The sequence below is a fragment of the Hippoglossus stenolepis genome, chromosome 20 (assembly GCF_022539355.2).
Source record: "Hippoglossus stenolepis isolate QCI-W04-F060 chromosome 20, HSTE1.2, whole genome shotgun sequence".
Taxonomy (NCBI): domain Eukaryota; kingdom Metazoa; phylum Chordata; class Actinopteri; order Pleuronectiformes; family Pleuronectidae; genus Hippoglossus; species Hippoglossus stenolepis.
In genome coordinates this window covers 329,082-473,260 of record NC_061502.1, presented here as the reverse complement: position 1 = coordinate 473,260, position 144,179 = coordinate 329,082, and the positions used below count along the sequence as shown (strand labels likewise).

At 40.3% G+C, this 144,179-nt stretch overlaps 4 protein-coding genes and 1 pseudogene across 7 annotated transcripts; 1 reads left to right on the top strand and 4 right to left on the bottom strand.

Annotated features, from left to right (window-relative positions):
• Positions 1–39,415: 39,415 nt before the first annotated feature.
• Positions 39,416–45,106, bottom strand: gja1b (gap junction protein alpha 1b). The gene is made up of 2 exons (XM_035144309.1): positions 44,948–45,106; positions 39,416–42,661 (listed from the first exon to the last, which is right to left on the bottom strand). The coding sequence occupies exon 2, from the start codon at positions 42,643–42,645 to the stop codon at positions 41,479–41,481; it is 1,167 nt and encodes a 388-aa protein (XP_035000200.1). The 5' UTR covers positions 42,646–42,661; positions 44,948–45,106; the 3' UTR covers positions 39,416–41,478.
• Positions 45,107–50,509: 5,403 nt separating this feature from the next.
• LOC118099819 lies at positions 50,510–51,507 on the bottom strand (annotated as a pseudogene).
• A 6,457-nt stretch (positions 51,508–57,964) lies between these two features.
• Positions 57,965–89,963, bottom strand: mcm9 (minichromosome maintenance 9 homologous recombination repair factor). The gene is made up of 15 exons (XM_035144198.2): positions 89,874–89,963; positions 75,215–75,398; positions 73,925–74,090; positions 71,805–71,911; positions 70,988–71,194; positions 70,751–70,832; positions 70,326–70,526; positions 70,103–70,228; positions 67,414–67,533; positions 65,983–66,157; positions 62,623–62,825; positions 62,105–62,308; positions 61,119–61,201; positions 59,532–59,677; positions 57,965–59,214 (listed from the first exon to the last, which is right to left on the bottom strand). Exons 2-15 carry the CDS (start codon positions 75,377–75,379, stop codon positions 58,122–58,124), a joined length of 3,078 nt encoding a protein of 1,025 aa, XP_035000089.2. The 5' UTR covers positions 75,380–75,398; positions 89,874–89,963; the 3' UTR covers positions 57,965–58,121.
• Positions 89,964–96,047: 6,084 nt separating this feature from the next.
• Positions 96,048–113,429, top strand: rmdn3 (regulator of microtubule dynamics 3). The gene is made up of 12 exons (XM_035143816.2): positions 96,048–96,652; positions 97,111–97,300; positions 98,463–98,606; positions 101,067–101,412; positions 104,014–104,116; positions 104,262–104,322; positions 104,429–104,504; positions 105,621–105,698; positions 105,827–105,925; positions 107,077–107,130; positions 110,013–110,093; positions 112,505–113,429. The coding sequence occupies exons 1-12, from the start codon at positions 96,454–96,456 to the stop codon at positions 112,562–112,564; spliced, it is 1,491 nt and encodes a 496-aa protein (XP_034999707.1). The 5' UTR covers positions 96,048–96,453; the 3' UTR covers positions 112,565–113,429.
• rad51b (RAD51 paralog B) lies at positions 100,772–139,471 on the bottom strand. 4 transcript variants are annotated; one of them, XM_035143818.2, is made up of 11 exons: positions 139,346–139,471; positions 138,928–139,033; positions 137,211–137,348; positions 122,744–122,861; positions 122,509–122,600; positions 122,136–122,230; positions 121,851–121,964; positions 117,144–117,273; positions 114,872–114,993; positions 114,245–114,399; positions 100,772–101,391 (listed from the first exon to the last, which is right to left on the bottom strand). In XM_035143818.2, exons 2-10 carry the CDS (start codon positions 139,009–139,011, stop codon positions 114,276–114,278), a joined length of 1,017 nt encoding a protein of 338 aa, XP_034999709.1. In that variant the 5' UTR covers positions 139,012–139,033; positions 139,346–139,471; the 3' UTR covers positions 100,772–101,391; positions 114,245–114,275. The 4 variants fall into 4 exon arrangements, 3 of the variants coding, with proteins under 3 accessions (XP_034999709.1, XP_034999708.1, XP_034999710.1); XM_035143817.2 differs by lacking the exon at positions 139,346–139,471 and adding an exon at positions 139,145–139,304; XR_004694265.1 differs by lacking the exons at positions 100,772–101,391; positions 114,245–114,399; positions 114,872–114,993; positions 139,346–139,471 and adding exons at positions 119,526–119,762; positions 121,319–121,414; positions 139,145–139,307 and having other exon boundaries at positions 117,145–117,273.
• Positions 139,472–144,179: the final 4,708 nt, after the last annotated feature.

Genomic DNA, 144,179 nt, shown 5'->3' with positions numbered 1-144,179 from the left:
CCAGCAACAAAGGTAAAGAAAGGTAGTCTGTCCTCCCTGGACTCCAGGGGAGAACTCCTAACTGCTGTTTAGACAACGCCCCTGCAGTCATCATGTGGTGAGGTGGCTGACATGAAGGCCTGCAGTAACTCTATTGAAAACTATAATCATCAAAAACTGTAATCACAGGCTGAGGTTTGGAGCGAGGTATCTCCTGTCCTCTGTCAGCCTCAAAACATTTTCACATGGGTGATAAACAGGAGAGGGAAACAACCTGGTGATTAGGATTTTCTTCCATTTTAACCCTCCTATTATCCTTGGGGTGAATTTGACCCCATCAGAGAAAGTCTCCAAATAATTGCTTAACATATTTGCTTTTGCTTCAGATTTGATGACTTTTCCTAAGTTAATGGAGACAAGTGGGTAAACATCAAGTTAACATGATCATTTATTTGTTATGTCCTGTAGGCATAGTGCACGCATCAGTGTTCTTTGGGGTCGATTTGATGATATTGAGGTCACCAAAACATGTAATCTTTAAAAATCTCCCTTCTGCTTTTTGGCCCTAATCTACATCATACCTGTTGTAGTGCGAGAACCTCTGATGGTTCACCCGACATGGAGAGGCATGTACAGCAGCACTCTAAACCATTTCTCTTGGTGCTCATGTATGCCTACTCTTCAAGCTCACTCTCAATTGAAAATAATATCTAAGAAAAGGTTTTCTGCCACAGTCAAAGTGATATAGAGGAGAATATGTCTGAGACGGAAGGGAATGTTGAGAAAGACCCTGATTATGAGGTATCCTCCTCTGATGAGAATATGAACTTTAGAGCTGATCTTCCTGTTGTCTATCAACCACCTTCCAAAAAAGTTTCATGGCCCAGTTCTCCACTTGAACAACAGGCTAGACTTAGGGCTGTTAATGTCATCGAAACAGTTCCAGACCCCACCAGATATGCTGTCAGCCATGTCCAAGACAGCATTTGAGCTTTTCAGTAAACCATCAATTGAGAAGGATGACAAATTTAGAGAAGAGGCACATGTATGGATACAGTGAGAAAGACTTTTTGCAGGAGTGTACAAATCAAGAGGTGACACAAAAACAAGTTGCTGGAACACTGACCAGACCTAAAAGGGCAATGTTTCCAGCTGCTAGGAAGCCATTCCAGGTTTTCTGTCCTGTCATACACTTTGTTGACATAGCAACAATGCAGGGCTGATATTAAACTGATAATTCTGTATATCCTATACAGAATATAAAGGATATACAGAGGAAGTTATAGGAAGTAGATTCAGCAATTACCTTATCAATGCTGAAATTTACCTTTTTATAGGTGTTTTGAATGTCATGCGGTCCTTACAGGGGTTCTGATGATCATGATATTGCGATATTACATTAAAAATAAATGTTTGAAATTGTGGGGTCAAATTGACTAGGGGGGTCATATTTGACATAACTTGCTATTTAAAGGTCCAGTGTGTAAGATTTAGGTGAAAGGGATCTATTGACAGAAATTTAATATAAAATAATCCTAGTGATGTTTTCACGAGTGTGTTTCATCTAAATTATACAAATTGTTGTTTTATTTACCCTAGAATGGGCCCTTTATATTGAAATACTTTATATTTACATCAGGGGGGTCCTGTCTATGGAGGCCGCCATGTTTCTTGTAGTTGCCCAGATTGGACAAACTAAACACCCTTGGAGTTTTTATGAAAACTGAAGGCTTCCACAGGTTCTCTTTCAGGTTTGGAAGGGGAGGGTGAGGTGAGGGGTATTCAGCTGCAACATGCAACTTCACCACTTTATGTCACTAAATTCTACACACTGCAACTTTAAGTAGTACTTGAAACATTACCTTGGATAAAAACTTTGATTATATTCATTTTCTGAAGGTTTAATTTGCTGGGGTCAAAATAAGCTCAAGGATAAACAATGTTAGTAAACTTGAGGATAACAGATAAAAGACTAATATCTGATAAATGTCTTTATCATATTTAATACCATCATCGCACAATCTAAATTTGCAACGATGATCTGCTCCTTTGGACTCTTAAAGCGTGATCATAGGGAAAAGGAGTTTATTTAAAAATAAATTGTACTTTATAGTGTCCTTTAGCTAGTTTTTTTTTTTATTTAATTAAAATTTCAACTCAATTTGATTTGTATAGCACCAAATCATACTATGCATTATCTCAAGGCACTTTACATAGAAGGTCATGACCTTAAACATTTTAGAGAAACCCAAACGTTCCCACAATGAGCAAGCACTTTTGCGACTGTGGAGAGAAAAAACTCCCTCATTAACTGGAAAAAAGCTCTAGCAAAACCGACCGGTTGGGGTGAGCAAGGAAAAATGGGGAGGAGAGAATAGATGGGTGTAAAAGAGGGAAGGGAAGAGAGAGAGATAGAGGGAGAGAGGGGAGAGAGAGACAAGACTAGTTGTTTTAATGATCACAAAAATAGTTATAATTATGGATGTAAAGTTATTATTATTGATAGCAGCAACAATTCATATAATAATAATAATTCTTATTATTGTATTATAATAATAGTTATTGTCTGAATCCTGCAGCTCTGGAGTCTGAGATACCTGCAGAGAGAGAGAGAGAGAGAGAAAAAAAGAGGCAGAGAGAGAAGGAGAGAGAGACTTTGGGAGTGAAAAACTCTTTTAGTGACATGTATTAAAATAAATAATTGTGGGGACAAAGTTCTCAGTGGATGATGGGAGTTCTCCCAGCAGTCTAGACCTATAGCAGCATAACTAAGGGATGGTTCAGGACTCACCTGATCCAGCCCTAACTATAGGCTTTATCAAAAAGAAATGTTTTAAGTCTTTATATGTAGAGATGGTGTCTGCCTCCAGAACCCAGAGTGGGAGCTGGTTCCACAGGAGAGGAGCCTGGTAGCTGAAGGCTCTACCTCCCACTCTACTCTTACATATTCTAGGAACCACAAAAGAGCCTGTGCTTTGGGAGAAAAGTGATTTATTTGGATAATATGGTGTTATGAACTCTTTGCTATACGATTGTTAAGGGCTTTGTATGTGAGGAGCAGGATCTTGAATATTATTCTGAATTTGACAGGGAGCCATTGCAGAGAAGCTAAGACAGGAGTAATATGAACTCTCCTTCTTGTTCCTGTCAGCACTCGTGCTGCAGCATTTTGTACCAGCTGGAGGCTTTTCACAGACTTACTGTGACATCTTGATAATAAAGAATTACAATAATCCAGTCTAGAGGTAACAAATGCATGGACATATTTCTCAGCATCCTTCTGAGACAGAATGTTCATAATTTTCACAATATTGCGCAGGTGGAAGAAAGCTGTCCTAGAGACTTGTTTTATATGTGCGTCAAATGACATGTCCTGGTCAAACAAAACTCCAAGTTTTCTCACAATGGAGCTAGGGGCCAAACTAACACCATCCAAGGTGACTATCGGGTCACACATTGTTTCTCTGAGATGTTTTGGGCCAATTACAAAGACCTCAGTTTTGTCTGAATTTAGAAGTAAAACGTACTGTGTCATCCAGGCCTTGAAGTTCTGGAACTAAGTGATTAGACTCATCAGGCTTCAAAGATATGTACAGCTGGGTGTCATCTGCATAACAATGGAAGTGTATATGGGGCTTTCTTATGATGTAATTCATATCCCATCACTATATGTTACTGACTTGACTTCTTCCCCAGAGTCCCTTTGCCTTATCGTTCGCAGATCCAGGGCCGCGGCTGTGGCCACATCATGGATTAGGATCTGTGGATCACGTATCAGAGATCGTAATGGTGGAGCCAGTATGACGGATTCTGTATCGTGCTGGCTGATCGTGATAATAAAGGCAGATCCTTTATCGTGTTGGCATCAGATAATGGTGGTGGACCATGACCGAGGTGGCAGCTGATGATGGATCCTAGTGGCGGCAGTGGACAATGACTGTGGACTATAGTGGCATCCGATCTTGATGGTGGATCATGATCTTGCTGGCTGCTGATCATAGACTATGATTGCAGCAGGACTGCTCGATACATAGTATTTCTCCTCAGACACTTGACCATTAATGACATTAATCCACCAATTCACTGACCTTCAGTTATGCTTCAAAATGTTTAACCATTATCAATGCTGCTAAAACCTTTATCTTGATGTTCTCCTTTACACTTGACATCTATTGCACTTCTGTGCGTCCTGGGAGAGGGATCCCTCACATGTGGCTCTCTCTGAGGTTTCTACCTTCTTTTTACCCTGTTAAAAGGGTTTTTTAGTAGTTTCTCCTTACTCTTGTTGAGGGTTAAGGGCAGAGGATGTCACACCATGTTAAAGCCCTATGAGACAAATTGTGATTTGTGAATATGGGCTATATAAATAAAATTTGATTGATTGAGGATATATAAAGTGAAGATTATCAGTCCAAGGACAGAACCTTGTGGAGCACTATGAATAACTTGTGTGTGCAAGGAGGAGTCATTGTTAATGTTAACTAATTGAAATCTATTGGATAAATACGATTTAAACCAGTTTAATGCTGTACCTTTAATCCCTACAAAATACAGCCAGATTAAAATTTAAATGAGCCAATTACCTGCTTAGTGACTGCAAATTGAACTCCATAATTTTTAGCCATATAAATTGTAATTGACTTTAGATTATCCTTTGTATTTGTGACAAAACTCAAAGGTTCACTCTTGAGTTTCCATGAACTTTAAACCATAAGAAATGTAATTAAAACAAAAGAGCAACTTATAAGTATAACGACATCTCATCTCATCATCGTTTAATATGAAAATAACGTAAAAGAGTGGACTAACAGGTTCTACACAAGGGTGAACAAAACACTCATGGAGCTGTTATTGACAATGCTGTAACTATCAGGAAAAGTAAATTAGATGCCCAAGCAGTGTGTAGTTTGCAGGGACGCAGTTACTGTGATGAAAAATTGTCACTACAGCTGGAAACCTGCAGCTTAATTGGAAGTTCAGTGACACAATATAACGCAAGTTATACGGTAAGGCAAGTTGCTGAAACCTAATTAAGGATGAGAATTTGTGAAGGAGCATCATTGCGCTCTGGAGCTCCTTGAAGCAATATAAAATTGTTCCATAATGTGACTTTGTCTTAAAGAACCACCACTGAGGGGCGATGTATAGCTTTCCTAGTAGAGCTCCCACCCCGGCAAGTATTTTACATGCTGAATCGATTAATTTGTTCTATTGGGACTTTGATTGTTATCACAAGACCAGAAGATGCCAGTCTTCAGACCATAGTGTCCTGGCATTAAGTTGAGTACATAATCTGACTTGTACTCTACTCTAGAAGCCACTAATTTATGTTAAAAGACTGAACCACCAAATATTTCTACATTGTACCCTGGAAGGCAAACCTGAGATATTTTCTGTGAGGATTAATAGGGATGTGAAAATGTTTGCCCTTTGGATCTATGAAGATTTAAGCCGTACAACCCCGTCCCTCTTCGGGACAAGAAAATATCTTGAATTAAAACTGCTCTGGCTTTGCTGTCGTGGTTCCATACGAACAGTTCCCTTGTCTTGCAGAGCAGTGATTTCTTCCCACGGTGGGCACAGACAGGGTAGCTTTTCTAAAGCATTAAACACTTTGGTGAAAACTGTAGTGGTGAAGGGTTCATGTTCCTCTGGGGAAATAGTAAATTCTGTCTTGTAAGTTTAATTGAAGAAAATAATTGATGTGACACATGGAGGCATTTACATCGCACTGTGCATCTGCACACCTGGGTTCATAGTAAGGATAACACTTTACCAATGGCAAGGCTTAAAGTTCTAAATTGAAAAAATATCAGCTCTGCCTGACCTGGACAAATGCCCAAGCATTTCCTTCAAACTGACAATGGGCAGCTTCTGCCAGAGTCTGCGGCGATTCAAAGTTATTCAAGTTACCTTGTATGAGGAGCTTATCAAGGAGGAGTTCCAGGAAAGACCAGAGATGGTTTCCTTTTGCAAGAGTCTGACCAGAGGTACTGTGGAGGCCAATGCAGAGTGAATAAATGGTGGGCTAAATGCTCCCGAAGGGAGTCCTGCAGAGATGCTCTCCATTTGATATGTTGTACTCTCTGGCCACTAAACCCCTCATGCACAAACTGAGACTGCGTCTTTCAGGCATCACCCCTGGCGGCTCCGGCCTCGTTTATGGGTCAGGTTGGTCAAGATTTTGCTCCACCTGCTCAACAACTGGAGGTGTGAATTAACACAGAATGAACTGTCATTCTTGGAAGCTTATTGTAATGAATCCTGTAGAGCGAGAGATGTGGACCCTTTCCCTGGACTAGTAATTGTCCATGATTTTGAAGACTTTGCTGGACATCTGTTTGAGCCCAGCAAGGCTCACAGTCTGGTTGTAATGAGGGAGAAAAAAATAGAACAAAAGAAACTGAATGGTTGCACTGACACACCTTGGCAAGCTCATCTGGGGCTCAACAAGGAAGTCAAGCCTGAGTGGAGAGCACTTTATAAGCCCCTGCTTACTGAAAAGGTTGGAGATCTGCAGTGGAGGATTTTTACAAGGCATTATCGCTGTTGGAGCTGTCAGTGTTAAATACAAACAGTAAGTCAGAACTGTCCTATCTGTGGACACAGAGAGACAGCATATCATTCTTTAGTAGACTGCAGCAGACTGAGTTCGCTGTTCCAGCTGCTGTGCACAATGTTCAGGATGTTTGGAGAGGCATTTTCCTCGCATCTCTTCATACTTGGCTTTAGGTACAGCCAAAAGAAGGAGGGACAAAAGTCAGCTACTCAACCCACTCTTAGGTCAGGCTAAAATGTTGATTTACTTTCAATAGAGGCTTTGCAAAAAATGCCCCTGAGACAGTCTGCCACATAACAGCAGGGTGTAAGAAACAAGTAGGTACATGGACTGCCAACACCAAATGGCTGGCATAGTTTACAGAAACATCTGCGCTGAGTGTGGGCTTGAATTCTGCGGTCTAAATGGAAGACACCTCCTAATGTGGTTGAGAATGACTGAACTGAGATCCTGTGGGACTTCTAGATCAAGATGTAAAAAATAGTGATTGTCTAACCAACTGGACATCACAGTTGTCAACAAACACCAGTAAGTAAGTAAGTGCAGTTTATTTAATAAAAAATGTTTTAGCTGAAATGAGAAACTGAAATGATTTAAGAAGCGAGAGCAAAGTACATTTTTACTGGGAATATAATTTAAATTAAAAGACAAGTTGTAATAGATGTACAAATCCCAAGTGACAGCAACATCAAAAAGAAGGAACACAAGAAGCTGAAAAAATACCAAGGGCTGAAAGTGTGAGGATGCAGGGAGCAGGTGGACCCAAATGCAGGCGACTCAGGTTTAAGTGATTAACTTAAGGTTCTTTAATTACGGCAAAGTTACTTCAGCAGACAGGGTTTAAGAAGCAAAGTCCAAACATTCCACAAACTGAAAAGCACTGGAAACCAGAAAAGACTGCAAAGAAAAGCTCAACTAAATAGGAACACGATGAACACTGTGAACTGGGAACATGGTGACAGGAGGACAAGAAAATATATACATCATAAAAAGTGTCCAACTAAGGTGACAGCACATCTATATATATCAAAGAGAGAAAGAGAGGTTCATGCGCTTACGCAGCTCTGCATGAATGTAGTAGACCTTAGGATTTTGGTAAAATACTTTACCTACTTTAATCTTTTAATAGTTAAATATTAGAAAATCACTACGTGTTGATATTGTTGCTTGCCACCAGAAATGAATCAATATTACAGATCTCCCAGATAAACACGAATGTGCAGGTGGCATAACATTCATAATTGTTTTGTTTAATTGGAATAAAAACTAATATTGAGTGAAACTCATATGGGGAAATGAGCTGTCCCAAACTGTTCAGATCATTAACATAGTGTATATTTTACACAAAGGGTTGGTGTAAAGATTAATATCACTCAAGAGCCCCACTCACTGACGGTGATTCCAGCGGAGTATCTCCTGTGGACGTTCTGCAGACTTTATACTCATGGGCCAGCCGAATAAAGTCAGCAGAGAGTCCAGAGGCTCTTACTCTGACATTTGTGATATACACATACAGCCTCTCTGGAGAAAGTCAGAAAGGATCTCCGTAGTTCATTCAGACCCATTAACAATACATAATTGGCTACTGTTAATTGGACAGTAACCAATTAAGCTAACCTCATATTAATGTCACAATGCTGACCATGTTTCTTACTTTAAACTACAGCTAGCTCTATTTAGTGATGAGGTGATATGATGTGGATAGCAGCAGCCTGTGATGTGTGGTACAGACTGAGTAGGAATGGAGGAAGCCAGGCACTACTGGTGGTGTTGTTTGATCTGCAAAATAATCTGAAACTGTCTGGAAGCAGCTTCAGAGCACTAGGTTAAACTTGAAGCATGTTACTATTTGCTTGAGTGGTTTAGATAAGATACTTTAACTTCTGAAACTATGGACTTTGTTGGAACTTGGGTAAAGGCTCCAACTGCAATGGGGGAGAAAGAGAGAGGAAAGGGGAGGCGCAGAATGCGTGCACGCATGTGTGTTTATGCGTGCATACTTCAGGAGGGAGGAGGGACACAGTCAACGGCCAAAAACACTTAGCTATAAAAGGGATAATTTCTTTGTTTCTGCTTCATGCTGACTGCACTGCCTGGAAACCCAAACTATTTCACAAGGCATTTAAGACCCAAGAACATGATAACTTGAAAACCAAATAAATTGCCTCAGTTCCAAACAATCACTGTTTCAATACTTTTAGACTGTTTCTAACAACGTTACCTCTCAACCTTTTCAGAGCACAGACATTTTCTGTTGTGAATTAGATTTGTATGATAATCCTGCACCAATGGTTGACTGTAACTAAATATGAATATTAAAGTGGAAAGAGCTGTCAATATTTAAAGATTCCAGTTTCCGAAGGACTACAACCGTCATAGAAACAGGAGTAGAGTAGTTGAATGTTTATCTTGATTTTAATGAAGTTACCACTCGTGATCTCACAGTTGATCATCTACATTGTGATGTACAGTGTGGTAACTCAGCCGATGTTTAGTCATTACTGCCCCATGAGAGAGTGTAGTGCTCTCATTAATTTCAATGGGTCCACAGTTTTAGGGCATGCCAATGCAAAGCATTATCTGGCAAAAAAAAATTCATTTGGTTCAGTTAAATGGTAAATGGTCTGTATTTAATATTGCTCTATCCTTTGTCTTGATGTCCACTTGAAACAGTTTACACTACAGTTTTTGCCATCCACCCATTCACACACACACACACACACACACACATTCATACAGTGCATCTATCTGCAGGACTTTTTCTATTCCACTCATACACTGATGGCACAGCCATCAGGAGCAATTTGGGGTTCAGTTACTTTCCCAAGGACACTTTGGCACGCACAATGGAGGAGCCAAGAATCAAACCACCTTCTGCTGCTTGTTGCTGGAGTTGCCTTGCTAGTAAAAGCAAAAATTCATATGTGTTTCAGATCTCAGTAAATATTAAGGGTTACTAAAACCATTTCTTCTGCATGATTGCAAGAGGAGATATTTCTACTTAGCTCTTTTTGTTTGTTTCATTCTTTTTCACAATTGTTTGATAAGGTTCAGCAGTAGTTTTATACCATATTTTCAGTGATGCTATACGGACATATTTATTTTTTGTAATTTTAATAATTGTTGGTAATTATTTTCATCCTTTTGTGTCAGAATGGACCTATCCGCTTTTATATATGTTGAAAGACACCTTTTTGCTAACCTAAATAGACTATTTAAGATGTTCTCTTTTTATTTGCCTATGTTCATTTTGTCAGAGTTAATATATGACATAAAGTCCAAGTGTTCATGTAAGTTAATTGCAACATGAGAAAACCTGCCTGCTGCGTTAAAAATGTATTGTTTATTTAATAATTACTTAAATTAATAATTACCTACGACGGTTTTAAGTTGGTAGAGAAGGTAGATAGCTGCATTAATGGAATTGTATATGTGGAAATGTCATATTTATGATTAAGTGGTCCTGCAGTGTCCTGCACCCAATGCAGGTGTCTTTTGGGAGGTGTACATTTTAAATATATGTTAGTTGTCTGCTGCTCCCTTGATGTTCTAAGCAATGTGTTGCTTATAGATTTTACCCTAAAAAACAACCAAAAGTAAAAATGAATAAAGTGACCATGTGTATAGGACAACCAACAGAAAACAGTCCAGCAGTGCAGACTGGTAAATGTATGTCATGTACCATCTGCTGATCACTGCTCTGTGTCTGAGCCTTTGTATAAGACGTGTCTGGCAGTAACTGTGTCTTTTTTAAACCCATTTATATTTTGCATTCATTCTCAGCAAGCATGCATGGTGGTGGCAAGCAGTTAATATGTTTAGTTTAACAGCACAGTGGTACGCAGGTGACAGATGTGTTTACAGTGTTTGTATTCTCTGAAGGACATCATAGCACAAGTTTAAAAAAAGATGTCATCCAAGTGGCAACCCACTTTAATCCCACACTTTGGTTTTAGCTGTCTCACTGCATTTTGATGCCCTCTGTTTCATAGCTGTGAGATGTCCTGGTCTGTCTCTCTGCTCTCAGATTTCCTGGTCTGTCTCTCTTCAGTTTGATGTCCTGGTCTGTCTCCCTAGTGTCAGATGTCCTTGTTTTTCTCACTGTAGTCAGATGTCCTGGTCCAACCATCTGTAGTCTGATGTGCTCTTCTGTCTCACTGCAGTCAGATGCCCTTGTCTGTCTCTCTGCTTTCAGATGTCCTGGTCTGTCTCTCTTCAGTTTGATGTGCTGGTCTGTCTCCCTAGTGTCAGATGTCCTTGTTTTTCTCACTGTAGTCAGATGTCCTGGTCCAACCATCTGTAGTCTGATGTGCTCTTCTGTCTCACTGCAGTCAGATGCCCTTGTCTGTCTCTCTGCTTTCAGATGTCCTGGTCTGTCTCTCTTCAGTTTGATGTGCTGGTCTGTCTCCCTAGTGTCAGATGTCCTTGTTTGTCTCACTGTAGTCAGATGTCCTGGTCTGTCCATCTGTAATCGGATGTCCTCTTCTGTCTCATTGCTGTCAGATGTCCTGGTCTGTCTCACTGCAGTCACATGCCCTTGTCTGTTGCTCTGCTTTCATATGTCCTGGTCTGTCTCACTGCTGTAAGACGCCCTGGTCTGTTAGACACCCTGGTCTTTCTCAGATGTCCTTGTCGGTCTCACTGCAGTCAGATGTCCTGGTCTGTCTCACTGCAGTCAGATGTCTTGGTCTGTCTCACTGCTTTCATATGTCCTGGTATGTCTCTCTTCAGTCAGATGTCCTGGTCTGTCTCACTGCTATCAGATGCCCTGGTCTGTCTCACAGCTGTCAGATGCCCTGGTCTGTCTCACAGCTGTCAGATGTCCTGGTCTGTCTCACAGCTGTCAGATGTCCTGGTCTGTCTCTCTTCAGTCAGATGTCCTGGTCTGTCTCACTGCTTTCAGATGTTTTGGTCTGTCTCACTGCTTTCAGATGTTTTGGTCTGTCTCGCTGCTGCCAGGTGCCATGGCTAGCAGAATAGTTATATTACACCCTTGTCCACTATCAACAACTGCTTTCAAGCTATGCTTGCCTAAGTCTAGAAGTCAAAGCACACTACTGAGTTCCATATAAATATGAATAAACAAATAAACAGATACAGATGCTGCTATCAAGGATAGGGTTCTTTCATTTCTTAATATACAATATCTTAATTTCTGAATGTATATACAATTCCTATTAAATGGAAAGCACAAACTGTTACAGTTTACTTGAAAAGCCTGACAAGATTGCATCTTTCACTTCAAATTCATTTTTTCAACTTCAGTGATGTTACTGCTGGAATACATAAGAGAAACATTAAACGTTCCATTAACGTTTGCTTAAATAGGATTTCATCAACATTCAGTTTGTGTTTCAGGACATAAATGGTGTCATTTACTCAAGAGCACTTATGGCAGGCTAGAAAAGTGTTTCTCCATAAGTTTTTTTTTCTCTCATGTAAAGTGTTCAGCTGGCAGGAGCACCTCTCGTGATCATTTCCACTGCAGACAGAGTTCAGGCTACACTTACTGCAGCTCAGGCCATTTACAGTGCAAACACAGTGGAGCACAAAACTGTTCTGTCAGCTGATAGAGCCCAGCACTGAGGCTTTGGATAGCTGACATGCACATCAGAGCTCAGGGCTGATGGTCAATAGTGTATCTGGTTGTATGTGAACAGATCACCATTCAGTTATTTTCCACCTGCCATCTGCAGGGCACTGAATACTGAGGGACAACAATGACAGCATAGTGGATCTCTATCCACTAACTGGAATCACCTTCCCCATCATAAATACAACGTATAGCTCTATGTCAATATCTCGACATTTTTTTGTTAGACTGCCTTTAAGAGGAGGTGTAAACATCTGGGACTGTTGCATGAAGTTTCTGTCTTGTGTTCTTGAGTGACAGAGGTCAAGGTGAAATTACACAGTGCTGACACTGATATAGTATGTAAATCTATCACATGAAGGATTATCTCACTAATAAGTATATAAAATATAATATGAGTTCAACAAGAGTTTGGCCTGCAAGGGATGTTATAAAAATGAAACCCCTGATCTATTCTGATGGCCCTGTGCTCAGCACCAAGTAACTTCACATGCAAAAACACAAGCAGTTTCAATTCAGTTAAATTCATTTAAATTTCATAGCAACAAAGTCATGAAATTCATTATCTCAAAGCACTTTACATAGTAAGGTCAAACATCAAGGAACAAGGAAAACATCTTTGTTAATGTCTGTGTCAATTGCAGCACATTTCTCCATTTGGTTTCTCTGTTGTTTAGTGCCTCTTTTTTCTAATTGGTTCTGTTGTGTGTTTTGCAGCGCATATGTTGGCCAGCTCTCATCAGCTCTGCCACCTAACAACATTTCTTCACTAGAGTCACTAGAGTCCTGCACTGTGTCGGGTACAAGTATGGGTATGGTTAATTCTAACTAAACATGGGCAGGTAGGGGGTGAGAATTCATTTTTTCTAGAGAAATCAGAAATTAAAAAGATTAGTAATAGTAGTATTTTTAACATCTAAATCAGCTTATACAGTATGAAGCCGAATCAGCTGTAAGGATTTGTCTTACCACACACACACACATTCATACAGTTTAAATTCAATTCATTTAATTTATTTGTATAGCGCCAAATCATAATATACATTATTTCAAGGCACTTAACATAGAAGGTCAAGACCTTAAAAATTATAGAGAAACCCAACAGTTCCACAATCAGCAAGCACTTTGGCGACTTTGGAGAGGAAAAACTCCCTCATTAACTCGATGAAACCTCTTGCAGAATCTGACTCAATGTGAGCGGCCATCTGCCTCGACCAGTGTACCTATGTAAAGCCTTTCTCTATGAAAAGGGGCAATTTTGGGGTTTAGTATCTTGCCCAAGGACACTTCGGCATGGGGAAGACTGGGATCGAACGACGATCTTCTTGTAAGAGAACAACCGCTCTACCCCCTGAGTCACAGCTACCACCTTTGACTGCTTCGCTTCTCCTCAAATAACTGTAATTTTCATAATCAACAGGTGCAGGAGTAGGAGTGTCACTACAGTCCCACTTGAGATCATGAATCAGCAGCTGATGTTGCAGAAAACAAATGTAAATACAGATCATTTACCATATGTTCTGATGTCACTGTGGCAACATTTGCGAGGAAACGCTTATAAAAACTTTAAACATGAAACATATGTAAATCACACAAACAGCATGAAGCATTAAATATGATACCTAAATATAATATAATGTGAGGGTTGACAGCTAGAAGTTAGAGCACCGCCCTGGTAGGTGGGATTGGAGGGCTCCCTGCCTTTATAAGGACAGGTGCGGGAAATGACTGCCTCTTTGTCTGATACCTGGTAGATGGTGACTGCTGTCTGTGGGAGACTGGGAGAAAGAGATGTTTTATTTTTCTGCTTAAAATCAAATGAGTTGTCTTATACATTCAGTTGGGTGGCTGTGTCCCCATGTTTGAGAGAAGATTCAGAAGACTCCCCTGTTTGAGCGACAGTACAGAGTCAGCCATCTATTGTCGCTGTACAGTAGGGCCCCATATTGACCAAGGTGATATTTAATAGCAACATAAAAGGGTGATCCACTCTAATGTATTTGGCTGCAATTTGATGACTGACCTTGTCTTCCCCTCTTTGCAGATTAAGTGCCAGACTGCTGCTTTGCCTACATCAGTGTTGTCTGACCACTGGTTTCTGCGTTGGTTTTATACTGTTGGTCCAACATCTCATGCATCACATTCCTGATGGACTGTTCGACCTTTAATTGTGTTGATTGTTTTTTTTAAATCTTTTATTGAGACCCTGAACCAACTGAGTCTTTCAGTATTTTCCTTGTTTTAGGCAGCTGGACGACCTACAGCGAGTAGTCGTGGGATGCACACCACTTTGCATGCAGTGTTGTAGGCCTGAAGGGTGGTGGTCACTTGAACAGTGTGTTGTGGTTCTGTCCTTGCAGTGCGAGTTGCATTGGTAGTGATCACCGTGTGCTCACATGGTGGTGTCTATTGGGGTTTGCGATAGAATCTCCCTGTGTTAAGTACACTGCATACATAATGGTCCCCGCTATTTAGGTCAAAGTGTGTTGTATCTCTCTGGTCTCAGTATTTGTTATTTTAGCTTTTATAAAATTAGGAAATATAAAGGTATTTGTTTTTAACTATAATTGTCTCTTTTTTCCTTTCTCAGGTCCTCCATTCTAGTCCCCCAATTATTAAATAAAGATTTAATTATGAACTGAATGCACGTCTCTGCTCTTCTTGAAATTTGATGCTGTCCATATACACTGAGGTCATTGTGGTCTAGCATGACCCATAGGCTGTTTTAAAGAAAAAATCGGTCATTCTCAACACTGTTTTAGAAATATATAATTGAGAATCGTCTGCGTAGTTATGATTTACAATAATACTTCCGCGAGGCAACATATACAGGCTTAATAGAATTGGGCTAAAATAGACCCCTGCAGGACCCAACATGTCAGGTCTATTTTGACAGAGGTGTTGTCATCCATGGCTACATAGAATTTCTGACCAGTTATGTAAGACTTAAACCATTTAAGAACTGTGCCAAAGAGGCTGACCCAATGGTCAAGTCTGTCCAGCAGAATATTATCATCCACAGTGTCAAATGCCGCACTGAGATCCAGTAGAACAAGTACAGAGAGCTTTTTCTCATCTGTGTTTATGCTGAGGTCATTCATAACTTTGACCAAAGCCACCTCTGTACTGTGCTGGGCTCTGAAACCGTACTGGATTCATTTTAACAGAGAGTTGCCGCAGAGGAAGTCATTCAGCTGTCTAACAACAATTCTTTCTAAAATTTTACTCGGAAAAGGCAGGTTGGAGATTGTTCTGTAGTTCAAGATGACTGAACACTCTGTGTTGTCCTTTTTTAGCAGTGGTTTAATTAAAGCTGTTTGAAAAACTGTAGGAAAACGTGCCAGTAATCAATTTTTGTAAAAATTTCTTTTACAAAACTGTTAAAAATCAAGTGGTGGGAATGGGATCAAGAACACAGGTAGACGATTTTAACTACCTGACAACTTTCTTAATCATTTCCAGGTCTACTGCTGTAAAGAAGTGCATGTGCACATTTAGTAACAACTTGGGTTGTTAGTATTTTTATTTATAAGTTATGAGAAATAGGATCGCCTGGCGTTTCTGATCGCTTCATTGTATTCTGTTCTTTCTCCATCTGCATCTCCATCAATATGATCAATAGCTGATTGCAGTTCTGTATTCAAATTATCAACACGATTATCAACAGCTGAATGAAGATTTTGCAAAAACATATGATGCCATTTTTTGCCATTTTAGATGTGAGATATTGTCTTTTTACAGTGCGTTTCGAATTAGCCTTGACCTATGACCTTCAACCACCAAAATCGAATAAGTTCATCCTTGAGTCCAAGTGAATATTTGTACCAAATTTGAAGAAATTTCCTCAAGGCATTCTTGAGTTATCACGTTCACCATAATGGGACAGACGGTATAATGCCTCCAGCCACAAACTGTCGTTCAATTTCTTTACTTTGATTTTCGGTGTGGATTTGAATCCAGCCGTCAATGGATTGATGATTTTGGTTTCCATTGACAGTTGTTACGTCATTTTGTTCTCAACAAATTATACAATGTATATTACATTTCATTTCATTTAGCTGATGCTTTTATGCAAAGCGACTTACAATAAGTGCATTCAATCATAAGGGTACAAACCCAGAACAACAAGAATCATATATAAGTTAAGATTTTCAACTTGAATAATTCGTTCATCGAGTGTTCCCTTTATTCTTTTGAGCACATATATATATACACTACCGTTCAAAAGTTTGGGGTCACTTAGAAATGTCCTTATTTTTCAAAGAAAAGCACTGTTTTTTTCAATGAAGATAACATTAAATTAATCAGAAATACACTCTATACATTGTTAATGTGGTAAATGACTATTCTAGGTGGAAACGTCTGGTTTTTAATGAAATATCTACATAGGTGTATAGAGGCCCATTTCCAGCAACTATCACTCCAGTGTTCTAATGGTACATTGTGTTTGCTAATCGCCTTAGAAGACTAATGGATGATTAGAAAACCCTTGAAAACCCTTGTGCAATTATGTTAGCACAGCTGAAAACTGTTTTGCTGGTGAGAGAAGCTATAAAACTGGCCTTCCTTTGAGCTAGTTGAGTATCTGGAGCATCCCATTTGTGGGTTCGATTATACTCTCAAAATGGCCAGAAAAAGAGAACTTTCATGTGAAACTCGCCAGTCTATTCTTGTTCTTAGAAATGAAGGCTATTCCATGCGAGAAATTGCGAAGAAACTGAAAATGTCCTACAACGGTGTGTACTACTCCCTTCAGAGAACAGCACAAACGGGCTCTAACCAGAGTAGAAAGAGAAGTGGGAGGCCCCGGTGCACAACTCAGCAAGAAGACAAGTATATTAGAGTCTCTAGTTTGAGAAATAGACGCCTCACAGATCCTCAACTGGCAGCTCCTCTTTAAATGGTACCCGCAAAACGCCAGTGTCAACGTCTACAGTGAAGAGGCGACCCGGGATGCTGGCCTTCTAGGCAGAGTGGCAAAGAAAAGCCATATCTGAGACTGGCCAATAAAAAGAAAAGATTGATATGGCAAAAGAACACAGACATTGGACAGAGGAAGATTGGAAAAAGTGTTATGGACAGACGAATCAAAGTTTGAGGTGTTTGGATCACACAGAAGAACATTTGTGAGACGCAGAACAGGTGAAAAGATGCTGGAAGAGTGCCTGACGCCATCTGTGAAGCATGGTGGAGGTAATGTGATGGTCTGGGGCTGCTTTGGTGCTGGTAAAGTGGGAGATTTGTACAAGGTAAAAGGGATTTTAAATAAGGAAGGCTATCACTCCATTTTGCAATGCCATGCCATACCCTGTGGACAGCGCTTGATTGGAGCCAATTTCCTCCTACAACAGGACAATGACCCAAAGCACACCTCCAAATTATGCAAGAACTATTTAGGGAAGAAGCAGGCAGCTGGTATGCTGTCTGTAATGGAGTGGCCAGCGCAGTCACCAGATCTCAACCCCATTGAGCTGTTGTGGGAGCAGCTTGACCGTATGGTACGCAAGAAGTGCCCATCAAGCCAATCCAACTTGTGGGAGGGGCTTCAGGAAGCGTGGGGTGACATTTCTACAGATTACCTCAACAAATTAACAGCTAGAATGCCAAAGGTCTGCAATGCTGTAATTGCTGCAAATGGAGCATTCTTTGACGAAAGCAAAGTTTGAAGAACAAAATTAATATTTCAAATAAAAATCATTATTTCTAACCTTGTCAATGTCTTGACTATATTTTCTATTCATTTTGCAACTCATGTGATAAATAAAAGTGTGAGTTTTCATGGAAAACACGAAATTGTCTGGGTGACCCCAAACTTTTGAACGGTAGTGTATATATATATATATATATTGTCAGTGGGCAACATATAATGTACAGGCTCATATAATTTGGGTGGAATAGAGGGATATCTTTCGTTAAAAGTATGATTTCCAGTAGAGTAATTTACAATCAAGATAATGTTAGAGTCACAACACCATCTTCATTGAAAAACATTACAAAATATTTGTTTTCTTTTATAAATGAGATCAAAAGTTGTGAACATAGTCTCGTAATAGTTATGTAAGTCATGTAGTCTAACATCTAAACTGGTTTTAACTCAACCCACCTAGTCCTTCAACTTTTCTTAAAATAAATGTTCCTAATGAATGAACAATTATTCGACTTAGGGGCCCGACTGGATAAGTCATGAACAGAGGGCTCCTAACATTCAAATACCAATGGAAAGGGAGACACAAACCTGCATGTGCTGGGTATTTGTCCTATTAAAGTAAAAAGCAGTTTTTCAAAACTGATCAGTAAAAAATGTATTCTTTATGTCTACCTTTTAGTAAAATTGAGAGAAAGTAGGCTAATTGTTGCCATATGGCAAATGATGAAATGGAGAATAAGCAGCATAGCCAATGAATGGATGGATAATGTAAGTGCACAAATTTAGTATTATTCTCATGGATTAGTTTTTACATATGAGGAGCAAACAGGTCTGTTAAATGAAAACATGTCTTGTTCTTTCTTCTGCCAGCACTGCTGCATTAATTGTTTCCAGGGCTGTAGGTTCCACTGAGAACGCTGAGGTCATGTCCTCTGTGTTTCTTTCCTGGGGATTGGAGTTTTTAGCAACTCACAGTGCATGTTACAGTCACTTATGCAGGCCATGTTACACAGTCACACCCATGTTGATTGTACATTTCCAGTTCCATGTATGTGCAGACAGAATGTCACTAGGCTGATAGTTGTTAAATGCTTTTATTACATTTGTATCTAACGTAGTTGCACAAACTGCATAAACAAGCACTTTCCCAGATCAGAGTAAGCATAACTATAAATGTGTTATTACCAATCTGTGTGTTCAGTGTTGCTAAAGCTGCTTTCAGACATACACTGAATTCCAGAGAATCTCCTGATATTATCTGGAATTTCTTCAGCCAGCCCCCTTGTACAAACTCCAGATAATGTCCAAATGAGCCCATGTGAGAACACTATAGCTACGTTGACACAGCAAGCCTCAGTGCTCAAATCAGTTTTTCTTCTCGATCCAATTGTTTTATGGAGCTGTTCACATTATCATTATCACAGTATCAGACTCCAATGCGAACTCGTCATGACCCTGATGTGACCCGCATGCGTGAGTACAACAAGACGTCACACGCAGCACGCTGTGTACTGAAGTAAACAAGGAGAAGAAGTCAGTAATAAACATGGAGGCCACAGATGTGAGCGTTTACGGTTTATTTTTCTTTGATGTGCTTTCAAAGACAGACCGGTTACAAACGACTGTGTCGCCCTACTTACTTATGAGGTCTAAAACCCCACTGTGCCCTCTGTCGAAGCTGTCTTCCATGTTTGTTTTCCTTAGGGGACTCCCGCCTCTTTTCCTGCACAAAATTATGAGGAATGTCAAGCTAGACTGATGTAAAAGTCGCTTTAAATTCCGGCACGGGTCGCATTTAAAAAAATCGGATCTATATCTGTTTTAGAACCACATATGAAAGTGGCCCAAATCTTTTGAACATAGTCCAACAAGATTCTCTGAGGGTTTCAGTGTGAGGGAGTGAGCTTGTTGATGGTGAACTGAAAAAATAACAAATAGTATAAAAATATCTCATGAAAAAGCAGTGCCATACATGTAGAAGACACTGACTCAGATGTCAAGGTAGTTAACACGTGGAGATTACTTGTTGTGAACACGTCTGAGCGGAGAATCTCCTGCTGTGTACTTCATATATGAAATAAAAACTCCGGAGAAAGTTCAGACCTAATTGTGTAGACATGCAGAGTTAATTTCTGAAAATAACATAAGTGACTCAAAGGTCTCTAATTACCTGGAACTAAAGCAGGCACAACCCTAACATAGGATGCATCTTCTGATGAGATGACCTGCTCACTCCAAAGAAAATACAGATTTTATCATCAAGGAAAAACTGTGTGTCAGTGTTCTGTCAAATAATGTTGTCCCGTATCTTTCTGATCCTGGTGAAAGTTGAAGACACCTTCAGTTTAAATGTGTGAGGGATAGCTAACTAGGATATTGTACCTGTTTTGTTATATCCTGGTGCTGTGTTACGATTTTAAAACACTTCAACAACACCTCAATTATATAAAACTGGAAATGAAAAGCATGTATAATTCCTGTTACTGTATTATAGTTACATTACATTACATTACATTTAGTACACATTTATCCAAAGCCACTTACAATAAGTGCATTCAACCATGAGGGTACAAACCCAGAACAACAAGAATCAAGAAAGTACAATTTTCTTCAAGAAAGCCAAACTAAAAAGTCAATCAATCAATCAATCAAATTTTATTTATATAGCCCATATTCACAAATCACAATTTGTCTCATAGGGCTTTAACAAGGTGTGACATCCTCTGCCCTTAACCCTCAACAAAAACTAAAAAAAAAACATTTTAACAGGGTAAAAAGAAGGTAGAAACCTCAGAGAGAGCCAAAGTGCTATAGGTAAGTGCTACTAAATCGCTACTTTATTTTGTTATTTTTTATTCAAGGTATAGTCGGTAGAGATGTAGACTTTCTGCTGTCCTGATGTCATTGGGGAGCTCGCTCCACCATTTAGGAGCCAGGACAGCAAACAGTCGTGATTTTGATGAGTATTTAGCTCGCAGTGAGAGAGCAACAAGCCGATTGGCCGAAGCAGAGCGGAGTGAACGGGCTGGGGTGTAACGTTTGACCATGTCCTGGATGTAGACTGGACCCGATCTGTTCGCAGCACGGTACGCAAGTACTAATGTTTTGAAACGGTTGCGGGCAGCCACTGGTAACCAGTGAAGGGAGCGGAGGAGCGGAGTAGTGTGAGTGAACTTAGGTTAAAGACCAGTCGAGCTGCTGCATTCTGGATGAGCTGCAGAGGTCGGATGGCACTAGCAGGTAGACCTGCCAGGAGGGAGTTACAATAGTCTAGGCGTGAGATGACCAGGGCCTGGACCAGAACCTGCGCCGCCTTCTGAGTGAGAAGGTGACGTATTCTCCTGATGTTGTGCAGCATGAATCTACAGGAATGTGTTGTTGCAGTTATGTTGGCAGTAAGGGAGAGTTGACTGTCGAGTGTCACACCCAGGATCCTAGCAGTCTGAGTGGGGGCTAGCACGGAGTTGTCAAAGGTAATAGTCAGGTCGTGGGTGGGAGAGCCTTTCCCTGGAAGGAAAAGTAGTTCAGTCTTGTCAAGGTTAATTTTCAGGTGGTGTGCGGACATCCACTGAGAGATGACAGTCAGACAGGGAGAGATTCATGCTACTACCTGTGTTTCAGATTTGGGAAAAGAGAGGATTAGTTGAGTGTCATCAGTATAGCTGTGGTAGGAAAAGCCATGTGAGTGAATGACAGAGCCGAGAGAGTTGGTGTACAGAGAGAAGAGGAGGGGACCCAGGACGGAACCTTGAGGGACCCCAGTAGTGAGAGGACAAGGTTCAGACACAGATCCTCTCCAAGTTACCCGGTAAGTGTGGTCATTGAGGTAGGATGAGAGCAGGGAGAGACCAGAGCCTGAGACACCCAGATCCTGAAGGGAGGAAATAAGGATCTGGTGGTTCACTGTGTCAAATGCAGCAGAAAGGTTTAGAAGGATAAGGACAGAGGAGAGAGAGGCTGCTCTAGCAGTGTGAAGTTGCTCAGAGACAGCAAGACAAACAAAATCCTAGCTCATACAATTCAAGGTAAGACAAAACAGTACAAACTAGCAATCTAGTCAACCTAAGACAGCAGATAGAATAGTATTCTAGCAGAGAAGCTTATTTAAAGAATATACTTAGCCTAAATCCAAATAGTCCAGTAGTATGAATCCCCAGAAGTCCAATGCTCACTTCCCTGTGTGTTTCTACCTGGAGCTACCTCCTGATTACTACCTGTGCAGCTGAGCTTCATCTCCTCATCAACTCCACCTCTCCTCAGTCTACAAAGCTCCCCAGCTCATCTCTCCTGTCGTCGCCAGATCATCCGTTCACAAGTGTGGTAACATATCTCAGCTTCGTGATTGAACTTCTACTGAACTTTTTGCTGCATATTTACTCCGTGCTCCCATTTTTGTCACAGAACAAGCTCCACCTTAGCCTAAATCCAAGTAGTCCAGTAGTATGAAACCCCAGTAGTCCCATGCACACTGTTGCATGTGTACCATCTTAAAAGGAAGGACTGTGTACATTTTACACACAGTTGTAGATGACATTGGACCTACTCATTCAAACATACATTTAAGGATTCATGTGATATTGGAAGTCAGTGTCTGCTGCAGTCAACTAAAACAACAAAAACTGGTCTTTGTGCTTGTCTTTGCAATGTGTTAATCTGAGCAGACAAAGTCAAATGTCATACTAAAATTAGACAGTGCTGTCTGATCTGAATAAACACAACCTTGGCAAAATCTCTCTACCTTGGCACAAGTCGGTGTTTATTTGGAGCCAGTGATCAATTGGGTAAAAAAAAATGGACCTCTATATAACAGATCCCAATTTATATATGTGAGCCTCTCCCTCTCTCTTCCTAACATCCACACAGTGTAGTAGGTATTCTCCAGATAATAATGTACATGTAAAAAGAAGAAACTTTATATTATTATATTAACAAAATTAATAATGGCTACCAAGAAACAAAAGTACCAGCCTACATAGCTATAGTTGATCCTGAGGTACGTACATGATTTTGACCCTGACTTATATACTTAAGTATTTTTACTCTGTGTATTTGCCCATGTACAGTATATCACCCTGTTTAACGGTCCAAGTTCACCGGCATGTTACATGCACAGCATGTGCACTCTCACAGGATGCTTCATTATGAGGAACATTAAAATAATTTACTGTAATTTCCGAATTTGTAGGAAACAACAAAGCAAATGGAATACATATGTCTGGGTTCTAAGGGTGTTTGTTTTAGAACCTCCATAAAAGCATAGAGTGTTTGGTATTCAGTTTTAGGAAGACAGATGAAGGACGGAGAAGAAAAAATGATATTGTTATAATGCAACTTTGATATGGAAGCGGACCCTGGACCATGGAAATGGAAAAAAATCTAAACATTTTCACCACAACTCATAGATATCTAGTTTCATCAGTGGACTTCCTGACAAAGCTTGTCACTGAACATTTCTGAGTAAACAGAATACAAAGATAAACTACAATGACACTCAGTTGAGCACATACAGTACCTACGTTAAGGCCTAACAGTCCTCTTAAGGAGATTTTGGTGAAGGAAACATGCTTAAAGTGGAAAGGAAGGAAGGAAAAATTCTCCCCCCCCTCTCATCTCTCCCCTCTCCACTCCAACCAGTCGAGGCAGATGGCCGTCCACATAGAGTCTGGTTCTGGTAAAGGTTTCCTCCAGTTAATGAGGGAGTTTCTTCTCTCGACAGTTGCCAAAATGCTTGCTCATTGTGGGAACTGTTGGGAATCGTGTAATTTTTAAGGGCTTGAAATTAAAAGTTATTGAAATAATGTATGTTATGATATGGTGCTATAAAAATGAAATTGATTTCAATTGAATTTAATTGAATATTGATGCTGTGAGAGATTGTGACTGGCTCAGCCTGTTAAGAAATTATTTAATTAATTATTATGATTATGAACTAATATCCAAACTCCTGTACCCCCATTTTGTATTATATGTTGGTGAGGGTCAAGGTATCTTATTTGCAATAAACAGTTTCATGTGTTGGAGCTGTTTTGGCCCTGACCCTGAAAGCCGAAGTTGAACTTCCACTAACTAAACCTGTGCCCATTTCCATCTGCCTGTTTCCATTCTCTCCTCCTTTACAAATGCTCTTGTGTTTGGACTGAAATGTCATAATTATTTAATTTAGCCTCTTAATGCACTTAAAGCCATTTTCCTACACACATATCAACACGCGTACAAACGTTGGAACTGTTTACTTTGACATGAATATAAATATGCAATGAACAACACAATGTCTGTTGCTGTTGGTGTGTATTGCTGGTTGTGTATTATGCAGCACTGTATCACAAGACATTCAATTTTATTCATTCATTCATATTTTCCAGTGCATGTGATCAGTTAGAGATCAAATAGAAGAGTTATTTTATACTCAACCAATTATTTTTATCCGGTTTCTCAGTCTTAAAGCTTCCTCCTCCCCTTCAGATGTTTTTTCAGATCTCTGCGTTTTGTCCTCAGTTAGTAAGTAACCCTCTTTGGCCAAAGTACTGAAGAAAGTGATTTCAAACGTTGCAGTCTGGTTTTTGACATCATTGCACCTAAACTATACTTTTGAAAGTCCAAAGTGACATAAGGATGAATTCCAATGCTGTACCGTTTTTGTGCTCCTACATCCCTACTACATCTGCTGCATTTGATAAAGTTAATCATAAGATATTAATTGATTGACTTGCAAACTTGGTGGGAATGAAGTACACCCATGAGGCCAGAAATTTGGGCGTAATTATTGATTTTAATCTCAAGTTCCATAAACATTTTAAACTCCTCAGAGGAGATCACAGCTTCCCGACACACCGGACTCTGACACACCGGTTGATAGCACTATCCCTGGAGAAGTGGCTAGGGAGCTCGCCAAGCTCACTGCTGTAGTCCTGGGAAAGTCTGAGGCCCATGACAAGAAGCTCGAGGCTATCTGGACGACGACAACTGCAACAGATTACTCAAGTTACTCCTGGCATCACTCCAGTCGAGAGCCGGGTATGTTTTCTGGAGGAGGCTAACAAAAGGCAGCAGGCTAACCCTGCAGCCACAGCCACAGAACTTAAAGCGCTCCAACAAAAGCTGGACGATATGGAGAACTGGGAGCGAAGGAATAACTTACATTTCATTGGGTTCCTGGAGTGCTGTGAGGTTGGCGACACCACATTGTTTCTGGTGGAAAGTTTTACCAGAGATTCTGAACATTGCCTTTCCACACGGGCTGGAAATTGACAGAGCCCACAGGATCTGGGTTTTACGACAGAAACCAGACCCTGAGGAAACATTGCTAGCAAGACCATATTTAGATTTTTAAGATTCCGGGATCTGAACCGTATCACAAAGGCTGCATGCAAGCTGGGTAAAGTTGCCTGGAAGGACCATGGTATAGAATCATGATATTTGCTGATTACTTCAAGCTGGTTAGCGAGAAGCGCATGAAGTTCAATGAATGCAAGAAGATTCTCCCTGAAAAACTCATGAGTCTTCTTTGACTATCCGGCTGTGCACAGGGTCCCCGCCGATTCGATGACCACAAAAGACTGGCTTACATCCGCTAGCAGCTCAGCTCAGTTGTGGCTGTGTTATAGTGAACACATCTAAGCAGAGAACAATATGAAGAGTGTCTTGCTTTTCCTCATTCGTAGTATTTTTTGTTAAAAAGCAACCAACTGCAGAGTAGACAATTTGCTTCCTGTTTACACTGGCCCGGTGTATATAGCTGGTCACAGGACTTGTGTTTTAGGGGCACATTCAATCTTAAAATGTTTTTGCACCATTTTGCAGCGGTTTCTGGGCTAAAATATTTAAATTTAACTACACTGGACACCGTCAGATACAGGCTATTTACGTGTAGCTAAAGTTTTAAAGTAAAAGTACTCGTTTGACCAATTATCATATTATTTTATATTTTATTATCATTTATATTGAAGCAGCTGTGTAAGCAGCAGGTGAAGCTACAGTAAAATTCATTATAAACAGTTTTATATACAAGGATGTTATATATATTGTGAGAGCTTGTTTCTCTCTTTGATTTGTGGTGAAATACTGGATCATTAAAGCATTTGAGAATTTCAGAGGGAGAAAAGATTTAACAACTCAGACATTTGACTCAGGCACTAAAGCTGTCAAATATATGTAATGTAGTATAAAATACAACAATTTCCCCTGAAATGTAGAAGTTTGAAGTAGCATAAAGTGGAAATACTAATGTACAAGTGCTTACATGTTGTGAAATAAAATATAATATTTGCGACTTATAGTATTTGTGACATTGTGTAGAGTAACCCAAACCCAAATTCTTTGCTCCTCAATAGATTGACATAGAATTAACAACAGACTACACACAGGTGATCCCAGTATTCCCCATCTGCATGCCGAATCGTCCTTGGGCAAGATACTGAACCCAGAATGGCCCTCAAAAGTGAAAAAGTGCTCCCCATAGATGCACTGTATGAATGTGTGTGAATGGGTGCATGGCAAAACTGTACTGTAAAAGTGCTTTGAGTGGTCATCAAGACTAGAAAAGCGCAATAATAATACAGACCATTTACCATTTACTACACGTAAACATATCTATTATGTGTAAATAGAGTTAAACTGTACAAGACAGTTGTGCAACGGGAAACAAGATGCACAAGTGTGGACAAAAAACATTAAGCTACTATGCGGATATGGTGGAATTGTTGCGTACAAGTTACTTAGTATATACATGAGATAGGTGAATCATATGGTGCAGAGTGCAAAGTTGCAGGAACAAGTATAAATGATTAATATACAGGATGCATATATGTGTATATACACAAGGTAGGTGGATTTTATGACAGTAGTGCATTTGTATAATGTACAGTATATAAAGTTTGCTTCTATTGTCAGAAAATATATATGTGTAAACCTGAATTGAGTAATAGTATATAAATAATAAATAATCAAGGTTTGTGGTGGATGATTAATGTACAGGTATATTGTCCTGGGATTGTTCCTGACACTGTATGGCTGTGTTCATCAGAGTGACGGCCTATGGGAAGAAGCTGCTTTTGTGTCTGGTTGTCGTACAGTGCAGTGCTCTGTAGCGCCTACCAGAGGGGAGAAGTTTGAACAGGTTGTGTCAAGGGGGAGATGGGTCTACAGCTAGTTTCCTGCTCGTGTCCTGATTTTGGACGTGTATCCTGGATGGAGGGCAGGTTGGCTCCAATGAGTTGTTGCCTGTTCCTGTCCTTCTTGGTTGCTGAAACCAGAGGTCCTGGGATATTGTGGATCCCAGAAACCCTGAAGCACTCCACAGCAGACACAGTGCTGGTGAGTATGCTGAGGGGGGGCAGTGTTAGGGGGCTCCTCCTGAAGTCCACGGTCCACGGTTTTCAGCTCCAGGTTGTTCTGACCGCACCAGAGGGCCAGCTGTTCAACCTCCCTCCTGTATACAGACTTGTCCCCGCCTGGATAATGCCGATGGCCGTGGTGTCGTCCGTAAATTATGGTGTTGACTGTTCTCTACAGTGTGGGGGGATGGACTTCTGTAGCCAGTGAGGTTCTGCAGGCCCTCCACACTGTCGCAGGGTTGTTGGTTGAAACCCTGTTTACCAGCTTTCACTGTAGCACCTCTTTGATAATTTGATCTGCTTTGTCAGTGTGTTTCTGGCCTGGTTGTACAGTATCCTGTCCCCACTCCTGTAGGCTTCCTCCTTTGCCTGACAAAGCTGCCTGAGTTTTGCTTTGAATCAGGGCTTATTGTGGTTGTATGTGCAGAAGGTTTTTGTCAGCACACACATTTTTGCAAAAGCTAATGTAAGATGTCACAGTGTCAGTGAGATCGTCCAGATCTGTAGCAGCAGCCTCAAAAACACTTCAGTCAGTGCAGTCAAAGCAGGCCTTTAACTCCAGCTTTGCCTCATCAGTCCATCTCTTCACAGTCTTGACCACAGACTTAGCAGATTTTAGTTTCTGCCTGTAAAGTCTGGATGAGATGAACCAGACAGTGATCAGAGTCCCAAGGCTGCAAGGGGAAGAGCGTAAAGTGTCCTTTCTAACAGTGTAGCAGTGGTCCAGTGTGTTTTTCTCCTAGGTGCTGTCTGTATGTAGGGAGTTCATGGCTGAGGTTTGCTCTGTTAACTTCCCCAAGAACAATGAGGAGGGAGTCTATATGTTTGCATTTCTGGTTTATTATCTGGTCACCCAGGTGTTGTAAGGCTTCACTAACACAGGCCTGAGGTGGGATGTAAACACCGACCAGAGGAACAACAAGGAAAACTCCTGTTTGCAGTCAATGAAAATGGTCTCTAGGTGAGGGCTGCATGATGTCTTTAACACTATGACACTCTGTACACCAACCTTTGTTTATATAGAAACAGAGTCCACCTCCCCATGTTTTCCCTGCTAGCTCCCTAATGTGGTCCACACAGAGGAGATGAGCTGAATGAGCTGTCCGGGTATGTGGTCACCCAGCCAGGTCGAAGTGAAACACAGGGCGGTGGATCTTAAAAAGTCTGAGTTTGTTGTGTCGAGAAGCAGCCATTCATCCATCTTGTTGGCCAATGAAAAATTATCCTCTGTTGTACTGTATACTGTATTTAAAAAATGTTATTAAGCTTCTTTAAATTTTATTATAATGCAAATGTTTTTACAGTTTTATTTTGCATACTCTTATCTATATTTTATGGCTGAAGCAACTGTAATGGAATCCGATTTCCAATCCAATAAAGTATTCTTTATTCTGATTGGTGCTCTTTTACAACTTTAAAATAGTACATGTAATGACTATATTGGTTATTTGTTTGTTAGACATGTAACATGCAATTTTCAGTAGGTGAATGTGATAAAGAGTGTAGGCCAACAGTCAGGTAAACAGTCCTCATTCATTCAAGCTACAAGCGTTGGTATTACGAACTGATATGTAGGCACAATGAGCTTATAAGTCTAAAGTTTTCACAGAGATCCCATGTTTGACAGGATTTCACTGTGTAACCTGTGTTTGACCCATTTATATCAGACTTTTGGCACTGGCAAGTTCCTACTCAAGAAAATATAGAGCAGGGGTGCGGAACCATCTTCCTGTCAAAAACTATTTCAATTTTTAATTCAATTTCATCCTTTGCAGGCCATCTTTAATTAATGAACACATATATCACACTAACCTCTGTAATGTAATGGCTAGAATGGCTTTGTTTTGTCAAAAAAGGCTTTCAATGAACAAGAACATATATTTAAAATATTAGAAGTCGTGATAATAATGGTGGATCCTGTATCGTGTTGGCATCAGATAGTGGTGGTGGACCACGATCGAGGTGGCAGCTGATGGTGGATCCTGATGGCGGCAGTGGACAATGTGGACTATAGTGGCATCCGATCTTGATGGTGGATCATGATCTTGCTGGCTGCTGACCAAAATACAACACCAACAGTTGGCGCATTTAAAATAATCCATCCATAGTATTCTCTATTTACTGTATAATTCACATGCTGGTGGTAGTTAGATGTTTGCCATCGCTTGGTTTATACAAATACAAAACAATTATACTGTATTAAAATGTATTCATAATTTGTATTCCTTAGTTATGCAAACATGTTTATTCAGCACAATTTGATGTAATTTGTATTCTTATTCTGCTCAAATTTGAGTCATTAAGATATGATTTTTTAAAAGCATGAGATAGCGTATTTTACTTCTATTTCTTCTCCACATCTCTGTCTATGTATGTAAGTGTGTGGTTTGAGAGTGGGGGGGGGAGGAGAATACAAGGCTTCCTTTCATTTTATATTTGTATTCGTAAGCAGTAAACAGATATGGAAAATAGTTTGATACTTCAATTGTATAATGTAGCACGTTCTCTGCATTCCATAGCAGTAATCACCACTTCAATTGATGTTTTATTATAATGACACTCTGAAAAATAGTTTTAGCACAACTCTGTTACTGTTTCTGAATTAATGTGCACTGTTTATCTCAGATCATTTTTTCAATACATTTTTCAATAAACCTGGGCAAATTTTGAGCAATTATTGGGCTGAAAAGGTTAAACCAATCTAACAGCATTACTAATACCTTATATATCAAAGCTAAGTATTGTTTAAACTGATGAGGTATTGAACATAATACATAACATTTTAAATACAATAATTATAATGTTGAAAAACTGCATTCTGCACATTTATTGCCTTTGAAGTGCACTGTTTGATTTAAAACCATATTCAAATAGTTGAATATCCACAGAATATAAGGACACAAACTTTGTTTATCAGTAACAGCCAGTTACTCTGCAATAATGCCATACTTTTATATTTGCTGTCATTCTATTAGGGACGGACGAGCCTGAAGGACACAGCTGTGCTGACCGTGTTCTGTCTCTTATGGCAAAGAAGAAAAATAAATACTGGGTTTTTATGTAATGTGTATCAAATCTGAAAGTAAAAGATGAAAAGCTGATGTTATGCTTTTGTTCAGACATTTCTTTAAAACAAATGCAAGACAATCACTGAGAAACTAGACATGTGCACTGACTGGTTTTGAAGCCTGCTAAGAGAAAGCATTTATGTGGGATGTAACCTCAGAATGTCTTGTGCATAGTGCATAGGTATCATGACAAAAAGTAAAACACACAATCTGCTAATAGAATACAAAGATATTCTCCAGGAGCATTTGATGGACCTGCTGGACTGTTAATTGTTTTCCCCTATTCCCATTCATTCTTATGTTTTATCTGTATTGTATGAGTTGCCTGTGCATTCAATTGATAATCACTGTAACAGTTGCTCTGTATACCGTGGGTCCCTCATCAATGAAGCCTTTATAACTTGCTTTATTCCCTCCGTCCAAAGGATGTTTTCTCCTTGGACTCTGGAGACAGGGGAATCTGCTGTCAAACTGTGAAACATCGTTCACCTTGCGGTAGTCTACACAGAACCGTATCGACCCATCCTTCTTGGCTACAAGAATGATGGTGCTACACCAGGCACTGTTGGACTCTTCTATTACCCCCATCTCAAGCATAGCTGCCAATTCTTCCTGAACAATTTTCTTTTTGTGTTCAGGAAGTCGATAAAGACGTGAACGCACTGTCACCCCAGGGGAGGTCTCAACATGATGTTGCATGAGTGTTGTGCATCCTGGCAACGGGGAGAACACATCAGCCAAACAATGCTGCAACATGGCGATCTCCCCTCTCTGGGCCAGGAAAAGATGGTCATCACAAAGGAGCGTGGTCGGATTGATGGCATTTGGTACCTCAGGCCCCAACTCATCTCTTTCACTTACCAGCGACACTAAAGAAACGGGCTCAGCCTCTCTCTGTGCTTGCGCAACACTCTTTGCAGAGATGGTGCGCAGCGGCACTGCTTCGGGATATCGCGTTGCATAATCCACAAGGACTAACGATAATCCTCATGCACTCCGGTGAAATGCCCCGATGAGGTCCTTACCAATGCGCTCAAATGGAACCACCATTAATGGTAATAGGTGCAATGGCGCTCTGGGAATGGCTGATTGGTTCACCATTTGATATTCACAGCAGGACGCGCACCAGCGTCGCACACCCCCGCGAATGCCAGGCCAATAAAATCTGGTCATTATCCGGCTTTGTGTTTTATCATACCCCATGTGACCAGCCATTGGGTTGTAATGAGTCGCCTGGAAAACCATTTCCTGATGGCTTTTAGGCACCTGCAACTGGGTGAGTTCTCCTCCTGTCTGAGTGTCACAACTCACTCTTTACAGCCTGTCCCTAATCAATGAAAAATGTGGGGACATTGGCATCGTGTCAGGGCGCACCATGTGACCATCAATTTTTATCACTTGATCAATGGCGAAGCGTAGAGTGCCATACTGAGACAGCTCCAGTGGAAAATCTTAAATGGAGTGTAATTCGGGTACTCGACCTCCAGGGAAGGCACCGCTGGTACCTCCTCCTTATCTGCAGTGTCGGACATCCTCGCGCCACAACTGATTGCAGCGCACACGTCATATGTCCCTGTCTGTCGTGAGTGCAGCCCCGCAGACTGCCCCACTACTGAATTAAACCCAGGCCAATCAATCCACAGGATTAGGGGCAGCGTTGGGTGGGACCTTGGTTCTATTTTTTTTTCCTGCGATGTATAATTTCAACTGTCACTACAGGGTATTTGTGAATATCACCATGCACACATTTAATATTCACCAAACACCAAACGTCGCTGGTGCATTACAGAGCCCAAATGGCATGTACACATCAACGATAATCCACAAAGAAACGCCAGCTGCCTTGTTTCTTCTTCACCAAGACTGCCGGAGCTGCCCATGGGCTGTTGGAAGGCTCGATCACCCCAAGAGCAGCCATCTAACGTATCTTGTCCTCCGCTGCCTGTCGTTAAGCAAGGGCCAGCCGTTTGGGGCGTAGGCAGATGGGCTGGATGGGGCCCGTCTCGATACTGTGCTGGACCAGCCCAGTCTGCCTGCAGTCCTCGTCTCTCACAGTGAAGATGTCCATGTAGTCCTTGAGAAGGTATTTCAACTGGTGGCGCTGTTGGTGGTCATAGGTTGTGAATGGCCTTGGTTGTTTCAGTTGAGGAGGTGATGGCAGGCTCTTTGATTGATTTTAAGGCAGGTTCTGGCTGTGCAGGGCTGATGGTGGACAGTGGGGTACAGGATCTCCGTGCCTGCCGTGCAATGTCTGCTTGAGAATTATAGACCCATGATAAACCTGCCCTTCATTTCCAAAATCCTTGAAAAAGCTGTTTCTAACCAGCTATGTGATTACTTGGATAGTAATGGTTTGTTGGAAGACTTTCATTCAGGAAATAGAATCCATCACAGAACAGAAACAGCACTATGAAAAGTTACTAATGACATTTTCATGGCATCAGATAATGGACTTGTCTCTATACTCATCCTGTTGGATCTTAGTGCAGCATTTGAAACCATAGATTGTAAGATTCTGTTACAGAGACTGGAACAACATGTAGAGATTAAATGAACGGCATTAGGCTGGTTTAAATCCTATTTATCAGATGGATTTCAATTTGTAATATTAACAAAGACTCCACCATGCACACACAGGTTAGTCATGGAGTTCCACAAGGTTCTGTCCTTGGACCGATACTCTTCACCTTATATATGCTCCCTTTAAGCAAAATCATCAGAAAGCACCTCATACACTTCCATTGCTATGCAGACGACACCCAGGTGTACATATCTATGAAGCCTGATGAATCTAATGACTTAGTTCAACTTCAGGATTGTCTCAAGAACATTAATGTCTGGACGACCCAAAACTTTTTACTTCTAAATTCAGACAAAACTGAGATCATTGCAATTGGCCCTAAACATCTCAGAGAAACAATGTCTGACCAGATAGTCACCTTGGATCATATTATTTTGGCCACTAGCTCCACTGTGAGGAACCTTGGAGTTATGTTTGACCAGGACATGTCATTTGACCCACATATAAAACAAGGACAGCTTTCTTCAACCTGCACAATAGTATGAAAATTAGGAACATCCTGTCTCAGAAGGATGCTGAGAAACTAGTCCATGCATTTGTTACCTCTAGACTGGATTACTGTAATTCTTTATTATCAGGATGTCACAGTAAGTCTGTGAAAAGCCTCCAGCTGGTACATGCTGCAGCACGAGTCCTGACAGGAACTAGAAGGAGTGATCAAATTACTCCTGTCTTAGCTCCTCTGCATTGGCTCCCTATAAAATAATAGAATTCAAGATCCTGCTTCTCACACATAAAGCCCTTAACAATCAAGCCCCTTCATATATCAAAGATCTCATAACACCATATTATCCAAATAGATCACTTCACTTCCAAAACAAAGGCTCTCTTGTGGTTCCAAAAATCTGTAAATGTAGAATGGGAGGTAGAGCCTTCAGCTACCAGGCTCCTCTCCTGTGGAACCATCTCCCACTCTGGGTTCTGGAGGCAGACACCATCTCTACATATAAAGACTTAAAACATTCCTTTTTGATAAAGCCTATAGTTAGGGCTGGCTCAGGTGAGTCTGGAGCCATCCCTTAGTTATGCTGCTATAGGTCTAGACTAAATTCCCATCATCCACTGAGCACTTCTCCCCTTCTCTCTGTCTCTCTGCTCCCACATTCAAATCAAATCAGATCAAATGTACTTTATTGTCCCATAGGGAAATTTATCTTGGGCGATAGTGCGACAGCAGCTGCAGAACAGCACAATTTACAAAAAGCAACAACAAAAAACAGTACACAAGGACATATCACGCAAGACCCAGAATAATAATGCAGAATAAAAGTGAGTTGAATATTGCACCTGCCCTAAAACACTTTTACAATTATTTTACTACATGTCAGTAACTATGTGTTTTTTCCCCTCCCATAGTCTCTCTCTCTCTCTTTATCTCTCTCTCTGCAGGTATCTCTGACTCCAGAGCTGTAGGATAACAACAATTATTATTATTTTATTTTATTTTTATTAACAATAATACTTATTATTTATTCATTATTATATTAATTGTTCCTGCTATCATTAATAACATTTAAATCAGGAGAGATTTGATTCACAATTTAACAATGTTTATTTGACAAGTGCACAGAAATTAAGTCAGCTTGACAAACAGAAATTAAGGTCTGCAGGACCGAAAATGTAAAATACTGTGTGCAACACATACGTTGCGAAGCCCATATGAGGTCCGAAGACCATGCAAGGTCACGAAGACCGTTTATGCAATGAGTAAGGAGAGTGACCAGGTGTGAAGTTCTGAAGAAAGTGCATGTTTAAAGATCTAAATGTAGAACTTAATAAATGTCAACAAGGACCAAAATTAAATAAAAGTTAATTTGACTGAACAGAAATTAAGGTCCTTGACCAAATAATATAAAATGCCAACAGAAACTATAAAATTGGTACAGCGACCGCAAAAGAAATTCAGTCAGCTTGACAAACAGAAATTAAGGTCTGCAGGACCGAAAGCTGCAGAATTATCAGCTCCTATCCTGAGTAGTGCTCGGGCAATTGGTTGCTTTTAGTGAGGACTTGTTTAAGATGGTGATGAACCATGTTTTCTGGCAAGTTTCCGGGAAGGAGGAATAGAGGACAATGGGGGCTAGTAGTAGGTCTAATTTGTAGAAAATGTATTATAGACTTTGATGGGAAAAAGGGGAATCAGTGTGAGCCACTATGATTGAACAAGCACCACTACATTTAGAATGTTTTAGTTGGAGTCTGTAGTGAGCAGGGTGAAAAATTTAGGTCGGAGAAAGAAATGTTGACATCGGGATTAAATGTTTGGGAACATGTTCCCAGATCCTTAAAACTCCATAGAAAGCTAATGGGAATACTGCATCAAGGAGAAAATCTATGTACGGGCAAAAATGCAGTTTCTGAGCACTGACAGCATCCTGTGCAGAACAGATGGACTGTCTACGATCTTGAAGGGGAGGAGAAACATTTGAGATTCCACTTAGTAGTGATTTAACAGCAGGATTTGAAAATAAACTGGGGAAAGAAGGGTTGTGACATCTTGCGTTTAACTGTATTCCTGCTACTAGTCCTCGAATGTAAGCTGGCCTCTCAAGTGCCAGACATCCATACGATAACAGATGAATTTACAGACTGTGTTTATGTGAACAGTTTTAGGTACATGAATGGAGGCACAAAACAAAGCAAAAGTGCTCCAGGCAAAATCTTACACTTTTAGGGCAGACATTGCTAGTCCTTTCTTAATGTAGACCCTGGCTGATTCTAAGTATTTAGACAAGGGTTTAATATTTAATAGAGAGCAAGAACATGGAGGGAAGTAACTTGGATCGGATGGGAGCAGGCTTCTGGACAGATGCTTCGAAATGTGTGGAAATTAAAATGGGAGAGAGAATCAGCTAGAGTTTTGTAATGCCTGGGGATGTGACTTGTGTCATAATGAAGTTGTGAGTGATGCTGACCATGTGATGCTTTTAATGAACGGCAAGATGTCCTCACATGAGGAGCGCTCCTTATTAATGATATTGACTACAGCTTGGATGTTGCAAAGAACAGAGAACGTTTGCATTTCCGGTGCTGGCCCCAGACATAGCATGACGGGCAATGTGATGATATCGAACAGAGCTAGCTGCAACTTGGGAAGGAGGGGGCCAGCGGCTTGTGGGCCACTGTCCTTGAAAGATCCCCCAAAAACCCACGGATGGAGCAGCATCCGTGAATAGATGCAGAGAATCAGAGGGATGCACCAGCACTTCGTAGAAGAAAGTGACGTCACTCCAGTGATCGCACAGATGGGACCAGAAACGCAGGTCCGATTGACACTTTTCATCGAGCGATAATAGATGTATATATTTGCACAAGATGCCATGTCCAATAGAGGGGAAATGAAGGAGCGTCATGAGGGATGATGCACATCACAAAGTTAAGGCACTGCGGAGGAGAGCAGCTGCTGCTTTGTGATGTTTTAGGGAGGATTTTGTGATGTTATTTATTTATTTGTTTATTTTCCATCGGACAGAGGGACACCGAGGGATTGAAAGAGTTTAACTTGAAGAGGGACGCACCTGAGCTGAGGGGAAACTATCAGGAGGAATCATCCAAGAGATGAAACCAGCAGAAACTCTGAGGAACACGCGTCTCTGACAGTTGGTTAAAGTACTTGGGCTGCTCTACACCCGAAAATCAGGCGCACTGCAAAATAAACTTTGATTCCCACCGGATGCTGAATGATTTCACCGAAGGATGTATTATGAAAGCGTCGGTTATGTCTGCTTTAGGAACCCAAGCTCCCTGACCTCTGAGCTTATTCATTTATTTGCATTATCAACCCAGGCGTAATTAGAAAGAGTTTTTAGACGAGTGTCAATGTTCTGCATGGTGAGGACAAGGGACTGCAGAGTGGTCGTCAGAATATTATCTAAAGCTGGAGCAGGAGCTCTGGAGAGGCACGATGTGTTACTTTGGGGGACTTTGGAAGAAGCCGCTTTGTTGGTCCTTTGCGACTGCGAACAGACGCAGCAGAGGAGCCGGCTGGTAGAATCGATAGACAGCTTGCTTGAACTGCTGGCTCACGAAGCTGATAAGGAGGCCGGCCTGAAGCTGGCATGATGCCACGATGTTGAAGCTGAGCGATGAGGAAATCAGCCTGATGATGCTGGGTCCGACCCTCATGGCGATAATCATTGTGAGAGTCTGACATCGAGATGAAAAACGATGTGAAATAGCAAGGTGAGCGAAAGATGCCTTATGCGCCTCACTGAATGACGGCTGACTGCGGAAGAGAGGAGAAGGGATTTAAAGTTTGACAGCTGCTGAATGATTGGCTGAAAGAGACCATGGCAGATCTGATTGACCATGTAGGAAACGCCCACAAACAGTCGGCGTTCCTAAATGGAAAGTCTTCCTCCTAAATGGAAAGTCTTCCTCCTAAATGGAAAGTCTTCCTCCTAAATGAAAAGTCTTCCTGACAGAATTTACGCTGAGCTTCATCTTAATACTCTTATGTTTTCATTATAAGTATTCAGATCTGAAACCTGATAGTGCACTAGTGTTCCTGGTAGTGTTCCCCCTTCTCTCTCTCTTCTCTCCCCTCTTTTCCACCCATATCACCTCTCCTACCCATTTTTCCCTGCTCACCAGAAACGGTCAAGGCAGACTCCTCCTCTTTGCTCATATTTGGGTTAGCCAGGAACTAGGAGGAGTCAGACACCAGCAAGATGGCAACGGGTGAAACGCCCACTATGAGCCTTAAATTCCCTCCGTGTCCGTGACAACGAGTGATGTCACAGACACTACGTCCATCTTTATATACAGTCTATGGGTACAACTTCTGAAGCCTCTGTCCACATGAGTGCAGTCTTAGGAACAGCTAAGATACTGCACAGGACCCTCAAATCCGAGGTGACGGACCTTAGCTTGCGGGAGGCATACCACATATATCATATATCATATATATATAAATATATATATATATAATAACTAACAATTCTTCCTCTGGGTGATATGTCTTCCTGAAGCTAGGGTCTCTACCAGAGGATATATATATATATATATACAGTATATCATTATTATTATTACAGGTTTTAGCAGGTTTTAATGTTTCAGTGCAGGCAGAAGTCCAGGACTTCTTGTCGAAGTCTAATATGTTGTATTTTATAAAGATATTTGAACCCACCACACTCTTCTGTCTTTACTTACCAGATAACAATGGATTTAATGGCAACATTTTGTTCTAAAAGAAATAAAGGGATCATTTCACAGCTCTTGCACTGGCCAGCATCAGCTTCCTAAGAAATTCAAATGAATAAGTCACTAATTAAAGTTTGATGCCCCCCCTTCTTTTTCTTACTCTGAGCCACATGTGGTCTTCAAGCTGCAGCTTAGCTCTGCAAACATGTGTTTTAATTTAGTGCCGTGGAAAGATTAAATAGGAAACTTGGAGACCTGAAAAAGAGCTGTGTCCGTTCATATTATGAAATTTAACTGTCTCTCGAAAGCCTTTATCAAAGCTACAGTACACTTTAGGCCTGAATACCTCCGGAGTCCTATCAACCCCCATAATCTGGATCATGACTTTATGTGGTGTTCAGAAGGCCTTGCAAGTATTAGCTGGACAAAGTTTTCCTCTGTTTCAAGCACAATAAGCAATTCACCATAAATGTTATAATAGTTAAGTCAGCAAAAAGTATCAAAGTGCAAAGTAAAGATTCAGCACAGAGGACTATACATGACAGTCTCTATAAATTAGAGTATACGTCAGTATATTCGCCTTAGTAGTTAAATGCACTTCAGTTAATATTTAATATTTAAATAGAAAATACATAGTACACCTAATTTTATAAATTAAAAAAATCCAATAAAGAGACAGTGATTAGGAGGAGCACTGGTGGCTGTGCCAGCAGTGTGTGAATGGTGTGTGTGAAATAAAAAAGTTCTGCATATGAATGTCTATGTGAATCTGCGCTTCGAGCGGTCAATAAGACCAGAAAAGCACGATATCAATTTTTACTGTTTACCATTCACTAATGTGCTGTGATTAGGCAAATGAATTATACAGAATCAAAAGGCTGTTAAAATTTAACTTCTATCTTTAAACTTCAATCAGTATTTTATTGTAAACTAGATCACAGTATAATCTGAAAAGGACCACAAAAATGATGTGTTATAGATATTTTCTTATCTAAGATGTCATAAGATGTCAAAAAGGGTTGTGTCTGTTTTAACTGCAGTGTTAATTCAACCAACAAAATGGATCTGCTGATGACCTTTCCTCTACAATGAAGTTTAGAGCAAAACAAAGAAGTTATCTTTTAAGAGAGCTTAAAATTTTGTTGGATCCTGCTGAATAAGTTAAGCCCTTCAAATGAATAATACTAGAATAATAATAGTACTGTATGCAGAGCAGTAAAGACTGTGAGCAGCTCTATTCAAACAGAGTTAAGAGAGAACAAATGAATTTGTTGCATACATCTCACCATGTATATAAATTATAGAAACATTACCATCTGCTACTAACAGGTCAGCAGTGCCTTCTTTTCGAACTCTAACTCCTGTAACTGTCAATACCGAAACATGGAACATGGAAAAATGATTAAGACAGCCTTAACCTAAATCAAAATTAGGTAAATTAACACTGACTGGAAGTTCACTCAAACCCCAGTGATGATGATGAATGACTTGAAATGAAGCCAAGCAATCAGTAATTAAGAAAGAAAATATTTATTGGTTAAAATTGCTCTTCACAGGTACAAGTAATGGGTTTTAATGGGTTGCTATCATGCACTTACACTGTACAACAGTGGATCCCCATGGATTAGCATTGTCTGAATAACTGCAGCAAATGACTATTGCTCATGTTCTATCAATAGAAGACATCTCTTACAGAACCAGTCAATGAAACCACTGGTGTCAGATGTCTGATATTATGCACTGTAGTGATTTTGTGTTATAAAATAAATTAGTAACATGTGTATCAGAAAACTCTTAACACTTACTGTGTGCATCATATTACATCTCAGTGCAAATGCCATTGTAGCTGAAAATCCATGACATATGTAAGTACCGACAAAGTGATGCACAATTGACAATTTAAAAAATGACACTAAAGAGAAAGGAAGCCCAAATTGAGAATTATCCTACTGTTGTGTAGTTGTGAAGCTACATTGGCATATGTTTTGATATGTGTGACTAAATATTAGTCCAGATCTATCTTCTAAAAACTCACATTTTTATAGTGACACAATTAGCTTGATGTACAGTACTAAATATCTATTTCTCAAGCAGCAAGGGTAACAACAGTCTGAAATCAAAACATTACCTACAGAATGAAGAAATTATTCATTCATAAAATGTAAAGCACAGATAATCATTCTACTGTCTTTCTCCAATACTCATAAATGATGAAAAAAGAGAACACACATGTTGGATTAATGACACTTATAAGGTCTTCTTGATGGAGACCATATACAAGCAGATGAGTTTACTTTCAACAGAAGACTGAACCCTTAGCCCTCCCTCTCTCGCACTCGCAAACGACATATAAAACAAAAAAAATGAAGACATAAGACCACATAAATTCAAAGTTTATCAGGAAACAACAGTCCAAGTTACTAATAAAATAAAAAAAAACATCATTTTTTTTACTGTCAATAAATATACAGTTGTTGGGAAGTTGATGTTGATGTTTTATGTCAGTATGAGAAACTGGATAGTAGTCAATTCTTCCTAGTAGTATGCGTCCTATAGATGGCAAGAAATAAATATTCACTACAACTGATATAAATCATTATCCTCAAAACTCTGACTTACATGCAAAGGTTGAGCCGAATGCTAAACACATTTTTCAACACATGAGTCCTGTCTTTGTTGTGAATTCAGAGACTAACATGTGATTTTAATTGAGAACTGGGTTAAGACAGTTAGGACATACGTTCGAACAAAAATATTAATAATGTTGATTTATATATACACTTCTCTTAATTACAGAAGCAAACTGTAAGAGCTGGCTGAGACCATCAAACAATATCAGTAGAGGCACTTGATCACACAGGTTTAAACAGTATATAAGCAAGGGACTGTCCTTACCTGACCTATGTTTAAATGTTACCCAGGAGAGACCTGCTGTGATGTACGAGAAACTGTCTGTCATCTCTAAGGTGACATCATTCAGCAGAAATTCTACACTGGACACTTTATATCCTATCTTTTATTTATTGGCAAAACTCATCATTTGTTTTCAACCATAAAAGACATCCTTCTAAAAACTCAACTAGGTAGTTTTAGTTACTTAACCACAGGGTGATAAGACAAAAAACCTTTCATATGGGTTATTTTGGAAAGAACTAAAAACAATTCAGTTATATTGTTAGACCAAACTGGTTGCAGCCTGTGGTCAGAATGGACAAATTACATGGTTTGGGTTATAAAGCTGATTTAGGAGTTTCAGATTTATACTGGGTAAACTGGGTATGGGTTGAAGTGATCAGTGGCTGGTTCTATGGAGTGCCTATGTTGGACTGCACCATTCCTGAAGCGGTTCTGATCTCTTACAGCTGGGTTAGCTCCACTAAAATGTTGTGGTAAAAGTTACTGAACAAATATTGACTCTTACAGTGGTAAATAATAAATCTTAATGTGTATTTGATTGACTAAGAATCTCTCTATGCTAATGACAGTGGTTAAGGTTAATTCTACCTCTAGTATGAACCTATGTGATTGAGTGTTTCCTGATTATCTGGCTGGAAGTGGGAGGAGGAAGAACAAGGGCTTACACGTCCAGGTCATCTGGCCTGGCTCGGCTGCTCATCCTGCTGCTGGCCCGGCTACAGGGCCTGGCGTCCATCAAAGCTAACGGCTGCAGCTCATGTCCTGCTGATGACGACAGTTTCTTATGCTCGTGGGTATCATCAGGGAAGTCAAAGGCTTGTGCATGGGAATTTGAAATAGTGCTGCCTCCACCATTTTGGCCAAGCCGGTTCTGCTCTGTGGAGTAATTGGCCCAGTTCTGCTCATTGGCCTGCTTATTATAATTACGACATGAGCCGGTTCCCCTCTCCCCTGTGGCCAACTTGTAGCCTGGGGGGGACATGGGGGAGAGTGGGGCAGTTGGGGAAGAACAGCCGTTATAGTAAGCATACTTGGTGGTGGACAGGTCTTTAGGGGTGGGGCTCATGGTGCCTCCACTTGGGTAGAGAATGGGCGGCTGTTTGCCCTTCACACGATCTTTGATCCTCTTATAAAACACATAAAAAAGCTCAATGATGTTGAGCAGCAGGGACACCATGGATACCACCAGCATGAAAATGATGAAGACAGTCTTCTCTGTGGGTCGGGAAAGGAAACACTCCACCTTCTGTGGGCATGGGGACCTCTCACAGGTGTAGACTGCAGAGAGGGTGAAACCATACATGTACCACTGGATAAGCAGGAAACCCACCTCGAATGAGGATTTGAAGAAAATACTGACTATATAGGTTCTGAGCAGAGCCCCCTTCATCTTCACTTTGCCATGCTCCTCAATGCCATACTTAAGCTTTTTTAACTCAATTTTCTTCAGTGGTATGTCAACATCACCTCCATCATTTTGCACTGCTTTAAGCTCATCCTCCTTCCTATTAAGTTTCTGTTCTTTCCTATTCAGATAGAAGACATGAGCCAGGTAGAGGAGTGTGGGCGTTGACACAAAGATGATCTGTAGGACCCAGAGGCGAACGTGAGAGATGGGGAAGGATTTGTCGTAGCAGACATTGTCACAACCAGGTTGCAGAGTGTTACATCTGAAGGCAGACTGCTCATCTCCCCAGGCTGATTCCACTGCAGTACCAAGGACCAGGATCCTGAAGATAAAGAGGACCGACAACCACACCTTTCCCCCAGCGGTAGAGTAGGCCTGGACCTTGTCCAGCAGACGACCCAGAGCACTCCAGTCACCCATTCTCAATGGTTGTTTGCTGGTGAGAAAAAGAGGACACTATTATACTGTTGAGCAATAATATACACATACTATCAACTATGCTCCTAACATTACTTTGGGCCTTCAGGGAAGATTGACATCTTCAGCAGTCTTAACATTTCATTGTTTTGGTTGCATTATGTGATTAAACAGCATTGTTATTGCAGTAGACAAAAGTAGAAATTTCAAGCTAATCAAATTACTGAGTGCAGGTACAGAGAGGATATTTTTTGCAGTTTATGCAACACTGCCTGTTAGATCAATGTAATGATGTGAAAATATGAACTGAAACTTTGAAACATTGAGGTGATAGAGCAAATACAAACAACCTTTATTCCCATCAAAATCCTCACATCAGCAAAATGATTTATGCAAGGCAGTTTTCCAGTGAAAACTGATGGTAAAAAGTTACATGGAGGAAAAATGTACGATCAAATGATGTTAATTTCTAAATTCAAATCCCTGCAAAATGTAACATCTTAAAATAACCTATAATACCTATAGGCTTCTCAATCTTGAGCAGTCGTCAGTCTGGTCAGTGTTCCTCATAGCAACCCATATCTCTGTCACATGAGATGTTTACAGTCCTTTTCTTCTGCACTGCTAAACCTTTTTCTCAACCATTCAAACTATTTCAAATGAGAATACCTGCAAACCGTTGTCTTGCATAACTTTTAGGCCAATCTTTTTAATATGTGCATCAGTTTGTACATGTTAACAACTTCTATCAGTCTTCAACCCTCTGCTGTTATTCTTACTTTGCAGAGACTTAAGTATCTGCTTCAAATACCAAAGTTTTAAGCTCCTAGCAGACGCAGAGATCATCATCAGACCGACCTGCTGGGCAGGTCTCAGAGAACACCAGAAAATCTAATGAATGCTAATGTCTTAGCCAAGCTTCCCAGAAGAAGTGTTTGTGGCTGAACAGACACTCCGGCTAAATCTATTCAGTAAGGCCAGTGTTGAGCTTCTTTCCTCAGTCCCTACAGAGACATCCTGCAAATACACAGTACATTTCCTGTGGGAAAATCTGCCTATTGACTTAAGTATGGAATCAGCTGAGTTCCCGTTGACCAGTGTGACGCAGTTAAGTCCAAAGCTTCGACAGACTGGCCTGTCAAAGAAACAGTGTCAACACAAGTTTTTAAGCCGCAGATCAAAAAATAATACTGTTCACTTATTAATATGAACTAACAAAACACAATGTACAAAAACCTGTAAAATAAATGGATCAGTTATAATCTGTATCAAAGGAGAGGTCCTTAAAGGTGGAGTCTTTGGGGGCTTTCTGGGTCATCTCTAAGCAGTTACCAGTGGGTCCAGCAGAGCGCAGTTTGAACTGAATGACAAACCACAGATTGGAAAAAAAATTATAACAAAAGATTGAATCTATGTTTCACTCTAACATCACAGCTCAACAGTTCAATTTGAAATCAAGGATCTGATAAGGGTTAGAGATGAAAAAAGCTTTGAAGAGCTCTTACAAAGTTTGAGCAGAACATATGAGGCAAAGAACAAAAGGCTGCAATAGACACACATGAAGACAGTTAGATCAGAGAGCAGGGACATTAATGTGGATAAGTAGGAACCTCCAGTCCGACCCACACGGTGCCAAACTAACTGCATGTGCTCCCACTTATCTTGTGATAAACTATGTACACTGAATCCCGTGACCTGGAAAATATACAGATTATTTGTTTGCCTGCGGTTTATGGATCTGAAGAGTGAAATATGATGAGTAAAAGTTGAAAAATGATTATTAGACTGAGAACATCCCGCCATTTTCTACTTGAGTGTGTCTGTTTGGTGGAACTGAACAAGACAAAGCAGAACAATAGAGCCCAGCACAATGAGCCACTTGAGGGTCACAATATTTCCACATTACTGAACACGGCAGTTTAAACTCTCCCTGGTGTCATGGGGCTGATCAGCAGGTATTTTAAGAGAAACGTGTATTTGAATGTAAACCAGAACCTTTATTAAAAGTCCAGTTACAGCACAAATGCAGCACAACAGCAACCAGCTTTGGATAGAAAAAATACTAAACGTAACATGTTTCAGGATTTCATCCAAAAAAAGAATAAAACCTTATTAAATAAGATCAAATATTTTCTCTATCATTCAGCACACTTTGCTTCTTCTGGATGAGAGCCCCTGTCTCTGAACAATGAGAAGCTGCACTGCATGTATTGTGAAGCGCACCGGAACTTTTCTGACTCTTTTCTCTGGGACACAGGGAGAAGCGTCTTTTCTCACTGTCCAACACAAATACTTAGTAACCTACCCGCAGAGTTGAAGAGAGACAGCAGAGGGCCCACCAGGACTTTTTCCGCCAGTTGTAGGAACCGAAACAGCCTGACGATGTTCAGATCTAGGTATGGGACCAGCAGCTGAGAGACTGAGTCCAACTTGTCAAACTTCCCTTATAAGAGTCAGAGAAGTTCCAGTCACCTGATCTCTACGTCAAGACCCTGTTTGTGTGTGCGTGCGTGCGTGTGTGTGTGTTGTGTGTGCGTGCGTGCGTGTGTGTGTGTGCGCCGCGCGTGCGTGCGTGCGTGTGTGTGTGTGTGTGAGAGAGAGAGAGAGAGAGACGAAAGTATATCTGTTATGAGAAATATATGAACTTCATATGTCTGATCAGTAAAGGAACGAAATTCACTTATGTGGACTTTTCCGGTACCTTACTTTACATAAGTAGGGCTATTTCCATTTTCTGTCATTATACTTGTGAACCATGCACTCCGCGTGTCTTACAGCTAAAGTGCAGGTTTCATTTCAAATATGATGTGTCAGTGGTTCACATCAGCTCCTCTTCCACAGATCATCTTACACTTGAAGCCATCACAGATATCAGCCTATTTCTTCTCTTACACCATGTTTAGTTGATCAATGTGCATTTGCTTCAGTAAAATGTAAAAATTCAGGATTCAATTGATATATATCTTGAATGACATGGAGTTTTGATTAACCAGTAAATGAGTCTGAAAATCGAGTCAAACAAACTTTTGCCTCAGTGGATGTCAGACTTTCATCATGAAGTCTTATTGTTCATGTTACTGCTGTTGTTCTTTCTTCAGCCATTCATTGACCTGAAACGAGCAAAACTGCAACAAACAGTTTGAAGAAGAACAAGTCACATCTCCTCTCGTGGAAGAGAAAATGACTTTGATACATGGCTGAAGCGTTATTGTTATATGTATAACAATACACAGTTTATTTTGAAAGTATAATTTTAATGTGCTTTTTAATGCTTAGTACTTTCATATATTGCATGTGATATTGTGTAGCTCTTATAATGTAATCCTGTAGTTTTGTTATTTTTGTAGCATTTTTCTTTAATATATTAGACTGCGCCTAAGATTGTTTTTCAAAGCCCTGTGAGAGTAGTTTCTTCTGATACTATATATTTTAATATGAATCAATATGATGTCCTTGAAGGCTTATCATCACATCACATTCACAATGCACCACTGCTGAAGTTTTGAATATTCTGCTTGTCTTACTGCAATTGACAAGTACACAGCACCACCTAGAGATGGCATTTATGCAAGGTAGGTTTATGCATGGGAGCTTGCTACATGTATTACCCAGTATAACATGGTACAACATGAGTTAACAGGGGGACCAAGATCTCTCTCTCTCTCTCTCTCACACACACACACACACACACACACACATTCACACACTGTTAGCTCTCTAGTTGAAGCAGGTTGGACTGCACAAAACTCTAGCAATAACAGACAGAGACAGACACAATCCACTGTCTGACTGATTAACAAGTGCTGTTTTGTCTCTGTTCTTTGTGTATTTAACCAATCTTTTAGTTCATATTTATCAAATTAATGACATTTTAATGTGCAAATGTGTGACAGTAGCATGTAGCTTGGGGGCAGGGGCTCGCTTCACAGCCAGTGTTGACTGGGGAAATGAACAAAATTGCTTTTTGTTTTTCTTGCACACTACACAGATGTGCAGATGCCACCCATGAACTAATTTATTAGATTTATATATTACCAAAAAACTATTTCTGTTCATATTTTGTAACTGTTAAAATATCTTTTGGGGAGCTTAATTTTTAGACTTAATTATCTGGGGGGGGAATTTGTTCACACAGCCATTCCAGCCATTTATTTTTCAATTGTGGACAGGAGGTCTGTGTAACTATGCCACTAATATTCAGCAAGGCTAAATGAAGTGCGAGGATGGTTTCTCACACATCCATTGTTTGTTTTCTCTTTTGAAGATATACATGTAGAAGCTAGAACTTGTTAAGTTGCTGTATTGATGTTATGGTCACCGACTTATGTGAGCTACCCATGTGTTATTTTTCTTTGTAAATTTATTTTTTATTTTCATATTCATGAAGTATATTTTCTATACTGTAGTCATGTCCATATTTAAAATGTCATAATAATACATAAAATACGATTTAGGATTATTTATTGTACAGGAAACCATATGTAGTTGTTGTGGAGGTAGACATGCACAGACGACAGTAGGAAATGCTAAGGAGAGGGGTTCGTGTAGGAGGCGGAGCTTGTGAACTTGCTGTAGTCCCTACTGATATTATTGTATTTCACACAAAATAAATCCTAACTAGTTGGCAAAACATTGGTGGCCTTCATTTCATCGTCTGTTTAATACGACACTGCCCCCTGGTGTTTTACTGACACACCCGCATGAGTGTGACTGTCGACCATGCACATACACTTTCACCTCATTCACACACACATGAAGAAGTGAACCTTCTCTAATGAAGACTTAGCTTCTTAAAATCAGTATGATAATAAAAAATCTCTATGACAGTTACTAATAATTAACACTACATGCTCTCTGTGTGGTAACTAAGAAGTCTATGACTTCTAGGCTAGTTCTGTTCAAGTACTTGAACACTGCCCAACAGGATCAGTAACAACCACCAAAGTTGTAGTATGTTCCATTTGCCGGTATACTTATATACTATCCATTATTTGTAAGAAAATTCCAGTAATCTGGGAAAATTTTAGCAATTTTGACTTTTACAGTTTGTTCCGATATCTGCTTTACACATTAGATCAACATATTATATAACTTTCTATAATCCTGAATATGTTTTCTAATTAGGATACCGTACCCAGAGGAGACATGGCACAGCTGTTTGTGTTCTTGATGCCAAAAAAGACAATTCTGCCTGAATTTAATAGTCTTGGACAGGTCACTTGGTAATCTGGGACACTTGTATTAGGCTTTAAAAAAAACAACTAAATCACCTTCTTTCACTTTTTGTATGCCAAGCTCAATATTGCCAATTTTTTTTAAATTTTATGTAAAAAAGCCTAACAAAATGTATATTGTTATTATTATTATTGTCATTAATTCATATTAACATGTAAAAGTCATCCTAAAGAAAATATTCATTTATAAATCATTAAAATTCAGCAAGCAACAATAACAGATTATTAATTCAGTGTCTATTTGGGCTACTCAGGAAACAAACAGTCCTTGCAGTTGAGAGACCCATCATCATCGATCACCTAATTGTCTTCTTCACATGTTACGTGAAACCAATGGTTGCAGACCGCAGAGGACAGCCACTCTTCTGTGTTTCAGATCATCTCTATCCTAGAGAGCTAACTTATTATGTGGTAGTTATCAGTTTAAACAGACGGGGACTGCATTTACCCTTAACTCCTGTCTGACAGATGCAACTCATATGATCCATCTCTTTATTTTATCTTTTTTTACTTCAGGTAGTCCCTAAATGCATATTTCCCCAATTACAGAACTTCAATAATTGTAACCAATGTATCCCACCCATATACCTACAATCATATCATATTTAAATGAATTATAATAGATATCCTTCTGTTTTAATGTCACAATGCCTGAAGAGATGCAAAAAGATGCTTAAATCACGAATTATTCAATTAGAAAATCTTAACTGATGTCAATTTTATAATTTGTTGAGAACAAAAGGACGTCACAATGGTCATGGGAAACCAAAATCATCAACCCCTTAAGGGCTGGATTCAAAACCACACCGAAAATCAAAGTAAAAAATTTCAATCACAGGCTGCGTGATTTCATGACGGCAACACATAAACTAACGCATACAGAGGCGTGCCTGTATGCAGCTGTATGCACTCTCAACAACATCTGGGCATGCTCCTGATGAGTTGGTGGATGGTGTCCCAGACCATCACTGAAGCCCCACCAAAATGGTCATGCTAGATGATGTTACACGCAGGATAACTTTCACCACGGTGTCTCCAGACGACTGTCACATGTGCTCAGTGTGAACCTGCTCTCATCTGTGAAGAGAACAGTCTGCCAGTGGCGGACTTGCCAATTCTGGTGTTCTCTGGTGAGCTGCACGGTGCTGGTCATGCCATCCTCATGGAGTCCGTTTCTGGACAGTTTGGTCAGAAACATGCACACCAGTAGCCTGCTGGAGGTTATTTTGTCGGGCTCTGGCAGTGCTCCTCCTGTTCCTCCTCGCACAGAGGAGCAGATACCAGTCCTGCTGCTGAGTTGATGCCCTTCTACGGCCCCATCTAGCTTTTCTTGTGTAACAGCCGGTCTCCTGGTATCTCCTCTATGCTCTTTAAACTGTGTTGGGAGACACAGCAAACCTTATTGCGACCGCCTGTATGAATCTGCCATCCTGGAGGTGCTGGACTGCCCGTGCAACCTGATTTGGCTGCAGGTTCGACCTCATGCTACCAGTAGTGAGAAGGATACTAGCAGATCACAAAACTAGAGAATAATCAGTCACGAAGGACAAGGAGAGAGCAGCTGTCTGTGGCCACCACATGTAAAACCATTCCCCTTTTGGGGGTTGTCTTGCTTTTGCCTCTCCATTGCACCTGTTGTCACTTTCATTTGCACCAAAGAAGGTGAAATTGATTCACAATCACTTGTGCTTCCTAAATGGACATTTTGATATCCCTGAAGTTTAAATATAAGATTAAATGTTCCCTTAATTTTTTTGAGAAGTGTGTATGTAATGTCCTAATCATATTTCACATTTTTTTGTTCATTTCCTATGCAGCTTTAACATTTTAATAATAATAATATATTTTATTTATAGGCACTCAAGGTCACCTTAAAAGGCAGAGATAAAAACACATCAACAAAAAACAATGTATCAAAAACATAAATAAAATGAACATGTAGTTTTGCAAAATGGAAGACAATCAAATTGAATATGCCTGTTTAAAATGATGAGTTTTTAGATGGGATCTAAAAATGGAGAGAGAGAATCAATGTGACAAACGTCTGGTGGGAGGGAGTTCTAGAGGCGAGAAGCAGAGCTGCTGAAGGCTATAGATCCCATGATTGTCAAACGGGCAGGTGTTACAGTGAGGTGGATGTTAAGAAGAAGACCTGAGGGTGCAGGAGGGTGTGTCAATGTGCAGGAGTTCGGAGAGGTATGGAGGAGCGAGATTATGGATGGCCTTAAAGGTGAGCAGCAGAATCTTAAAAACAATGCAGTATTTGACCAGGAGCCAATGAAGCTGCTGAAGGGACAGGAGTGATGTGATTAAGGGAGGGGTTTCTGGAAAACGAGAATTGCAGCTGGAGAGGCAAACACTGCTGAAGCAGATATACGATAGCCAAAAGGTAGTGTGTAAGTCACAGGGCTTCTAGCAGTTATCAGGAAGTGCACATTGAAATGGGCGTAGCTTTGTCGAGAGGGCCAATGGGAGGGGTGGGATAAATCGTTTGCATTTCTTCAGTGTAGCCTTCTCTTGCTTTTCCAGGATTACCAACCCTAACTTTAATCCAGTGAGAGCCAATGAAGCAATTGGTTATACATTAATAAAAGACAGTAAGGGTAGCTTAAGCAAAAGAAATCTGACATGTGTCATTCATATGTCAGGTGTCCTTTTCTCTCCTCTTTCTTTCCTTTCAGTTTGTCATCATTGCAGACATCTGTCAGACCCTGAGCAGGCAGAGGCGACAGTGGGAAGCCTCTGGACTGGCTGCTTTTGTCCTTTAAACCTGGGTTAAATGGGTACTGCTGTAAACTAAGTGCATGCTCCTGATGTAGAAACTGTTTCCTGGTGTCTCTCCTGTTGTTACAGCGCAGGTAGATGATCTTGATTATGTTTAAAAGATCTGAAATGCCTGAGACTATAAGCATGAAGATGATGAAGACCCTCTTCTCTGTGGGACGAGAAAAATTACACTGGGCACCGGTGAAATGGGCACAAGGTGGAGACATAGTACAGTGGAAGTAAGAGACCATAAACATAGGGCCAAGGATGTAGAACTGGCCCACACTGAATCCCACCTCCAGCTGGGTCTTGTAGGTATAGAGAAAGATGCCTTTAATCTTCACCTTCCCTCTGTTATCTGTTTACTTGGGTTTCTTCAGTGCACCTCTATCAGACCTGCCCTAAAGTTATGCCATCATCCTCTTTTTTTACATTACATTACATTTCATTTAGCTGACGCTTTTATCCACAGCGACTTACTATAAGTGCATTCAACCATGAGGGTACAAACCCAGAACAACAAGAATCAAGAAAGTACATTTTTCTTCAGGAAATATTTTCTTTGTGGATGATGAGGACAGCATGGCCTAGGTAGGTCAGTGTGGGTGTAGACACAAAGGTGATCCTCAGTACTCAATAATGAATATAGGATATTGGGAACATCCAGTTGGAGCAGGCGTGTGTGCATCTGGCTCCAGGGAGTCACAGTAGAACTCTCACACTTAATCTCCCCCAGACTGTCTGCAGCAGCACCTAAAACAAAGGTCCTGAACAGGAAGAGAAAACTCATCCAGATCTTCCCCACTAAAGTGGAGTGAGACTGGACCTTATCTAGCAGTGAGGACAGGTAAGACCAGTCACCCATGGCTGGAGACAAACATCTGAAGTGAGGGAGAAACACACAGAAAACAAACTTACAATTGTGGGTTGTAAAATAAATTTAAGTAGCACAACAATTATTAGGGCCCGAGCACCGACGGTGGGAGGCCCTATTGTATTTCGAAGGATTTGTATTTCCCTTTTGGGGCTTTTTCAGGGCCTAGACATGCTCAAATTGTTACAAAGGTTCCAAAAAAATTCAAAACCCCAAAAAGTAATTGTATTCTGGAGTAATTTGAAATGGGCGTGGAAAAATGGCTCAACAGCGCCATCTAAGGAAAAGCCCCTCAGTTAGCTTTCACCGATCTTCACAAAAATCGTAGCCCAGGTGTATCATGACCAGACAAACAAAAAATGTCTGAGGTGCAATTGGAAAAAAGCAACAGGAAGCCTGCCATTTTGACTTTAGTGGCCATATTGCCCATTTTCCACATTTTTATTTTGACGAACTTGTCCCAGGGCTTTCATCAGATCAACTTCATATGGAGATGTGTGTCATCACAACAAGATGGAGATGAAAACTACCTCAAAGATCGATTTTTCGTCACACGGTGTGACCGTGGCATGGCGTCAAAGTTTGATTACACGCCATCAAAACACGAGGTTCTGTATCTCAGACATATTTGGTCCAATCGAGTCCAAACTAGACATGTAAGACAAGAGTCCCGGCCTGATGACATCTACACAGAAATCATGACTTAAAATCACAGCGCCCCCTTGTGGAAACAGGAAATGTCTTGTTTTTGAAACGTCTTACACGTGGAGGTATTCCTCCTCACCCACTGCACGCAGCCATGTCAAACTGTATCAAACGGGTCTCAAGACATTGATAATGTAGGCATAAGATTACTGTGACTTTTCGTCAAACGCCATATTAGTGGCGTGGCATCAAAGTATAAATTTCAGTGTTCGAGGTTCAACCTCCCTCAAACTACATTTGTGTAGCAACAGCCCCCCCCTGCAGACATTCATAAGGTTTTGAGGAATGGGCGTGGCAAAATAACTGACTAGCGCCCCGTAAAGGGCAGCCCCGGCACTACGATTGTCCGACATGTACAAAAATCGATAGGGACATGTGTCTTTTCATGACAAACAAAAAAGTCTCTTGGATAGATATGCTAGACCAAACAGGAAGCCCGCCATTTTGGCTTTGGTTGCCATTTTGGCCATTTTCTACAATTTTACTCTGACGAACTTGTCCCAGGGCTTTCATCAGATCAACTTCAACTTCTGGGAATGTCATCTCAACAAGATGGAGATATGAACTACCTCAGTATATTTGATTTCATCACACGCTGTGACCGTGGCGTGGCGTAGCATTTTGATGACACGCCATCAAAACATGAGGTTCTGTATCTCTGACATATTTTGTCCAATCGAGTCCAAACTAGACATGTAACACAAGAATCCCGGCCTGATGACATCTACACAGAAATCATGGCTTAAAATCACAGCGCCACCTGCTGGCTACAGGAAGTGACATGTTTTATACTTTGATGCACTGCTCCTGGCTGCTTTACAATATACAGCTCAAATGAGCTGAGACAAGTCATTGGACCATGGTCAGAATTGTGACATTTCCTCAAACCATGTAAACATTGCGGTGCGGCGAAGGATCATCCTTCGCCAAAGGACACGATGTTGTCATAACTCCACTGTGCATTGTCCTATCACCACCAAACTGATGTCTCATGATCAGAGTCCAAGCCTGAACAGCTCTATGTGTCAATATTTCCTCAGTGTCATAGCGCCACCTACTGATTCGCCATGAAACAGGAAGTACTTTGTAAATCCACTCTGCATTATCCAACCGGCTCCGAACTACTGACCTATGATCACAATCCTGACCTGAACACATCCATATATTAATATTAGTTCAGGGTCATAGCGCCACCTACTGATCAGTGTGAAAATTAAGTTGTTGTAACATTGTCCAATTGACACAAAATTGCTCATGCTACATCAGAGCCCCTACTTGAACACATATATTAGTCTGTAAATAATAATAGTAATGGCACCACCTACTGGCAGCAGGAAGTAAGCTGTGTTTTACAACTATCATTCGATTTACATAGAATTGTCAGTGTGATGTGCAATTGATAGCGTGGACCGTAATGAGCAATTAGCAGGCAAGGATCGACATCGCGTGACGGACGCAGGAAGTGAAGCGTTTATCCTTGCCGCAGTGCGCAAAACGCATGCAACGTGGAGACGTGCGCTTGGTCATTGATCGCTCTCTCCACTAACCGCAACAGGCTTCAAAATGCCTGTGCTCGGGCCCGTTAGTGCTACAACGTAGCCCTAGTTAATCTTGTAATGTTGTCTTCCCTCTCAGAGAAAACCACATTAAAGTGACTGACAATCAGATACAAGGATGAACCCTAAATCTGCAATATAGTACACATTTTCTTTGTGATACATTATTTATAAAAGCCCATGTTTGTTTCTAGGTTTCCATTTCAAAAGTTGCCAGAGAAAAAAAAAGCAAAATAGACATAAGGAGGTTGCTCAAGGGTAGACATTTTATTTAGTAGTGAGGGTTATTCATCCCTATTGGAACTGAGGTAGGAACAGTTAAGACTCATCTTGTTCAAATGCAATATACATTTTTAATTAGTAAAAATTTGCAAAGCATGGAGGGTTGAATTATTGTTTTTCAGTATTCAGGAACTGAAGTTTGAAAAATGCAATGTATCTTCTACATATAGTTCCATAAATGTCTTTCTGACAGTATGTGGAAAACATACACTACCGTTCAAAAGTTTGGGGTCACCCAGACAATTTCGTGTTTTCCATGAAAACTCACTTTTATTTATCAAATGAGTTGCAAAATGAATAGAAAATATAGTCAAGACATTGACAAGGTTAGAAATAATGATTTTTATTTGAAATATTAATTTTGTTCTTCAAACTTTGCTTTCGTCAAAGAATGCTCCATTTGCAGCAATTACAGCATTGCAGACCTTTGGCATTCTAGCTGTTAATTTGTTGAGGTAATCTGTAGAAATGTCACCCCACGCTTCCTGAAGCACCTCCCACAAGTTGGATTGGCTTGATGGGCACTTCTTGCGTACCATACGGTCAAGCTGCTCCCACAACAACTCAATGGGGTTGAGATCTGGTGACTGCGCTGGCCACTCCATTACAGACAGCATACCAGCTGCCTGCTTCTTCCCTAAATAGTTCTTGCATAATTTGGAGGTGTGCTTTGGGTCATTGTCCTGTTGTAGGAGGAAATTGGCTCCAATCAAGCGCTGTCCACAGGGTATGGCATGGCGTTGCAAAATGGAGTGATAGCCTTCCTTATTTAAAATCCCTTTTACCTTGTACAAATCTCCCACTTTACCAGCACCAAAGCAGCCCCAGACCATCGCATTACCTCCACCATGCTTCACAGATGGCGTCAGGCACTCTTCCAGCATCTTTCACCTGTTCTGCGTCTCACAAATGTTCTTCTGTGTGATCCAAACACCTCAAACTTTGATTCGTCTGTCCATAACACTTTTTCCAATCTTCCTCTGTCCAATGTCTGTGTTATTTTGCCCATATCAATCTTTTCTTTTTATTGGCCAGTCTCAGATATGGCTTTTTCTTTGCCACTCTGAAGGCCAGCATCCCGGAGTCGCCTCTTCACTGTAGACGTTGACACTGGCGTTTTGCGGATACCATTTAAAGAAGCTGCCAGTTGAGGACCTGTGAGGCGTCTATTTCTCAAACTAGAGACTCTAATATACTTGTCTTCTTGCTGAGTTGTGCACCGGGGCCTCCCACTTCTCTTTCTACTCTGGTTAGAGCCTGTTTGTGCTGTTCTCTGAAGGGAGTAGTACACACCGTTGTAGGAAATTTCAGTTTCTTCGCAATTTCCGCATGGAATAGCCTTCATTTCTAAGAACAAGAATAGACTGGCGAGTTTCACATGAAAGTTCTCTTTTTCTGGCCATTTTGAGAGTATAATCGAACCCACAAATGTGATGCTCCAGATACTCAACTAGCTCAAAGGAAGGCCAGTTTTATAGCTTCTCTCACCAGCAAAACAGTTTTCAGCTGTGCTAACATCATTGCACAAGGGTTTTCAAGGGTTTTCTAATCATCCATTACTCTTCTAAGGCGATTAGCAAACACAATGTACCATTAGAACACCGGAGTGATAGTTGCTGGAAATGGGCCTCTATACACCTATGTAGATATTTCATTAAAAACCAGACGTTTCCACCTAGAATAGTCATTTACCACATTAACAATGTATAGAGTGTATTTCTGATTAATTTAATGTTATCTTCATTGAAAAAAAACAGTGCTTTTCTTTGAAAAATAAGGACATTTCTAAGTGACCCCAAACTTTTGAACGGTAGTGTATGTTTGTTTTGTTAATGCCATACTTTATATGGAGGTGAATTACAAAGCTTTTGTTTTGAAAAGTTGTGAACTTTAGTTAAATAAATAATTCATAATCTTACATAAACCACACAATTGAACAATAATAAAGAAAATTCAGTTTAATTTAATAGAAAATATTGACAATCAAATCTTCATTGCAGATAAACCAGGCAGGATGAAAACAAAGTTTTCTAACTTAACTGCACCATAGACTGTTTATAAAAAGCTCTGCACACAACATCAAGCACACAAACAATGAAAAACAATGGTGTATTATTTAACTGTTTTAGGGAAAAATCTAAAGCATTACCAAAGATTAAATTAACTGCCCATTCCAAACAGGCAGGTTTAGAAAGGGCACTACACTACTGTTAACCTAAATGTTAACATACAACAGGCATTTCCTGGAGGTGTTGTGTGTCCTGACACTGTCTCAGTGTGATTTAATTTCGTGACTAAAATCAGTCTGATTTATTATGTGGAACAAAAACCTGGCATCTACAATCAGTAATATTGCTATCAATGTCAGCCAATAATTAAAATAAAAAATTGTTTAAGAACAAAATAAATAATGTGGCATTATGGGAAAACAATAATGCACGTATGGATTGCATAGGAATATTTATCTTATTCTGTCTATGATACTGTTGTTTACTTTTATCTGTTAAGTCAGGCTCTTTAATAATAATTCCAATGTGTGTCTGAGTGACTTTCACTTGTCCTGATTTGTCTCCATCTATTCAGCAAGTTGGACTTCTGTAACAGGAGTAATTTATCCATGCTCTCAGACTTGTAGCACGAAAAAGTCTTTAAAGTAAATGAAAAAGATTGGCTTTTGGGTAATTGGACATCAATACAAAAGCATGGGCCTCTTTAATTAATGCTTTTCTTACAGCTTTAAATCTCCATGTGGTCTGTCACTGTTTAAGGAGAGAAAAATAACCCTCAAGTTGATATTGGACGTCAGTGTCAAGGAAAGGTGTTAATGGCTTCTAGGCAACATGGATGGATGCAGTGGTGGGTCTAAAGGTCCCAGTTCGGATAAATAATGATCTACCAGCTTGGGTAGTAATTCTGCTGGACCAGGACATCCAACCGCAGTGAAATGATGCTTCTGTAGAAACTTTCAACTGGCAAAATAAATAATTAATGACATATTTCTTAACCATTTTAAGCTTTTACAATAATTTAAAAAAAATACTCTTAACGCAAAAATATTCTTACATCTGATATGGTCCCAGTTATGTTTTCTCCAGCTGTCACGGTGGAGCTGATTTTATGTAGAGCCGCTGTGTGTGCCTGTTGAGTACTATTTGTGCATTTGTTTGAGGACATATTTTGTCATTACACTTTTCAGGTCTATAAGGAAGCGGGTTAATGACTACTGAGCACTCATGGGTCAGAACATCACGAATATTCTTAGAGATTAAATACAACAGCAGGATGAACACCTGAACTTCTGGAACAATTGAAGAAGTTTATTGTCAGGGTAAGGGAGGTAACTAAATCTGAGTAAATTACTATTGTCCCAACCCATTTTGACATGGGCCTATGATTTCAAAGTTTGCCTCGGTTTGAAAACTCTTGGTCCCAGTCAGTGTCAAGAACATCATTGCTAAACTCAACCGAGTCAAACAGGGACAGTCCAGAGAATGGACCCTTAGAATCATGAACAATACTTGGTGGAGGGCCCATCTTAAAACACCTTCTCTTCTTCACATTGACTGTGCTTTCATACTCAAGATCATCATTCATCACTCTCTTTGCAGCATGTACAGTCTCCGTCTGCTTTGCTTTGCAATTTGTTCTAGTTAGTGACTCTGTCCCTTGCTTTCTTTTAAACAAACATTTTCCCACTTCTGTGGGAGGATTTGTTTCCACTTGCATTAGAGCAGTGGTCGTGGGTTTAGTTGTGCAGGTGAAAGAGAATCTTGAGAGTTTAGCAAGAGTTGAAGAGGGTATAGTGGACTTTGTGTGGACTGGATGGAATGGTGTGGAATCATTGATTTGAGTGCTTGCATTTAAATGTGGGCTGCCAGTAAAGTCATCTTCTATAGTCATATCACTATTGTTGTCTCTGGTTCTTTGTTGCTGACACAGTTTTTCTGAATCATTCCTCTTCTTTATTCTACCAACCCTTTTGCCTTGGGCAGATTTTTCCTTTCCCAAAGAAAAAACATTCCTATCCAGCTCGACTGATGTGAAACAAGTACTATCTTCTGACTAACACTCAGCCACCTCACTTTTTCTACTGCACCTACCTTGCACAAGACTTTGGAACTGATTCAGTTTTTTCTTTCTTTCATTCTTCTCTGTGTCTGTAGGTGGTCTGGCTAACTCATCATGCCTAACTAATTTCTGTTTACCTATTCTGCTGCCTGTGTAGTCATGGAGATCTCTGCTGCCCAAGTTATATTCAGTTTGAAACTCTGCACTGACATTTGAGCTGGCAGTGTTGTTGTGATGTAATGTAAAATCTAACAATTCTTTAGTTGTGTCAGCTTCAGATGAAATCTTTTCCCTTTGAGCAGTGAAGATGTTCTTAGTCTCAGTCTGATTTATTTTGTCTTCTTTCTCAAATCTCCTTCGTTTGCCACAGGACTGATTCTTGTGCATTAGGTAATTAGAAGGCAGGTTTTTACCTGATGACATTATGCTGCTTCTGTGGGAATCTGAAGTCGCATTTAAAACATGACTCACATTTTTACCTCTACCGTCTGAGAACACCACACTGTCTCCATGTCCCTGTCCTTCCACTTTGTTACACTGCAGATTATTTGACTCCTGCTCTCCGAGTCTTCTGTCTCTCAGATTCTTGGAGACCCTCTGAAACACACACCCCAATGACTTTGAATGTTGGTCATCTTTCTGTCTTTCAGGCTGATGTACCTCTTGGCAAATGGAGCTTTTTTCTTTGATGTATTCATTTTTCTCCGTTTTTTTGTTTTCTTCTTTGGATGCAGTGGTAACAGTTCCTTCATGGGTCAATGTTGAGCCTATGTTTTTTTGAAAGTCCTCCTCAGTTTGACAGGTTGGTTGTTTAATTGCAGTAGTTGTTTTTACCCCAATTGAGTTTGGTTTTCTGTTCAGGTTTTCTTGAGTTGATGTTAATGTTGGGGTCAGATCATCTGGTGACCCTGATGAAGTGATGGAGTGGAACCAGTCCAAGCCACTCTCCACCGTGGCATCCCCCTTGTAGACACTGGTCATGCCATGGACGTGTGTTTGGTTGTGGGTGTTTGTGTCCCCGGGGTGATGCTGGTAATGAGCAGTATGTGAATCAAACTGGGAGGCATCTGAGGTGTAGCTTTTTAGCCTAATGAATAGAGAAAACACACATGAACTACTGAGGTGTAGGAAGGAACCCTGATACAATTATCTTTTAGGAAACTCAGAGGTCACATAAGACATATTAAACAAGCAAGCCCAGATGCATCATGAAATGTATATCACAGTTTGCTGCGGAAGTAATGAGAAGAGAAAATATGGTCATTTAAATTAATGTTTAATGCTCATCAAATTCAACAAATCAGCAAAAGCAAAAGAGTGGGTGATATTAAAATATTTTTGGTACAAGTAGTTTAAAATTTCACACTCTGACACTACAAATGTAGCAAGCAGTCAGTTACTCACCTGGCCAGTCTATCCATCTCCTTCTGAAGGAGCAGTGGCAGGTTCAGCCCTTCCAGTAGTACCTGAGACTGAGCTTCATACTGCTGACCAGGGTCCTCAGGGAATGAGGTCAGTAGTGCATTTACATTACCTAGCAGAGCACCGCCCTAAGAGAGGAAAGTTGTTACTGACTGCCAATGAGTACTACAAGCAATTCTTCTAGTCCTAACCATGACCTACAAGAACATGATTCAAAGTCAAATTGAATGCCTTTTTAGACCTTTGTAGGACCACAATAAATGAAATTTAAGACCCAAAAACTATTTCTTTGATAGAGTAGAGAATCTATTTAAAACTATTAATAATCAAAATAACAACAACGGGATTGAATCCGAAACCCTGTGCGCAAGTGTAAGACGAAAACCTTACCACTGAGCTATGAATCTGCTCATAGTTTGAATGTGTGTGTGAATACAAAAAACACCATTGTCTTTCATTTGAAAACGCAGGCGCTCCTGGAAACGGCATTCAGCCAAACACACATGCAGTGATACCAACCTTTGCTAACACACACACACACAGCACGGCGCAAACAAGGATAAGTGTCCTAAGTAATTAGTAGCGCTTTTTGACATCTAGAGGATTATTATTATTACAGAGGAAACCGGATATAGTAATCACAGATATAGTGATCAACCGTTTATATGGATCAAAAAGCTTTGTCAGTAATTTACTGCTCCTTTCTGTGTCTCTATCATTCCCGCTGTGCAGTGCCAACCAAATCAAGCCGATTCGAGCTAAACCGAGTGCGCCCCGCCATCTTCTCTGACACATTAGTTGAGTTTACAAATTCTGTTGTTTTGACCCGGATGACACTGTTTGTGTGTGTGAGTGCATGTGTCGATGTAAGGAGTGTCAGCGTGAGAGACGGACTGAATTAATGTATGAATGCACAGCTATGAGTTAAGATTTTACTAATTTAAGAAAAGTATCTATCATTTTGTGGTGATCAGTGTTGATATTGTGGCGACGTTTTAACTGTAGCGGGTCAGAGATGTCAGCTGAGTCGGTGTGTGTCTTTGTGTGTGTGGGTGTTAGAAACTGCTATTACCCTTCCCTCAAGCTCTGGGACTATCATACAAAAGCCTGGGACAAACGTGATCAAAAAATGCGGTTTCCAATTATTATTATTATTATTAAGTTGTTACTATTTCAGTTAAGTTATTGTAACGTTAACTTGTAACATGGTTGTTTTAACCATTACTGTAACAAAAGTACTGTAACAGCTTGACACAAGCCAAAAAGTTTTGTTGAAAGTTGAAAGAAGAAAAGAGACAAAAGAACGTCAAAAGCCATTCACCTCCCATCTTTTCCCAACACCAACCCAAATGTTAATGTTGGGACTACTATCAGTATGTTTGTTTGATAATTTTAAAAATATTTAAGAGTGACAAATATACAAAAATAGAGGAAAACAGGAGGGGTAAAATCCTTCTTAATACATATATGTACATATTTTTCTCAGGGAGGCTAATATTAAACAATCATGCAAAATCTATTGATGATCAATTTTTGTTTAGCAAAGAAGCTTGTTTTTTTTCTCCTTACCTGCATTGAGCACTCCATGACAGAGACAGCCATGACAGCATCCTCTATGGTCACTGTCTCTCTGTACATAAGCCTGGCATGTGCTGCAATGTTAAAAACATTTGTGTGATCATATACATATGCTGGTTTTAGCTCTTACATTTAAAGAAATGAAACTAGTTGACTTAGGTTAGTTAGAGCACTTTTCACAATTCTTCTAATCCTCACCTCAAGAATCAAACATATTTCAGTCACATCACATTACACAGAACACAATAGTGTGCATTCAACAACAGTTGCAAGAATTTCCTGCTCCAACCTGGTGTTACCATCTGTATCAACTTATCCAATCACAAGTGGATAGCTCTAAATACAGGTGTGTATGCAACCAAGTAAAACTGAGATCCTACACTAAGAAACTACATTAAGAGGTGGTCTGGGATACATGGTTCCACATCTCTAACGCGCACGCACGCACCCACGTGGTTGGCAATAATTAGTGCAGTAGAACATAAAATGGATAATCTCCATCTTGTCCTATGTTCTGAAATGGGACAGCGTTTAGTTTAAAAAGGCATAGAGGTGGGAACGGTGTATAGCTCACCTGGTAGAGCTCCCGCCCCAACGAGGCCACACCTCACTTGCAGTGGCCTGGGTTCGATGCCGAACCGCGGCCCTTTGCTGCTTGATCTCCCCCACTTCCCCCCCACAGCCAGCTCCCTGTCCTATCAAAATTAAAGGCCATAAAAGCCCCCAAAATATACTCTTAACGTACTCTCAAGTTCATCCTGTATCGTTTATTACAAGGCCAAAACACTTGATGATGTGAAGGCGAACAACTGAGGTTATGTCCCTAACGTCCTCCTCAACACCTGCTAACATCCACTGGTATTCAGTAACTTAAATTGTGCAGAAGACCTTCAAACATACAAGGGATATTCACCATTTAGTCCAATATTCAAAAATGACTGATACTCAAAGAGATTTTGTCAAATTTCCATGCTCACCTTCAGCCAGTCGGCTTAGACTCTCCAGCATGCGGATGGTGGTGCGAGCAGCATTGCGGCCATCACTTTGTCTCTGCAGCTGGTAATAACGTGTCAGGATGCTGTTGGCCTCGTCAGACACCTGTGGCTGCAGGCGTTTAATCGCACAGAAGTAAGCCTTCATTTTGTCCATGGGCCACAGGCTGGAAGACTCAGCAGCTAGTCCTGAGAGAAAACAACACCACTGACATTTCATGATATTAAATGCTTTGAAATATCACTAAAAGTTTTTAAATGGAACTTTAGCAAAAACAATATGAATTATTATTATTATTATTCATTATTATCCTATTCAGTCAATTTTATCAGTGTTCCCCTGAAACAACATTCTTCAAATTTACAATTAATCTGTGTTCATGGGTATTTAAGATACATTTTAGAGCATATATTTTCTGTATTTACTAATATTATTTTTTCACTGATTGAATATTAAATATTTGACCGCTGTCGCATTTCATTTTTAAAAGCACAAGCTGTACCTCTGTCCTCCAGAATAAAAGAGGAGATGATGTGGTCCCACTCTGCATTTCTGGTGTCCAGCAGAACAAGGACCAGGTCAAAACGACTCAGCAGAGGACTGGCCAGAACTACATTCACAGACAGTGGCTCATTGGGATTGTACTGGCCTTTAGGGTTGGTAGCTGCCAGGATGGTGCAGCGAGTGTTCAGCTTACAAACCATACTTGAAGAAAGACAAGAGAATTTAGAGGAAAAATAGGTAAACATCTAGAAAAGAGTAGAAAACAGTCCATGTAAAAAACAGATTAGGCAAATACAGGATTTTCAGTTTTTCAGGATTATCAGTTTATCTCTACAATATAGTTGTGGAGCACTGGGCGAAGATAATGATTGTTTCTTGCCTAAAGTCTGTGTTGTCCGCCCTGAACAACATCTTGGCTGTGTAGAACACTGGCTGTATGTAGAATGTGGGGTTGGGAGGTATGTCGACTTTTTAAAATACATTAATATATTTTCAAAAGGGTACAGGATTAGGTAATCCTGTTTATATCAAGATAAAGCTGTGCTTGTGTTTACATATCTCCTGAGGAGAAGAGAAGAGTCTCCTCTATAACATACTACATGCAACCCCGCCCCCACTCTCCCTATGCATGTTCACACCACACCACAAGGTCCCCCACTGGCACCCCGTTCTCTTCACAGATGAGAGCAGGTTCCCACTGAGCACATGTGACAGGTGTGAAAGGATCTGGAGACACCTTCGTGAACCTTATGCTGCTAACATCATCCAGCATGACTGGTTTTGTGGTGGGTCAGTGATGGTCTGTGTAGGCATATCCTTTGAGGGTCGCACAGAGATCCATGTCATAGCCAACGGTACCCTGACTGCTGTTAGGTAAATGGATGAAATCCTCAGAACGATTGTCAGACCTTAAGCTGGTGCAGTGGACCCTTGGTTCATCCTGGTGCAGGACAATGCCTGGTCTCATGAGGCCAGAGTGTGTAGGCAGTTCCTAGATGATGAAGGCATTGATGCCATTGACTGGCCCTCACGTTCCCTTGACCCGCCAAGTACCACTACAGACTGTCCAGGAACTCACTTATGCCCTGATCCAGGTCTGGGAGGAGATCCCCCAGGACACCATCCACTGACTCATCAGGAATACGTCCAGACGTTGTCGGGAGTACATACAGGGACCCGGGGGCCTTACACACTACTGAGTCACATTATGCAAGTTGGATTAATCTGTGATTGAAATTTTTTACCTTGATTTTGTTGTGGTTTGAATCCAGTCCTGAATGTGTTAATGATTTAGATTTTCCATATACCGTTGTATGCCATTTTGTTCTCAACAAATAATACAATATATATCAGTAAAGATTTTTAACTTTTAAATAATTTGTTCATCAAGATTTGACTTATTAAGTCGTGGGAACGAGATAAATAACTTCAGAGATTCATATCTCATGACCACAGAGATATGAACCCTAACCCTGTCTCTGACTCTGAGGATACACTGTTATTGAAACTTTTGCAATTAATAGTCAAGAAAAACATATGGACCCCTATTCGTGCGCATTTAGTATTTTGGTGAAAGGATGTCTGGCGCATCTAGAAACACGTGAGATTGAGATGTACTGGGCGGGGGCATTAAAATTGTTTTATTTTTCCCCTATCCTTAAGAAGAGTGCACACTGCTCAAGACTATATTGTCACTTTAGGGGGGGCTGTCAGAAGGTAAAGCTGTAAACTTTCTATCTACCATTAAAAAATGTAAAAATTTGATAGGATACTAAAAGGGGGGAGAGTTCAAAGTAAATAAACTTGGAATCAAGTATGAGCGGGACCTCGCCTGGCAACAGCAGGGAAGTGACATTACCGCACTGAGGCCACTGCGTCCCAGCCAACGCACCTACAAAGATGCACTTGCTTGGGACTCAACGGAAAGGATGTTAGAGCATATTCCTCCATCTATCGGGTGGTGCTGTCGCACGATTTAGCTCCCCATCCTGTTCCTGTTCCCAGGTCGTTGGCTGTGACGTCGATGCCCATTCCTGATCCGTTGACACCTGTTCCCGGTCCTGTTCCTACGTCAATGATGACACCAGCTCTTTTCCTGGTCCCACGTCGGAGGTGATGTTGACGCCAGCCGCTGTTCCTTGTACCTCGGCAGCCGTGAGGCCGACCCAAGCCCCTGTTCCTGGTCCATCCTCGGCTGTGATGTCAACTCTTGATCTTGATCCTGTTTGTGATCCCATGTCGGTGGTAATGTCAAAGCCAGCCCCTGTTTGTGGTCCCACGTCGACGCCAGCCCCTGTTCCTGGTCCTCGGCGATGAGACAAACGTTCATTCCACTGGTCCCATCCTCCCTGCCGACACCTTCTGCTGCGGATTGGAAAAGTCGGAGCTTGCTCTGTTGAGAAGCATCAGTTCATCCATCTTGTTGGCCAGTGAGCGTACATTCCCCAGGTGGATTGACAGCATCGCAGTTCGAAAACCCCAGTGAAACATTCGATAGAAAAACGGTGGAAAAGTTTGAGCAGTGGCTGGTTGGAGGTTTGGGATTTTATCTCTGCTGAATGTGTTCAGAGAGGGAGAACTGAGAACTGAACAAACCAACAAAAACAGATAGAATAGGAGCGAAACACAGAGGCATTGGTCTGCGGCACCATCCAATCGAACAAGCACACACATAGTGCAAATGGACACACACTCCCAACTTCACTCATCTTTAATATTTGCTTTTGTGTGGTATTTCAAGACTCTCATCAGTTATATATGTTTAAAGTTTCAGTAAGGGGCCACTTAATGCAAAATAGCCAACTTCCTGTTTGGTCTAGCATATTGACCTAGGAGAGTTCTTTGTTCGTAATGATATGACACATGTCCCTACCGATTTTTGTATACGTCAGTCAATCGTGGTGCTAGGGCTGCTCTTTAGGGGGCGCTGTTCAGCTATTTTGCCACGCCCATTCCTTAAAATCATATGAATATCTTTGGGGGGGCTGTTGTTACACACATAATGTTTAAGGGAGATTTAACAATGTACACTGAAGTTACAGCAATTTTATGTGTCACAATGGCCAAAATGGCCACTAAATCCCAAATGTCAGAATTCCTGTTGCGTTAGTCAAATTGGTGTCAGGATACACGTGTGTACCGAATTTCGTGAAGATTGCCACGACCATTTCCAATTACTCCAGAATATATACATTTTCACCATGTCTGACAGCGAAGTTCAAGCCGTCACAAATGCAAGTCATTTGCATGAAAAATCTCACGAAAAGCAATAGGGCCTTCGCACTGTCAGTGCTCTGGCCCTAAATTGATGCTGCATTATTGCATAGAATAGAATACTTGAGTGTGTGGAAATGCATACCCAGCTTTGGCCACACTTATAGATTGTTGCTCCATAGCTTCATGAATGCTGATGCGGTCATGTTCCTTGATGCTGTTGAATTCATCGATGCAGCACAAACCACCATCTGACAGGACCAGAGCTCCTGCCTCCAGGTGCCAATCCCCTCCATCTTTCACTGCTGCAACAGTCAGTCCTTCAAAAAATGGCATTATGTGTCAACATATTTAGTTAATCCAGTGAAACGTAAACAGTTAGGTTAACACTTAGGGCAGAGTTAAAAAACCTCTGTGGTCCCTACAACTACCCTTAAACATGATACATACTATTTACATACTATACTAGTCATACTGTATGACTAATTTTGTTGAGCAAGTTGCAAGTTGCAAATTTCCCACTGTGTGACAAATAAATGATTATTTTGTCCGTCCTGATGATAAATATAAAATATTCATTAATTTTCTATTTTACCCCTTTAAATGCCACATTGTCTTTTCATGTTCACCTGATACAAGCATAGTTTCATATGAAAAACAAACAAAGCATTACTTTCCATATACCAAATACTAGGTGGAAATATATGTATATTATATTTTTGAGATTACCAAAGCCTTAGATATGTCGATGATTAGAAACACACACACATTCACACACACAGAAAGTTTAGCATGATGTAAATCATATAGAAAAAAAAAATCACAGCCAAATCAACGTTTCATTTGTTACATTCTATTTAGTGTTAGGCCTGCATGTACACATGCATGTTTGTGTGTGTGGTTGGATTGGTGATGGTGTGTGCATGTGTGTTAGAGATGGAGAGAGGAATTTTAACACAAACACACACACACACACACACACACACACACACACACACACACACACACACACACACACACACACACACACACACACACACACACACACACGCCTCAAATGCACCGCCTTCAAATGTAATACTTTCCAGAAAATGTATGGTCAATTTAGGAGAATTTGAGACCTTAAGTTTGTGGAGTTTAAATTTAAGACTTTTTAAGGAGCCGCAGGAACCGTCTTCAGTATGCAGAGATTCAGTTTTTACATATACAAATCACAGATAAGAAAACATTGGTGAATGTCAGAATCTTTGTAAAAACTGCGTAAGTGAGTAAGAACGGTTGGTGAATGAGGCCCATTAGGTTTATGGGTTTCATTATACACAAATAATGCCACTACAGGAAACATGGAAAATTATCTATTTAACCCATATGTCAAATATGGTAAAATTAACTTGTAGCCAGGACCTCAAAATGAAAACCAAAAATGTCTCCATTAATAATACAGATAATATGTATAGTAAGAGTGTATATATCTATACCTGGTAAAAAGAAACCCCTGATGACCAATGGCTAATGGCTTATAAGGCACTGCAAGCAGACTCTTTGAAACTGAGAGCTGACAGTGAACCGGCCTTACCTGCACTTGTTGAGCCAATGCCAGCTGTGAGTACAGAACGAGGCATGATCTTAGCAGCATACTTCAAGAATTGAGACTTCCCTGTGCCTGGGTCACCAACCAGCAGCATATGACACTCACCTAGAAAGGAAATAATTTACTCAGAGAGACAGTATTTCACAGACAACCAGTTTACCAATTACAAAACCAAACAAATGGCAAACACTTTCCATATTGTGGTGAAATTGGCACCACTCTTTTTGACTTTGATAGACAATGAATGATAACCCTCACGTTTGAAGTATTTTGATTTAGTTTCTGTTTGCTTCTTGTTGTAAATGTAAAGTGAACTGAAATTGCCACAGCCACACAGTTGAGTAGACAACATTATGAGGCTGAGCTAACCACAATAATTAGCATTCCAAACATACAAGCGCAGACGAAAACACAACTTCCTTGGCCAACATTCCCCTTTTGAAACCACATTTAAATGTTATAGATTTGCATTATTTGTATCTGCACCAGTGCATGAATTATTACCTCCCTCGAGGAGGTTATGCCTTCGTGTTTTGTCTGATTGTCTGTTAGTCAGTAGGATTACACAAAAACTGCAGGAAAGATTATGGTATGGGTCAGGAAAGAACACATATAGGTTGGTGCAGATCCAGATAAAAGGGTGGAATTTTCTTTACCATTGCGAGATAGGGTGCTCCATATTTTCATTGATATCTCAGAAAACTAGAGGGGCATATACAACCCCAGATCAGAAAAAGTTGGGACGGTATGTTACATTTAAAATTAAAACTGAGAACAGCGATTTATAAATGATCTTTCACCTGTATTACAATAAAAACAATACAAAAGCACATTATTTGTATTGTTTTTTTCAAAATAACCACTTATTTTAATTTTGATTCTTGCAAACTATTTCAAAAAGAGTTGGGACGGTAAAGCATTTAGCACTTTATAATGTTGCCATTCCTTTTCACAACACTTAAAAGATGTTTAGGGACTCAAGACACCAAGTGATGAAGTGTTTCAGGGGTCATTCTGTCCCATTCTTCCTGCAAACAAGTCTTAAGGTGTGCAACAGTACGGGGTCTCCGTTGTTGCATTTTGCGTTTCAAAATGCCCCACATATTCTCTATTGTGGCCAATTTGGGAAAGCAGGCAGGCCAGTCCAGCACCCCCACCCTCTTCTTCAGCAGCCATGCCTTTGTAATGTGTGCAGAATGTGGTTTTGCATTGTCTTGTTGCAATATGCATGGATGTCTCTGGAAAAGATGTCGTCTTGAAGGCAGCAGATGCTGCTCCAAAATCTATATGTACTTTTCGGCATTAATGGTGCATCACAGAAGTGTAAGTTACCTTTAACGAGGGCACGGACACAACCCCATACCATGACAGACCATGGCTTTTGGACTTGTTGCTGGTAACAGTCTGGATAGTCATTTGCATCTTTGGTCTGGAGTACACAGCCTACATTTCTTCCAAAAAAAGACCGTAAATACTGACTCGTCTGACCGCACCGAAATTTCTCCAGATTCCCTAAATCTTTTAATAATGTTATGCACCATAGAGGATGAAATATCCAAATCCCTTCCTATCCTTCATTGAGGAACACTGTTTTTAAACATTTCACTAATCTTCTCACACATTTGTTGGCCTATCTTTGCTCCTAAAGAGCTAGGCCTTTCCTGGATGCTACTTTTGTACCAAGTCATGATTACAATCACCTGTTGACATCACCTATTTCAAATCACTTCATTTTTTATCATTCTACCTGATACTAGCCCTAAATTTCCCCCGTCCCACCTTTTTGGGGAATGTGTTGCAGGCCTGAATGGCAGGAATGGATGTATATTAACAAATAAAATGAAGTTGACCAGACAAAACTTAAAATATTAAGGGAAAACTTAAATCACGCAGCAGATTTTGATGAACTAATTATTCAAGTTGAAAGTCTTTACTGATGTACATTGTATAATTTGATGAGAACAAAACGTAACAAGGGTCAATGGAAACCAAAATCATCAACCCACTGAGAGCATGATTCAAAACCACATAAAAAGTAAAAAATGGAAATCACAGGCTGATCCAACTCCGTGGATTTCATCACGGCAACTCATAATGAGACTCAGTAGAGTGTTTGCCTCCACAGAAACAGACTCCATGAGGGTGGCATGAGGGCCCGACGCCCTCTACTGGAACCTGTGCTTACTGCCCAGCACTGTGCACAAAAATTGGCAGGTCCGCCACTGACGCCCGTTCTCTTTACAGATAAGAGCATGTTCACACTGAGCACATGTGACAGGCATGAAAGAGTCTGGAGACGCCGTGGTGAACATTATGCTGCCTGTATCATCATCCAGCATGACCAGTTTAGCGGTGGGTCAGTGATGGTCTAGAATATTTAAATTGCACACACTCATAAATATCAGTCCTGAACATTCTCTGAAAGCACATTGCAGGATCTGTCCCCTGATCCTGATCTATACCAAAATGTAATGGGTTCTACACTGACCAATCCCACACACTTCCTCCAAGGTTCTGGTTAATCAGTCCAGTACTTTTTGCGTAATCCAGAAAACGAAACCAACAAACAAACGCAGATAAAAATATAAGCTCCTTGGCGGTAATAAAGTGAAGCTCTAAGTAAGCCCCTTTGCAGCCGCTTTAATTTAAACCACATTAGAAACAAGAGCAATACCCCTGATCTTGGTCCCAGAAGAATCTATCCTCTGCACTCCGCCAGCCAACACCATGGCCACTGCCAGTTTAATCACATACATGCCAAATACCTGTGGGCACAGGCTCAACAAGATCTGGTTTCTACCTAAAGAGAGGGGAGAGGATACAAATTTTAATCAAAATAAAACAAGAAATAAAAATATAGTAGGACTTTTGTTTTTCTAAGGGAAATTCTTACATACCAGCTATGGGATCATGTTTGTAATTATCCCAGAAAACAGCAAATTCTTGCTGAACATCCTTCATGAGCAGTGCAGCAGCAGTCTGGTTGTTGTTTACTTCTATATTGTTAGCTTTGAGGACCATCTCCACATCACTGCGAGTGCCCTCATAAAAGGGCTTCCAGCGCTGGCACATTACCCCATAGACGGTCACGTCATCTCCTGGGAGCACACAATACATGAGCATGCTGAACGCTGTCACGGTCAGTTGAAAATAAATATTGTGGTTTCTTTATTAATTGAATTTCTCACTGAATTTTACAATTTTACAATTCCATTACAATTTCTCCTTTATCAAAAGATTTTATCCAAAGTAACTCACATCGCGGACATACAACATAATGACACTGCCTTCAGAGCAAAGTGTCTCGGGTTACAGTTCTTACCAGATTTACAACTGTCGACCAGGTCATCCTCAAGAACCACCACCATAGAACGAGGAATACTGCCCACTGACAGCCTCTGCACCTTTGGTGCGGAAACAAGATTTACTTTGACAAAAAGGAAAATCCCGATTTTACATCCTGGGTATATTAAATTTGTTATCTTAAGAAAACAATAGTAGCAAAGATACATTTCCTTTTTAATTAGACAAATGGGGATTGTATGCATAATTGCCCTACTTGTTCTTGTATCTTGATCTCCTGATAGTCCTTGCAGGCTGAAGGCTCAGATCCTCCTGACAGACAGCTGAACTTGTATGAATTACAGCCATCAGGATTAGGGCAGTTCACAGGTGGGACAGAGGCATAGAACTGGTCAAAATCAGCCTGCATCGAGAAAACATGACGACACTTGTCGCACATGTAATCACGCTCGTATTCCAGAACCTATGAGAAGTAGATGTATAATTCAAAAGAAAAAACAAGAACATGGTCACACTCACCAAACATGAATTACTTAAAAAAATGTAATCTCAATTTTGTCAAAATGTATATTTCTTTATTGAGGCACATATCACCATATACTGTCAGGATAAAATATGGGCAAAAAGTACTCTGCAAATTAAATAAAACCAACTTGACCTGGAAAGCTACAAAAAAGTTGGGTACACTGACTTTTATATTACCAATTATGACTTACTGCATGAACAAGCATTTAAAACACACTTTCTAAGCCTTTTGAATTTAATGAAACATGGTAAGACAACTGACAAAAGATGAAAGAAACCAGATTGTTAGACTAGAACAAACACAGTTGCAGCAGTGTCTAAACCTTACTATGTTAAGTGCCTTGATATAATGTATATAATGATTTGGCACTATACAAATAAAATTGAATTGAAATTTAATTGAGATATAGAAGGAGTCACTATACACTAACAATAACAGAAGGCGCACCAATGCCAGCACACACATAAATATATATATATTGCCTCTCTAATGTTATTGGTTGCAAAAGTTAGAAGACGATCAGTGACGATCAGTTACCTACTGTTACCTTTGCAACACTGGTACGTATGATAGTACCAGTGACAGACAAAAAATGCCCTACGTCTCTTGACCTGGGAATGGTCTCTCTGGTTAGTTCTGGACAAACTGGTAAACCTAGACACACAATAGTCAGGGGGTCAGTAAAGAACAGAAAACTTGACAGGCAAATGTAATGAAAATGTTGTCATTTGTGGATTTGATATTGCATGAGCAGACGTGTATGCGGAAGATTGCCCAAATTGTTTATCTAAACCGGCAACTTTAGGTTTACGATTATTGCTCAGAGACTTTAACTTTATGGTATCTCTTTGCAAATGGTTGGGATCTCACACCTGGGGTCTCACTCTAGGGGTCTTCCACAGAGACATGAAGGTAGGATGTCTCCCACCCTGATAAGACATCAGGAGGGTAATAAATTCCTTTAAATACCCAATGGGGGGGGTTGTGAGTTATAAAAACACAGATTTCTCCTCTGTTCTTTGCTAATTTGTACATGTCATTCAGGTGATGTGTACTGTCAGTCCATCTGCAGATGCTGAATTAAACTTTGTGCTTGATTCACAGAAATTGTCACCACACAAATCAACAGCAAACAAACTTATCCAGTCTCCAATAAAATAAATCATTTGAATAAATCTTGAGGTTTATTTTACTCTATATTCCTTTTTTAAAGAACAAGCTATGCAATAGTTTTGTCTCACAACCACCCATTGTAAGACTTAGTGCATCTTTGGTGAACAACTGTCTGTGTTTTCATTTGTCATTTGGGATGCACTGATTGATTTGATCAGTCATGAAATCTACATTTGGTCTGTACACCTCTGTCTGTGAACGACACTGGGATCATTCTTAGGTGTGGGATTTTTTTGCCGTAATACATCTGAAATACCTCAAAAAATTGCTGAACCTTTTTTAGCTCCCTCCGTGATGTTACCTATTCTTCTAGCAAAGGTCTGCCGGCGCACTGCTGACTTATGATGTAGCATATGTGAGTAGACATAGAGTAACATTAATTAAATAGATCGCTTCATAGGTCCGCCCTATTGTCACAATACACAATGTAGATATTTGAGTCAACATCAGAACAATATCCAATATTACAATTAGAACAAGACTGAGAGGTGGAAGTGGGAGTGTAGGCACTGTATCTGTTTGTTTTCACTCATTTTAAATGTCAATTCATTAATCTTTGATAAATTTTGTCAGACAGTGTCATGATCAAATAACACAAATAATATCATTTACACCGTGTTTTTAGCCTAAAAGTCTACAGGAAGTGGCTAAGCTAGCGGACGTAAGCATGTCCGACGGTCTGTGACTGCACCTCGTAGGAAGATATCAGCGGACATTTAGGCCAAAAACTTGGTGTAAATGACACAATTTCGAGTCAAATATGAATGTTGGGGCTCGCGGACACTTTGATGACACCACACGAGCAGTATGGAGGCATGTTGTGTTTTTTCTTATGTTTTATTACGTCTGAAGAAGGACTCAGCATCGACTTCAATTGTAAGGGATTCTGCTGCAACAAAGTTTACCCCTGAAACTCCTTAAGTGTTTTGTGGACTCAAACACTTCACCAACCCCTCCATCGGCAAAGTGGTGAATAGGTAATGAGTGAATTTGAATTTTTCAGTGAACTATCCCTTAGAAGGCCAGCTTGGTCTTGGACTGCCCTCTTGACTCCATTGAGAAAGTGGGTGAGAGGATGATGTTAGCAAAGCTGAAATCCATCTTGTACAACACCTCTTACCCCCTACATGACACTGTGGGGGCCATACGAAGCTCATTCAGCAGACTGCTGAACCCAGAGTGTAAGGACGAGCGCTTCCACGGGTCCTTTATTTCACCCATTTATGTGTATGTAGCACATACCATTTTTGTACTCATATTCATACAATAAACCATACCTGCCTATATACTTATTACAGTCTATATATGCATATACATGTATACATCTCTTTCAATCTCCTTACACATTATGCAAATACAGTGATATCCTCATGCAATCATCCTGTGCCACAGAACTTTAATATAATGTATTTCTGAATACCATTCAACTTCACAATGTAAGCTCTGGGTAACAGCTGCTAACATCAGACCATCTTTCCAAGGCGGATGTCTAACCTGTAATGCGAGCATGAAGTTTGTTTCTCATTCGGTGCTCCTTTGTTCTTTGTCCTTCGTAGTGCTTGGGAGAAGCATTCTGTGACAAGTCCATGGCTTTTCTTTGTAACACTTTATCAAATATAGCCAGGACATCGTTCGGATAGGCGTTGAAATAGTCCCCAACCTGTGGACACACATATTAGAGATACCATGTAATTAATGAAAAACAGGTTAAATAATGAAGTGTTTTTAAAGAATCTCTCCAATGAGCAAATCAGTAAACAATACTTTAAACTCGCAATACAAACGTTTTTTTAATTTCAAAATTGTTCTCATCTTTTCCCAGCAGTATGGATCAGCTTATTGAATTGTACTTTGAACTGGGCACAAAGTATGGTGAGAAAGTATTACTGCCCAATAAGTATGGCTGTATAGTTAGAGACAGTTAACTTAAACGACTTCTTAGATCAAGTCTTTCCAAAAGACTGCAGTACAGTGATCTGCAATATGCTACCTGATTAATTCAGAGGCATTGACTGGATTCAGGATAACCGCACAGATACAGATGACTGCACAGTTCTCCATCAATAAGGAAATTACAGTGTTGCATCATGGAAATAGGAAACTATTGTGAGATAAAGCAAAAGTATTGCAAGGTAATGCAAACCATATTGCTAAGGAATGCAATTTTTGGGGCCTCCGAATGTCAAAGTTCATTTTTAGGATTTTCTGGTAAAACTAAAGAAAATTGCTCCCCTTATCTGCAATTCTCAAAACTATAATAATAATGATTATATAGAGCCTGAAAATAGAGCCTTTTTGCATTCCAGCTAATATGCTATTAAAGTAATGGAATTTGAGTGTTTTAATGGGCTGGGACACTGATACAAATTATTATTATTATTATTATTATCATTATTAATAATAATAATTTGTATTATATATATATTAGCTGGAATGCAAAAAGGCTCTATTTTCAGCAGCTATTGAATTTAGCTCGGACACTGATTCAATCTCTTTGTGGTATCCAGTCATGACAACATTTAGCTGTCCAAATGAAGTCCAACTAAAGAAGGAACTAAAGAAACTTCACGAGTCAATGAAGGATTTGTGTTATTTGAAGAGTTCTGTCTTGTGTAAAGCATGATAGATGGAACAGTGTATTGAACTGAGATTATTTTATATATGATTACTAGGGCTATACAGCAATATATCTGTACAGTAAAAATAATCCTCTTCTCTGGCCTGTAGTTGGACTGATATCCATATCACAAGTACCCTGGCTTACTTCTGTTTGTTTTAACTTACCTCCATATTGCTTTCAAACAATGTCATTGCATTGACAACAACAGGGTGATGGGTCTCTTCATTAGCATCTGCAATAAGCTCAAGAATGTCACCATGATGATGTTCTGTCAGATAGGTTTCAAACACCCGCCCAATCAGTGCCTCCTGTTCTGAGTTTATCAGCATGTTGAAGTGATTAGAACTCCTAGAAGAAGAGAAATGAACAAATCAGACAAATGTCATATTCACTAGAATTAAAATATGGCAAGTACTTAGACTTTTATGGTCACAAATAGGTACAGTATTATCTACACACTGTGACAACCCTCTCCACCCTGTGTGCCTGTTACTTGCCATATTTCCCAACGACTGTGATGTATGCTCACTTAGCTAAGATCCTCCTCAAACTTTTTCTACTTATTGGATTTGGCAGACTAGACACTGCATGACATATTGCTGCCCTCTACTGTTTGATATATGTGCACCTTTTGATCATTATTCAAATGTGTTTATATTGTCCACTACTATGCAGAAAGTCCATCAGCTTCATAAAAACTGTTTCTCCAGTTGTTGCCGGGTCTCTGAATAGTTTTCTGCTGAGGTGAGAATAGAAAGAACAGAGAACATCTTTCCATCTCTCTCTCAAAAAATTACTTTTCAAGGTCCAAACATGTATGAAAAGACCCCAAATTAACACTGTAAGTGGGCTTAGTGAAGCTATGCATGGCTCCCTGGGTGTCTGCTCTGGACTTGTGGCCGGGCTAGACGCCTTCTCCCTCGGGCTGTGGAGCTGTCAGTGGTGTCTGCGTCCGTAGCCAGGGACTGTTTATGTTTATTTATCTCAAGTCATATCGCCATCGCGACATTAAACAACGTTATCGCATATCGCATGTATTCTGACCATCCATGTCATAAGTTCAGTTCTATTCTTCCCCATGGGCAGCATTCTTTGTGAAATAATCTGCTTCCTCATTCCCCTCTACACCTGTGTGTGTCGGTACCCAAATAAAACCCACCTCATGCCCTGCTTTATGAATTCTATATAATGTTTGAAAAATATGGGGAAAAAATTGGATTTGATTTATTTTATTGTAGTTAAAACTGCTGCTGAGTCACTGCATATGATTGAATTATATTCTTCTACCCACCATCTGATCTGAAATCCATTTTTAATTCCTAATTCTGGTATGTTTACCCCAAACGCCACTATCCCCCTGTTTCGGTGATTTGATCAATCTGTTTAGATCTGTAGATATGAATTCCACTCATTTTGCAACCAAGTCTTAATTTCCAGAACCATGATCTCTGAAGTCTTTTTTTAGCCTTTATTCAATATGCTTAGATCAACATTGGGTTCTGGGATCAGCCATAATGGAACCTGACCAGCAGACTGGAGGGCACACATCTATATCCACAATTCCAATTTCCTCCGCTTTAGATTTTAGCTGAATTCCAATATTATTTTAAGTCTTTCTTACTCTTCCCTGAAATTCCCAATGTTGATCCAGCAGGCACTTTGTTAGAAATGTATCATCTTGACCTTTTAGTTTCATCAAATATTTTAGTCCAAGTTTATATCATCTTATTTCCAAGGGCACTCCTCCCATTTCTATCAGTAATGCTGGAATTGGAGTAGTGCGAAATGCATATTGTCAGGGCTTTAGCTTGTATTACATCTGTTTTCTTAATTACTGCAGAAGCTGCTGAACCATATACTGTACCATGCTTCATCATCATTCATTCTGTATCAGCCCCCCACTCAGAACCTGCCACAAACCTATGAACATTTATTATTTTTTCACATTTTAATGCAACCTTGTCTATGTGTACCAGTCTGTGTTTCCAAGTCAATCTTTCATCCAACCACATTCCAAGAAACTTAAGTTTTTAACTTTCCATATATTTGTAGATTTTGATTTGTCAATTACTTTTTATATCTAAATAACATATATATTGTTTTATCTATGGTTACTAAAACCCCAATCATTAGCCCCTTCAGTCACCTTATCCAGTGTTTTGGGGATTTTGGTGAAGACATGGGAGAGGGTCTTCCCTCGCTTCCAAATGGCCCTATCATCTGCAAATAATGACAATATTCTTTTCCTACTCTACTAAATATTCCATTGATTACTATGTTTAACAGGACAGGATTAATAACACTCCCCAGTGGGGTTCCATTCTCCACCTCAAGCTCTTCAGAAAGTTCACTCCCTACCCACATCTGTATCTACCTATTGCATAAAAAGTTTTTAATCTAGTTGAACATTCTTCCTCGAACCCCTGCGTCATAAAGAGTGATCTATAATCCTACCTTCAATAGAATATTTTACGCTTTTTCAATGTCAAGAAAAACTGCAACTACTGCTTATTTATTTTTTGCTACAGCTTTCTTGATGTCAATGTCTAAATTCAGGACAGAGTCCATTGTTGAGCATCACTGTCTAAAGCAACTCTATTGCTCTACCGGACCTATTGAAATTGGTCCGGTTATTCTTATTAAGGCCCGAGCACCGACAGTGTGAAGGCCCTATTGAAATTGGTCCGATTATTCTTATTAGGGCCCGAGCACCAACAGTGCGAAAATGATTTTTAGGGCCCGAGCACAGACAGTGGAAATTCCCTATTGAAATTGGTCCGTTTTTTCTTATTATTATTTGCTGCCAAATAAACATGCTTGAAAACTCACCAAAGTTTCCAGAAAATTCAAAAGTGGCAAAGACTGAAGTATTCTGGAGTAATTTGAAATGGGCGTGGCAAAATGTCTCAACAACACCACCTAAAATGCAACCCCAGAGTTTGCATTCACCGATCTTCACGAACCTCGGTACACATTTGTATCATGACCAGACGAACAAAAAGGTCCCAAGGAGCATTATGAAAAATGCAACATAAAGACGGCCATTTTGACCTTTAACGAACTCCTCCTAGAGCCTTCATCAGATCACCTTCAAATTTGGTGAGTGTCATCTTAACAAGATGTCAATTAAAACTAACTTTTTTTTTAGTTTTCGTCACACGATGTGACCGTGGCGTGGCATCAAATATTGAATACTCGCCATCCAAACACGAGGTTGTTGTATCTCGGACATACATGGTCCAATTTACTCCAAACTGGATATGGATGACAAGAGTCCCGGCCTGATGACATCTAAACAGAACTGACTTAAAATGAGAGCACCCCCTGTTGGCAACAGGAAACGTCTTTTTTTTGCACATCTTACACTTTGATTAATTCCTCCTCGTTCATCGACCAAAACCATGTCAAACTTTGTCAGAAGAGTCTCAAGACATTGATGATGTAGGCATAAGATTACTGTGAGTATTCGTCAAACGCCATATTAGTGGCGTGGCGTCAAATTTCAACAAGTCGCCGTTACACACGATATTGCTGTAACTTCAGTGTACATACATAGTCCAATCGACTCAAAACTGGACATGTAAGACAACAGTCCCGGCCTGATGATATCTACACAGAAATCACGACTTAAAATCACAGCGCCCCCTGGTGGCAACAGGAAAGGCCTTGTTTTTTGCACATCTTACATTTTGATGTACTCCTCCTCATTCATTGACCGCAACCATGTCAAACTTTGTCAGAAGGTTCTCAAGACATTAATGATGTAGTCATATGCAAACTGTAAGTTTTCGTCAAATGCCATGTTAGCGGCGAGGTGTCAAATTTCAACAATTCGCTGTGACACACGAAATTGCTGTAACTTCATTGTACATCGTTCAATCTCCCTCAAACTACATGTGTGTAACAACAGCCCCCGAAGACATTCATATGGCTTTAAGAAGTGGGCGTGGCCAAATAACTGAATAACCTCCTAAAGTGCAGCCCCGGCACCACGATTGACCGACATGTACAAAAATCAGTAGGGACATGTGTCTTTTCATAACAAACAAAAAACTCTCTCGGATCAACTTTAAATTCAGTGAGTGTCATCTCAACTCCATGGAGATTAAAACTACCTCGATTTTTAAGTCACACGGTCTGACTGTGGCGTAGCATCAAATTTTGATGAATCGCCTAAAAAGAGGGATTTCTTATAACTCCTCTGTGCATTGTCCAATCAGCCTCAAAACTCTTTCACACGATCACAGTGCCGGCCTGAACAGCTCCATATGTCAATATTAACTCATTGTCACAGCGCCACCTGCTGGCGACAGGAAGTGACATGTTGTATACTTTGATGCACTGCTCCTGGCTGCTTTACAATATACAGCTCAAATGAGCTCAGACAAGTCATAAGTCCATGGTCTGAATTCCGATTTTTCCTCAAACCGTGTACACATTGAGGTGCAGCAAAAGTTCATCCTTCGCCAAAATCTGGGTCATAGCGCCACCTACTGATCAGCGTGAAAATTATTTTGTTGTAACTCCAATGTGAATTGTCTTATTAGCAACAAAATTCTGTCACATGATCATAGCGCCACCTACTGATTCACTGTGAAACAAGAATTGTTTTTTAAACTCCACTGTACATTGTCCAATTAGACCCAAATGTATCAGGCTTCATCAGAGCCCCGACCTGAACAGATCTATTAGTCTATATGTAGTGATAGTAATAGCGCCACCTACTGATCAGCGTAAAGATGAAGTTGTTGTAACTCGACTGTGCATTGTCCAATCAGCCCCAAAATTATGTCACATGATCAGAGTCCAAGCCTGAACAGATCTATTAGTCTGTATGTAGTAATAGTGATAGCGCCACCTACTGATTCACTGTGTAAAGGACATTTTTTTAACTCAACTGTGCATTGTCCAATCATCACCAAAATTCTGTCACATGCTCAGAGTCCGGGCCTGAACAGCTCCATATGTCAATATTAACTCAGGGTCATAGCGCCACCTACGGATTCACTGTGAAACAGGACGTTTTTTTTAACTCCACTGTGCATTGTCCAATCAGCCCCAAAATTCTGTCACATGATCAGAGTCCAAGCCTGAACAGATCTATTAGTCTGTATGTAGGGATGGTGATAATGCCACCTACTAATCAGCATGGAAATTAAGTTGTTGTAACTCCACTGCATTTGCTCCAGTCTGCCTCAAACTGGACATGTAGAATGACAGTCACTATGTGAACACAAGCACAATATTTGGCAGCTGAGGCAGAATGGCTCAATAGCACCACCTACTGGAAACCTGCAAGTACTCACTCTGGTTCAAGCATCATATGAATGACCTGAATTTTTCACAGCTGACTCGTGAGAATCATGAGACATGATTAGCGAGTATTTTTAAGGCGCCACCCAATGGACAAGGTCTGACATCCCTTCGTGGGGGCAATGTGGGGGGACGTGGCCGCCTCGGCGCTGTCGCGTCACTTCCCCACAGTGGCGAGTCTCAGAACCGCACTGTACTTGCTCGCAAGTCTAGTTTATTCTGTTGTTTGTCTGATATTTCCCCTCTCCTTCTATTTCTTTCACAAAATTTGTTTGAACTATGGTTTATTGGAATTCTTTTACCAACAGATTTTTATTATTAACAGCTTCAATACCATTGAGGTGGAGGACAGGAATTGTAGATTGCCTAAATACTACTGTCATTTCATATAATAAGATCCAGATCTTTGTAATCGGAGTCTGGTCCTAATTGACAACAAAAATCTCTCCAGCTGTTTTTCTTTGCTTCTTTTATTACATTTACGCCATTACTTTGGCGCTCAGTCCCTTATATTCAATAGCATACTTTATTAATGGATGCCATTTTAACTTTCTATATGCTATATTTCTGGCTCGGACACCAATGTTACATTCCTCATTCCACCATTGGACCATTGTTCTTCTTTGAGGATTTTTTTTCTTAGGGATAGTCTTGGCTGTAGCTGACCATATCTCCTTAATTAATGAACTATTCTACTTGTTTACACATTTCTGACTTTCTACCATTAATATTTCTGTATTCACAATTTTCTTGTGCTACACAATTCACCCTTTTAAAATCAAGCCTCAAGGAGAAATTAACTGGTTCCTCAGTTAAGCACCTAACCAACTCTACTTATTATGGGCTCACTTCCTATTGTACTTTGGTCTACTATTTCCCATCCACCAATTAATGCCAATTCTGTTTACGTATATAAAGGATGACATTCCTCAGCTTGTTTTGAACCATGTTGGTCGGCCATCATTTAACAGAAATAGGTTATTTTTATCTATAAAATCATCCAAAATTCTTTTGTTTCTATCTCTCTTCTTGCTTCTCCATAACTTATTGTGTGCATTAAAATCCTCTACCCATACCATCAGTACTAACCTTATCAATAGAATTTTGATAGTGACTTTCTTCTATATTAAAGCAGGGGTTATACAAATTTATAATGGTAATTTCCCCCAGATCAGTCCACACTTCTATAACTACAAACTCCAATTCTGTTTGGATTTATATTCATCTGTCCTGGATTCCATTTCCAATAAATGTTGCACACACCCCTCCTGATTTGTTCTCTCTATCCTTTCTTTTACTTATACCCTGGGATTACAAAATCTAACCATGTTTTTAACCATGTCTCCTCAATGCATATTATTTCTAGCTTTTCTTTTAGTTTATCTAAAAGAAATATAAAATATTATGCAGATAGCACTAATCATCATGAAAATCCCCATCTCTGCTTATTATTTATTCTTACTCATCCACTCCTAGGATAGCTTCCCTGCAGCATAGGTAATTTCTCAAGCTACATCAGATTTTTTATTTACTACCATTTTTACTTTCCACATTGCTTTAACCATAAATGCAGGCAGCATTTTCCTGCTAACACAACTGAATCTTCATTAATGGACATGATAATTCCCGTCAGAGCTCTACTAACAGAATCAACTCACACTTGTCTGGCCCCCTTCCACCCTTATTAACACTTCTGCACAAGATATTTTGCTTTCCTTCTTAGTCTTTCTACCTTTTCGGCTTTGATATAGTTGGGGCATCCTCAGTAGGATGTCACGTTTATAACATTGCCACCTTTCAGACAGGTTAGCAGCTCCTGCTCAGATACACCCATTGATACAATGTAAATTACTGCTTTGGTTTGACCTCATTGCTTTTACTTGATTCTTATCCATATCGCTATTCTGGGAGTTATCTCCCCCTCTATCATGATTTTTTCTTTTAGGTGTACTCGTGTCTACGACACTCATCGCTAGGTTTAACAACTTTTCCCCTCCCCTAGCAACTTACAAGCTTATCTAGCGTCTATGGAAAAATCCGTGGACCTTTACCATTACTTTGGCAATTTCCTTTTTCATTGTTGAGCAACAGCAAAATCATGTCCACTAATTTGTGAATGACATTGCGTTTGCCTTTCTTAGCGTTCCCAATGTTAGGTATGTAATTGTACTTCCGTGTTGTCACAGCGTAGTATGAGCCGCTATGACTACACGGAAGTACATCTACAACAGTCTTTATTCCAGATGTTGCTGGTTGGATGCAGATTCGGTTGCTGATTCGTCATTTTTACAAAACGCTTGTGTCTGAAGTGCGGTGATATGCTGAAGGTCTCGTTGAAATAAACATCAAACAAAAACACATCACAAGTTAATATAATATGTCTGTGTCAACATCAAATTTAGACAACAATATAAATCATATGGGTAAAAAATAGATGTAGTACAAAAAAGTTGAACGGGATTCGAAACGACGAGCCGAAGCAGTAGTAGCTTCTGGACTGATGACGATCTCATTACGGCACCGAGTCACTAAGATTTTCAGTGCGCTTCACCTGAATGAAGAGTTTTTTACACTGTTAGCTGTATAACACCAGATGTTGTTTACGGAAATGCCCATGTTATCTGGTTTTAGTCCAAACTAAGGCGGCACCTATCAATTCTTTTTTTATCGATTAATCTTACGATTATTTTTTCGGTTAAACTAACAATAATTTTTTATTACTTGATTAATATAATAATGAATTTACTCAAAATTAAATAAAAAAACTTGTCATTTATATATATGTTATAATCTTCTCTAAAATACAAACAAATCTGACAAAAACAAAGTATGCACTGCAAGTCATTATTCCACAACAAAAAATATCCAAGACTGAACTGCTAATCTGCTTTTTAAAGTCCCATATCGCTCCAAAATAAAATGTGTGAAAGAGCTTGGTCCATTAAGTAAAAGGAATATATTAATCTACATTTAGCTGTCCAACAACAAAATAAATGAAAACCAAGGTAAAATTCAAGTAACCTACTGGAGGAATATCCAAACACTTTGTAAATTCAAGTTTAGCAGTCTATAAAAAAAACCAATCTTGAAGTAGCATAGTAGATGTATCAATGTCTGTATGAAGTCAAAAACTAACTGTCAAATAAAAATTATAGTATATTATAAAGTATAATTAAATAGTATTTCAACAGTGTTTATTATAAATTTTCACACTGAACTGAAGTGTACTCTAATAATAAAAGAAATTTTATTTTCTCATTTCAAGTAAAATAAGGTTTGCTTTTAAAAAACAAAATAAAGGTCACTTTGAAAAAGGCAGCTTAAAATAAAATGCTTAATTTTAGAAAAAAATGTATAAGTTTGAGTTTCCCCATTTTATGAGTTATGAAGAATACAATACGAGGTGAAAGCTCATGCAGTGTTTTTGTGAGTAAAGTTGGTGAACAGGCTTTTATTGGATTAAGTTTCATGTGTCCTCCTATCGCTGCTGGTTAAAGTCAATCTGTTGATCTGTCTGAAATGTGTCGAGTGTATTGTCAACATGACACGTGTGACGAGGCAAATCTGTGAAACTAACTTAACATCTTCATTGTTGAACGACGTGTTGTGTATTTCTTCTCTTCTGTCAGATGACTAAATGCTTTGTTGGAGCTGTGTCAGTGGAAGGAGTAAATAAAGTACCCTGTGTAACTATGACAACTCTGGCAAATAATAATAATAATAATAAAACTATTTGTATTTTGTATTTTCACGAACAATGTGGTGTGGTGATACAGGCAATTGAGGATGCTTCAGGTAACATCATTAAAATAAATTGCCTTTTTGTGTCAGTATCATCTTCAGACACCACACACTGTGGTCCACATAAAAACGTCTTACGTAATGGCGATGACACTGACCACTACGCCTCTTTTCGGGATGAAGTGCAGCGTCACCTCTATGTTCTGATGACTGTGAAGTAGGGGTGGGCTAAGAACGCTACTCTCTAAAGCAGAAGGTATCTCTAGCCTGACTTAGGCAGCTATCTTATTAGAAGTTAACCAGAAAATGTGTAAAGTCATTGACCAGATACTTAATCATTGCATTTGGGGGAAAAAAAATTCATTACATTAGAAAATCTGTCCTGATGAATAACTACAATAACGGTGGTCTAAATTTTCTCGATTTTACTACTCTAACCAACACCTTCAAGGTTAATTGGATCGGACACTATTTAAAAGATCCTACTTCAATTTGGAACTTTATTTCTCATCATGTATTTTCTAATCTGGGAGGCTTAAAATTTGTGTTATTGTCTAACTATAATATTGATCGGATTCCTGTTTCTCTCTCAAACTTCCACAAGCAAGTCCTTCTGGCCTGGTCACTTATATATAAGCACAATTTTTCACCTACAAAAGTACGTTATCTGGAACAACAGAGATATATGTTACAAAAATAAATCACTTTTTTTTGACAATTGGGACAAGAATGGTATTGTTTTGGTGAGTCAGCTTTTCAACAAGGAGGGTAAGCGTTTTGATTTCTATGAATTTCTCGACTTTTTTAAGATTCCTCTGACCCCCGAACAATTTGCCATTGTCTTTGATGCCATTCCAACAGGTGTTATTATGCTCTACAGGGGTTACTCTTTTCCTCTTTCTGCTGTAACAACTGTGAATGACCCAGTTGACACACCTATAGGGAAACTATGTTTTACACATAAAAATAACAAGAAAATCCACAGCTTGTTCCAAAGTGATTGTATTTCGGTCTCCTATGTAATTGCATTTTGAAATAATGCTGTTAAGGACATTTGCCGGGTCAAGACATGGTCTCTTCCTAACAGGTACATACTTACTAACAAAGTCAACGAGATTTCTTTCAAGATCATTCACCGCTATTACCCGGTAAAAACGGTGCTGGTAATATTTAAGAAGGACATTGATGTAGCCTGCACTTTTTGTAACATGCATCCAGAGACTGTCTACCATCTATTTTGGACATGTGAAAACACTCGAATCCTATGGCAGGGCGTCTGTCGTTTCATTTGGACAACATTTATGACAAGTTTGTGCTTTGTCTAAAATATGTACTATTTGGATTTACAACATATGAGAAAGATTTAGAAAATGAATTTTACCTATGTAACCTCAGTATATTGTTAGCCAAGTTCTATATTCATAAATGCAAGGCTAAAAAAACCAAACCTTCTTTTTGTGCCTTCAAAAAGGAATTACAACTTTACTTTAAAACATTGTTAACCTCCTGCAACCAAAAAGCTGGGAAAACTTTTATGCTCCAAAATTAAAATATTCACTGAACTTGTTTGAGTATATAGCTATGCGTACGTATACATACTTTTCTCTTTGCTGAATGCTTTGCATTTTGGGTAAATTTTGCTGAACCAATATGAACCCCTGGCGCTGTGTAATTGATGATTGTTTGTTTGTTCCCTGTGTATATTTATTTGTTAAATTTTCAATTTATAAAAAAAGGGACTAAGTTAAAAAAATAATAATTAAAAAAATAAAAGTAGGGGTCGGTAATATATAGAATTTACTCGATGTAGCGGAGTTTTTACCACGTGCAATGAATAAAATGACTATATCTCGACCATCGAGTATAAATTGTCACGTGAATCTTTTAAGCAGCATGAAATTCTCTTTGAGTTTCGCTTCTCTCTTCTCATGCCCTGTCACGGCAGCCTGCTCACTCCCCTGCCCATCCAGAGATTTGTTGATGGGCGGGTGAGTGAACTTTTTGTCATGAGGGAAGAGACTCAGAGAGCACGAGAGAGTGAAGGTGAAGAGCCCCAGCGAGTTGACAAGAGTTCAGAGACGGTTATTGACAGTTTGTTCATATTCTCAGTTTACAAATGATGAACGTGAGCGGCGTTCACTCCAGCAAGAGTAGACACTTGTGTGTGTGTGTGTGTGTGTGTGTTGTGAGATGCAAGGTGGGTGTGGCAAGCCATTTGAGCATTTACTCCATATCCTTGATATCACATGTCAGTCCCCTCCACTAGTTTGGTCTTTGTCAGCACTAGTTGGACATTTGGTTGCACTAGTTCAGCATCTTACTGTACTAGTTGAACAAAAAATCTTACTAGTCACTATTTTTCAACAACTAGTGGCACTTTTGTTCAACTAGTTACAACAGAAACTTTACTAGTAACACTGTGCGCCACACTAGTAGCACCAAAGTCCCTACTAGTTGGCTTTTTGCCACACTAGTGGCCCTCTAGACTGAACTAGTAATGCTGAAAGTGTTACTAGCTAACTAGTGAGCTGCAAAAGCTCCGACATGTTAACTAGTCAAACATGGATTCAGCTCACTAGTTAACTAGTGGCCTACAATTTTCTGCACTAGTTGAACTAGTGGGAGCCAAAATGCAAACAAATTCAACTAGTGCAGGCAAAAATATCCATTAGTTTACTAGTTAAAGGGGACATAGCATGCCCATTTTACCACAAGTTGATATGGTTCCTTGGGGTCTTAATGAAATGTCTGTAACATACTTTGGTCAAAATACCACAAGGATCATTTAAAACAGCACCCTTTTTACCCTGTATAAAACAGCCCTCCACAGAGTGACCTGTTTTGAGTGCCTGTTCCTTTAAATGCTAATGAGCCAGCTCCCCCCTCCCCCCTCTCCCCCCATGATTTTAAACGATATAAATTACATATTTTATATGATATAAATTATCAAATATGCATCCCATACTTTGTATTCCCCTTCTGTTGTCCTGGAGTTTTAATTTTCCCAATCACATAATTAAATGTCCCCCTCTATGGGGCTGACCAGCGTGGAGAAATGCGCGTCCCGTGTGAACAGCCAGGCGGCTGCGCGCTTGAGAACGGCGCTGCGCTGCCTCGCAGCGGCGCTTCCGCGTCCAGTGTACCCCGGCGTAACGAGTGGGGGGGCTCGGTGTCTTTGTGCCGGTGTTACAGTAGTGCTGAACACTGCGGAAGTCTTCCACACTGCTGGCTGTGTGGCGCTGACACAAATTCCAGCTCACGCATGGGAGAGCGGCGGGCGCGCCCAGCAGCTGCTGCAGCCTCCCAGTCCCAACGATCCAGACAAATGCCACATGTGAGTGAATCGCGGGCTGACCAGCGGAGAAATGCTCGCCCCGTGTGAACAGCCAGGCGGCTGCGCTGGGGAACGCGGGGCGTCCGGTGTAAACCCGGCATGACGGGGGGGGGGTGGCCAAGACCATGTAGGGAGACTTCCAGTACCTTGTTACGACACAAAACCCAGGAAGCTCAATCGAGTCGCTCAAGCATGACGTTTCTGACTTAGAGGAACCATAACAAAACGCGTGAGTGTTTTTTTCCCAGAGTTTTTGGGTTGGTAGACATGCCAGATACCCACATTAACCTGTAGAAGCACTAACAAAGTGGAATTTGCATGCTATGTCCCCTTTAAAGCCTATTTTGACCTTACTAGTTGAACTAGGGAGGCTCAAAATGTTTACTAGTTAACTATTAAGATACATTTTGACTTCACTAGTTCAACTAGTAAGGTCCAAAATGTTTACTAGTTGAACTAGTGAAGTCAAAATGTGCACTAGTTTACTAGTTGAAGTGTCTTTTGACTTTACAAGTTGAACTAGTGAGGCTCAAAGTGTTTACTAGTTGAACTAAATGTGAAACAAATGTGAAAATGTTTTTAACATTTTTTTTTATTTTGAATAGATTTCATTTAATCTAAATATCCAATAAATCGTGCTACTTTACAGAAAACCCTTCAAGTCATAATCTATATTCAATATATGAGGTGACAGGGTTTTCAGTCCATGAATCCAATAGTGTTCCCTCCTTTGCCTGGAAAGTAAAACGTCCAAGCTACATCCTCTTGAGGGGAGTGATACCTTCTCAATCACGATATGAATTACTGGCATTGCAGCAGCAGCACAAACTGCATTGTGTAAACATTGGTTAGCTATCAGAAATGATCATGCATTTTTTCATCACTAAACACAGTACAGGTCTACAATATAGCCCCCTCCTCCATTAATGTTTTGATATTTCAAGTTTTTTATAGTCCCAGGACTTGGGAGCCTCAGGAGTGGCCAGAGGTCAAAACCTGCCTCTTTGACAATCCCACAATAGTGAAGTACATTTTAATTTTATTCTGCTGACATTACAGACTTCTTTCTCTTTTCTTTTACTGTTGTCATAGTTACACAGGGTACTTTATTTACTCCTTTGACTGACACAGCTCCAACAAAGCACATAGTCATCTGACAGAATAGAAGAAATACACAACACGTCGTTCGACAATGAAGACGTTAGTTTTCCAGATTTGTCTCGTCACACATGTGTCATGTTGACAAGACACTGGACACAGTTCAGACAGATCATCTGTTGATTACAGACAGATAAACAACACTTGCATTACAGAAACTACGAAAAACATACACACCAGTTTTCTGATTGTTGTTTTCATTCTCAGATGATTGATCCTCATCATCCAGTTAATCTTTTTAAATCACGTCTGCTGACTTTAACCAGCAGCCATAGGAGGACATGAAACTTAACTCATCCAATAAAAGCACGTTCACCAACTTTACTCACAAAAACACTGCAGGAGCTTCCACCTCGATGATGTGAGGGATGTTTTCATGTGACACGTGTTTGGTGCCTGCACATTGTAATGACCACCAGCGTCAAAAGAAAGCACTTTGCGTGGAGCTGGCCACGCGGGTGTATTCTTCTTAACTCCCTGTGTCTACTATGAGCGATGAGCATCAGTTTGTGAAGCCTGTTATCAAGTATGCAGGGTTTAATCTGTGTTCGGACTATTACCAGATAACATGGGCGCTTCCTTAAACAACATCTGGTGTTACACAGCTGAAAGAGTACAAACGCTTCATACTGCTTCGAATCCCGCTCAAGTTTTTATTATTGTTTTAATTTGTTTACCCATATGAATTATATTGTTGTTTAAACGTGATGTTGACACAGACACATTACATTAACTCGTGATGTGTTTTAGATTGATGTTTATTTCAACGAGACTTTCAGTGTATCACCGCACTTCAGAAACAGGCGCTTTGTGAAAAAGACGAATCTTCGACCAAGTCTGCAACCGACCATCAACATCTGGAATAAAGACAACATGTCACCAGTTGCCATGATCCCCAGTTAAACTGGAAAACCGGACCTATACAGGCCGCCGGTCGATACCCCCACAAACTGTACTTCACAATACCCTATTCTACTACTATGGGTCCCGACGTCCGCAAATACAAAATCAGTGTCCTTTATTCAATCAGAAAATACGTCCTAACCAGTTCATTAAGTAGCGTAGCAATATACAAATCAAACTCCCGCGGCCATGACACATCCCCGGATCCACACAGTGACAGTTGTCACATGCCCCTTCGCCTACACTTCCCGGGAGACCTTGCGCTTGAGGAGCGTCTACAAGCTTGGCTTTTTTTTCTGCGCTTTTTTCCGTCACCTTATCTGCTGACACACTGAGACCTCATACTCTCGCAAAAACATGTTCGCTCTCCTTACCGGTGCTTGATTTAAGCAGGCAGTTCTTGTTGTTGTTCTTCTTCTTCTTCTTCTTCTTCTTCTTCTATCGTTATCATGCATTACCGCCACCAACTGGTATGAAGTGGGGCTCGTCAAGCTAAATACATGTACATTCACTCATTCTAATATATATATCCTTTTATTTTTTAAATATATATATATAGATTTTTTTTCTTAACTATATATTTAAAAAAATGTATGTATTGTTTACACCTTCCGGTGTAATGTTTTCCTACAAACAAGGTACTGTTCAATCCTGCATGACTAATACACTACCTAGATATTATTGTTTCCTCTCTCCAGGTTCTACTCGTGATTCTCATCTTTCTTACTTTTCTTTGAATTCTGTACAACCACCTCTCCTTTTTCTCTTCTTCCCATTGCTTTTGCTTAACTTATGCTTAATTGTGGTCCTTATTTCCGTTTTACTAAAGGGCACTGTGCTGTCAATGAGATCCCTTTTCGTGGCTTCCTTTGCACATTTGTCAGCTATTTCATTTCCTTTGATTCCTATACGTGCTGGTATCCATGAAAGTATTATACTGTATCATACCATGAATGAAATAACAATTTTGTTAACAGTTCTTTGAAGCATCTGTATAAATCTGGACGTAGCTATAGTAGTTGTTTTCTATAACCTGGGGGTGTTAACTAAATTCCTTATCTGTATTCTTTTTACCAAGCAATATGAGGTCTACAACAGGATTGGTAAGTATACATGGGTGTATTACTGAGAGTGGTATTGTTGGACTAATATTTATTCCAGTTATTTCTAGTTATTTTGCTTTCTGTTCAATTGTCCATCCAAAACCTTTTGTTACTCTCCTCTCATTTTCCCAAAACGTTTTCATTGTATCTTGTGTTAGATGATGTTCATGCTGTTCTTTTAAACTAATGCAGTAATTCAGGGATAGCTGTATTCTCCTTAATTCCAGTGACATTTCTCCTGTTTCCACCAGTGTGCGGATGTTGGGGTTGTCCTCGTGGCACCTGAACAGTCTCAAGGTCTGATAACTTTATTATTTTCTGAATGTGCACAGCCCATGTAATCCCTTTCTCCAAATGTAAATCCCGACTTAACTGACCATTCTTCTATTCTAAAAAATAGACTCTATAGGCCCTCTATATGTAAAAGAAAAAAAAGGTCACTACACGTTCCCTATGAATCTATACTTTTCTTGATTTAAACATATTGCAGGCTCCATGGTGTTTTTGCCACTTCTGAATTCACTCTGATACTTTGATACATAGCCTTTGTTTTCCATAGAATATGTTAGTCATTCATATATCGTTCTCAGCATAATTTTGCATACATTAGAAGTTAATTCAACAGGCCTATAACTCCTTGGGTTTTAGCAATATTTACCTGGCCTACGTATCGGGACTACAACAGCTTCTTTAAAGATCTGTGGTGATATTCCTTTCTCTCAAACTCTATTGTATAATTCCAGTAAAACGTCCATGACATAACATATCTGATCTTTCCCTGGGGTGCATCTTAGTTTTCCTGAGAGTACGATTGAGTTCTGCCTTTGTGAATGGTACATGTATGAAACCACTGGTTTCTGTAATAATTCCTCATTCTCAGCCGCTATATACTCCCCTTCCTCATCTCCCCTCCTCACTATTACTAGAACCATGAACTTTGATAAAGGTCTGTGCCAACATTTCTGTTTTCTCCTCATCTGTTACGGCTGCAGTCCCATTGTCAATTAAGTCTCCCTCTGCAACAACTCCTCAAACAAAGACTTTTAAATGTGGACTTTATACATAGGATCACTATGTAAATGAACTAGTCTCAGATCAAAAAATGTATTTATTGTCCCTCACTGAGACCTGGCTGCATCTCGATGAATATGTCAGCCTAAATGAATCTACTCCCCCCAGTCATGTAAAAACACACGTTCCCCGAGAATTTGGCCGAAGAAGTGGAGTTGCTGCTACATTTAACTCCAGTCTATCAATTAATCCTAAACCTGAACTAAGCTACAACTCATTTGAAAGTCTTGTTCTTAGTCTTCCACACCCATCCAAGAAATACCAACAGCCAATCATATTTGCTGTAGTTTACCGTGCTCCTGGGGCTTATTCTGAATTTTTAACGGAATTATTTTTTGTTTTGTTTTTAATCATACCTAGTCCTAAAAACATATACAATTATTATTGTCGGTGACTTTAATATTCATGTTGACAATACTAATGATAGCCTTAGCGTAGCATTTATTTCAGTACTAGACTCAATTGGTTTCAGTCAGTGTGTACACCAACCTACTCATTGTTGTAACCACACACTTGACCTGGTATTATCATACGGTGTCAAAATTGAACATCTAATAGTACTTCCACATAATCCAATTCTATCAGACCATAATTTAATAACCTTCGATTTTTCATTATCAGAATATATGCCACTAATAAAAAAACTAATTTTCTAGATGTCTACCTGATAGTGCTGTAGCTAAATTTAAGGAAATAATTCCAATTACATTTAAACCTGTATTATCCGTCAATATAGCCAACGAATTCTTTAAAAACCCTAGCTCCACTGAGATTGACCATCTTGTCGATAGCTCTGTAAAGTCATTACGATTAATATTAGACTCAATAACCCCCCCAAAAAAAAAAAAACGGTAAAACATAGTAAATTAGCTCCCTGGTATAATTCCAACACACATGAATTAAAACAAGCGTCAAGAAAACTAGAAAGGAAGTGGCGCTCCAACAACCATGTTGAAAATCACCTAGCCTGGAAAAATATTGTTAAAGTATATAAGAAGGTCCTCCACAAAGCAAGAGCTGCCTACTACGGCTGACAGAGAGTCACACCTCCACCGAACCCAGTATTCCTTGATCCCTGAATAGCAATATCTTTATGAACTTCTTTAATGATAAATTCTAACTATTAGAAATAAAATCAACCACTTCCTGCCCTCAAATGGCACTAATACCCCATCAAGAATAGAAATCTCAGAAACAGCTGAGAATTTTACCAATTATTTAGACAGATTCTCTCTGATCACCCTTGATCCCATCTTCTAAACCCACAGCTTGTATCTTAGATCCCATTCCTACAAAATTACTTAAAGAAATTCTGCCCCTCATTTATAGTATGTTACTGAACACAATCAATCTGTCATTATCATCAGGATATGTACCACAGTCCTACTGTTACTAGCTGTAATCAAACCCCTTCTCAAAAAATCCACCCTGGAGGTTTTAGCCAACTACAGACCGATATCCAACCTCCCCTTCCTGTCTAAAATCCTTGAAAAGGTTGTAGCCAATCAGCTGTGTGAGTTTCTCCAGGAAAGTAATGAATATGAAGACTTTCAGTCAGGGTTTAGAGCTAAAAAAAAAAAACAGGAAAAGAGACCACATTTCTCCTGTATTAGCTTCGCTACACTGGCTTCCAGTTAAATCTAGAATAGAATTTAAAATTCTCCTCCTTACCTTCAAGGCCCTTAATAATATGGCACCATTATACCTCAAAGAGCTGATAGTACCATATCAACCCACTAGAGCACTGCGCTCCCAGAATTCAGGCTTACTTGTCGTCCCTAAAGTCTCTAAAAGTAGAGTAGGAGCCAGAGCTTTCAGCTATCAAGCTCCTTTCCTGTGGAATCATCTCCCACTTTCAGTTCGGGAGGCAGACACCATCTGTACATTTAAGAGTAGGCTTAAAACCTTCCTTTACGATAAAGCTTATAGTTAGAGCTGGTCCAGGCTTGTCTTAGACCTGCTCTTAGTTATGCTGCTATAGGTCTAGAATGTCGGGGGACACATGACACACGGAGCTTCTCTTCCCAGCTTCTCCTTCCTCTTCTCCCTCCTTATCACATCAAAGAAATGAATATCTCATCAATACATGTTACTGACTTGACTTCTTCCCCTGAGTCCCTTTGCCTTATCGTCCGCAGATCCAGGGCCGCGGCTGCGGCCACATCGTGGATTATGATGGTGGATCGCGTATCAGAGATCGTATTGGTGGATCCTGTATCGTGCTGGCTGATCGTGATAATAATGGCGGATCTTGTATCATGTTGGCATCTGATAGTGGTGGTGGACCACGATTGAGGTGGCAGCTGATGGTGGATCCTGATGGCGGCAGTGGACAATGATTGTGGACTATAGTGGCATCTGATCTTGATGGTGGATCATGATCGTGGTGGCTGCTGACCATGGACTATGATTACAACAAGACTGCTTGATATATAATATTTCTCCTCAGATACTCGACCATTACTGACAATAATCCATCAATTAATTTACCTTCCATTATGCTACAAAGTGTTTATTCTAATCAATGCTGTAAATACCGTTATCTTTCTGATGTTCTCCTTTACACGTGGCATCTATTGCAATTCTGTCCCTCCTGGGGAGTTTTAATATACTATGCATTTAGTTAAAAGGGTGTTTTCTAGGACAGCCGGGCCTTCATCATTTGTGCGTAAGCATGGTCTGAGGAAGTTCTGTTCAAGTTCATACTCTGCGAACAAATTTAAGTAAGAACATATTGACGAATCCCAGATTTGTGCATCAAACGTTCATATGCACGGTTTAAGCACAGATTTGTGCGTACGCACTGTTTGTGAATAAGGCCCATTGTTTTCTCTCTGCTCCTTCTTCTCAGACAAATTATTAGAGCTGTTTATCTTTACAAAAGGCCTTTAGCTCAGTTTGTTTTTAGTTACTGCTAGTTCAAGATAGCACATGATAACTCCACTCCCTTCCATCCCCTCCCATCACACATCTCCTACTGCGGTTGTGTTCCCTACCGGGTCACCTAACTTTCTCCAATAAGTCATTTTTGCTTTCTTTATTTTCCACTGTACCACTGGATCTGAGTGCACCTGTCGAATGCCTTTTCTTATTTCCTCGTCCAAAGATTCTATGGTCATTAGCTCAAACTACTTATCTAATTACTACTTATCACACATCCTTAAACTCCAACCATTTAGCTCAACCATTTTCCACCCCTGTCTGCTTTAATCCTAGAAGCATCAATGTTTATTGTGCATCAGACTGGATAATACTCACCACCTTTGGTTCCCTCTTGGTACACTTTCATTTCACAAGTGGAGCAATATTATTGGAGACCAATGTTTTTTGGGAGACTAAGTTCTTCTCATCTAACCGTTCTTCTATTGCCTCTCTTACTATCAGTTTTATCATTAACAAGTTGATGCACTGCTGCTTTGACAATTATTTTAATCCTTCCTGTTTTTGACTTCCACCGCTGTTGCAAATCCCGCTATGAAGGTCACCATCCTCTTCTTCTCTGCTCACATCCTCCATAGCATCAAAGAGTTAGTCTCCTCATCCTCACACATTGAAAAAACGCCTCCATTTTAAGTTATCCTGCTTTGCTCAAAACACAAGACATTTTACATTTGTATTTATGTATGTATTTACCTAATTCCACATAACCTTTTTGCGTACACCCAAACAACAAACAATTATCTTTTTTTATTTACTCTTCTACTTCTAATCAATGTTGTAAATATTGTTATTTTGTAGATGTGTTTAGCTACATCCGGGTAGACATTCTGTCCATCCGGGGAGATGGATCCCTCACATGTGGCTCTCTCTGAGGTTTCAAATGTTTTTCCCCTCCTGTTAAAAGGTTTTTTTTGGTAGTTTTTCCATACTCTTATTGAGGTTATAAGGAAAGAGGATGTCACACCTTGATAAGCCCTATGAGACAAATTGCACTTTGTGAATATGGGCTATACAAATAAAATTGTATTGATTGATACTCTTCCAATGTAATTGTTCTTGTTTTTCCACTGAAAACAGATTACTTCCCATATCTTGGAGTTCATCTGAAGAGAAATTTAATTTTAGTAAATGTGAGGTTTCTCTATGGAACCTTTGCATCACATGGACCTGGACAACATGCAGCAGATTCTTCAAGGGATTTCTGTGCACAAACAGATCAAATATTAAATGATTATTTGGTTTGACTGTATCGGTCCAATTACTTGTTAAACACTAAATGTTGGAAGATGGTAGAGCTCTATATCCCCCCCATTATAAAAATGAAAGGTTGAATTTAATTTTACACACGGAAATGGGCTTCAGTTCGCATTTCAACAATGGATATATTATGATGTCAACGCGTTTTATTTTATAAGTTCAAACCGGAAGTTGCTGCCCTCATTGATGTTGGTGCTGCCGGGTGCGGATGTGAGGTAGCTAGGATGTTTGGATTCACAGCATCGTCGCACATTTTGATGTAAACAGATGTTTGTGAAAAGAAGTGTCGACATCTATAATTGTGGTGCCAGGAGAAACAATTGACATTTGCGTAATTCTTATTAAAAGTGGTTAGCGCTGCTAGCCAAACTGAAACCCGAGCAGAGGGACTGGCTAGTGACCAGCTGGTGACACTGGGCCAACTAGGTCCAATGCAGTGAGCGTTGCCGTTATCAGCCTTCTCTTCGGTCGCGGGCATGCTGGTTCCAGGCTGAGGCTCTGTAATGGTGGGAGACAGCGGCGTCTGTCAGTAACCGACATTAACGATATTTAATAACGACTAGTGTCTGCTCCGAGTAGCGACATGAACACACCTCTCGGCAGGAGTGGTTTGATCGGGCTTGCTGTTGGAGCTACTGCCAGTTTGGGTTTGATTGCCCTCATGATTTACAGAGAGGTCAGTAAGAGAAGATTCCAGAGACTGGTGCTGGAGGCCCGTCCATCCCGCCGACTGTTTGACGGGGCTGGAGCAGAGCTGCTGCAGGAGACACTGGAAGCTCAGGGTGGGTTACCTGGAACTGGCATGCACATAAGGCAGGCACATAACATGCCTTATGGTAATATTGTCAACATTTTTCTCCCACCAATCTAGTTTAAATACCCAATAATAACACAGCAAAAACAGAACTTGATAATTGTTGCAAAGTATGCAATTCTTTGACATACATATTCAGGCACTCAACTCAGTACATAGTTGAAGCACCTTTTGGCAGCAAAATTGCATAAAAATACGTGAAGAGGTCTGATTGAAGTGTTAGGTGAATGACGTCCATGATACCATTGTTAGTCTGCATCCCCAACAACCTGGACAAACAGGACAAAATAGAGTGATTTTCATGTTAAGAGGGTGGGAGAAAGGTTAGAGATTTTAGGTATAGAGGTGCCTGTTGAGACAGACAGGACTAAATGGCTAATAATACCAAACCCATATGATAAACTTGTTCTCTCTCCCTGTCTCCAGAGGAGAAGGCTCAGCAGCAGGCTCTGGCAGCGGTGGAGGCAGTGGTACAGGGTTTGTCCCCAGAGCAACAACTAGAGCTCAGGAACCAGCTGGACCAGGTGCTGAGCTGCGTGGATTCACTGCGCTCAGAGGTGGCTGAGCTGAGGGGCGGCCTGCAGGACATCGCCGTGCAAATCATCCAGGATGTCAAGTAAGTGACAGTGTCATGAGCTGTACTGAGTCTATGCTAGTGTGCCTCCCATGTTGTACCAAATAGTCATTTTAGCCAGAACATTAAAATGAAATAATATTGTGTAGTTAATACATGGTTCAAATCTACATATCCACAGTAGTTTCATTTAAAGCATTAGAGTACCTTCTATGATCGCCTTTGATAAAGGGTGTTGTTATTATTATTATTATTATTATTATTAATAATAAAAAAAACTTGTTAGTGTTTCGGAGTATTTTCTTATTTTTGTCATGTGTTTACATTGAAATAACAATCATGCGTTTACTTGTATGTTGATGATATACAGTATTCATTGAAAGGTTGCAACAACAGTCAGATTTATCCAGACAGTGAAGACGAAAAAGGATCGAAGAAAACGACCACAAAAAACACATCACCCATTGAAGTCTATGTATTATAATCATCATGTATGTTCAAATACAAATTGTGCTAATGTAGGTCGCATCAGTCATTTATATTCATTTATTCAAGGAATGGGCCTCATACTTGACTAAATAGATCTTCCCTCCCAACTCTAAGGTAGAACATGTGCTGTGGTATTCCTGGCCCAGTCATTCTTTTGTATTTGAGTCTTTTAGTAAGTACAGGTATGTTCTTTAATACTGGCAGATACATACAGTGTAAGTTGGTCAAACAATGTGGTTTCTTTTCTGTGGAAGCTTACTTTGTATGTAATTGAAAGGTGAAAGGAATATTGGGCCTCAGAGGGTTGTGTCGTGGAATGTATTCAAACTACTATTTTGTTGATTTCTCTTTATTCTTACACCATGCACCATGTCCCCAATAATACATAGCATAAGTGAACATATTCAGTGAAATAAAAACAACTGTGATGCAGGAAACCATCAGAGACACCAAACTTCTAATTGAAATGAAAGAAAGCACTCTATTCTGATGGTAAATTGAACTGAAGACAGAAAGTAATGGACCTACAGACCGGAGACGCTTGTTAAGAAAGGCTGTATGCATTTGCGTGTAAACTAGCTAATGCAGAATGAAATCATCGTACTGTATGAAGCATAAGAGTAATTCTTCTAAATGAGGTTGGGTCCCCACATGGAGGTTGTTGAAATTGTTTGACTGATGTGCATGGATTTTCCTTCTACTCTTTCACATTCAGAAAGGGAGTGGAGGACAGTCAGCGAGTACGTAGGCGCCGTCATGTTGTCCACAGAGACCGCAATGATTCCACCAGTTCCAGCTCCATCTATTTCACTGCCAGCCAGGGCATGGCCAGCGCATATGAAGAGACCAGCGAAGGAGGGTATGTCATGGGTGGTGCTTTTGTTTTGTCATATTCTTGATCTTGTGGATATTTTTAAAAGGCTTTTTAACTAGTTTAATCAGCTAATGCTTGTAAGACCATTGCTGACAGTTAGGCAGTGCCATGTGCTAAGAATAGATAAGTAAGTAGTAGTAATAGTTTCCTCGTACAATGCACCTGGGAGACCACAAGTGCCTATGAGCATTCAATAGAAATTGTTTTCAAGTTGTATTTGGTACATTTTTGTACTTCCTGGTGTGAGGGGCCGGCCAAATGAAAGTGAATGTGGGTTCTTAAAGGGATAGTTCACTGAAAAATGAAAATTCACTCATTATTCAGTAGATAATGAGTGAATTTTCATGTTTAGAATTTGGCGGTCAAAGGTCAAGGTCATTGTGACCTCACAATCACATATTTGCCTTGTGAATGCAAATCTCCGCCTTGAGGGAATCCTTTCACATTTGGCACAAACATTCACTTGGACTGGGATTTGAATTTGGTGGCCAAATGTCAAGGTCATAGTGGCCCCTCAAAGTATGTTGAATTTTTTAAATGGGATATCTTAAGATCAGCTTGAGGTAATGTCTTCAAATTTGGTAGATACTTGGACTCAAAGATGAATTGATTAGATTTTGGTGCCTGGAGGTCGAGGTCACAGTGACCTCTCGTTCCTGTGAATGTGATATGCACTATATGGACAAAGGTATTGGGACACCTACACATCACACCTACAGGAGCTTTTATGATGTACCATTCTAAATCCATAGGAATTAATATGGAGTTGGTACCCCTTTTGCAGCTGTAACAGCTTCCACTCTTCTGGTAAGGCTTTTTACAAGATTTTGGAGTGTGCTAATGTAAAGTTTTGCCACTTCATCCCGAGGAGCTTTTGTGAGGTCAGATACACGGGAAGGCCTGGCTCGTAATCTCCGTTCTAATTCATCCCAAAGTTGTTTGATGGGGTTGAGGTCAGGGCTCTGTGTGGGCCAGTCAAGTTCTTCCACACCAAACTCACCCAACCATACCTTTTGTGAACCTTGCTTTTTGCACTGGGGCAGAGTCATGCTGTAACAGAAAAGAGCCTTCCCCAAACTGTTCCCACAAAGTTGGAGGCATGTCTTGGTAAGTTGAAGCATTAAAGTGGAAATGAAACACTTAATGTATTTAACATAATTTAAAAGAGGATTTCCCGCTCTAAAAATCCTTACAGGTTTTGACACTGACAGTTAAGCTGAATTGAAAAAATCACCAATCTGAAATGCCTATTTCAAACAAGAATATCATCATATTCTGCTAGCACTGGATGTGACGTCGTGCTGTTGGTTGAAGTGCAAGTCCTGCATTAGCGAACTACTGGCAGCACTAATAATCGCAGAATAATTTAAAAACATGGAGCTCCAAACTCGTTGGTTACCGGCAATGAAACGGCAGAATCCTCCCGTTAGCCGTAATGCTAGGGTTTGTACTGAGCACTCAGTGTGTGTTGTAATGGATGAATGGCAACTTGTACTGTAAAGAATTTGAGTAGTCATCAAGACTAGAAAAACTCTATATAAATACAAACCATTTACCATTTAAATGTAATACCTCAGGAACACCTCAAGGGAATTCTTTCAAAGTTGGAACAAATATTCACTCAGTCTCATGGATTACTTGATCAGATTTTGGTGATCAAAGGTCACAGTGGCCTCACAAATCATTAGCAACAGTTGATGCACTGTGTGAATGGGTGAATGGCAAAACTGTAATGTAAAAGTGATTTCAGTGGTCATGAATACTAAAAAAAATCATGATTTAAATACAGACCATTTACCAATATTCATAAAAAATAATTAATAATAGTTGTCATCTGGATCCTGCAGCTCTGGAGTCCGATACCTGCAGAATATGACACAGAGAGAGAGAGAAACTATGGGAGGGAAAAAACACAAAGGGGACATGTAATAAAATAAATAAATGGGGGGAAGAGAGACCGAGAGGGAGAGTCAGTGCATGATGGGATTTCAGTGGTCAAAGGTCATTGTGACCTAATATGAATCTGGGGGAAAAAAATTATGTAGATTGAAACTGCACTGGTTGGCAGAGCTGTACAACCGCACTGCGGTAGTTAAGAGTATACATTGTTCACGTAAGTAATCTACAAAGAACATGCTTGATTTGCATTATGTTATAGATATATATTTTTTTATTTTAGACGTTCATAATATTGAGGTGGATGCAGAGATCTAGGAGACATTATCTATAAACCTGGACAAACAAAACAAATTACCATTTAGAACTTATTTTTTATTTTTTAGCAATTTGGGTGAATTAACATTTAAAACAGCAATATTATTCACAAATCAATACTCTGTTGTGTGAAATTGCAATTGCGGTTTCTTGAATATATTTACAACCTTTTCCCAGCTAAATAAATCCTACATAAATAACAGATGATCCTCAATATACTGTATGTCCCAGTTACTCCACAGCATATGCTGAGTCAGACTACACAGACCGGGACACAGACAGAGAGGAGCAGGAGCCTGAGAAGGAGCCTGAGCAGGAGTCTGAGGAGGATGAAGACGGGAGCTGTGCCACAGTCATCACGCTCCGCCAGGAAGACTCCCAGGAAGAGGAGGTGGATGAATGTAGAGAGTTGGAGGAGGAGGAGGAGGAGGAAGATGATCAGGGTAGGTCGCAGCTGGTGACTGAAGTTCCCAGTGGGGAGCTGGCTCTCCTTCTGGCACAGAGTGACATCCTCCACACAGGAGATGCCAGTTTAAAGGCAGAGGGCTTTCGACTCCTGCTGGACAACAGAGCAGAGGTCAGTAATAGGACACTGACTTACTGTTTACATGACGGTAAACTAGTGCTGAAACTAATAACAGAAAAAAGGTTATTTGTGTAGAAATTGTCAGGTTCAGTGACTATAAACTACTTAACAAATCACAACATACCATTATCTCAGGGCACTGTAAAGATTAAGGTTGAGATCTTACAATATTATTCAGAAACACAACAGTTCCCACAACGAGCAAACACTTTAGTGACAGTGGAGAGAAAAAACTCTTAAGTGGAAGAAACCTTGACCAGACTTGGGGTGAGTGGCCATCTGCCTCGTTTGGGATAAGAGGTAAGAAATTGATGGAGAGGCAAAAGAGAAAGGAGGGGTGCTGTTGTGTTTAAGCACTGTCAGACTGGTTGTTACATTGACAGTAATAGTTACAGATGTAACAACATTTCTGACAGAATTAATTCAATCTATGGTGGTAAAAGGGCTGCATTTTTATGTGCATGAAGGCAAATAGCTTCAAACATCAACTTTGAGATTTCTTGTATTATGAGAGGTAAAAAAAATTTGGTTCATCATAGCTTTTTTCAGAGATGTCATGCGAAGGAACTCCGGAGAATTGGGTCTGGACCTTCTCCGCAGTTTACCTTTCACACCTGCACAAAGTTTCTCGCACAGACACATTCACAACAACAACAAATCTTCTGCAGGATTCAGGTGAGGGGTGGTACAGCAGGCAGAGGCAGGATGTAATGTATTGATTCCAAAGTGGAGATCAAGTGTTTTTGTTAACAGCACATCGATACCAGCGTCATCTTTTATTACCACAAACTCTCTTGATGTCTTGTCTGTCCTCTACATGTATGGCAACACATTTCATCTGGAGGGATTTGTTTTTCGTTTTTTTCATTTTTGCGTCTGTGGCCTGTTAAGTGTCATCATCCCCCTGCTCACATCGACTCCTCCGGACATTTGGCGGACTTAATACAAAGGAGCCAGGGATCACACATTTGCTTTTACGCATGCACCTGCTCTGAAGAATCGTGATGATTTCCAGAGTTCAGTGCATGTCGGAAAGCAGCTTAAGAGTCAGATTACAATATAGTGGGCTGTAGGGCTGTGTAAGACCTAACTGTGTAAAACCCACTGTTATGGAAGTTTTCTGGAAGCTGGTGAAAGGAGAACTCAGGCAGCAGCTGATGTCTTATGCAGAAGATTTTAATGTAGACTTGATGCATCAAGGAGACCAGAAGGTGAAACAATATACAAACGCTAACACGGTAACATGAGCAATTGTCCCCCCCCCCAAGTCTGAAGATGTCCTCTACTTGCATCACCCATTCCAACAGCACATGCATGAATGGCTAGAATTGCTGTCACTCTCTATGTTACTTGTAGGTGTTTGCATCCTATTGGATAGTTAAGTCTAAAGCATGCATACCTTAATCACAGTTTGTCCTTATGTCTTGCCACTTATAAAATATGCAAAAGAGTTAAAGTTGGTGAGAGTTGAAGTTGGTGCCTCTGTCTGGAGCATCTGAGTTAGATATGAAAGTCCCTCAACGTAGACACAACAATGTACTGTTGGTTGGCCCTTTATCTATAACCTGACCTTTGGTACTGCTCAGAGAGAGAAGGGAGTATCTGTGGAATTAGACAGGAACTATTCTCCTGTACAGATATAATGTGTAATATACATAATATATAGTGGCATATACAGTAATGTGTGAGGATGGTCAAAAATTCCTCAACACCCGCAACAGATAATCTTTGTTCTGTTTTTCGTTTGAACTGGATTGAAGTGAACTATTGTATATTGGGCTTGTGGGGGAGAATGAAAGACTTAAACTAAATATACTAAATAGACGGATTGAACTCTGGACGTTGAGACTGTGGGAGACACACGCACACACACCCTTCTTGTTTACGTAATTTTAAGTCCAACATGTTCTTCAGTGTTCTTCTTCTTTTTACTGTTCCAAATATTGGTGTTTTAGAAATGTTCTCCCCGCTTTTTCTTACGCACCCAATACACCCCGCCCCCCAAACCTCAAAAACAGAGGTTTGAACTGAATTGTGGATTTGGAGAATCATTACAGACTTAGTGGGCTGCCACAGTCTAGACAATTAATGGGAGACACTGTAAAGATGTTAATAACGGCAGCAATGATGACAGCACTTGTTAATAAAAGAAGTGATTATGCTAATGATGATAATAACGATAAATCATGTCCAATTAGAAGAGTCTGCCACAGGTGGACTTCAATCAAGTTGCACAAACAGCTCAAAGATGAAAGAGAGACAGGAGGTACCTGACCTTTATGTCAAGTGCCATGGCCAAGTGTCTGAATACTATTACTATATATATATATATATATATCTATATATCATCTGTGTTATGGGGTATGGTGAGTTTACCTTGATAAGGATGAAATGATTCTAAACATTGTTAGAAACATAGGTTGTAACATAGCTAAATGTGAAAGTGAAGAAATTATTTAATGGACAATACATAACATAAACATAAAATTAAATAAATGTTATTTATCACCTTAGTGCCCTCTCAAAGTTTTTTGGGACCTTAATGAGTATGCCAGAAAGGTGTGTGATGGTTTTCTGATTTGGTGCTTGCAGTATGGAGACAACAGGGAGTTTCTATGGAGACTGGCTCGGGCATACATTGATGTGTATGAGTCCACTGAGGACAAACAAAAGAAGATGATATATGCACAACAAGGTAACTAATTAATACACACACACACATTAGGAAATGATCAACTGCTTGTGGATCCTGCTAGAACACAGTAAACTTACTTAAGAGAAAAGTTTAAAAGTTTGCATCTTCCAACAGATTTTGGAAATAAACTGAACTGGTGTTGCAGGTCGTATGGAGGCAGAGCTGGCCCTGAAGAAGAATGGCCTGAACGCTGAGTGTCACAAATGGTAAGATGATAATGAACTTTTCCCTAACATTCTGTTTAAATATTGCTCCCATGAATGACAACATGGTTATATTTTTGTGTCTGAGTTCTTCTGTTTCTGGCTCCAGGTTTGCTGTGCTGACAGGACTCTGCTCCCAGTATGAGGGCATGCATGGCAAGCTGAAGAGCAGCCTCTTACTGAAAGTAATGTCTCCTTGTGTTTCATTCATGAGTTCTTTCTGGGAGTGAGATCATGTTCATTGTATGCGTGCGTACGTGCGTGAGAGAGAGAGAGTGAGAATGGCAAAACATGTAGTGTAAAGAGCTTTTTGTGGTCAAGACTAAAAATTGCTTTATAAATTCAGACCATTTAATGTGCATGCATGTTTCCACACCACCAGTGTGTCTGAATTGAGTTTAACAGCTGTAGATGACGTTGAAGTGGGGATGTTGGTCAAACACGGCAGTATGTGTCCATACAGGAAAAACTAGGTTACACATACATGTTATTATCATAACACTTACATAAATTAACCAGAGGAATACGGTTTAATTGCATAAGGTAAATACTAAATAGTGTGTTAACAAAAATAACAGTATGAAATAACCTAAATGAGCTCTATGGGAATGGTAAGCTAACACAGTAGGATTCTACACAGGCAATGAACACAACAATAGGTAAATATGCACTTACTGTCTTTAATTCACGCAAATAATCATAGGAAGTTAACAAAAACAACATACTGGTAACCTGTCCTTCTGACTCTTGCTCTAGCATTGTTTCTTCACTTGCAAACTGCAGTTACTTAAGGATCCCTCCACCTTGAGACCAATGTGTATGTGCGCACATGCACACAGACGTTGACACGCGACTTGACCCCCGCTGGGATGCTCACACACTTAGTGTTTAGGAGACACTGTAATGACATAAACTAGTTTTTGTTCAGTAAAGATTAAGACTGATACATAACCTAATCAAATCACCTGTTCAACAAACGCGTAGAAATTCGGTAGTTTCATCTATTTGGTCTACAGGCGACATATGTTGTAAGGCTTTTTCATTTATCTAAATTGTTTGACCTTGAAGATGGCCTAGTAACATAACCTACGATTTTATTATTTTTTTGGGAGAATTAAAACTAATAAATAATGAAACTACACAGCAAACTGGAGTCCCTGCTGACAAGGATGGTGACAGCTGTCATCTGAAAATCGTATGATTGTATGACACATATTGTGCTAACCATTTTTATCCCAGTTCATGTTGAGCTTCTATCTTGGGAGTTTTTTTAGAGAACTTGATTTGTTTTTTACACCCAGGAGCATCTGGAACGTGCTATCTTCCTCAGAGATGATGACCCCATGTGTTTCTACCTGCTGGGTAGATGGAGCTATGAGGTGAGATAGAGGGATGTATTGTTGGTGTTATGTTTGACTATGGTCTTACCAAATGCATCTTCATCATCACACTTTCTTACGGTATAATACCTCTGATGTCAGTGTTTCAAATGTTTGTGTCTCTGCAGGTAGCCACCCTGGACTGGATTGAGAGGAAGGCGGCTGCTGCCCTCTACCACAGCCCCCCCAACTCCACACTGCATGACGCCCTTGAGAACTTCCTCAAGGTACAGGATCACAGACTGCTGCTGCTTTGGTCTAAGGGTGTTTTAACTTAGGTTTGGTTTGCTCTGGTCACATTCAGTGGATAAGTTGAGTTATTAACATTAACAAATTGTAATTTGTCTGAGTGTGACTTAAACCTGTTCTAGTCTCTGTAATGGAATCTTGTTATCTATGGTGTCATATGCAGCAGTAAGATCTAGCAGGACATGTATAGGGACAAGTTTATTGTCTGAGGCCATGAAAAGGTCATTGGTCATTGACAGTGCTGTTTATGTGCTGTGATGGATTCTAAATCCTGATTGAAAGCCTTCAAACAGACCATTCTATTGCAAATCATCACACAACTTGTCAGCAACAACATTTAAGGTTTTTAGAAATGAAGAGATGGTTTGATATGGGTCTATAATTAGCTAAAAAGAAAGAAGGCTGCTAGTGGTATAAAGCACACTGGATAAAGGAGGCTATTTAGCTAAAACTTAGAGTATGTATTTAAGTTATGTGTTCCCACTACAAATTAACCACTCCAGAATTGTGATCACTCATCCTAAACACTGCACTTTCTAGTGTCCCCAGATATACACCTGCCTTGTTAATGAATAGATAAATAAATCTACAACTTGATTCAACAAAGAATAAGACTATGAGACACAATCTGTTGTCTTTGAGCCGAGGAACGTATATTACAGACATCCCCCAGTTATGATCTTCTCCTATAAAGACATGTCTCCAGCTGGTAAAAACTAAACAATATTACAAAATTTATTTGAAAGAGACCAGAAATATATATGCAAGTAGAAGCAATGTAACATAGGGTATCGATTCAGGGAGTCACAATGCTTTTCTTGTGAGATAAAAGTAAATATATAAATATAAATATATAAATATAAATATATTTTTAAATATCATTTGTTGTATTTTTGCCTGTATTGATATTACAGTGTAGAGACATAGGACCTAATGTTCTGTGGCTGGCATTAACCCAGGGACATGGTTGTTTTTTACAACACTCAATCAACCACAATGCAAAGATGAACTTGACCTAGCGTTCAGTGGGTCTTAACGGTTCATCTGCTTTTCAGTGTGTAATGATATTTTATATAGTAAAGTGATTATTAAACAGAATCTTTGTCTTGTGTGTTATTTGAACACCCAGGCAGAGGAACTCAGTCCAGGTTTCTCCAAGGCCGTGAGACTTTACATTGCAAAGGTAAACAAGCTGCTCACTGACACTCTGTACTTATTCAATTCATGACACAGATTTAAAGGAACTGTGTGATTAATAAACTGTGTATATTATATATATATATATATAACCCTCTGTTATAAACCCTAACCCTCTGTTCTAAAATCTACCTGTTCAAATCTTTGTACTTCTGGGGACAGAAGATTGACCGGCCAGGGCAGATGTTGCTGTTTCGAACACAAGGACAAGTTATAACGAGATGAGGATTCTTAGGGTGGATGTAGATAGGAGAAGACAACAACAATCAGGGGGATGTGTATTCACATTAAAAATTCCATTTCACCCCTTCTCCATACCGCTACCCCTTGTTTTCGATGGTTATCTTACCCCTTGAAACAGAGTCACAAGGGGTAGTGGTTGAAATCTACCCCTACGAATTGGGACAGCACTTAAAGAAGCTGTTACATCAGTAGTTGTCTTGAAAACCAGGCACGTCATCAGTAGTCGTCGATGTAAACAGATGCAACAAAACTTTTTTCCAAAACATATACCATTTTTACATTTCTGGGAAATTCTCATAGCCCTCGGTTTGAAGTGTGTGTCTGAAAAATCTCAGTTTCCAGGGCTTTATGACCCTAACGCTTGGCCCGCCGTCCCAACAAGGATCAGGACAGCCTTCCCCTACATTGCGCAAAACAGAGGGGAAGGGCTACGGAGAAGGGGTGAAATGGGATTGGGCCTAAGTGTGGTAGTGGTGGTAGACATAAGCAACCTTGCACTGCTCAGGCAGTTCAGATAAGCAGGATCCAAGGCCAGGTCAAAAACCACAGTGCCACCGGGCACAATTTTGTGGAGGTGGCACCGGAAGAGTGGAAGGATGTGAACGACTCATAGGAGGACACACAGAAGCACCCCCAAGAGTCTTAAGTCAAAGTGCCAGAAGCCTGAAGAACAATGTGCGTTAGTGAAGGATCAAGTGGCCAAAGCTTGACCTGTTTGGAGAAGTTGCAGGTACAGTGAGGTGACCGGCAGGAAAGCAGCAGTGAGAACAAAGGGAAGGAGGGAAAAGGAGATTACCAATCTGGTTTTAAGCTGAAGGCAGTTCTGCAAGCACTGGAGGAAAGCAAATGCAGAAGAAAAAGAGGACCTTAAAACTCTTTGGGACAACATCAGAAGGAGGTTGGCCAACCTCAGAAGGGCAGTGCGCATCAGACGGCGAAGGAAGAGAAAGGAGAATGAGGGCAAACTTTTTCTAGAATCCCTTTCGCTTTGCACAAGGACTTCTTAAAGAGAAGACCAGTGGGATGCTGGAGAGCTGGAGGAACACATCCATGTTCACTACAGTGACCCCACAATGAATGAGCCTCTGTGTCCACCTGGCTTCGTGCCTAAGCCGGGAGAAACATCTGTACTGTTTTACAGATTGACACCCAACATCGACTCAAGCCAGCTACCTGAGAAGTAAAAGGTGTGGTGCTTAAGCATTATCTTGTAGGCTAGGACTTCCAAATTGCCACTCAACAGCAAGCCTGTACGGGTGGAACACACTGCAGCTACCCCTACAATCAATGACTCTTGGAGAGAGGCAAGAGAGGCAAGGCTGGTGCTGGAGCTCAGGGATTCTCCTGGGAGGGACAGGCATATCTGTGTGGTGACAGGGAGGAAATGGAGGACAGAGGTGGAAGTTCAGAAAGCAGTGAGCAGGTGGCAGCACATGAGATAGTGGTAACAGGTCGGGCAGGGCTTGGATGGAGCGACCCACCAATCGTGTGATCCAGAGTCAGCTAGCTATTTCTGAGGACACACGGATGGCACAAGCCACTTGTGCAACACCCTGCCCTCCTACGAGGGCAGGGTGTTGCACAAGTGGCTGGGGACAGTGCAAGCCTGTAATCTCTGTGCAACCACCAACGCCTACCTCCAACACACTCTTGCAAGTTTCAGGACTGCTCTCCCACAGGGCTGCTTCAGGTGGAGACACGACCAGGTGCTCAGGAAGCTGGCGGAGGTGGTGGAGAGAAAGGGCCATATGAAGATCCATCAGTGGATCCAGTTCCAAAGACAAGGGGGAGTCCACAGATACCACCAGCAAAAGATCAGCACCCTTGCTCCTTTTGTCTGGGACTGTGGGGGTTGGAGGTTGACCTTGGCAGGCAGCTCTATTTCAGATCTGCAGCACCACAATGCGATCTGAAATGGTACTCTGGTCAGCTAAAATAGCTGCTGGTGGAGCTGACTCTGCCATTGGAGGAGGGGTTGGAGGCAGCCCATGAAAGGATGAGGGCAAAATATGCAGACCTGGTTGCAGAGAGCAGGGATAGCGGACGGAATACAAAACTCAGTCCGGTGGAGATTTGTTAAATGCGCTTTGTTGGGAGCTCAACATTACACCTGCTCCGAGATCTAGGGCTACCGGGTAAGGCCACTTGAGAGCGCAGAGAAGGCCAGCTTCTGGTTATGGTTAAGAAGGTGGGACAAGAATTGGGGAGCCAGGGGCTCCTGAGAAAGCTTAGCTGCGGGTAGTATCAAGGAGATATCCCTGTTCAATGCCCTGCCACGAGGAGATGTACCGGGATAAGGGGCAGTGAATCGATGAATGGTGGTCCCTGGCTTATGACTGTTGGTGGTGCGGCAGGCCCAGAGCCGAGCAGGTTCCAAAACATACCTCTTCAAATCAACTCGTATACAAAAAACCTGTTGGACATTCAGGCAAAATACTAAAATAATTTCAACTTGGATTATAGTGAAATTCCAGCAAAAACCAGAGCCGATTTTCAAAGGCTTAAAGCAAAGCTATAGGCCAAAATATCAGGGTGTATTTTCTTGCCTGTCCTTCACTGCCACATCATCAGTGTGTTACTGTTGTGAAGTCTATGAAACTAATCATCGTATTTTTATGCTCATAGTGTCACAAGGAACTGGGAAACATATCGGAGGCCACAAACTGGACTCAGCTTGCTCTGAACATGACCACGAACAGTGACAATGTGAGATCACACCTCACCCTCCCAACATCAACCAATCAATCAATAACTCAAATTTTATTTGTATAGGCCATATTCACAAATCACTATTTGTCTCATTGGGCTTATTAACAGTATTTAAAACATTGATTAGAAGAAACAGTTTGTGACATAATGGAAAAGTGTGTAGAATGTTAAAGTATGTGAAATCTGCATGTTCGAGATTGTACTGCATGTACACAGATTCGAGATATTCATCAAAACAGTTCGGTTTCTACAGTAGCATTGAATATTGAAAGAATAACATTGAAAGTAAATAATGAATCTGTCAGATGTGGAGCTAAGCAAGAATATTCAGACTTGTTTGAAGTAAAAACTTTTATTTTTTAAGACTACTACTTCATCAGACTACAAAGGACTAATTGCACCCAACAATTAATTAGGGCCCAAGGACTTACAGTGCGAGGACCCTATTGTATTTACTACTTTTTATTCTAGCATTGAATCGCACATTTGGTGGCCTAAACATGTGAAACTTTGCCCAAAATTCAGATGTGAGAAATTTATTTGGTTTTCCTGCGTACCCAATTGACTCGAGCGCCCCCTAAAGTGCAACCCCAGCAGCACGTTTTACCAAAATGAAAATTATAAGCCATATGTATCATTCCCAGATGTACCAAAAAGTTGCGTGGACCTATATTCCAAACCCAACAAGAAGTCAGTCATTTTTGGCGATTCACACAACTCCTCCTCGAGTATTAATAATATCAACTTCAAATTTGGTCAGTGCAATCTTAACACCTTGATGATGAAAAGTTTTTCTCAGCGGGCGTGTGCATGGCGTGGCGTAGAATTTAAATGTTTCACCGTGAAACAGGAAGTTGTTGTAACTATGTGCGTATCAAACATGTGAAGTTGGATAATGCACAACAATACAACAACTTCCTGTTTCGCGGTGAAATATTTAAATTCTACGCCACGCACACGCCCGCTGAGAAAAACTTTTCATCATCTACATACCAATATTCAGTCATAGCACACCCTACAGTCAAATATAATTTACATCTTTTATACTGTGATGTACTCCTCCCAGCAGGTTGACCACACCTAGCAAAAATTAGGTTGGAAGATCCTTTTGAAGGAGGATTAATCAGATCAGCTTCATATTGAGTCAGTGTAATCTAAACACCTTCAAGATGAAAAGTTGTACTCTGAGTTTGATGTTTTGCCTTGAAACAGACAGTTCTTCTAACTTGACTATACATTGTCCAATCTTTATCAAACTTTACAGGACCAGATCCAGCTGAAATATGGTCCAAATACCCATAAGAGATGAAAACATCTTGTGAATGTTGTGCGGCAAATGTTGATGAACTCATGAAACAACAAACATTTACTCCCAATATGGGTTTTGCAAAATGGTTGTAGCAAAATGGCTCGATAGTGGCCCCTGGAAAATTTCAATGAAGCAGCCCTTGCATGCCGTTTCACCGACATGTATAAAAATCAGTATGTAAACACCACTATAATCAAACTCCTGGAATAAAATTGACAGTATGAAGCCTTGCATTGTCCGCTCCTGCAAATATTTCACGATAAAAAAACCTTTTTTAAACAAAAGAATGGATTCGGTCAACAGAAATGCTGGAGTGCTTTTATTTTGAAACGCATACAGAAAGTGTTGCAACCATTTATACTTTTCATTTGTGCTTCATAATCTGACAACCCTTTGGTCCCTAGGCAAACAACTACACTCTTACACAGTTCTTTCCTTATCATTCTTCCTGTCCGCTGTTGTAACAAGTGATTTTCCACAGTGAAATCGATGAAGTCAGTCCTAATTTGATTACAACAATTAAACCATTTACCTTATTTTCACGATCATGCATCGCTAACAACAAATACAACACTGATGCATATGTAAAACATATGTATGTTTGAAATATTTCATGGTCTGGTCTTCACTTTATATGCAGAAACGTAACACAGCCGCAGCACACCTTTACGCATTTTAATACACAATTTCTGCTCAATTTCAAGATCTTGTACTATAAACAACCCCTTTTACAAAATTAATTACATCAACTATAATGAAAAGTTGTGCTAATCATAAGTCTTCCTTTAACAGCATGACTATGGCCATATAGCCATGAAACAGGAAGTTCCACTAATTTGACAATACATTGTCCAATCTGACAACATGTTTGATGACCTGGCGTGACCACATTTACATGCCAAAATTCGAAAGTCATAGCACCACCTACTGGCAACAGGATGCACACCTCAACAGGATGTGACCTTTAACTCCATCATGCACTGTGCAGATGCATTACATAATACCAGGCCATGTCAACCAACAACCAGTAACTACACGCAGAAAGTGAAAGATTGCAGCTTTCATTTCTATTTATTGTTGACTTTTCTTTGTTTCCTAGGATGAAGAAACATCCAAACTGGAAGCTCAACTTGTGGTCTTAACTGACAGAGCAACTTGAACAATTAATTTAGACTGAGGTCTACCAGATGGAGCCTGGCTAGTCAGGCCACCCATCTGTGATCAATCAGTCCGGTGGGCTTTACAAAAGGCACATTCTTTTTCTTTCCCTTCATTGGTGGATATCTTTGTTATGCTGTCACTGTGAACTTATAAAGTTTTTTGATGTTGATTTATTTCCTGCTGACTTTATTATGCTTCATTAAGTCAGTATTAGTAATTAATATTGATTTTTGTGTACATATGGTACCTATTCTGATAAGTATGTCTTTATACCTAAAGGTCATTGAGGGTCGTTTTATTTTTCAGCACCAAAATGTGAATGCAACAGAATTTGTTCACCCAGATAAACAAAAAGACCAAGCTTATATTTAAACTTAGTGATTCATAGCCATGCAGATATCTCAAGGACCAGACAAATTAACCCATTTGCACAGCTAGATACCAGAGGTAAGGTCATTTTATTATTATTGTTCTTTAGTTACATTCAATTCAGTGTCATAATGCCACAGTGGAAGAAGATTCCCACTAGTCAAACACTACAGTTTTCCACTACAGACACAGAATATTTAGTAATATGCGATGGTAAAATTAATTGGAGGTAGGAGTTGTCTGGTTGTATCCTAATATTTTTTTTACATGATTTCCTGAAGTGAAAGTACAGGTGCAGTATTTAATTAGGTCATCATCTAACATCACTTTAATAGTACTGTGTTTTCTATTCCCTGGAATTTACTTTTTTGAAAATACATGTGCTGTGAGTTAACAGGGGATATCAGAAGTGATCCTTTTCACAGTTAATGAATGAAAAATGTTGCATGCAATTCAGTGACACAGTGATTACATTTAATAAACTTCTGTTTTCACATTTTTGTCTTTATTAAGTTGTAGTTGTGTGTATTGAACCACCGTGACACCACTCTACCTCAGGTATGTTAAGGATGTGTGTAACCAACAACAACATGGGGATAGCTCAGACAGTAAAAAATTCCTCCTGCGATGATGCAACAGGTTTAATTTATTGGTAAAAGGAATTTAATTCTCTTTCTGGTAAATAAACAGAGAAGGGACTGAACAGAAGTGGTTTAGTGTGTTCATTGTAAAATAATGTTTCATCTGCCTTCTGAAAAAAAAGCTTCACCATCAGACCCACCAAAGAAAGCACGACTCAACAAAAACGTCATCAAATTAACAGAAAAATAAATGTCACAAGCTATAGCAAATAATTTTACCACACTTTCTTTTTTAAAAGAAACTGCAGCACATTTAACAACGAAAAAACAACTTTTTCTGTCATTACAACTTAGTGACTCGTAATTATGAGTTGTGACACATTACAGGTAGGGTAAGGGTTAGAACTAAAGAACTTCTTGCGAGAATATAAATCTCACGATTTTTTGTAATTATGGAGATATAACCTCACAATTATGAGGTGGTATACCATAACTATGAGATTCTATGTCGTAACTGTAGGAAACAGTTTTTTTTCCTTTGTTGAATCCACAAAACAAATATTTTAATGTCACAGCGTTCTCAGTGAGCATGCAATGCATATAGGCAGGACCGTCTTTTCGGTTCTGCCTCAGGGAAGCCAACTCAAAATCCAATGAGCCCATCTGTGGCTTTGTGTTAAGGTCATCGTCATTCAACACAGTTGACCAAGAAACAAGTGAGCATTTACCAGCAGCTTGTAGCTTCCTCTCTCTGCCCACTTAGTCCTTGACATCGCCCACTCCGTCAGCATTGATAGCAAACATGGCTTCAGCCTCTGGCAGGCAGGGCGAGTCGTAGATTTTACAGATCCTCGTCTCTCCTCGACCTTTCCTAAGGTACAGACTGCAAGAAAATTGTGTGATGTTAGATTGATGTAACCGAGGTTTTATCAATCTGCAGCAGTCAAAGCCTTCCAGCTGCTGTGATGTGTGGTAACTATCTGCTCCTGTGGTGTCATCCAAGTGTCTCTAAACCCCGACATTTTTTTGTGGACTCAAACACTCACCCACCCCTCCATCGTCAGAGTGGTGAGTAGATGAGTGAATTTCCATTTTTTGGGTGAACTATCCCTTTCAGCGAACAGGAGCTGTTCTCAACTCAGAACCTTTCACCATTCAGCAACAGAAAGGGTGAGGACATGAAAGCATTCACTTGTTATCACAGAATTATTTTAAACATTCAGTTCATGGAGGGAAATATAACTATGACACCAAATTATCTGCTCTTTCATGTTTTGTGGTGCAGAGGGATGAGGCATCTCCTGATGGTCTTGGAGGTGGAGAATAATGTAAGGATGACACACTGCATCACTCACCGTGTGGTGGAGGCATGAGCCAGAATGTTGCCACCGATTGGTTTCTTGGGATCTGCAGAGAACATGGCTGCCCCATCTACCTGTGCTACCACCTGGTTTGATATCACCACGGCAACGCCAAACTATTGTGAAATAGATCAGACAGAAATAGTTGTTAGACAACTCACTGCAAAATTCCTTGGTTAGTCTGACAGTGCTTCACAGAGGTGGGACCAAGTCATTGTTTGTCAAGTAAGTCTCATGTCAAGTACCAAGTCAAGACAGAGCTATCCAAAGTAAGTCCCAAGTCAAGGATTGCCAAGTCAAGTCCAAGTGCCTAAACTTATTTTTCAAGACATAAATAAGTCAATGTGCCCTGTTTGACAAATGAATTGCCTTTGCATTCTAGCCTACAGAGTAACACTAAGTGTACTAAATTAACACAAATAGTGAATTACTTTAAAAATGTCTATCATTTTCAAAAAAACGTAAGACAAATGAGCAAATACTGAATACTGCTTCTGAACACTACTAAATACTTACTTTGGTACTGTATCCAAACAGTCATGCTTCTAAGTGTGGGTAGGGGTGAATGAGGGAATGAGTGAGGTTTGTGTGCGGGGGAGTGTGAGTGAGTTGCTTTTACAGTATGTAATATTGTTCTCATTCATCAAAGTGAGACTTAATATTTCAATAAATCAAATAAATGTTTAGCATGTGTTATGAATTTGGAAAACTCCCCACTGTTTTACAGGGAGGCTGGTAAGGGATTGAAATGCATAGCAAAGGAGAAAACACTGCACACAGCAGAAATGACTAGAAATCTTGGTCTTTAGTTATTCCTAATATATAAAACAAGAGATCTGTCATTTTAAACAGCCCACCATAGAGAAAAAAGTGGAGGGATATTTTTTCCTTTCTTGTCTTAACTTTGGGGCTTGGAATCTCTAGGCACCTCACGATTCAATTAGATTCCGAGGGCTATGATTCGATTCTAAAACGGGTCTATTCATGTTGAAAATCTTTACTGATTGCGTAACTCATTGAGAACAAAATAACGTAGGAAGCGCCAAAGGAAACCAAAATCATTAACCCCTTGAGGGCTGGATTTAAAATCACAGCGAAATCAAATTTGTAATCACAGGCCGATCCAACTTGTGTGGATTTTAATTCCAACAATTCGTAAGGTGGTTCTGTAGTATGTATGGCCACCATGTGCCTGTATGCACTTCCAACATTGTCTGGGTATGTTCCTCCCAGACCTGGATCGGGGCATCAGTGAGCTCTTGGACACTGGACTGTCGCCGGCGAAAGACACACCGATACATAATGTCCCAGACGTTCTCAATCGGATTCAGGCCTGGGGAACATGAGGGTCAGTCAATACCTTCGTCATCCAGGAACTGCCTACACACTCGGCCCACATACGGCCGGGCATTGTCCTGCACCAGGAAGAACCCAGGGCCCACTGCACCAGCGTAAAGTTTGACAATCGCTCTGAGGATTTCATCCTGGTACCTAACAGCAGTCAGGGCACCGTTATGAAATGGAGGTCTGTGCGACCCTCCAAGGATATGCCTTCTCAGACCATCACCGACCGACCGCTTAACCGATGATGTTGCATACAGACACCCTTGTTGTTAAAGTCCAAGTCTAGTAAGAAGTCATTTTTGATTTGTCGAGTCAAGTCTGAAGACATCAAAATTGTGACTTGAATCTGACTTGAGTCCAAGTCATGTGACTCGAGTCCACACCTCTGGTGCTTCAATACGACAGTTACACAACCTTACTATATAAAGTGCCTCGAGAATATATGTATGTTGTGATTTGGGGCGATACATATAAAGTTTAAGTTAATTAACTTGCATCACTGTGTGGACTGTGTAGATTGAGAGTACATTTCCAGAGTTGTATTCGACAGTGAATGTGACTAAAAAAAGAATAAAAAGTGTGAATTGGTCTTTATGGTGTCCTGACTTCTGTCCTATACAGCAGCACATGAGCCCATTACCAGACAACTAGGACATCTTAGGTCCTTTTCAGACCTGGTAAAAACATGTCTCCAGTGATCTAATCACAGTTGGAGTGCTCCTGACATTAGAATGTGTCTTCACGTGTCTCTTAGATCAAATTTTCCTGCTCTATATGAAAATAAACATACACAGAAACATTCTATTTTCACCCACTGGGACTCTATAGATGTGTGTATATGTGTGTGTGTGTGATGGAGAGAAAGAGAGAGCAGAGTAGCTGAGCAATTAAATGCACTTCTGAAAAAAATAGGGGGCCTTACCTCGTCTGCCAGCCTGAGCAGCATTCGGAGGAAACGTCCCAGGTGTCCCTGTCTGGCCGACAGCTCTCCTCTACCCGAGTAGTCTGTTCTGTACAGAGCAGTGGCACTGTCCACTATCAGTAGGGCATACCTGACACAAAGAGAGAGTGAGTTACACACCAGGGGCCTCATTTATAACCGTTGTGTACGCACAAAACGGGGCCTGAAACGTGCGTACGCCACTTCTCACGCAAACGTTTGGATTAATAAAAACAAACTTGACAGGAAAATTTGCGCATTTCCACGCAAACTGTGACCCATGCGTATGAACATTTTGGAGACGTGAAAGTGGCGATGCTGACATGAGGAGGTGAACTTAGGCAGACTATTGATCCACTTCATCATTAACAATAAAACCAACAGTTATTTGTGCTCGCGCGACATAACTGTTCCATACGAACCTTCAATTGAAAAAGACCTACAACAACTTACAGCAAATTACAATACAATTAAACAGCAGAGTTAGAGAGTCAATAATAGTTTTTAATAATGATGAAATTATAATATAATTGTGCTGAAGTGAGTCCAGTATTAGACCGACCCGACGGAACCGATCCATCCCAGTACAAACAAGCATATAAATATAATTCTGTTAAATTTGATAGATTAGGGACATCACAGCTGTCTCTGATTTTAATAATCCTGCAGTTTTGGATGATTCAATTTACGAACAGGCGATACAAGATCCCTCACATTCTGACAGTGGGAAGACATAATTTTTTTGCCTCCACCTTTGAATTAGATTTGTTTTTATTTCAGGCTCTGTTCTTTTTATCGTCCTCACTCTCCCTCACTCATTATCAGCAGCAGTGTATCAGTGTATTTTCTTCATTAATGACATCACTGCTGTCCCATAAAATTGCTCTTCACCTCCACCTCAGTAAAAAAAACACATCGATGTCAGTGTCAGAGAGTTTCGCTTCCTCCTCTCAATTGCTTGATGCCGTGACTCACCGTGGTAATTTAATATTCATGAGGTGCTTTGCATTGACCATTTATGGTTTTCACAACAATATTAGTACTGTCTAGGGCTGTTGGAATGAATTTTGGGAGTCGAACATAAAAATTACAAAAGAAAATACTATTAGAATGCTGTTATCATAATTAAAATGTATATTTTTTTGTGTTGCTCGGTGTGCGTTGCTGATCTGTTTCAGCAGCTCGGGCGTGTGTTGACCTCACAAGGGCAGTGGCTGCAGCCACCCTACATTTAACAACATGGTTTTGTTTACCCTTATTCTGACAGTGACAGAGCGGAAGCAAGAACAAGCACCAGACAAAACTGCCCTTCAACAGATGTTTTCATTAAAGGAACCGCCCTAACCTTATTTGAACTCTATTTATCTGATAAATTCCAATTTGTGCAAATGAATGATGAGTCATCTGTGCGCACCAAAGTTAATCACAGTGTTCCTCAGGGTTCTGTGCTCGGCCCAATTTTATATGCTTCCACTAGGAAACATTATAAGTGTTTACATTTACACAAATATAAATGTCTGTGTTGCTTCCCGATCAAAATGGCTATTTTCCAATATCTTTATTTTTTAACATCAGTTTGTAAGAACAATAAAGTGCCAAACACTTCAAGATGTATGACTGACCACCCAGGCCTAGAACCCAACTGTTGCAATGGATACACACTTAAAAATATCAACAATATATACCAAACAGATTTTGGACTAGTACGTTTTTCCTCATGGGTTCCCATGTTTCTTTAAAATTTTAAGGACTTTTCAGGGCCCAATTCTCTCACATTAAAGGACCCAAAATGGCACAATTTGAGACACGCTTTACAGATGCTTACAGAAAGCTATTAGTCTTGCACTTGTCAATTCTGCTGTATTACAGGAGTGACAGACAATGTGGTATTTGATGTTCTATAAAATAGCACAGAAAAAATGTATTGAGACAACTTAAATTTTATATTCCTTCAAAATATACAATTAGCATTAAAAATAATTAGAATGTGTCTATATTCAATCAGAATTGGTCACTGATTACTTGAGTACTTGAGTAGTTTTACCCCTCAGTTTACCAGCATATCTGCCAATTTGAAAACAATAACTCAACTGAGAAAAAGTCATTTATTTAAGAAATTAAAGTGCAGACAGTATTCATTAAATGAACAAGATCAACAAAAAACAAATGTTGATAGCATCATTTTTTTGAAAAGCACAAGACTATGTACAGAGAAACATTACTACCAGCATTTATAATGTCATCCACCAGATTCACTGCAGCTGACAAGCCAAGTCAATCTTTGAAATGATAGTGTCTTCCCTCTCTTCCATCTGTTACAAATATTTTGCATACAGCAGTTTTTTTAGCTGGTGTTGGGGATACCTTGGAGGTCATGTCCGGGTCGTCATCTTGTCTGTTGCTCGCCAAATACGCCAGGAGTTTCTAGATCCTGCTGGGAACTATGTTGGGTTCCAACCTCCCCTTGACTGAATCTTGATGTTGGCCTGGCGATGACCTCCTCCTTTGAGGATCTCTCATGACCTCCTCCTTTGAGGATCTCTCATGACCTCCTCCTTTGAGGATCTCTCAATCTGTGCAGACAGGTCCTCTTTGACAAACCTAGTTTTGGAACATAAAATTAAAGATGCACGATTACGGATATTTTAGTTAGTCTTGTGTGGAAATAAAACTGATGATACTTCTAAACATGAACATTTTTAAAAAAAAAGATAAAACATATCTTCAAGTCAAAAGGCAGTGACACACACAGAAGGCACAGACGATGATGTCTAGAGAGGTTGTGCTGATAAGAGCCAACACTGTCTGTGTGTTGTCAAGAAAATAAGGGGATCTCTGCAGCGGAATTACTATGTTACGTCCTACCCCTGCCTGCTGCACCACCCCTCACCTGAATAATGTTTGAGGAGTTGTTGCTGTTGGGAACGCATCTGTGCAGAAAACCTCTCTCTGTGTTGTGCATGAAAGGTCTTAAAACAGCTTAGATTTGTTCAGCTGTTTTTCCAGGCTACTATGTTTTTAAATATTAAATTTATGAACTTATTATGTATTTTCCAGCAGTAAATAACACCCATTTAGTGACCATATGGCATACACATCTTTACTTCTCACATGTGCTTTCAGTGTTCCGTGCAACAACTGTGTCCCAACAGATTTGGTGGATGTTAAAAAGAACATCTTTGTTTGTGAAAATATGTACCATGTGTGCCTACATGTATCATCTGGCATCCTGTGTCTCAGTATTGTCTTTTATGGGTCTGTTGTGATGTGCTCTATTTGGGGAAAGACAATACGAATTTCAGTCAACAGAAATAGCTATGTTTGCCATGATAAACTTGCTGATACATCTAAAACAGCAGCTTTTAAGGCTAAAATAAGACACGGGAAAAAATCATTGTTACTGTTACAGTAGTTGCAGCGCAGTTGACTAAAGAGCAAGGTGAATCCGTTTTCACATATTAACTCCAGACATGGAGTTTCTCTTGTCTGAGTGAGACGCAATCTTACATGCTGGAAATACTTGTGTAATTTTTGGTTTAGGTGAGGTGGTGCAGCTGATCTGAGTAAGGATTTCTCTGTAATGATGACTATTTTCATGTTGATATTGTTAGCCTACATGTATTCAAATGTGTGCACAACATGTTTGAAAGAGCAAAAAGCAATATAAAGGTGAGCAGAAACAAGCACTAAGCTGCTAAACTCTGTGCTGTGTCGCCATTATGACACATTACTGGGAATTCACTGGACAATTAGTTATTTTTACCCATTGACGAAAAACAATAATGACAATGAAATCTACACAGCCTTATTTGCCACTCTTTCCTCGCCCTCCCCAATAGCTCCTTGTTAGCGAGGTAAGTAGGTTTCGTGAATTGCTTCAAATTTGGAAACAACTAGGTGAATAAAAACTTTGGAGGATGGTTACATTCACTGCAGTTGTGAAAATAATGCCTTGAATTTTACGTTAATGGTTTAAAAAAATGTTACGTTATCAGACTGCTGTACTGTTATGTGCAAATCCCCATTAGCCCCTGCAGCTAACTGGAGCTACTGTACATTACATTGTAAACTTACACTGTCTGTAATGAAACTGTATTCCGAAGCGGTCTAGACTGACTGCTAATTGAAAACAAACATTTAACTGATATGTTACTTACGGTTGCGTTTCTGGGTTCTCAGCACAGCCCTTCACAGAGGGAACAGCGCCATCTTTCAGCAAAAACCAAGCTGCAAATACAGCTTCATGCTGGGCTCTGTTGATGAGAGTCCTCCGTGAAGTGGCGTAAACAAACAAAGAAGGTTGCATGTGGTTGTTGTTGGCCTGCAAAAAGAACGTTTATCCATTGTTGCTAGGTGTTTTTCTTTCGGAAAACTTACCTTCACAACCAAAAAAGCACTTAAGAAGAGGCATACTGACAAACCTTACGAAAAGATCCTGGACCAGATCCCCAAATATGCATGTCCAAGGAAATCGTCAGATTACCAAGAGGGTGAAAAAAAAGGTTGGAAACAAGACGCTAAAGAAAAGCCCAGCTCCCTGTGCCTCAGAGGGATTACTCTAACATGCATTGAGCCAATTTTTGAAACTCTGAGCACTTTAAATATGATAATCCAACATCTGCAAATAAGGAAAAGCATAATAGGTCCCCTTTAAGACCCTGAGAGCAAAGACATTTAGTGCCGACTGACCTTGACTCAGCCATCATGGCAGACGCTTGGTACAGCAGCTGGGTCTGATGGTCTGTGTTAAAGGCTCGGGCATAGGCAACGTTGTCTAGAACATCACTGCCAACCAGCCCATATCTGATGAAAGAGAGATCTAGGTCACATGTAACATACTTTGTTTCCATTATTCCAAAACCCAGACCCTTTTATTGGTTTAAACAAATCTACAGACACTTGAAGTCTCAGGAACAACTTAAATGTGGGCCCATGTTATAACCTTTAGCCTTCGACCATGAGGCGCTGACTCACCTCTCTGCTACAGCAAGGAGTCGCTCTGGTCTGAAGGTTCCCTCTGTATCAATGTACATGGCTTTACCTTCTCCACCCCCCTGATCAATGGGCAGCTGCAGACAGACAGGACAGTGCAATAAAAAGTCAATTTGAAGATTTAGGCTTCATACACAGTATTTATAATTGCAATATGAACCTCACACCTACTTCAAAATAAATGTAGTAATTTGATTTCTGTGCATTTTAAAAATAAAACATTATCTTTCTCGTCTGCCCCCTCAGCCCCTGCATTCTGACTCATTGCTTGAGGTGTATTACACAGCTTCTATTGATACAACTGAGGCTTCCGCAGTAGAAGAACCGCCCACACTGGTGTTAGTGTGGAATGTACCTGACAGGTGACAGCTAGTGTGTGGCACAGTTGAGTCTTCCCTGTCCGAAACTCTCCAAACATCTCTGTGATGGAGCCTGTCTCAATGCCACCTGCAAAGGAAAAAGGGATCTCTATTAATGGTTTTCGTGAACAGGACCTAGGTCTCATGTTCCTAACCAGACCTTGGGACGTGCTAGATGGTGTTTTTCTATTAACTTAGGATCAGGATGATTTTCAAGACAGACGTACAGACCTTGTAGTAGCTTGTCGAGCTCCTTTGAGCCTGTAGAAATCTGTATGATTTCTGCTCTCCTCTGGTGGAACTCAGTGGCTGTTGTGAAGCCCATTGGCACCAATTTGGCAGCTTCAGCCTGGCCACGAAGAAATAACATAATTTAGAAATTAGAAGACAAATAAAGATCTCAAGAGTATGTCTTGAAACACTCCTTGTCTCCCCTCTTTCATTTTGGGCAATGTGAGATTGCTTGCAAAAAAGAGTTAACAGTGCTAGCCAGGAGTCAATGGAGTACTTGGAGTGCAGTATCATGTGCTGCACCAGGAGAAACATCTTCATAGAGGGCTTTCATATTGTTTAGGGTCGACCTGCACTGCACTGAGAGCGGGAGGCATAAGGGGGGCATATAAAGGACAGCATACTTGGCTGACATCACAGATTCAGTCAGCCCCTCCTAACTCCTTTCTCTCTATACCGCTCACTCTCTCTTGTTTACTCATGCAGACACACAGACACACACAGACACACACACCTGTATACTTACACTGGGTTAAAAAACATAATTTGGTCTATGCAAACAGAAATGATGGTCATGATCATTTGAATATAGAGCGGGGAATTGAGATTCGATAAAGTGGTGACAGGAGACACGTTCAGGACTCATTTTAATGTCAGGCATGACACGCATACTCAACACTCTAATGGATCTCTTAGGACGGATATTAAAGGGGACATATCATGCAAATTCCACTTTGTTAGTGCTTCTACACGTTAATGTGGGTATCTGGCATGTCTACCAACCCAAAAACTCTGGGAAAAAAACACTTAAGCGTTTTGTTATAGTTCCTCTAAGTCAGAAACGTCATGCTTGAGCGACTCGATTGAGCTTCCTGGGTTTTGGGTCGTAACAAGGCACTGGAAGTCTCCCTACATGGTCTTGGCCCACCCCCCACCTCATCCCCCCCCCCGTCCCCCCACACTCGTTACGCCGGGTTTACACTGGACTCAGCGAGGCTGCGAGGCAGCGCAGCGCCGTTCCCAAGCGCGCAGCCGGGCTGCTCACACGGGACGAGCATTTCTCCGCTGGTCATCCCGCGATTCACTCACATGTGGCATTTGTCTGGATCGTTGGGACTGGGAGGCTGCAGCAGCTGCTCGGGCGCGACCGCTCGCTCTCCCATGCGTGAGCTGGAATTTGTGTCAGCGCCACACAGCCAGCAGTGTGGAAGACTTCCGCAGTGTTCAGCACTACTGTAACACTGGCACAAACACACAGAGCCCCCACTCGTTACGCCGGGTTAACACCGGACGCGGAAGTGCCGCTGCGAGGCTGCGAGGCAGCGCAGCGCCGTTCTCAAGCGCGCAGCCGCCTGGCTGTTCACACGGGACGAGCATTTCTCCGCGCTGGTCAGCCCCATAGACTGTATATATAAGGTCAGCCCGCGATTCTGCTTTCTCCGCTTGTTGTTGTACCCGTTGAATGTCGGGGTTCGGGGGTAAATGATGGTCTTCATAGCCCCCCCCCCACCCCTCTCTTTCTCTCTCTGTCTGTCTGCTTGTGTGCTTGTAGTGGATGGGCAGAGGGGGACATTTAATTATGTGATTGGGAAAATTAAAACTCCAAGACAACAGAAGGGGAATACAAAGTATGGGATGTATATTTGATAATTTATATCATAAAATATGTAATTTATATTGTTTAAAATCATGGGGGGAGAGGGGGGAGGGGGGAGCTGGCTCATTAGCATTTAAAGGAACAGGCACTCAAAACAGGTCACTCTGTGGAGGGCTGTTTTCTACAGGGTAAAAAGGGTGCTGTTTTAAATGATCCTTGTGGTATTTTGACCAAAGTATGTTACAGACATTTCATTAAGACCCCAAGGAACCATATCAACTTGTGGTAAAATGGGCATGCTATGTCCCCTTTAATACCAAGTTTGAACAGAAACAGAGTCCGGAGGACAAAGACAAGTAAAGGAGGATACTGGAGTGGAAACTCCAACAGAACACCATGAAAGAGGTCTGGATTGGCATGAGGACCATCACTGTTCTCCCCTACTGGCAACAGAGGAGTAAAAGGCAATGTGGACTGGACCAACAAACTTAATTTGTTTTTAACAAATTTGACACCGTTGCCACAGCCCATTCCCTTCAGGACTCATCTGTTCAAAACCATCACCATCTGTACTCTCCTTCATTCCCCCTCCTCACAGGCCCACATCCTTTAACCTCTACAGTGTAATTTTTCCTTTTTAAATAGACTTTATTTAGACCATGTTTTTAGCCTAAATGTCCTCTGATGAGGCGCGCACAAAAACGGCACACTCTTGCGAAGAATGCCTGTTCATGTGGCTACGTCCGCTAGCATCACCACTTCCGGTAGTGGACATTTAGGCTTAAAAAATGTTGTCAGAGAGAAATGTTACATACACATAGCAAAAAAAGGTGAGTAACAACAATGAAATATGGTAGAATCTCCTAATGTTCAGTGAAGACAAAAAAGTCAACATACACATTTGGTTAAATTCTCCAAATTATTATAATTTGTAAATTGATCAAATACCAGAACTTGAGTCTTTTGTTTAAAATCAAATGATCTTAGTTTTTTCAGTTCAATTAATATTTGTTTGCAGACCACTATAGGGATGGTGGTTTAGTACAGAACACCAGCACATTTTGTTTTCCACAACTTACAAACTAATCAGTGTCCAGAAGGGATCCTGGTGTGAACTGGGCAGATTTTCTATAAATACTCGATACATAAACAGATTTATAATTTACATCAACATTAACAAAAAAAAAAAAAAAAACAGGTTTGCTCTCCATCCCAGACACAAAACTGCGAACTTTCGGAGACAGAGCTTTCTGTGTGGCAGCCCCCACCCTCTGGAACTCTGTCCCGGCCGAAATACGCAACCCTGAATCCCTCGACATCTTCAAATCATTCTCAAGCAGCACCTTTTCACTGAGTCCTTTGGCCTCAGTTAATGCCCCACCAGGCTGTTTATTTCTATCTTGTTTTGTACTATTACTTTTTTCTTTTCTCTTCTGTTTTGTATCCACAGACATATGTAGAGCATCCTTGGGTCCTGTGAAAGGCGCTATATAAATGCAAGCCATTATTATTAGAAAACATCAGAGGAGCAGAGTCACTTGTTGACCTGTGCAGAGTAATGCGCCTCAGTGCAGTGGCGCTGATTTGATTTATATCGCGCTATATACCGATGTCGACTGATATGAAAAAAATGATCCTGTTAAGATTTATTTCCATATCGCCCAGCCCTACACTCAATTACTACCAATTACTGGTTCTGACGCCACTCAATCCGTCATGGTTGCCCCCCTTGTGTCCTGGATGGTAAACTACTTGAATGGTAGATCACAGTATTTGCGGTCACAACACTGTGTGTGCAGTCATGAGGCCGACAATAGCAGAGTCATCAGAGAACCTCTGCAGGTGACAGGAGGGTGAGTGGTAGGTAAAGTCTGCAGTGTAGAGGGTGAAGAGGAACGGAGTCAGGACCGTTACCTGCGGGGCCCCTGTACTGCAGACAGCCGTGTCTGACACACGGTCCCGGATTTTGGGTGAGGAGTCTTTGGCACCAGTACTACGCAGGAGGTCTTCCATAGCTGTGGTACTCTCCCCAGAGTCAGGCTCATGTTGAAGACCCTCTCCATAATCCCACACAGCTGGTCCTCCATCTTCCTCCTGTAGCTGTTCTTCCCCTCCCTGATCCTCCTCCTGAGCTCCTTCTGAACAGCTCTCAGCTCCTCCTTGTCTCCTGACCTAAAAGCCCTCTTTTTCTCCTTGAGGAGGGCCTTCATGTCCGGATTAATCCATGGCTTGTTGTTAGAGAAGCACCGTACAGTCTTGGTGGGTACAGTTTTCTCCACACAGAAATGGATGTAATCCGTGATGCAGGTGGTGAGGCTGTCGATATCCTGCCCATGACCCTTGCAGAGATCTTCCCACACGGTTGACAACTTTTCGAAACAACTTTAACAAACTCCTCTTAGAGTCCATCGGATTGGCTTGATACTTTCTTGATTCTTGTTGTTCTGGGTTTGTACCCTCTTGGTTGAATGCACCTATTGTAAGTCGCTTTGGATAAAAGCGTCAGCTAAATGAAATGTAATGTAATACTGGGTCATTTTAACCTTAACACCCTCAAGATGGGGTTTCTTTGAACGGCGTGTCTGTGCCGTGATGTCAAATTTGACATTTTGACTTGAAAAGTAAGTTCTTCCAACTTGTATCTATATTGTCCAATCTGCACCACACTTCACAAGATCAGATCCAGCTGAAAGTTGGTCCAAAGACCCTTTGTGAGAGTGTGATGGAGACATCTTGTGAAAGTCATGGCAACAAGGCAAATGATTTTTATGTTTTTTACGGTTGATCGCATTTTTTGAGGAGCTTAGTATGCATGAGAAGTTGCCAAACAGTGAAATGACAAGCATTTACTTCTAATAAGGGTCTTGCATAAGGTTGTGGCATAATGGCTCGATAGCCCACCCTACACAATTTCAGAAAGTTTAAAGGTTCCCTGACATATGAAAATAGGTAGGTATGCATCGTGGCCAGACTTACAAAAAAAAGTCTCGGACCCATACCCTAAATTGAACAGGAAATTGGCGATTATGATTGTAATGTACAATCTTTGCTTGGTTTTTGCCATTTGCAGGTATTATGAACTCTTCCTCCAGAATAATCACATCAACTTCAGATTTGGTTAGTGCAATCAAAAGACATTAAAGATATATGAAATTTTGCTGTTTTGCTGTTAAATAGTATGTTATGTATGTGTCAGAGTGTACATGCTTAAAGGGATAGTCCACCGAAAAATGAAAATTCACTCATTATCTACTCACCACTATGCCGATGGGGGTGGATGACGAGTCCACAAAACACTTTTGGAGTCTCAGGGGTAAAGTGCTGCAGCCACATCCAATACAATTGAAATAAATTTAACCCCTTCAAACGTTGCAAAAACAAGCCCCAACATTTATTTTCAACTTGAAACGGCGTCATTTAGACCATGTTTTTAGCCTAAATGTCCTCTGATGAGGCGCGCACAAAAACGGCACACTCTTGCGAAGAATGCCTGTTCATGTGGCTACGTCCGCTAGCATCACCACTTCCGGTAGTGGACATTTAGGCTTAAAACACAGTGTAAATTACCTTGTTTTGAGTCAAATATGAATGTCGGGGCTTGCGGACACTTGGATGACACCACAGTATGAATGTATGTATGCAGTATGGCTGAAAGACTGTTTACCCCTGAAACTCCTAAAGTGTTTTGACGATGTGACCCCAATTCTGCCACATTTAAAAAAACAAATGAATGATACCTATCCAGGTAGCCTCAGTCAAATGACTGAGTATGTTAAATTGGGATTCCACGAAAAAGGGAGGTTGTAGTAAAAGACAACTTGAACAGTTAAAAGGAGAAATTGGAAGAGAGAGAAACAAAAGAACAAGAGCGGATTGCAACTCTGTCCAAAAGAAAATGTAAAAAATGTAAACCATTTCAAGCAAAAGGAAAGTCCCACCTCCACAACCATCTCGCCAGATGCATGATGACTGGTAAACATGTGGATGAGACTGTCAGTGCATACTTGCAGAGGCTTACAGCTTCTTTTGACCTACACAGTGGACTCACATGTCCAGCTAATATGGGAGCATCCCCATTGTCTCCCTATAAGGTCCACTTAAAAAAACACTTCTTAAGCAGGTTAAGACCCAATCTCTCCAGTGCAGTCAAAATCAAGTGTGTGACCTGGAAGACCTGCTATGTTTTAAGCTTTCACAGGTCCAAGCCAGAGGGGAGGCAGAGGGAGAGGACAAGGTCGTCGGCGGTGGAGGAAAAGGTAAAGGAGGTCAGAATGACCCATATCTATGCCACAAGTGTGGGAAGACAGGACACTGCAGGAAAAATTGCCCAGAGACATCTTTTCTTAGAGGAGACTGAGGGATGGCGGAGGGAGGGTGGACCCCGGTAACAGACCACCATACACCAGATGAACAAGTAACACACACGCACATCCAAATATAGCTCACTAAATCAAAGGCTGTGTGCCTTTGATTTCCCAATGTACACTTATGATAAAGGATATAGAATGTTTCCACAGTTAACTTTGTTTATCTGAGGACAACCTGAAGTGTTTCTTGTAGACTCAGGTGCTACAACCTCAGTTTTGAGATCTGATGCACTATCAACACTCCCAAAGAGAAGTGGAAGAACATGCTTCACAGTAGGAGCTGGAGGGACACCCATTGTGGAGCATTGCTCAGTGCCTCTAAGATGTGAACTGGACAATAAGGTAACAATTCTTAGTGTCAACACACTGTCCCATAAATTTGATGGGCAGAGATTTGATGAGCCATTTTGGCCTTGTTCTTTGTTCAATACCAGAGGGCATCAAAGTTTTAAAACCAGGAGAATGTTCTCCTTTGCAAATGCAAATGGTTAAATACAGTCCCAGTGCACTCTTGTATGCATATGAGTGGAAGCTTGTCAACAGTGATGTCACCTCCACAGCTCCACATCTACCTGATTTCACAATTTCATGTCTCACACACTTCATGACACCAGGACACATCACATGTGAGTTCAGGGCCAGACAGCAGCTATGAGAAGAAGTGGTATATAGACATGATGACACCATAAAGGTTAAACCTAATACATGTGTATTGGACAGAGGATGCTGCTGCTGTGTCTGTCTCACTCTCTCCAATGCTGGCGAGAGTGTGTCATTTGCAAAACCAGTAGGATGGAAATTGCAGGATTTGGGTCCTTGGCTGGGGCAGCGGCTGCTCCTGAGAGATTTCAAACCAGTTGAGGGGGATCCCAGAACAGGTGGTAGTGCTGGTAGGGCTGCACTATATTAGGAAAACATGCAATATGTGATAACATTGTTTAATATCGCGATAACGATATGATTTGCGATAAAGAACATAAACAGTCCCTGCCTAGGGACGCAGAGACCACTGACAACTCCACGGCCGGGAGAAGGCACACAGCCCAGCCACAGTGCCACCAAGTCGGGGGCAGACACCAGGGAGCCATACACAGCTCCACTAAGTCCACTGTGTTAATTTGGGGTCTTTCCATACATGTTTGGACCGTGAAAATTTTTTTTTTTTTTTAGAGTTTTTAGCTGCGCAACCACGTCAAACCAAACGGAGCGTGTCGCCATCTCCTCCAGCTCTACATAAATTAAGTTTATAAAGTCTGTTGTTTTTACTCAGACTGAGTTTACACATTGTCCAATCCCACTGTTTGTCGGTGTGTGGGAGAGAGAGAGAGAGAGAGAGAGAGCGGCTGAATAAAGATTGATACTTTTATTAATGAGTTAAATCATTATGTGATGATCAGTGTTGATATTGTGGCGACAAACAAATCAACTTTTAAACTGTAGCGAGTCAGAGAAGTCAGCAGGGAGAGAGAGGGACAGAGAGAAACACATGCACAGTAGAGGAGTCTGTGTGTCTATGTGCTGTTACTTCCCTCAGTTTCGGGACAAACGTGATCAGTAGAAGTTTCACAGTAGAATTTACTTGGAGGAGGCGGAGAAAGATTTGACAGTGCGACGTGGCACCTTCAAATTCTATGTTTTCTCTCTATTCTCATCTTCTGGCGATGATTCACTGACAGAAAACCTGTCAATGATCTGAATGTCTTTATTTTATCATCTAGAGCAGTGGTTCTCAACTGGTCTGGCTTCGGGACCCACCATCACCCCTTAATGACAAGCCGCGACCCAAATCAAGGAAAATTTTCAACTTCTAAAATTTATTTGATGAAAAGATGGTGCAGTTTGAACCTGAGATAGTACAGAATATCAGTATGCCAACACAAAAAAACAAGTTTAATGATAAACCAAAACGACCAGCAGGTGGCGATGCTAGAGGGAAATATTCCCTTTTACACTCAATTAGCTGCATTTTAATTAAAAACCAAAAATTGCATCTTAAGGACACAAGGTAATACATATATGTAACACATACATAACAATTCAGTAACTTCAGCCTTTTTTAACAGACTCAACAGTGCTTTCATGCACAAACATGAAATAAAAAAGTCCAACTACTGAGAAGTAGTTTCAAAAAGACTCAAATTATGTAGCTTTAGCTGAGAATACTCACTCGCTGAATCTATGACAACCAACAGTGCACTATGGAAAAAATTCAGTGTCTTGAGTAGCAGCTTTTATCCACAAACTCAAAATAAATTAAACAAAAAGTGCAATTCATGCTCAATTAGCATATGAGAACCAACTTTGCAGGTGTTCTTCTATGCTGTGAAATGGCGAGTGTCTATTAGCATTACAAGGCATTAACGCCAAATACTGTTAAGGAGTGTGAATAGATGGCACTCCGCTGCATAAAAAATCCCCTTCAAAATAAAAGCACAGGATTCTTTTCTTTAAATTTGTTTTGCCCAGGCAAAGGCCACCAGTTGAGAATCACTGATCTAGGGCAGCAGAACTCCACCTGATTGGCCATTGCAGAGCGCGAATGCGTGGCGCATGAATAACCATTTATCGCATTTTTTTGCTGTCTCTTGCGATACGTCTATCGCGCACGTTGATATCGCGATGATGATAGATTTTCGATTGTCCAGCCCTAGAGAAGGGTAATGTATACCGCACTGTATTAATTTCCACAGTAATTGTGAACAAGGCGGTTCAGTTAGTGGAAGACGGTAAATCCCGGGTAAAAATGTATTCTGTGATGACAAACCCACAGAGCATTCCTGAATTGGCAGAGGTCCCATCAGACTGATGGGCTAAACACAAATATGATACTGGATTGATGAAAACTTCAAAACCACTAGTTGTGCAAAATCTGATTACAGACCATGCCTGAAACAATATCATCTCAAGTGAGAGGCCATGCAGGGCATCAAACCGTTTTTTGAGTCACTACTGTAATCTTTCCATGTGTTGACTCACCAGTGCTCACTCCAATATTTCCTGTAAGGAAAATCAGAGACGTAGGTCAACCTACTGAGTGGAGATTTGTCCAAGATTTGCAAGCAGCAAATGCTGCAGTAGATGCACGTGCACCAGAAGTTGCAAATCTGAACAATTTTATCTCTGATATCACCAAATTTGACTCATTTTTCTGTTGTCGATACCTGTTGAATGCATTCTTTTCTGTTCCAGTCGAAAAAGAAAGCCAATTTTGGTTCGCGTTCTCCTACAGTGGGCATGGCTGGACATGGACTCGCTGTCCAGAGGGAAATTGCGAGAGTCAAGGTGTATTTCACACAGGAGAACTTACAAAGCTTACATCTGCCAGCTGGCTCAGCTTTATTGCAATATGTTGATGATTTGATGATCTGTAGTCCATCAGAACAGGCCTGTAAAACAGACACCATTGCATTACTTGAGCATAAATTTCTTGCAGAGAACGGGCACAAAGCCAGTTTACCTAAATTGCAATTTTCCAAACAGGAAGCGACTTATCTGGGACATGTGATCACAGCAGAAGGCAGATCCCTCTCTCCAAAACGTGTTGAAGCTATCCAATCAATTCCAAAACCTGTCACTAACAAACAGATGATGAGTTTCTTGGGTATGACGTCATACTGTCGACAGTGGATTCCAAATTACTCAGAAAGATAAGCTTCTCTCTTAGCCATGGTCCCTGGACCAAAATATGAGCGCTCATGACATACTGACTGCAGATGACAGAGAACCACAAAACTGCATTGAGGTTTTACAAGACACATGTACAACCAGATCCGACTTGACTGACACCCCATTGCAAAATGTTGACTTGGAGTTATTTGTTGATGGTTCAGCTGCTCGAGACAGCAGTGAAGGTTGAAGTAAGAGCCACCTGTGCATACGGGAACCAGTGGGCGACTTCCTCCCCAACGTCCACAAAGACAACCAGTAAGATTAGAGGCGAGAGAAACAGGAAAGGGTGAAATAGCGCCTTCCTCCATCAGTAGCATGCCAAGCTCCAACAAGTGGCAGCTGTGCAGTGAGTAGTCAAACACATCACCCCATCCTAACACCTCATGGGGGGAGTGCTGCCTGTACTCCGAGCTTCAACAAACCATCAAGAAGGGTGTGACAGTTCCCCTCTGGCGAACGATGGAAAGACCATGTCCATGGCACCCTTTCAGGGTGTATGGTTGGAGCCTGAGAAGAAGTATTTGTTGGTTATTGTTGCTGACTGCGATAGTGATGATCCTTTCTTTTTTTCCATCCACAAATTACAACCTCATAACTCTACCAATGTTACAAATATGAGTGTCCACTGCCCTGCCAGTCAATGTGATGAGAATAACTGTTCAATTTATACAATTGACAATGATGCGCTGGTGAGACTTGAAAATCACCTCTTTCAAATACTGTTCAACATTTACGACCTCGCTCACCACCTCTCCTCTCTCATCTGTGCTTTACTGTGTCAGTGTGTGAGTGAGTGTAAACTCTGCAGATGAGATGAGGAAGTGAGATGACTCGCTAAAATACAAAAACAGACTGGTGCGACCAAGTAAGATATGCCAGAGAGAGAGAGAGAGAGAAAAACCTGTCAATGATCTGAATGTCTTTCATTTATCATCTAGAGCAGCAGGGCTCCATCTGATCGGCCAAATATATCGACATGCAGAGCGTGAATGCGTGGCGCATGGATCATCATTATCTCGATAACTTGAGCTTGCACATCGTTAAAACAACAATTACGATATTATCGTAGACGATAAATATCGCACACCCCTAATCGTGCATCCTTAAAATAAATGTGATTGTCTGAAACGCTGGAATACTAACCTAAAGCTAATCTAAATTATCACCATCCCATCCTGTTTACTGATCAGATATATCCTGTAGCAAATGTTGAATACTAATAAAAAATTTTAGGCAAAATCATAGAAAAGGCCATCATTTAACTTACCTCCTAATAATAAAAGTCTTATTTGATCAATTTCAATCTGACTTTCGTGCCAATCACTGCACAGGGACAGCCCTTATAAAGGCTTTCAATTATATTCGTTTCGTTATATTCGTATCGATTCCGGCAAAACATAAATTTAAGGGCTTTTAGATCTAAGTGCACCTTTTGAGAATGTCGATCACAGTATACTTATAAATAGACTTTGTAGCGACTTAGTGAAAACAAACGTTGCTGAGAGGCTGAAGTAGGGCCTAATAAATTGAATAACATGATGATCCAAAAATCACTGCAATCCGTAAAAATGTGTTCAAACTTTTATTAAAGAAAAAGAAGATCAACTTATTGGACCATGCACAAACTCATAGATTAAATCAATCAAACAGAAAGTAGCAGGTTGCGTAACAAGGTTTAGTGGTCAACAAAAAAGACATCGTCCCCACTCACCCGCTTTCCTTTCTACACAGGTAAACAGGTGCTTAGATCAAATATGACCCCCGCCCTTATCCTCATGACCTATTTCCTGCCAAATTAAAACAACAACAGGTGCAATGGAGAAGCAAAATCAAGACAGCCCCCAAAAAGCAAATGGTTTTGCATGTGCTGGCCAGACAGCTGCTCTCTCTTTATCTTTCCTGACTAATTCTTCTTTAGTTTTGTGTTCTGCTAGTGTCCTTGTCACTACTGTTAGCATGAGGCAGTATCTGCAGCCCAATCAGGATGCACAGGTAGCCCAGCTCCTCCAGGAAGGCACATCCATACGCGTGGTCCCAAGAAGGTTTGCCGTCTCCCCCAGCACAATCTCAAGAGCATGGAGGAGATACCAGGAGACCGGCAGTTACACAAGGAGAGCTGGACAAGGCCGTAGAAGGGCATCAACCCAGCAGCAGGACCAGTATCTGCTCCTGCGAGGAGGAACAGGAGGAGCACTGCCAGAGCCCTACAATATAACCTCCAGCAGGCGACTGGTGTGCATGTTTCTGACCAAACTGTCCAGAAAAAGAACTCCATGAGGGTGGCATGAGGGCCTGACGACCTCTAGTGGGACCTGTGCTCACAGCCGAGCACCGTGCAGCTCGATTGGCATTTACCAGAGAACACCAGAATTGGCAGGTCCGCCATTGGCGCCACGTTCTCTTCACAGATGAGAGCCGGTTCACACTTAGCACATGTGACAGGCGTGAAAGGGTCTGGAGAAGCTGTAGTGACGGTTATGCTGCCTGTAACATCATCCAGCATGACCGGTTTGGCAGTGGGTCAGTGAGGGTCTGAGGAGGCATATCCTTGGAGGGCCTCCATGTCATAGCCAATAGTACCTTGAATGCTGTTAGGTACCGGGATGAAACCCTCAGAGAGATGGCAGACCGTACGCTGGTGCAGTGAGCCCCGGGTTTCTCCTGGTGCAGGACAATGCCCGGCCTCTTGTGTAGGCAGCTCCTTGATAACGAAGGCATTGATGCCATTGACTGTCCCTCTCGTTCCCCTGACCTAAATCCAATTGAGCACCCACATAATATGGGGCATTATGTATCGGTGCATCCGACGCCGCCAAGTACAGCCACAGACTGTGCAGGAGCTCACTGATGCCCTGTAACAGGCTGTGATAAGTCACGTTTCTTTGATTTTCGGTATAATTTTGAATCCAGCCCTCAATGGGTTAATGATTTTGGTTTCCATTGACCGTTGTTACATCATTTTGTTCTCAACAAATTATAGAATGTACATCAGTAAAGATTTTCAACTTGAATAATTCGTGTGTGATTTAAGTGTTCCCTTAATTATTTTTTAGCAGTTGTATAAAGTACTAGTGTTAGTTAGGACAATTAAATGAGGCCGATACCTGTTGAGGAAAAGAAGTAAAGACCTTGGACATAGAGTCCCCCCCTTCTGTACTATCTTCTCTGTCTGCGAGTTCACTCACATTTTTTCACATGTGGCCATATAATACTCATGTTGTAGGACATTTACACATTCAATCTACTAAGATTAAATTAAACTACTAAACTAAATTGAACAAATATTTACGATGGGCAATATGAATATATTCATAAAAAAATGTATAATTGCAAAGAAATACAATTTCATTAAAAAAATACAACAGAAGTAATAATAACCCTAATTATATATCTGATGATGTGTATGCAGGTGTGTGAATGCTTGTGATACTGTATGAAGGTTCCAGAGAGCCTGGAAGGAAATTCAGAGACCAGGTATCAAACCTGTGTATGGCCTGGCATTGTCAATCGGGATCAGGGACAAGTTCCCTGATCCTACAAATACAGCAGCTGGGGATGACAAGACGGCTTCTTTGGCTTAAAGAGCCGTGTTGCCAATAAATAAAATACTGATATGCTGCAGTAAAGGTGTTGTCATTCCCAGGCTGTCTTATATGGTCTAATACCGTAACATCCTCCCAGTGCTGCCTGTAAATATGTAAAAAAAAGAATCCCAGTTGTAAAGAATAGAGTGCAGCTCAAGGTGCATTTTTCTGTCCGAAAACATCTGAGCCTGAGAGGAAACTTTGTGTTTGTTTGATTCACTTCAGAGTTTATGAGACACGTATTTAAACACATTGGAAAAACGAGACGAGATGCACGCACACCACCAGGATGTCAGGGTTAAAGTAACCGGAACAATCCAGATTCAAGATCCGACACCATCGCTTAATAACTAAATACATGTGTGAATAGCGACAGAGACGAGCGCACGCACGCACGCACGCACGCATTCAGCAACTGACTCTTTCCACCAAGTTGCATCACAGAGCGCCACAGGAAGTAATTTCTGCCTGTTATCATCAGACCTTACAATTCCACGCTCGTCAAAAGATCAGCCCTGGACTTATTTCACCCTGTCAGCACAATACACCTTAATTTATAAAGAAGTTATCTTCTGTTGTATACAATGTATTATTGTCTATTTTGTATTTTTTTATGTTTTCAACTTCTATATATTGTATTATAATGCACGTATTATTACAAACAATGTAGTTTACATACTCTTATCTGCGTTTTATATTTCTCTTTACTGTAATTCTTTTGGTCTTTATACATTTCTATTCTTGACTGGAGCAACTGTCACAAAACACAAAAAACAAGATCAACAATAAGTAAAGCAAAGATCAATAATAGCCCAACCATTGACAAGTGATTAAGGATTAGTGATTAATGACAAGCAGACTGTTGAGCATGCTCATGCAGAAGCCTCAACAGTTGCCCAAAGACAAAGTCAAACTAATTAAAAACCTCCAATAAATTGAAGCTGCTTGATTAAATTAAGTATGTTGAGCCAGGAGGGTATGCTGATCTTATGGGTTCATTATCATGTCTGAATGATAGAGGGAGCAGTCAATCATCTGTTGATTTGTCTGTTTTAAACAAATTCATCCATGCTTTCCAGACCATAATGACGTTAGAGACTCATTTATAAATTTGGTGATTAATTTTGTCCGCGGCTACTCATATTTGCGTTAACACTTTTGAACACGTAAAACCTGCAAAAGAAATATGGAGTAGTTACATGCTGCATCATGAATCTGGGACACTAAGTAAATTGGCTTTGGTTTCTTACCAGAATTTTGTCAGCTTTGGCCTCACTGATGCCCTTGATGTTCAGCAACTCCTTCTTAGGTGTATAGGCCACTGCCTCAATCGTGTGGAAACCTGCATCCTCCAACTTCTTGATGTCACTGGCACTGATTCCACATTGCTGCAATGGAAAGAATTTGAATGAGTGAATTTACTAAAGCAGTTTTCAGAAATGTTTTAAGCAGGATCTCTGGAGAATTGGGTCCAGACTTTCTGGCCAGTTTGCCTTTCACACAACACGCATGTATTTATATAGCACTTTTCTAGTCTTTATGACCACTCAAAGCACTTTTTTTTGCCATTCACCCATTCAAACAAACATTCATACAGTGCATCTATGGGCAACACTTTTTCTATGGGACAGGCAATTTTGGGGTTCAGTATCTTGCCAAAGGACACTTGGGCATGCTTATGGGGAAGACTGGGATCAAACCACCGACCACCTAGTTAGAGGACGTTCTCTCTACAGCCATGTGATCATGTGAATCATGTGATTTTGTTTACATCACACCAACATGTCCATGTCATCCACTAGTATGGCACTGCTTCTTCATCCTGATATGTTTGTAGTTGTGGTTTGTTTTTTTCATTTTTGCATCTGTCGCATGTTCAAGATTTTCTGTCAACTTTATACTCGGGGGGGCAGCTCTTACTCGGACATTTGCGTTCACACATGCACCTCCTCCAGAGAAACTACAGAAGATCTCCCCAAAGTTCAGTGCATGTCTGAAAGCAGGCTAAGTGAGGTTGAAACAAAGTTAACTAAGGCATGTGTAAGACTTTTAACATCTCCTTTGAAAATTCATAAATTTTCACAATCATACCATCAGAAGTATGAATGCACAATAGAAGACTAGATAGGACAATACAATGTAAAAATTATTATAACATTACAATTTGTCAGTGCTTCTCAGCAATATATCAGAATAATCCCTAGCGATATAATCAATTTAATTAACATGACCTGGACATGGGTTGGCAGAACAAAATGGATACTGATTACATTATCAATCAACTAAAATTGTTAATTCATTAAGGTACATTTAAATTTTTGTTAAGATCAACACTGCACCATTCACAGCTGATTCACATCCTAAGTAGAAGAAGTGTCAGGTAAAAGTTTAAGAACATCTCAGTGAAAGCCAGCACAGTTCAACAGCTCCACAAAATACAGCCTCCAAACTGACCATTAAAATAAATCAGCACCACTTTTAGTAAAAACAGAACTTTATGATCACGGAGGATTTATTGCAGAGCTGTACATATAGGGTATATTATCATTAAGATCATATAACAGCAGTGACTTTTAAATTATTGATACTGAAGTGATGAAATGATTAGATGGCTGTTTAAAACACTGGACTATTACTGAATGGAAAGCCAAACAGGAACCGCACTGGTCAATAAGAAACAAATTCTTAAGGTCCTGGTTCACACATACATGTTCCAGCTTTGTGAAGGGGATACTCCCTATGGACTACAACTCTGAACCAGCAGCAATCACAGAACTCAATGTCACAAGATTGCCTTTAATAATACTTAGTTGCTAGTAAGGACTAAAAAAATGTAAGTTCACCCAGCTCACTTCCCATTCATTTCACAGTGACTCTGAATTGGCTGCACATCTATTAATGGATGTTCGCTCTCACTCAGAAACAGTGGCAAGTTACATTTATTAAACATGCACACAGATAACAAACCTCTAGTCTGCACAGAGGTTGTGGTCCATAGTTGTCTTCCACCTCTACCTCTGCCTCGTCTCTGGCTTCGCTCCTCATAGCCATGTTTAGAGTATGACAGTCTGGTCTACAGAGAAGAAATAGAAGGCTCAGTGTTGAGGTGACTACAGTGAGCATGAGGGCTACATTCACGTAAGAGCTGAGGGATGTGTCACGGAACAGTTCATAATTCACTAACCCTGAGAGAGTGGCTAATACAACTTTGACAATCCTAGCTGAATGTAATGGGCGATGAAAGACGTGGTTTCCCTGTACCCACCAGTATATCATCTAGCAATTCAATACGCATACTAAAGCTTAGCTTGTTAGCATAAGTGCCAACACAAACAGCGCAACACGTCGTCAAATGTGTGGACTGAAATGCACAGCTGATACTTACATGCAGCTTCTTGATTCCCCTCAAACTCTGTCGTCTGAGAACTAAAGCTCCCGCGCGAAATACGTAATACGCACTTATCTGACGCAATTACGCAATGGACGTCAACACCCCAAGTTTTGTGATCAGTCAAGCCAGGTAAATACAGGAAACAGGCCGATCTACCCTTCAAAGTAAAATCTCAGATTTTAGATTGACAATTCTGTTAGGAAGTATATATAAATCTGACTGAGCGGACATGAATTGAAATAAAGCGTACTATGGTTCAGTGTTAATTTTGTTTATGATTTCAATGTTCTTTTATTATTATTATTTTTTTAAATGTATTATTATTGTATTTGCATTATTGCATTAAAACTGATTGACTATCTTCTCTGGCTAGTTATGTATTTAATTAGTTCATTAAATAATTATTAATTAATCACTATCTGGAGGAGGTTTAAATTATATAACTGATATTGATTTGATCTAATTCACGAAAAAATGATGTCAGTGAAGGCTGATCTGTACTTTTCTGTATGTGTTACCGAACTTTTTCCATTGCTCCGAGTTGGGCAATCAGGGTAATCATATCTTTTTCCTCTTAATGCAAACGTTTATTTAATGATAATTTGACAATGTTTGAGGCTAATGCACCAGGGTTAGTCATCCACCATTTAGAAGCCAAATCAAAACATGCTGTAATTCAACCATTACTTGTGACAAACGATCAAGATTACTGTCAATATTTTAACACATAGATAACACTAAAGATTGCGCGGCTCTGTCTGCAACATGGTGGGGGGGTTTCTGCACATTATTTGGTTGTTTGTGGTGTCCCCGTATATTGTTTGTTATCGGTCGAGCGCACTGGGCTTTACATTCGCTGAGTGTGAGTGTTAGTATGGACCGTAGACGGCATACACTGTATGTGGGATAAAATGGAGAGCTGTGGAATTGTTTCTCTTGATGTATTTTTAATGTTTACATAATTTTGCAGTCAATCAATCAATCAATCAAATTTTATTTGTATAGCCCATATTCACGAATCACAATTTGTCTCATAGGGCTTTAACATGGTGTGACATCCTCTGCCCTTAACCCTCAACAAGAGTAAGGAAAAACTACTAAAAAACCCTTTTAACAGGGTAAAAAGAAGGTAGAAACCTCAGTCAGTGATCGGATATGCAATCCTGACTTGGAAGTACTGTGTATCACTCTGCGACTTTAATACTTACCAAGGGAATTTACATATCTATACGTGTTTGCTCATTAAATGGGAACGCCACCAGAGCAGCTTGCCAAACTACAGACTGTATCCACCAGCATTTACAAAATGAGCCTGGTTCACCCTTGTTGATTTTAGGTGATTTCAATCAATGCAGACTGAAGAAATCCCTACCAGGATTTTATCAATATGTGAAGTGTAACACAAGGAACAATAACATCCTTGATAGGTACTATGGTGATATTAAGGATGCCTACACAGCCAGAGCTAGACCTCCCCTTGGTAACTCTGATCATAATTTTATCCAACTGCTCCCCACCTGCTGGTCAGTCTTCAAGTCCAGCAAACCAGAAATTAAGTCGGTAAATATATGGTCCAGCGACAATACAGAGGAGCTAACTACTGTGTAATGACAATTGATGGTTCATTTCTGTTGAATCAGTCTGTGTAATACTGGACTCAGTTCAGCACAAAGATCCCAGATCATACCTCCATTCTGGACCATCATTTGGAAATAGAGGTTTGAAGGTGAATACAGTGTATTTTTTGTAAGTTGTCCTCAGTGTACTCTATGCGGCTGACAGGACAGACACGTTCAATGCAGCAATTTCACACACACAGTGCTATAGAAGATAATATAAACTAATAATTAGTCTGTTTTGTAACTGTTATTCTATGCTATTTTACCGTAATTTACTTTGTTGATTTATATATTTTTCCAACTAAAGGTGTTTATGAAATAATTATGTCGCGCGAGCACAAATAACGCTGATGGTTTTAATATCAACGATGAAGTCTAACAATAATCTTGCTTCAATTCACCTCAACTCAGCCTCACCACACCCCTGTCTCTAAAATGTTTGTACACATTTGGGTTAAGGTTTGCGTACAAGTGCGCACATTCTCCTATCAACTTTGTTTTTATAGATCCCAGAAAGCCTAAGAAGTGGTGTATGCACAAAATGGGGCTTGAAAGATGCATACGCAAATGTTATAAACTGTTATATTTATTAACGGGCAGCTCGATGGGAACAGAAGACATAATAGCAGAGATAAGATCCATAGAACACATGGAGTGTATTGGGGAGACTCCACCGTTTTAGACGTATACATGTGCGAATCCCACAAGCACCGTTTTAGACCTATGTGCCACCAGTTTGACATACCTAAAGAGCTTGTGATTGACCTTCATTTGGGCACAGCAATGGAAATCTGAGTGGAGATGCAGAATGCTGCTTAAAGCTGTTCACTTTTATGCCACCAGTATATTTATTTGTCTAGAGTGCTGAAAGAAATTTTCAGCCTAGATAACGTTAATAAGAATACTAGCTGTTCAGTTTCCTTCTCTTAGTTGCATGGCGTTGCAGGACACATGAACGTAAGTATTAATTCAGTTTAATGTAGTATATTGGTTTGTAGATTGGAGTGTAGATTAAGAAATGCTCAAATTGCAAAAATAGTTTATTATTCAATTGTTGTTTATGGCTATGCATGTTATTGGTGGATTTACAAATTACATAAACCAATATTACATAAAAGGACACTTTATTACTGTACTTTTACATGTGTGGACACCACCTGCATACATGCACATATAGATACTGTACATGCTCCCTTTACTCAATCCTCAGGCGCTATTATAATGGCTGGTTCTCTTCTTGTTTTAATCTTCTCTCCACCCTGTCCTCAAAGTGTTCTGTTTCACAATGGAAACTATAACAATGATAATAATAATGAGTAGGATAATACACCGAATATCAACCTTAACCCCTACATTGAGCAAATAGACTAACAGTATGTTAGAGAAAATTATAATGTCATACAAAAGTTTTGGCCCCCTTGATCAAAAAGTTCAAATAGTAGAGTAGGATATGAACTAATCTCCAAAAGGCATATAATTGAAATTATTTGTTAATATTTTAACCAAGATTATTGAATTGCACCTCAGCAATTGCAGATGTCGTGGCCTGTCTAGAATGAAAGAAAAAATACATATTCAGTTCTTTTAAAAAGTTCAATAGAGTTTCAACTTCAATGTATGTACTGTATTAATAACCCTTACTAATTGTGCTGGCATAGACAGAGAAATACAGTACAACAAGCTCTGGTGTCTTTTTAAAAAAGCAACATATCTTAAATATATTATGCAGCATGTCTGGACAATACAAAATGTAAACACACATTAAGGCACTGTTTATTAACAAAGCTAACTTAGATTTCAGTAGAGCACTTTTATTGATGTGTTTCAAAAACATGAGCGTTAATCCTAAACTATAAATAATTAATATTCTGCTTCTTTGTTAAATTACACTTACCGCTAGGTGTACCGCCATTTTTACACGTTTTGAACATCGCACATGCGTACATCTAGAACTGGGTCTGGGCAGGGGCTATTCGACTCTGCAGGTCAATGATATTGTCAATAACTGCAGACTCCACTAAAAGCCTTTAAGCCTAATTTATGAATTGAGATGTGTAGGTCTTTGACAAGTATGCCTTTGATATTCAGGAAATCTCATAACAGTGTGAATGTTCTCTAACTAAACTGCTTCGTTGCTTTATGTTGGCTTTTATTTATTTAATCAATAAATTAATATATTTATATTAGTCCTTTATATGTCAGTGAGTGGAGACACAATAATGCTTTTTAGAGCCTCATCACAAGATGCTGAAGTTATACATGACCCATGTGTGAGTAGGTCTAATTATCTGAGAACACTGCATCTAATTTCATTCATTCATTCATTCATTCATTCCTTCTTTATCTTTACCAACTACAGTGTTCTCTTTGCAGGAAGATGGTGCCAGTATGACTTTATCTACAGCAACAGAAATACAGGAAGAAAGAGTTAAGACCAAATCGAAAATGTTTTATCGTGTCTGCATTTTTTAAATAGGTTTAGCGAGTTCAGGATAAACACAAACAAAACACCATCTCTGCTCTCACCCAAGGGGCACGTGGCGACATCAGCATCAGTATTGTAATTCTCAGACTGATCTCATCCATCTTGTTTGTAAGAAACCTGAAATTGGTGAGGAACACTTGGGAGCGCTGGTCTGCACGGGTTAACCTTTGGCCTAGGGCGTAGCCTAGGCACGCTTCCTGCGCTTCTGATCCCTCTCCCTCCTCCAACTGCGTCGTTTTGCCGGTGGGATGGAAAAGACGGATATGTCTGAAGTATGCAGGGGGATTAAACCGAACCTCGTGCCAGCAGAAATGATGTAAAGATAGGTTTTACAGCCTGACTGCCGTAAATTGCTGCTCTGACCTCGCAGATAATCCGACTTGAGCACAGACATTGAGAGTAGTTTATGGAAAAAGACAAGTATCTCCCTAAAGGTCTCAGTAGCTGTTGTGGGTCATAAAGAGGCAGCATTATTACAATGACAGTTTCATCACCAGTTAAAAACACCTTGTAGGGGTTTATACCCTTCCGTCAAAATTATTTGAATCTGACTAACTGTGACGTCACAGTTGTGACCCTGTGTCACATGGATTATTTGGACTGTGTCTTCTCCTCACTTCTTACTTTGTTTTTTCAGTTTTGATTCTCTACCATCTTTAGGATAGTTGAGCTAGTTTCAGCTTTGATGAGCAGTCTCACACCTGTGCTGTGTTGGACACTGTTC

What these genes read in the sequence shown, in the direction of transcription:
- gja1b (XM_035144309.1), bottom strand. Translation starts at nt 42,645, where the DNA reads ATGGGTGACTGGAGTGCTCTGGGTCGTCTGCTGGACAAGGTCCAGGCC.
- rmdn3 (XM_035143816.2), top strand. Translation starts at nt 96,454, where the DNA reads ATGAACACACCTCTCGGCAGGAGTGGTTTGATCGGGCTTGCTGTTGGA. An exon ending in TGCTGGACAACAGAGCAGAG is followed by an intron (nt 101,413 to 104,013) that starts GTCAGTAATAGG and finishes TGGTGCTTGCAG; the next exon opens with TATGGAGACAACAGGGAGTT. An exon ending in AACGCTGAGTGTCACAAATG is followed by an intron (nt 104,323 to 104,428) that starts GTAAGATGATAA and finishes TTCTGGCTCCAG; the next exon opens with GTTTGCTGTGCTGACAGGAC.
- rad51b (XM_035143817.2), bottom strand. Translation starts at nt 139,236, where the DNA reads ATGATATACTGGTGGGTACAGGGAAACCACGTCTTTCATCGCCCATTA. An exon ending in CACTAGCTGTCACCTGTCAG is followed by an intron (nt 122,231 to 122,508) that starts GTACATTCCACA and finishes GTCTGTCTGCAG; the next exon opens with CTGCCCATTGATCAGGGGGG. An exon ending in GCCATGATGGCTGAGTCAAG is followed by an intron (nt 117,274 to 121,850) that starts GTCAGTCGGCAC and finishes TCTTTGTGTCAG; the next exon opens with GTATGCCCTACTGATAGTGG.
- mcm9 (XM_035144198.2), bottom strand. Translation starts at nt 75,379, where the DNA reads ATGCTGATAAACTCAGAACAGGAGGCACTGATTGGGCGGGTGTTTGAA. An exon ending in TACGTACCAGTGTTGCAAAG is followed by an intron (nt 71,195 to 71,804) that starts GTAACAGTAGGT and finishes TACTTCTCATAG; the next exon opens with GTTCTGGAATACGAGCGTGA. An exon ending in TCTAAGCCGACTGGCTGAAG is followed by an intron (nt 61,202 to 62,104) that starts GTGAGCATGGAA and finishes TTAACATTGCAG; the next exon opens with CACATGCCAGGCTTATGTAC.